General features: G+C 38.1%; 3 protein-coding genes across 4 annotated transcripts; 2 read left to right on the plus strand and 1 right to left on the minus strand.

The window, feature by feature from the left end:
• Positions 1-32,649: 32,649 nt before the first annotated feature.
• Positions 32,650-106,236, minus strand: LOC117989650 (connectin-like). 2 transcript variants are annotated; one of them, XM_034977041.2, is made up of 3 exons: positions 105,931-106,236; positions 33,622-34,666; positions 32,650-33,516 (listed from the first exon to the last, which is right to left on the minus strand). In XM_034977041.2, exons 2-3 carry the CDS (start codon positions 34,640-34,642, stop codon positions 32,747-32,749), a joined length of 1,791 nt encoding a protein of 596 aa, XP_034832932.1. In that variant the 5' UTR covers positions 34,643-34,666; positions 105,931-106,236; the 3' UTR covers positions 32,650-32,746. The 2 variants fall into 2 exon arrangements, with proteins under 2 accessions (XP_034832932.1, XP_069359969.1); XM_069503868.1 differs by lacking the exon at positions 105,931-106,236 and adding an exon at positions 35,887-36,007.
• Positions 106,237-107,004: 768 nt separating this feature from the next.
• Positions 107,005-114,370, plus strand: LOC117989652 (mitochondrial genome maintenance exonuclease 1-like). Its single transcript, XM_034977044.2, has 5 exons — positions 107,005-107,307; positions 107,673-108,131; positions 112,361-112,574; positions 113,079-113,424; positions 113,755-114,370. The coding sequence occupies exons 1-4, from the start codon at positions 107,112-107,114 to the stop codon at positions 113,413-113,415; spliced, it is 1,206 nt and encodes a 401-aa protein (XP_034832935.1). The 5' UTR covers positions 107,005-107,111; the 3' UTR covers positions 113,416-113,424; positions 113,755-114,370.
• Positions 114,371-114,442: 72 nt separating this feature from the next.
• Positions 114,443-118,836, plus strand: LOC138403410 (uncharacterized). Its single transcript, XM_069503878.1, has 2 exons — positions 114,443-115,415; positions 118,147-118,836. Exons 1-2 carry the CDS (start codon positions 114,536-114,538, stop codon positions 118,149-118,151), a joined length of 885 nt encoding a protein of 294 aa, XP_069359979.1. The 5' UTR covers positions 114,443-114,535; the 3' UTR covers positions 118,152-118,836.
• Positions 118,837-123,400: the final 4,564 nt, after the last annotated feature.

A 123,400-nucleotide genomic window follows, 5' to 3' on the forward strand; every position in this document is an offset into this window, starting at 1 on the left:
TTAACGCTCCAACAGCTGTACAAGTTCCTAGCGCAGCGGTAAGCGCTGTGGGCTTACCAGTGGGAGGTCCCGGGTTCGATTCCCGGCAGGGGAAATCAGGAATTTTTTAATTTCCTCTGGTCTGGTCTGGTAGAAGGCTTTGGCCGTGGCTAGTTAGCACCCTACGGGCAAAGCCATCCCACTAAGCGATTTAGCGTTTCGGTATGGTGCCGTGTAGAAACTAAACTGACATACGCCTTCCAGGTTAGGCCGCTTCCATCTTAGACTACATCATCACTTACCACCAGGTGAGATTACAGATAAGGGCCAGCTTGTATCTGAATAAAATAAAATAAAGATTTACTTATAATATCAATAACTTATTAACGGTTTACCAAATTGTATCCGAAAACTCTACCAAAGGTTATCAAAGTGCGGGCCAGGCCCCGCATCAATATTCCGAAGCGGTGCGGCGGGGCTTGAAATGTTAATGAATTTAATAATACAACAGGGAAAGTCGCGAGAATGTTTTAGAAGCCTGTGTATGTGATAAAAGATATTTTTTTTGGTTAGAATAAAAGTAGAAGACAAAAAATAAAAGGAAAAAAACCGGCCAAGTGCGAGTCAGACTCGCGCATCGAGGGTTCCGTACTCGCGTATTTTTTCCGACATTTTGCTCGATAAATCAAAAACTATGATGCATAAAAATAAACAATAATCTGTTTTAAAATGCACAAGTGAATTATGATTCTCTTGTGCATTACCTCACTTGATATAGTTATTTTACTTTGAAAATTGAAAACACTAATTTTATTAGTTCATGACTACAATTAATTTTTTTTTGTGTAATGTAACCACAAATTCACGGTTTTCAGATTTTGCCCCTTATGTCTGCTAAGACCTACGTACCTGCCAAATTTCATGATTCTAGGTCAACGGGAAGTACCCTGTAGGTTTCTTGACAGACAGAAAGACAACAAAGTGATCCGATAAGGGTTCCGTTTTTCCTTTTGAGGTACGGAACCCTAAAAACGTGAAAAATATAATTAAAAAATCCCATATTTTGTAAAAGTTCATGATATACTTATTGCAAATAAAACAAAGACTAAACTAGAGGTCAACGAACGTTGCGTAAGTAGGTCAATGCCGCGTCGTAGGTGGGGGCATGCACACGATTTTTGCGCACTATGGGTACACTGCAGGTTTGAAAGATAGTAGCTAAATCACAAAAACTACAAAATGAGGCAAATGGTTAATGGTATTGGATTGTTTTAGGTAGTATAACAATATCGCTAAGTTTTTTCCAGCGTTCTGGTTACACCCTGTATTTAGGAATAGTGTAAATATGAGGTATCTCATGCGTAAGTCGGCCGCCACTCCAGGTGTCAGGTGTGGCTGTCTCAACAGTTGTGGAGAATGCTCTTCACTCAGTGAAAACGTGGGTGTATGCAAATGTTATAAAAATTCTAGATAAAAGTTTCTTTAGAAGAATAAAGAAACTTTTATTTAGAAAACTGTTCTGAAATACCGTATTACTGGAGCCATCTCGGATCGCTCTCTACGATTGCTCTGTGTAGATTTCTTCGTCGAATCTCTAGTAGGTGATAACATACTATCCTTCATCATCATCATCATGATCAACCCTTCGCCGGCTCACTACAGAGCACGGGTCTCCTCTCAGAGATAAGGGTTTTGGTCATAGTCTACCACGCTGCCCATGTGCGGATTGGTAGACTTCACACACCTTTGAAAACATTATGGAGAACTCTCAGGCATGCAAGTTTCCTCGTGATGTTTTCCTTCACCGTTAAAGCAAGTGATATTTAATTATTACTTAAAACTTACGTAGGTATAGCTACGCAAAGTTAGAGGTGCGTGCCCAGGATCGAACTCCCGACCTCCGATTAGAAGGCGGACGTCCTAACCACTAGGCTATCACAGCTAGCACTATCCTTATTCTGTGATAATACTAAGTTATATCATATCAACAAAACTAGGAAAAATTGTAACTAACATACTAACAATCTATGGATGGAAACGTCGGAAATAAACGTTTATTTATTTATTTACTAGCTTATGCCCGCGACTTCGTCCGCGTGGACTACACAAATTTCAAACTCCTATTTCACCCCTTAGGGGTTTAATTTTCAAGAATCCTTTCTCATCGGATGCCTACGTCATAATAGCTATCTGCATGCCAAATTTTAGTCCGATCCGTCCAGTGGTTTGAGCTGTGCGTTAATAGATCAGTCAGTCAGTCAGTCAGTCACCTTTCCTTTCATATATTTAGATTTATTTATATCGTAATCTTGTATAGGAACTTGTGTAATCAAAACCCCATAAAAGGTATTTATTGATTGGGATAAGGGTTGGAGCCGGTGAGTGTAATTTATCCGTGTACGCCTCGAGAATAACAAAATATATAAAACCGGTACAAACCGGTATAAGACGCCTAAACGGGTTTTATGTTCACGTAATATTTGTGCCCGGATTGCGGCATTAGAGATGTAACTACATCAGCTTCGACCTATTACATAATCTACCTACGGGCCACGGAAAGAAATTAGTATTGGTATAAGGCTTTCCCTGCTTGGATGGCTGGAGTGAAGACTTCAGCGGGGAGAGGCAATGCACGCACAACAGGCCGAAATGTTTAAGTGCGGAAACCAGCCCAGAGTGAAGGTGAAGAAGACGAAGAAGGCTTTCTCTGTGACGACGTTCTCATAACGTTTTCCTTCACCGTTAAAGCAAATTTAGAGGTCCTTACCCGGGAACAAATTCCGTACCTACCGGATTTGTGGGGTAAATCGTGTACCACGCTGAAAGTTATATTCACTTAGTTAAAGTTAGATTTTCTGTTACCCGGGTAAAACGATCAGGAGTTCGATAAACAGTGGTTAAGTGTCCAAACGCCCCGTCGATAGACCCGGTTAAGTGGGGCACTCCTCGTCCGCCACTATCCGGGAATTCGGATTAAAGGGTTACTTTAACGGGCTTGCCGTGAAAAGTGATGTAATTACAAGAAATCGATAGTACGGAAGTGATACCCTTTTACCGTTCGTTGTTCTTCGTGGATTTTCTCTTAGTTTTTAGTGTTACGCACTTTTTTCTTTCATGCTTTCACAGAGTTATACCTAATACTACAAGCGACTTGCTCAAGCTTTGCACAGGCCATCATCATCATAGCATTCATAGCCATCTCTAACCTATCGTCGGCTTGCTACAGCACGGGTGTCCTCTCAGGATGAGAAGGGTTTGGTCAGTTGGCTAACTGTGGATTGGCAGACTTCACACACCCATGATGACTCTCAGACATGCAGGTTTACTAACGAATCACGATGTTTTTACTCCGTCATTGAAGCAAGTAATATTTGAATGCTTAAAACGCACATAGCTCCGAAAAGTAGATGTGGGTAACACGTAATAAGTATGCACAAACTTGAGTTTATCTTAGAAGATAAAAAAGATAGAACTTTTACTAAGTAAGTATTTAAAAAACATTTTCACAGTTATAGGTATAGGTACCTAGTTACTAGTTATTGTTTCTCTAAAGATTCGGTAGCTGGATTTTCGCCAACTAAGCGATAATAATCATAGTACAGCCAACTTATAGTAACATTTTTATACGTTACAAGCTGCTGTCCGCGTGGTTTTCAAATCCTGTGGGAATACTTTGGTTTTACAGGATAAGAAGGGCTCTAAGTGTAAGTTTTTCCTTTCTCAAATTCAGTGGATACTTTTCCGACTTTTTCATGAATTCTACAGTCGTTTGAACTTCAAATTGTTATTGCTCTATGTAATTATACAGTCTAATTTTATTATCTGCGAGAACGCTTAATTATAATCTCGCTCTTTGGCACCGTTCGCCGCGACTCCACTTCAATATAAAGTTAGCGTCTATTAACTCCCAGCTAGTGGCTGTGCTTTGTTCCAAGTTACACTTTAACTAAGGTTTAGTAGGTAAGTACCTATTCCCTAACTTACTATGTACATGCAGTGTACCTATAACTTAGGTATGTAGGACTTAGGTAAACCGTTCAATAGTGTAGGTTTGCAATTATATTTTCATCTATATAAAAAGGAAAAGGTGACTGACTGACTGACTGACTGATCTATCAATGCACAGCTCAAACTACTGGACGGATCACGCTGAAATTCGGCATGCAGATAGCTATTATAACGTATTACGTAGGCGTCCGCTAAGAAAGGATTTTTCAAAATGCAACCCCTAAAGGGGTAAAATAGGGGTTTGAAGTTTGTATGAAAGTCTGTCAGTTTTGAAGTGTCTATAAAGAAGTTCTGTAGTTAATATTTTTGCAATTAGCAGTATGACATATTTTATAGCTCATGTTAAAATCTCATAGTTAAAGATCAAACCTAAGGGTGTAAAATAGGGGTTTAAATTTTGTGTAGTACACGAGGACGAAGTCGCGGGCATAAGCTAGTTATTAATATAATTTTTATTTATTTATTCAAATACAAGTTAGCCCTGGAAGGGGTATGGCAGTTTTTTTTTTATTTTTTATTAAACTCACACCCCTTTGGTTTCTACACGGCATCGTACCGGAACGCTAAACCGCTTGGCGGTATGACTTTGCCGGTAGGGTGGTAACTGCCACCAGACCAGACCAGAAATTTAGAAATTATAAAATTCCAAACCCCTGCCGGGAATCGAACCCAGGACCTCCCGCTAATAAGACAACGGCGCTTACAGCTGCGCCAGGAAGATCGTCATAATATTATATTATTATGTACACACGCCACAGTCTTGCGCCGTCTGAATCCAGCGGCTTCCTGCGACTCGTCTGATGTCTTCCGTCCACCTTGTGGGGGGTCTTCCAACAATGCGTCTTCCGGTGCGAGGTCGCCATTCCTGCACTTTGATCCAGATAATTCAGAAAAGGGAATCGAACCCGCGGCCTCCGATTTATAAGACCACAGCCCTCACTGCTGCGCCGGGGACATCGACTCTGAACGAATAGAAAGTGTATTTTAATTTAATTTCAAAGCAAATCATCTAACTTTATACTGCAACGTCACACAGCACCTAACTACTCCAGTTCCGAGCCGAAGAGCGACATTATGCACAGTTACAATTAAACTTCCCGACAGATGATGAAATTAAACTAGAAGATAATTGTTCCGAGCGCTGTTAGTGCATAAATGAACCGAGTAATATTATAAAACTACTTGCTAATGCCCGCGACTTCGTCCACGTGGAATTAGATTTTTTTTAAATCCGTGGGAACTCTTTGATTTTCCGGGATAAAAAGTAGCCTATGTCACTCTCCAGGTCTTTATACTATACCCATGCCACAAAATCATGTCAATCCGTTGCACCGTTGCGCGCTGATTGAAGGACAAACCAACAAACCATCAAACCAACAAACAAACACACTTTCGCATTTATAATAAGGGTACTGATATATCATCATCATGTTCTCTACAGAGCACGGGTGTCTTCTCAGAGTGAGAAGGGTTTTGGCCATAGTCTACCACGCTGGCCATGTACGGATTAGTAGACTTCACACACCTTTAAGAACATTATGGAGAACTCTCAGGCATGCAGGTTTCCTCACGATGTTTCCTTCACCGTTAAAGCAAGTGATATATTTTAATTAATTAAAACGCACATAACTCTGAAAAGTTAGAGGTGCGTGACCGGGATCGACCCACCGACCTCCGATTAGAAGGCAGACGTCCTAACCACTAGGCTACCACAGCTTAACATGAATACAGATGGATAAAGAAAAGAATTCAAACTTTTTAATTCATTAAGATCTACATTAGCAATATTTTTCTTAAAATAAAAACAGCCAGAAATCCCTTAATCGCGTCCCTTGAGAGATAATGCTCTGTTCTTTTATTTTTAAATTTCGGAGATAAGAAGTTGGGGAATATCTTTAAGTAATTTCTTGGAGTCCTGGGAGCAGTCACCCACATTGTATTGTGTCTCCGTGAAAAAAGTAAAACCGGTCAAGTGCGACACGAACTCGCACACGAAAGGTTCCGTACCATTATACAAGATATAACACTGTGCAATTTTTCAAATGGCAAGTTGCAAAGCGGCCATTTTGAATTAATTTTTTGTGAAAATTTCATTCCTCTGTCTATTTACAGAACAGACTGAAACACAGACGGATGGACAGACGAATAGATAGCGGAGCCTTACTAATAGGGTCTCGTTGGCAACCTTCGGGTACGGGACCCTAAATATTATCATCTCAGTAAAAGGACGTACAGTATGCGGCAGAAAGTAATGTATACATCGGCCTTTAGAAGCCTTTGTAGTGCGTTGTCTCTGTCACCTATGACGTTTTGTCGGTCTCAACGACAGAGACAACGCTCTACAAATTTACTATCTCCTTCTAAAGGTCGATGTACTTTACTTTCTGCCGCGCACTGTATGTAGGTATCTATGTTTATTTTGACTTCATTCTTTATATCCACGCACTGTTTTATCATCCCGTACTTTCTTCCAGTTAACTTTTGGTCCCCACTACCTAAAAATACCTTTAGGTATTAAGTTCGCATATTCTATTTATGTGCGGTTAAAAGTAAAAACAAACAAATCTAACATCTTATACGCAAGCGCGCTCCAATCTAGACTTCATCATCATGATTGCCGTCGAGTGCTAGCCTATCTCATCATCTAGCAAAAAATGTAAAAAATATGGTACCTACCTACTGAAAAATACGATGGGACCAAGTTGCTTTATATAAACAACAAAATTGTTGAGATAAAACCTTATTTACTTTATGAACAAAGCGCTTTAAAAGACTAGGTACCGAAAATAACTCTTGGCATATTACACACGTTACTTATGTGTCGTATAAAACGTCGTTATAGCGACGTAACGAACTATGAAGCATGCTTTCATAGTCGCGTATTGTCATGGAAATTCGTACTTTATACCTATTTTAGAAACGTTTTTTCATTCGCCGTCAACGTAAATGTTATTGTTGCAAGGGAACGCTTTGATGTGTTGAAAATTTTTACAAATGTGTGTATCTAAATCTAAAAATATAAAACGAAAAGGTAACGGACTGAATGACTGATCTACCAACGCACAGCTCAAACTACTGGACGGATCGGACTGAAATGTCGCATGCAGATAGCTATTATGACGTAGGCGTCCGGTAAGAAAAGATTTTTGAAAATTCATCCTCTAAGGGGGTAAAATAGGGCTTCGAAATTTGTGTGGTGGTGCGGACGAAGTCGCGGGCATAAGCTAGTTGTAGAAATAAAACCATTTTCACTTTATTAACAAAGTGCTTTTAAAGGGTACCCAGACGAAAAGAATTCTTGGCATATTACACACGTTATGTGTCGTATAAAACGTCGTCGTAACGAACTATAAAGCATGTTTTCATAGTCGCGTATTGTCATGGAAATTCGCTGTGTTCGTATTTTCGAAACGCTTTTTCATTCGCCTTCAATATCGTTGTTGTTGCAAGGGGCCGCTTTGATGTGTTGAAAAATGTTACAAAGTTTTTAGTTAATAAGTCTTTACGTGTATTTTAGAATATAATCTGTCGTGAGGGGTTGGTAGGTACGTCGTACTGATTTATTAACTGACTAGCGATCCGCCCCAGCTTCGCATGGGTGCAACGTAGATAGGTACAAATGTGGTGTCAAATAATATCTACTCGTGTGGTGGTATTATAGGCGCCGCGGCACCGCGCCGCCTTCGTCTCGTTTTGTTGCGCGTTAGTTTTAATCTTACGATATTTCATATTATCTTAATTTTGTGATATCTCGTAAGATATTATTCTAAATTAAATTATGGAAAGGGCAATTTTGGTCTAAATTAAATATTATTATTTATTACAGATGAACTATTTTATTTTAATAAGAATTTATAGTATGTCAGTAAAAACAATGAAGTTGAATGAAAGGTACTTACATCAAAAGTTCTACATGAGAGGCTCAGGTTCGACTATATTAAAAAAACAGACACATTGCAGTTAAACAGTCCTGTAGCTAAGCTTGTGTATACAAAATACGTACGCAGAAGTCCATAAAGGCGGAAAGAATTCTTACAATTTACATGGTGTTTTGTTGTTCAGAGGCAAAAGAGCTGAATAATATAACAATATCTCTCATGGGGCCTCGTTCCGGTGGAAAGCAAACGGTTGTGACGAACGGCGTTATGAAATTTTTATAGAAAAAAATTTATATCTTCTTATATCTACCCAAGTAGTACGAAATAATTTTTTCTTCCTTTTTTTTAAAAGAGTGTTCGCGTTTTCTGTATGATTAAGCCTCAATAGCTCAAAGGTTGAGGAACGGACTGCAATTCTAATTCCGTTGACTGTAATAATGATTGTACGTCTACTGTATTCCTAGCATCAGCTTTACGTTTAGTTGGAGGGAAAAGGTCAATGTTAATTTTTAGTCGTAATTATCGTGGCTAATCGATACTAATATTATAAATGCGAAAGTGTGTCTCTCTGTCCGTCTGTCTGTCTGTCTGTCTGCTAGCTTTTCACGGCCCATCCGTTCAACCGATTTTTAAGAAATTTGGTACAGTGGATAGCTTGCATCCCGGGGAAGGACATAGGCTACTTTATCCTGAAAAATCAAAGAGTTCCCATGGGATTTTAAAAACCTAAATCCACGCGGACGAAGTCGCAGGCATCATCTAGTACCTATATATTTAACTAAGTAGGTAGGTATAGGCTTATCTAAATGAAAGTCTGGCGACGATTTCGTGCAGGCTTGGGGCTAGCGTTCCAACTTCCACGTCAGGATTCCTTATTTGCGCCAATATTATATAATATAGGAGGTAGCATAACGCTGTCCGTTCGTAAGAGCATGTATTCGGATTTTTATGGACAACTAAAAATATTACATTTAACGATTATTTCGATGTATTATATTTAACGTTGTTTCTAATACATCTAAGCTTTTATGTTTAGGTACGTATGGTTATAAATCTATTAATTTATTAAAGTTATGATAATCCTAAGGGGATAACACTCACGCATAATCTCTCTCCCACACACAAACACACACCCACACACACACATACACTCACACATACACACACACATACATATGTTGTGAATCACCTACTAGGTATTTTTACTAGTTAATTGACTTTTATATTTTCATATTATTATATTATTGTAAAGCTTGTTTAAATTATCAAACGTACTGTTATAAATTTATAATTAATATCTATTTAAGTAATCTGTAAAAAATTGTAATCCTATTTGGCCTTATTTTCAGTCTGTTATTATGTAAAATTATATTGTATATATCGCTGTTGATTGCAAAAAACGAATAAAATAAAAAATAAAATAAAATAAAATAGAGGTTTGAAATATATGTAGTCCACGCGGACGAAGTCGCGGACATAAGCTAGTTAATTCATAAATGGCAATTTATTACACAATTTATCGAACAATATTTTACAAAAAAAAATTTAAATCACAAAATGATGAGGTCCATGTTAGAACACTTACCTAGAGAGTGTGTATTCACTCTTTCCTTGAAGCATCCTTTAAGATACTCAAATTATACGTAGCAGGAAACAAGGTGTTCAACACAGACTTTCGTAACAGTAACGTTGAACAAACTGAACTTATTACATATATCCGAAATATTTCGAGGAAACGTGTGGTCACAGGGAAGCCTATACTCGGCGCGCGGGAAATTGAAAACCATCGAATGCGATTTGGGATTTGAGTGGGGGTCATAAAATATATCCGAAACCGGCACTGGGTGTTAAATAAAGCATCGGACGGGATGAGGGTCAAACTGTTTATTAAAATGTTTGCTTGCTTCGCTTCGTGGCTGGATGAAACCAGCTTTGATGTTTATTGGTTTTTGTTTACTTTGGATTTTATCGTCGCGCTCTGTCTTAATTCTGCTATAATTTATAAAATAACGAAGGTCTGGGACGCGCTGGCTATGTGACGTTCCTACTATTATATTATTTTAATAAGATATAGATACTTACTTAGTGTTTCCATTGAAATCTTCTCTGTAATAAAATTGAGTGGTCGAGAAAAATCTATCCATAAATTCACATCTGTTGCAAGGTTACATTATAAATACCTTGTAATATAATTTTGAAAGGGACTAAACGATGAAAAATATAGTAAGAAATAACCTAAAAGAGACTAGGTATAAAAATATCATTATCATTACGTAGGTATTTCATATAACCATAAAAAATTTATTATAACTAGTGTAAAATCTACATAATATATCTACACAAATAAATACCTACTAGATAGGTAAATATAGATTAATAAATAAAAAAGCTATTATTAAATTATGGCTTACCAGTTATCACTTACCATCTCTTTGACACTCCCTATCTTCTCTTGATCTCTTTGACACTCCCTATCTTCTCTTGATCTCTTTGAGACTATCCCGTCGTTAGAAGTAGTGAAAAGAAAGTAAAACTTTTCAGGGGGCGTTTATTTATAACTTTTTAAATTATATTGCGCAGAAAGCTGCAGATAATTTCTGACATATGTAATGCATATTGTGTAATATTATGATAGCTCTTTATCGCCTTCTGTATCGTCATAATTAAATCTCAACTTATAGAGTATAGACGTCCTACTCGGGGTAAATGTTTACTTCATAAAAGCTGTCTGCATGCCCAGCTCGATCCGTCCAGTAGTTTGAGCTGTGCGTCAGTCAGTCAGTCAGCTTTTTCTTTTCTTATTAAGATTTTTAAAAAAACTTGTTGTTCTCTGTATTTGCCCACAGGGTCTAGACAATATTCTAAACAAAAAGTCAGTCCACTAAGTATTTGAAAACCATTTTTGATGAGCCATCCAGTAAATCAATATGTATGTATTCCGGCTACGGGCTAGCCGAAGGTTTATTGAACCGACATCTGGAGTCGTTAGCATAACTAATGTTCTATGCCGGTCACTTATAATATTTTTAATATTAGATGCTTTTGATAATTTATCCCTTAACCACATTCACGCCATACTTACGATAATGTCTGTGTTGTCATCTAGGTTTGTCTCATCATCATCGTCTCCCTATCATTCTATTGCAGAACCCTTACTGAGCACGGGGTTTTCTCTCAGAATGAGAAGTTCTTACCTATATAGACCGTCGTCATTCATTCTTGTTTTAAAAATAAAATAAAATAAAAATAAAAATATTTTTATTCAATTAAACTTTTACAAGTACTTTTGAATCGTCAAATGCATCTACCACTATTTCGGAATGCCATTCCTACCGACAAGAACCAGCAAGAAACTCGCCGGTGGCTCTTTTCAAAGGTGATGAAATACCCGGATTGTACACCATGCCTAGAAAATTCTTAAACTTCTGTTTAAGAAATGCTTTCCAAATATTTTAGCCGATCCTTTATAACTTCGATTTTACAACAATATCAGTGTCGCAAACTCCAATACGTATTATTCGTTTCATAGTGAAATAGCGCGCGGTGGAGTATTTATTGCTTTATTATTCAGAAACGTTGCTTGTAATGACAAACCGTCTGTAAATTTTATGTAGGGACTCTTTGCGCTTTCATGGACCATTTTGTATACAGATGGTTGCTTGTGTATTTTTATTTTTCCTTATGATCTTTCTTCAGGTAGGTACCAAAAAGGTTTTTCTCGTGTTTACCTTTCTTCAGAATATTTTTTCCTGCAAATAAACGAATTTGACTTTGAGCGGTCCCAGTTATTATCACTAACATCTGATAATACCTAATTAATAGTAATCTAAATGTATAAAACGAAAAGGTGACTCACTGACTGATGGATCTATCAACGCACAGCTCAAATTACTTGACGGATCAGGCTGAAATTGGGCATGCAGATAGCTATTATGACGTAGACATACGCTAAGAAAGGGTTTTTGAAAATTCAACCCCTAAGGGTGTGAAATAGGAGTTCAAAATTTGTGTAGTCCACGCGGACGAAGTCGCGGGCATAAGCTAGTTAAACCTAAGAATCTAATTTCCGTACTTTTAGTCGAGTCGTATGCGAAAGTATCTGGGAATCCATCACATTAGTCATCATCAACATTATCATGATCAACCCATTGCCGGCTCACTACAGGGCACAAGTCTCCTCTCAGAGTGAGAAGACCACATTAGTATCCCAAGAGAACTCCTATCACTATGTCACCATCTTCGGTCCAGTACTGAGCGCGGGTCTCCTCTTAGAATGAGAAAGGTTTAAGTCACTCATTGACCCACCACGTTGATCAAATGCGGATTGACCGAACAAACATCTTTGAAGAACATTAACACTATGTAAATATAGAAAAAGGGTAACGACTTTCAGTAATGAATGAAGCAAAGAGAGAGTGAAAAAATTATCTATAGGTTTCGCTTCCTCATGCTTTTTTAGTAGATTTCCAAGCCAACGCTAGACGTCCCTTCAAAGATTTTCTTTAAAGCAACGGTCTAGTGATATTTTTTTTCTTTCTAAATCATAATACCTATTCTTAGAGGAGCACCATGGCTAATCCTTGAAATTGAAGGGCGCTCTAAGCCCCGTGAACACTAGACCCGTACTAGAGCTACACTAAAGCTTTACAACAAAAGCGTGGAGGGGCCTATAGCGCCTCCTGGCAAGGCTCTCAGACTACGTGAAAGTGCATTGTTGGGTTTTCTTTGTTAAATAATGCAAAAAGATGAGACTTTTTAAAGGGATTTTAAACAATGTGCGTGATACTACTCGGCTAGGTTGTATTCTCTAAATATATAAAAGGAAAGGCTGGACTGACTGAGTGATCAATCAACGCACAGCTTAAACTACTCGACGTAACGGGCTGAAATTTGGCATGCAGATAGCTATTATAATGTAGACATCCGTAAAGAAAGGATTGAAATTGAAAATTCGGGTCGAATTTAAGTCGGGTCTAAGGGAGTAAAATAAGATTTTAAAATTGTGTGCGCCACGCGGATGAAGTCCTTGTATTAAAACTTCTAAGAGCCACGTTGGAAACGTTACCGACACGGTACATCTATGTTTTAGGTTTTAAATATAGCTTCAATTTGGGACCAAATCGGTCCATTAGAACAACGAGAGACCCAAATTTCACGCGGCTGGAACCAAGGGCAAAAGTTAATAGCAATTTAAAATGCAGATCCCATTCTATACCTACCGTAGTATGCATAGTCTTACAAAGAAAATGTAAAATGGAATGAGCTAAAATTAAATGATTCAAAATCTCGTATATTTACGAGCCCCTTAATCTCATGTGCCCACGTACTGTCAGCCTTAGTATAAGAATTTTACTTCTCATCAACGCTGATATAGATAAGTTCGAGCGTCAAAACACTTTCGCGTCACCGTAAAATGGTACTGAATCGGTGGTAGGTACTTACTTTAAATCAAGGGGTGGTGGTTTTTACTTTACATCAAGGGTCTTTGTCTATTTTCATTATCATCATCATCAACCCATCGCCGGCCCATTAATTTACACGTTACTGATCACAGGCCGGCCCATTACATTACACATTACTGATCACAGCCTACCGGAATAAGAAGGGTAGATATAGATCATAGCTCGCCACGCTGGCCAAAGTGCGAATTAGCAGACTTCACACACCTTTGAGAACATTATGGAGAACTTTCAGGCATGCAAGTTTCCTCACGATGTTTTCCTTCACTGTCAAGTAAAGCAAGTGATATATTTAACGTTTTGGTGAGTTTTAAAACCTCATACTAAGCTCACTGAGATTGCGAATTGGCAAAAAGATTAGAATGTAATTGAGCAGTTCCTCGAGAGGCACGCGTGATGTCGCGCATTTGATACAAAGCGGATTTGCGAAGTGTATTATGAAAGGTTCGTTGCATAATTGCGTTGGGGAGCTTTGGAAATTACCCTCTTATACTTTATACGAACAATAATGCGATGTGACAAACATATCTTATTTAGACAAAGATGCTAAATCCTTCACTCTCAAATGGCAAAGAGAAGAAACCTTGCGGAAACATTGTTTTATACACAAAGCAGATCCAATAGATAGATACAAATAAATTTCCTTGTTCAAAAATTAAAAAAAAATCTAGTTAGGTAAGCACTCTTGCCTTCAAAGGAACGATTAAAAATTTCTAGATTTAAACGTACATACAGCACTTTCAATGACTCAAAAACTTGCTCATATCTATAGTACGCGACAGTTCGATGTCAATCGGGGACGAAACATGCGGACGGGATGCGGGCGAGCGCGGGTGATGTGCGTGTGTGCGGGGCGTGCCCCCGCCTCATACCCTGATTGCCATCTCAACCTGTCGCGGACTGTACCTGTGTTTGTTGTTATAATAGTATACCTAGCACCCAGCTAGTACCACTGAAATATACCAAAAATAAAAATCACAATGGAAATAAAAACGTCGAAAATTATTTCACAAAAAATTACCACGGGAAATAGGAAACAACTGCAACTAACAACACAGTACAGAATAAAGTAGAAAGATCAAACAAACAAAAAATATAAAAAACTTTGACCCAGAACTCTTCGCAAATTCGAAATTTTATACAGACTGACGCAATAAAGGAAAATATTAAGAGCGCAGTTAAGATCTAACACAATAGAAGAGACTGCCTCTCTCCGGGACCGTAACGACAGAGGAAATTACTTAAGAATATTTCCTTAAGATCTCATCTCTGTAAAAAAAAGGGAAATATAAAGAACAAAGCATTATCTCTCTCGAGGCTCGATTTCGACGGATCTCAGCCCATCTCGCTACGAAAAGAGCCATTGTAGGTTTTATAATGAATTGTAAAAACAGTGGTAAGCACTATAACGTCTGCACTCTGTTCCATACTGTGAACATTTTATATTTCGCTCTTTGATAAAGTTATTCTTCGCATATTAAGTTTATAGACGCGTAAAAAACGAGAACAATTTCTATGGATATTACTTATTACTTTTATCCGGAAAAACGTGCCTCATAATGTTTAAGAGCGTGTCAAATATTACACCTCCGAATTTTGATGTTAATGCTCTTAAGTTGCAAGATAGGTATTATGTTTCAGTCTCAAATATTAAAAAAACATCCGATGTTGATACTTTATACTCTTAATTTACAAGATAGGTATTATGTTTCAGATTCACGGTGGTTTATAATGAACTGTAAAAACAGTGGTAAGCACTATAACGTCTGCACTCTGTTCCATACTGTGAACATTTATTTCGCTCTTTGATAAAGTTATTCTTCGTATATTAAGTTTATAGACGCGTAAAAAACGAAAACAATTTCTATGGATATTACTAAATTACTTTCGGTCGAAAAACGCGGTCTCATAATGCTTAAGAGCGTCTCAAATATTAAAGATCCGAGTTATTATATTAATGTTCTTAAGTTACAAGATAGGTAGGTATTATGTTTCAGTTTCACAACTTTTCTGACAATGTAGTCCTTTCAAGAGACGTAATGTCCAACAGTGTCTCAACAGTTATCTATTGTCGAGACAGTGACAGCGGCGAAACAGAACTGTGTGTGTGTGTGTTGAAATTATTATTAGAGAACTCATGTTATGCGTGAAAATGTGTAGAGTCCCCTTCAAGTCGGAGCAGCAGGGCACTGGGCAGCGGCAGCGTAGCTTTGAATTTAGCGTTGAATATTTCGTATTTTGCGTAAAAGCTTATAGTCTAAGTCTATTAATATCAAGTCATAGTATACAAGAGGCATTACGATGTGCAAGCTGAAGTAGTAACAGCAAAGCTGCAGTGAATATTCAGCTGTTCAAAGATGGTTCTTCATAAAATCTTCTCTTACGTGAAAGTGTGTATTGTCCCGCAAACATGAAGTCATTGTAGTACAAAGGGCGTTACGATTTGCAAGTCGGAGCGGCGGCAGCGTAGCTTTGAATATATTTTGCGATACGGATTTGACTTTAAAATTGCTGCAACCGCCTATCTAGTGGGACTACTGAGATCTCCATTATATTACTTGTTTGTAAAGTAACCTTACGAGTATTACCGCCGCACTCAGAGTCGCTAATCATTACTTAAGACTGAGTTAAAACGAGACAGATATTTTATGTGAGAGATATAGCTCTGTCTCCTTTAAATCAATCTTAAGTAACGATTAAGTGACTCTGAGTACGGCTGTTAAAGCTGTTATATCCAGAAAATCTATACCAATATTATAAATGCGAAAGTGTGTTTGTTTGTTTGACCTTCCTTCACGCCCTAACTAAGCAACCAATCGACTAGATTCTTGGCATAGAGATAATTGAAATGACGGGGAGTAACATAGGCTACTTTTTATCTTAGAAAGTCAAAGAGTTCCCACAGGATTTTTAAAAACCTAAATCCACGCGGTCCAAGTCTAAGCCAAGTCAGAGTGCGTTCTATAGATCTCACCCTAAGTCTGCTGTGGGCAATTCTTTGCACGTTATTTACAATAGGTACCTACGTTCCAAAAATATTTTGTAACTAGCTGACCCGCCCCGGCTTCGCTCGGGTGGAATTTAGAAAATCGGTGTGGGGGTAGAATTTTTAAAAATCCTGAAATAGGTACCTACTTATTTTTTTTTGTAATCGAAAACCCAAATATCAATTGTCATGGAAATAACCTGCACTTGAAAATGATGGAGTTTCATACAAACTTTCGTCCCCTATTTTACCACCTTTATGAGCAAATTTTCCAAAAACCCTGAAACATGTATTTCTTCATTTGTGACCGAGAACCCAAATACCAATTTTCATGTAAATAACTTAAAAAATGACGGACTTTCATACAAACTTCCATCCCCCGTTTAACCCACTTAGGGGTGGAATTTCGAAAAATCCTTTCTTAGTGGATACCTACTCTTTACAAAGAATAGACTCTCTAAATTTTATGTCTTTAGGACCAGCGGTTTAGGTTGTGCGTTGATATATATGTCAGTCAGTCAGTCAGTCAGGACTTTGAATTTTATATATATAGAATAAACAAACCGTGACCCTGCAACAACAGGGGTAGGTATTAGCAACGCAAAACAGCCCGCTCGGGCCAAACGTGCCCCGCATACTTTGCGGATTACGAATTTGACTTTAAAATTAAGCTGATAAACTAAATTCTGAACATCTTAAATATAACATTGACTTTCAGACTGACCTTCCAATGAACGAATAAGTACGAACCGTTAAAGTAAATGTATTAAGCATTTACTTAACATTTTGAGGTCGAAAAGCTAACTTTATTACTGAGAATGAAATGTTTAGATACCTATTAATTTTATAAATACGATAGCGTGTCTGTCTGTCTGTTAACTTTTCATGGGCCCTCTATTTAACAAATTTTAACAAAAAAAACAGATTTTAAGGTATTTTTTGGTCAAAACATAACACGATGTAAAAATGATTGCAATCGCCCTTTCATTGATACTGAAAAAACTACTTTCAGGTTTTGCTTATACTAAAACTAACGTTGAATAAAAGGAGAAACTGAATGACTGACTTTTGAATGATAATAATAAATGTGTAGCTCAAACCGCTGGATCTATGAACTTAAGGTATTTAAGCTTTCGCTATAATTACGGTCTACGATTATTTTCGATAAGAATTTTCAGAAATTCTACCCAAAAAGGCTGGGAGGATCAACTAAAGTTTCGTACAATACCTTTCTTCATCAAAAAACCCCGCTAAAAACATCAGATAATCTCCGTCTAATCACTTTAACTACCGAACTGCTTAAATAAATTGTTACCGTACATTACACGAAATCTATTATCGGGTGAAAACCGTTCAGGATTTCGGAGAGCAGTAGTTAAGTGTCCAGTCGGCCATTCAATAGATCCGGATAAGTGGGCCGTTAGTCGCCCGCCAATATCCGGACGGACCGGACCGGAAAAAGCCGGATTAAAAAGATTACGGCAATAGTGTCCCCGTGAAAAATGATGCAATTAAAAGAAACCGATTCTTAATCTCGTTCTTTAATTTTTTAACTACTTTTTAGGATTTCGTTGGTTTGTGACATTCTGGGATAAAAATGTAGCCTCTGGCATGCAATCTACCTTGATAGCAAATTTTGTCAAAATCTGTTTAGTGAATGCGCCGTGCTGTGAAGAGGTAACAGACAGAAAGACAGACATACGTTAGCTTTATAATATTAATAGGTACCTTAAGATTTTTCTTGGCATTATAAGTGGGTACCAGGTGTCTACTTAAATTATTGCTTGGTCAATTATTACTGACCGAGCAAAGTGAGGCTTTGAGTTTACTTAAGTGAATTTTCACTTTGCCTGTCCATCTGTCCGTCAACCTGTCTGTCAGAGTCTTCTGATATCATAAACATAATAGGTACTACGGGGCATCGTACCGCAATGCTTAAAATCTTGACGATTTTGACTCTGACGGTAATTAGGTAGGTAGGTATTTAGGTGAATTTCACTTCCGACTGTCTATATTATATCAGTCTCAAATAATAAACACAATTAAGTAGGTAACCTACCTACTAAAAATTCAGAAATAACATTGTAATTTATGGTACAAAGTCACTATTATTAGGTAGATATCATCATAATCATTAAAAAAATACACGTCCACTGCTGGCCATAGGTGTCTTGTAGAACTTCCACACACCACGGTCTTGCACCGCCTGAATCCAGCGGCTCCTTGCGACTCGTTTGATGGCGTCTGTCCAGCTAGTGGGGGGTCTTCCAACGCTGCGCTTTCCAGTGCGGTTGCCATTCCAGCACCTTGGGACCTCAACGTCTATCGGATTTCAAACTATGTGCGATAGAGGTATACAGTAACGAGGTAGGTATAGAAGAAAAAACCAGCCAAATGCGAGTCAAGCTCGCGCAATGAGGGTTCCGTACTACAGTCGTATTTTTTCGACATTATGCACGATAATTCAAAAACTATGATGCATAAAAATAAATAAAAATCTGTTTTAGAATGTGCAGGTGAAGACCTTTCATATGATACTCCACTTGATATAGTCACTCACTTCGAAAGTTGAAAATACTAATTATTAGTTCATGACGCCAATTCTCCTGTCTCTAGATTATGTAAAACTCTTAACCACCACAGCTCTGTCATTGACATTAATTCTGACTCTTTATATAAGTTTCGGGAAAAAATCTTTGCATATTGGAATACTTGAGTAGGAAGTATTATCTGTAATCTTATTGATGTTTGTTTTTTATTTTGTCTCATATGTTTGTAAATGTTGTATTAACTTATAATTGGCCACTGCACTTAGTAAGTAATATTTTCAGAATTAAATTTTTTTTAAAATGTATTTATTAGTGTAAGTAGCCGTTAGTTAATTTAATAAATAAAATAAAACAAAATAAAATAAAATGACCACAATTTAATTTTTTTGTGTGATCTAACCCTAAATTTGCGATTTTCAGATTTTTCCCCAAATTTCAGCTACAAGATCTACCTACCTGCCAAATTTCATGATTCTAGGTCAACGGAAAGTACCCTGTAGGTTTCATGACAGACAGACAACAAAGTGATCCTATAAGGGTTCCGTTTTTCCTTTTGAGGTACGGAACCCTAAAAATTTAAGTAAGTACTTAGAATGAAATTAGAACAACTTTATGAAAATAGTATAAACTAAGGAGACCCAGGCTTGTTTATTTCATTCATAATGTTTAAAAGTGGTTTATAACGCACTTATTCCATTTCCTCACCCAATAAAGTGGTAAATGACCAAGTGGTCGACTCTCAACAGGTGGCAAGTGCAATAAACGTGAGCGCGCTCTAAACTCCGCGCCAATAAACGTCAAAGGCCAATTAAAACCTATTTATTAGCATTTACTCAGAAGCATTGCGGTATTCGCTGGCGAACTCATATTAATTTGATAGCATAGAAATCTTAATTAATGTATTATATTGTACTATTTCTAGTTCCTATTGTTTGGTTAGGGTCTTAACACACGGTTATGGTTGGTTAGAATCTTTCCTTCTATCCTCACTATCCTCATTCCTCATAATGCACCACGCAGAGCTGTCAATGTGCCGTCGTAAAACGCTATGTGCATAGGCCAAAACATACCTACACCGCCATGATATCTTGGCCTGTAGGTACTGTCTCTTAAAACTACCTTCAAAATGAATTGCACGCAAAAATAATATATAGCCCCTTATCATACGCCACAAAAGCTTTACGATCCAAATTCATTAAATACCAATTTCTTTCTCAAATTATTTCCAACCGAAAGTCATGTCCGAGCATAAATCTCACTTATCGCACACAATGATATTTTAAATCAGTCAAAAACGAATGTAGACGGCTTTTTCTTTATTCATAACACGTACGTACGGGGGCGAAGGAGTGAGAATTTAACCTATCTTATCTACGCGAACAAAACGCCTATATTTCAACCCTTTATTACGATGTACGGGAAAATTCTAGCCTTCTTACCTATCTTCGAGTTTTTGTGGAATGGAATTTCATCAGATTTGAAATCGGTAAGTTTTAACCGGTCGCTCTTTAGAACAAAACGAGCTGTAAGTAACGTATCGTTTCAACACTGACAATGCGGATGACATCATCAGCACGAGTCGACCGCATCACAAGCGTCGAAGAAAAGCGTATAATGTCATGTCATTAGCATCAGCGCATTTAGCCGCGTGCGGCTTTAACGGTAGAATTGGTGACGTCATTCGTATTTTCTTTGAAACAAAAAAAAAGAGAAAGATTTTTCCAAAGTTTATAATAACAGTTAATGTTCTCTCATCTCATTTCTGTGCAAATCCAAAATGGTGCCAAGAATACTGGCTGTGATTCCGCGATGAACAACCAGGCTGATATTATGCGCGATACATGAGCCATCCCTTCTGTCACTAGATGACACAATAATTAACCGGGGTGAAATGTTTCATAAGAGTTTTTTAGCACTGACTCCATGGCCACATGGTCTTCATAGCAAATGGAATATAATCGGCAAATGTTAACTCTTGATCTCAAAAAAAATATTTTTTTTAAGAAATAATTTTTTAAAAGTTCCTTTGAATCGTCAAGTAAATCTACCACTGGCTCAGAAGGCCCTTCCTACTAAAGAGAACCAATAAAAATTCCGTGGTTTATTCATAGGACATAAGTACGAAGGCGGAGGAGCAAGAATTTAACCTATCTTATCCGCGGGAACAAAACGCTCATATTTCAACCCTTTGTCACGGTGTATGGGAAAATTCTAAAGCCCTTTTCCAAGTTTTTCGTGTAACAGAATCTGATCGGCCTTAAAAACGGCAAGTTTAGCCAGCTTTACGGTGAGAGTGGTTCAAATTGTAAGTTAATGGTGTAACTTACGGAAGAGGATTTAAGTTAGATAGCGCTTTAAGTTACCCTTAAGTTTCAGGAGCTTTTTTCTCTTTGTAAGGAAATTTTTCGAAAGTTGAATTTCAGGTTGATAACAATTTTTTGATTATTTAAATTGCATTTTGTTAAACATTTTATTTAAAAAATGTCAAATAAATAAAATGTTGTTTGTCTATCTCTTCGTTACCTGTAAATACATTCGTGCAGCATTAGTATGGATACTATAAAAATAGATTATATAAATCACTAGCTGATGTTCGCGACTTTTGATTTTTGAACTCTTTGATTTTTCGGGATAAAAAGTAGGCTATGTCACTCTCCAGATCTTTATCTCTTTATCTATACCACAGATGAGAGAAACTGGTGCACCGTTGCGCCGTGATTGAAGGACAAACCAACAAACAAACACACTTTCGCATATATAATAAGGGTACTGATTCAACCATCAGATCCTTACAGTGACGTCAGCCAACCAACCAACCATGATCTAACAACGTGTAGGTAAATGTTTAGAAACAAAAGTTCATGATAACAGACTACGTCAACAAACCTACGTTATAAAATCTTAACAAATCCGAAAAACCCACAACAAATACTTTTATTACAGCTCAAATAGTTTTCCACTATGATATCGCAAAGGGTATCCGTGTTATCACACTGGAACCCGTTTTATGCAAAGGATTGAAATGCTATTGTCGGAAAAGGGACACCGAATGCGGAATGACGTATCCCTTTTTCGACAATGCCACTCGATAAGTGGTAGGTATTTTGTACGAAATAAAAAAGCTGGGTTGACAAAACAAATCTTTTATAGTTGACTAGCTTATGCCCGAGATTTCGTTCGCGAGGACTACACAAATTTGAAACCCCTACTTTACCCGCTTAGGGATTGAATTTTCAAAAATCTTTTTTTAGCAGATGTCTACCTCATAATAGCTTTCTGCATGTCAAATCTCAGCCCGACCGTTCAGTAGTCTGATCCGTGTCTTGATAGATCAGTCAGTCAGTCAGCTTTTCCTTTTATATTCAGGGTGTAACCAGAACGCTAGCAAAAACTTTGCGTTATTAGTTATTGTTATACTACCTAAACACAATCCAATACCAATAACCATTTGCCTCATTTTGTAGTTTTAGTGATTTAGTATTTTCAACCCCGCAATGTATAGCGTGTCAAATTCAGGTCAATGCCCCACCTACGACGTGGCATTGACTCCGAATGGCCTACTTACGCAACATTTGTTGACCTCTGGCGTCAGTCAGATTTTTCGGGTTATGTGTCATCATATCAGTCATCATCACCTGTCTTCGTTTTTGCTAGCGTTCTGGTTACACCCTGTATACATATAATTATGTAGATGTATAGAAAGGTACGTGAATACCTTCAAGGCTAGGAAGGCAAGAGTGAATAGGCGCCTTCTACCGTCGCTCCAACCTAGACCTCATCATTGCTGTTTCTCAGGCATGATATTCGTCAAGGCAAGCCTATTCTCACAATAAAATAAAAATAAAAACCTATTAGCTTTGGTTATACTCATTGCTGTTTCTCAGGCATGATATTCGTCAAGGCAAGCCTATTCTCACAATAAAATAAAAATAAAAACCTATTAGCTTTGGTTATACTCATTGCTGTTTCTCAGGCATGATATTCGTCAAGGCAAGCCTATTCTCACAATAAAATAAAAATAAAAACCTATTAGCTCAGGTTATACTTTTAATAAAGTTATCTTTTCACCCTTTTATTTTGCCTTTCAAAGTGATGCCGATTCCCTGTTCGATGCTATAAGCTCTCCTAAGCTGTTTGTATAAAACTCGAGTTAAATCCGATGGAAAAGTTTGCGACGGGGAACAGATTAGGGGTAATCTCTGAAATATTTGAGCAATTGTGACGGAATCTGTTTGTTTCAATCATCGATATAAATGACAAGATATGGTCAAGCGAACAAAATTTTTACGGTTTTGGAACCAAATAAATCAGCGCCACCTCTTAGATACTAATGAATGAACCGTTTGAAATCCAGACGTCACTGAGCACCACTGAGTCGGTGCCATTTTGTTTGTTCAATGGCCCTGTCCATACGAAGTAATATATAAGTACACAATACACTCAAATTAGCCTTTTATTTTTAATCATTTTTTATCAAGAACATAACTAGATGATGCCTGCAACTTCGTCCGCGTGGATATAGTTTTTTAAAAATCCCAAGATACTAAATAAAATTAATTTCGAAATATTAAAGTAAGTACATACTCTCAGGATTGAAACGATTATTAGGATTATCCGTATTGCATGCAAAGTAGAGAAATGGACGGTTCGCGTTAAATAATTTTTTTTAATATATTACAATGTAATTAATAGTGTTAACTATTTGAAAGTATAATTTGCAAGTTTTTCTATTTCTTAATGTAATAAATTTCGATTCCCCGCACGGCGCAGGCGCAATTGGGAAATTTACAATTTCTAAATTATCTCTGATCTGGTCTGGTGGGAGGTTTCGGCCGTGGCTAGTTATCACCCCCCTGGCAAAGGTCAAATGCGAGTTAGACCCACGCGAAGGGTTCCGTACTATCGTAAAAGAAATAACACCTTTTATTTTTAGGATTCCGTACCTTAAAAGGAAAGAACCACCTCCTTTTTGGAACTCGGTTAAAAAGGAACCCTTATGGGATTACTTCGTTGTCTTTCTGTCTGTCGTGTCTGTCAAGAAACCTACAGGGTACTTTCCGTTGACCTAGAATCATGAAATGTGGCAGGTAGGTAGGTCTTGTAGCAGACATAAGGGGGAAAATCTGATAACCGTGAATTTGTGGTTACAGCATACAAATAAAACTAATAATTAGTGTTTTCAATTTTCAAAGTAAGATAACTATATCAAGTGTGGTATCATATGAAAGGGCGTCACTTGTGCATTCTAAAACAGTTTTTCATTTATTTTTATGCTTCATAGTTTTTGATTTATCTGATCGCAGATCGTTTCTCCCTGTGTTGGGGACAATACACAGAGACAATTTCAGCTTTTTTATAAAATAATGAAGGTCTGGCACTGGCTGGCTCTCTCTAATGAATCAAAGACAAAAAATAAAATAATTTCATTCCAAAATAAGACGCCACTCCAAATGAAGTCGAGATAACGAGAGGTCGATGTGACCCACTGGTAATAAAAAGGCTGAGTAATAAACAGACTCCTGTGGGAAGCATTAAAAGGCTCTGGGAACTGCTAACTGGAGGCTAGTTCGATTTTATTTTACTGCAGGAACAAAAATAGATCTACACTGATATCATGATCAACCCATCGCCGGCTCACTACAGAGAAGGGATTCCTCTCAGAGTGAGAAGGGTTTTGGTCATAGTCTACCACGCTGGCCATGTGCGAATTGGTAGACTTCACAGACTTTTGAGAACATTATGGAGAACTCTCAGGCATGCAGGTTTCCTCACGATGTTTTCCTTCACCGTTAAAGCAAGTGATATTTAACTATTTAAAACTAGAGTAAAGTTAGAGCTGCGTGCCCAGGATCGAACCCTCCAACTCTGATTAGGAGGCGGATGTCCTAGCCACTAGGCTATCACAGCTTATTTCACAATACAGGATATAAAATATTACCTATAGTATAGTTCGCTCAATATTGGCGTTCCCAACATTCGTATCAATTCTTACTCTAAAAAAATTGGTACGAATGTTGGGAACGCCAATATTGGCCAAATTACAATATAATTTTTATCCCGTAGTTTGAAATTAAGGCAATTCAAACCGTTGCGCCTGAAAGGTCTTCATGCCATAAACGACTGAAATCAACGAAGGAAGAAAAAATCCTATAGCGGTATTAGTACTAAAGCGTCACTGCCATCGCCTGCGTCTGTCGTAAACTGACTGTAAAAGCTCTTCAGGATCGAACCGGGCGATTCCTTGCGAAGCGTCGTAAAATTAGAATTGCACTGATAAATAAATGATCCGGAGAAATTCGTCACGTACCCCTTGATGTATGCCTTTTGGAGCTTGGAGGTTATAAATCGTGTGTGATGGAGCCATAGAGATGTACACTTTATAGTAGTATATTAGGCGTTAAAAACGCTTCACATATAATAATTAAGAATAGACGTAATATGAAACTAATAAATATATCTATACTAATCCATATTATTATAAATACAAAAGTGTGTCTGTTTGTCTACTGACTGCGAGTTTTTCGCAATCACTCCCTTTAAGATTTTGACAAAATTTGGCTCAGAGATTACTTACATTTCGGGGACGAACCCGGAATTATTAAGGGCTGTCGAAATTTGATATAGAAATAGTCGTAATTTGCATCACTTGCAACATGGAAACTAACATAAACTACTTTTGTCATACAGGATTTTTAAAAAGTAAAAACAAATCCACGCGGATGAAGTTGCGGGTATCATCTATAACAGTGTTAACTCAAAAACCAGATGATGCCCGCGACTGAAATGAGTTATGACATGATGTTTATAGTACGTGACCGGCCAAGTGCGAATCAGGTTCACTTACCGAAGGTTCCGTACTACACACGCATTTTGTACGATAAATCAAAAACTATTATGCATAAAAATAAATAAATATCTGGTTTAGAATGTACACGTAAAGCCCTTTCATATTATATCTCATTCAGTATATTAATCTTACTTTGAAAGATAAAAATACTAATTATTATAATTATATACTAATTATAATATAAAAATAATTAGACAGGTGCAGTGCCGTAATAGATTTCTGCATCTGGCAGGTTGAAGCCGTTTTATGTAATATCAATCCCTCTAGTATACAACATCTCTCTTCATTCTGGATTCTAGAGGATATAAATTGTTTGTGATGGAACCATTTCGGGCGGTGTTTTCAATATATTTTTATGTTTCCGCCGAAGTTCATGCAGATTGGTTATTACAGATATTGGCCGTTCAGCCTGGATTCGTCAATTTACAGCCAATTTTTTCGTACCCGATATTTTTTTTGCCTTATTACTGGTAACTGCGTAGTCTGAATGTTTTTCGTGTTTTTCTTTTCAATGAAATTTTATTTTCCCCTTTTACTCACTGATTTTCATTGATATTTTCGGAAAACGAAACGGACTTTATAATACCTAAGTACCTACTTAAAACATTGAATGGATGGTAATTTTAACTTTATAATACCAAAGTATCTATTTAAAACATTGTGTGGATAGTAATAATTTTTATAAACTTTTTGCTTGGTTCGTCATTTACCACGAGATCAAAGGCGTTAGACTAGGTACTGTGTCTCTCTGTATACTGAGATCGTAGTTTATAGATCTTTAATTAGATTGAAAGTACCAGGTACTTCTGAATTCTAATCTACTTAATCTTTTAAAAGAAAATGTTAAAGCGAAATAGATTTTAAAGCTTCTCACGGTGTTAGGTATTTGATTAAGGACGTAAAAACCTTTGCAATGCATTTTTCATTCGCTGATAAAAGACAATAAAACTGGCAAGTGCGATTGGACCAGTAAAATCTTTGAACCTATATAAAGTCGTATCGCCGTCGGAGATTGCAAAGTTTAAAATTTATTCGCAGTATACCTACATATTATTTTAGTTGCACTTTTTTCTTTTTCTCCCCTATCATCATCATGCCACTCTGCAATCTAAAAGTTTTTATTTTAATACTAGCTGACAAGCCACGGCTTCGCTCGGATGGAGTTAAAAAAATTGAAGGGGAGGTTGAATTAAATTTTCTCTCCGTAAGAACCATCCCTGTACTTCAAGGAATATTATAAAAAAAGAATTAGCGAAATCGGTTCAGCTATTCTCGAGATTTGCGATCATTCAGCGATTCATTTTTATATATAGAGATAGACTAGCTGATGACCGCAACATCGTTCGCGTGGATTCAGGTTATTAAAATTCCCGTGGGAACTCATTGATATTCCGTGATAAAAGTAGCCTATGTCACTCTCCAGATCTTTAATATCTACTCGTGTGCATTAACTATACCCATGCAAAAAATAAAGTCAATTCGTTGCTCCGTTGCGATGTGATTGAAGGACAAACCAACAAAAAACAAACTTTCACATTTATAATAATATGGGTACCTAGTGATAATCTATGCAACAAAAAATCACGTCGATCCTATGCACTGCATTGTTGCGGCTTGATTGAACAACAAATTACCACATTTACAATACCTACTTATCAGTACATAGGATACTTTAACTGCTTTAAAGGCACCTAAACCACAATATGACGAGTATGTATACCTAGGACACACAATCCAGTTGGGTAGGTCCAATTTCGAGAAAGAGGTCAACCGCCGAATCCAACTTTGTTTGGCAGCGTTCAGGAAGCTTCGAGATGTCTTCTTGTCCAAAATTCCTCGGTGCTTGAAGACCAAAGTCTTCGAACAGTGCCAGTGATGACATATGGATCCGAGACATGGTCGCTAACTATGGGGCTCATAAGAAAGCTCCGAGTCACTCAGCGGGCAATGGAGAGAGCTATGCTTGGAGTTTCTCTACGTGATCAAATCAGAAATGATGAGATCCGTAGGAGAACTAGAGTAGCCGACATAGCTCAATGGGTTGCGAAGCTGAAGTGGCAATGGGCAGGGCACATAGTTCGTACAACCGATAGACGTTGGGGTCCCAAGGTGCTAGAATGGCAACCTCGCACCGGAAGACGCAGTGTTGGAAGACCCCCCACTAGGTGGACGGACGACATCAGACGAGTCGCAGGGAGCCGCTGGATCCAGGCGGCGCAAGACCGTGGCGTGTGGAAGTCCCTACAAGAGACCTATGTCCAGCAGTGGCCGTCTATTGGTTGATGATGATGATGATGAAACCACATGACTAGTTATCCCCTAAAACTTGACTGATAGATAGGTATGATATTGTATAGGTTTTCCATTGTAATGGAAATTCGCGTAACGTTTGCAACACTGAACATTTATTCTTTCAATAATTTTTCACTTCAACTTTCTCAATAAATTCCTCCAGGTGAAATTTTAATTTTGGAAACGCTATAAACCTGCTTGCTCTTAAAACTCGTTTAAGCGATAAAAGTTAATTTAGACGCCGCCGAAACATGTCGGGTATGGTTGGATTGCATTGAATTTTACGAGATCAAAAGTTTTTAAAGCAAATAAACGTTAAGAGCCTTTCGGGAACACTTTTATATTATGGACATTGATATTGATAACCTCCCTGGAAAGTAGGCACCGGGTTGGATTACCGGCTGGAGGAATTGTAAATTTACAATAATTTTTAATAAACTACCATAGCTTTACGTACCTACTTTTCTAAAAGAATAAGAAAGAAGCCTTGTTAAATATTAGACTAATATTCCCCTTTCCCCTCCAACTAAGCGGAAAGCTCGTGCTTGGAGTAGGTAAGACAATAGTGCAAGGGTAGGGTTTGAACCGCTAACCTTTCGGAATTCATTCCGCTCCTTCACCGCTGAGCTGAGCTAGAAAGACAGCGGAATCGGTGCCAATGTGTCTACAAAATTTCATTGAGTTTCATTGGTTAACATTCAAACGAGAAGAATAGTACCTAATGTAGTTTGCATTACCGGCCAAGTGCGAATCAGACTCGCGCACTGAGGGTTCCGTAGTACAATCGTATTTTATCGACATTTTGCACGATAAATCAAAAACTACTCACTAGATCTCGTTCAAACCAATTTTCGGTGGAAGTTTGCATGCTATGTACATCATATATTTTTTTTAGTTTTATCATTCTGTTATTTTAGAAGTTACAGGTGGGGGGGAGACACATTTTACAACTTTGGAAGTGTCTCTCGCGACAAGTCGAACTCGAAGTTTAGAAAAAAATCATATTAGAAACCTCAATATCATTTTTGAAGACCTATCTATACCCCCTGGGACGTATGGGTTTGATGAAAAAAAAAATTCTTTTCTAAGTAAGTAAGTATGGGGAACCCCAAAATTTATTGTTTTTTTTTTCTATTTTTGTGTAACAATCTTAATGCGGTTCACAGAATACATCTACTTACCAAGTTTCAACAGTATAGCTCTTATAGTTTCGGAAAAAAGTGTCTGTGACATACATCCAGACAGACAGACATGACGAATCTATAAGGGTTCCGTTTTTGCCATTCGGCTGCGGAACCTTAAAAATGGAAGAACGCCACGTAGGTATAACATCAATCATGTAATAAACAAAGTAACAAGATAAAATGTGTTCGAGCAGCTGATACGCCATTGTCTTCGATACATAATTGATTTAATTTTCCCAACATTTCCATGTGGAATAAATTAAATTCCTACTCTTCTGTATTGTGATCGTATATAAAATAATAATGTATCTTTCAATATGCCTATGGATATTGCGAAATCCTATACATCCATACTATAATCCATACTAATATTATAAATGCGAAAGTGTGTCTGTCTGTCTGTCTGCTAGCTTTTCACGGCCCCACAGTTTAACCAATTTTGATGAAATTTGGTACAGGGTTAGCTTACATCCCGGGGAAGGATATAGGCTACTACTATAATATCCTTCCCCGGCTACTACTAGATATTAATTATCCCGGAAAATTAAAGAATTCCCACGGAATTTTTAAAAGACCTAAATCCACGCGGACAGAGTCATGGGCACCATTTAGAAGTAAATAAAAAACTAGAATAAATTAATCTAAGTCAATAACTAAATAAGTAGATAGGACTACCTACCTATATAAAAAGTCAAGTCAGTGAGGACAGTGAGTCCACTGTCCTCACTGACTGACTCATCGTCGCCCCACTTAAACCTTTGGAACTAGAAAGCTGAAATTCTCTACAGAGGTGCCCTTTATAATGTAGTCAAGGAATAAAACCGATTTTGTTCAAATTCTAGCGGGAGCGAAGCCGCGGAGCGAAAGATTGCTAGTAATCGGTATAGTTATACTATTAAATGAATCAAAATGGTACCTACCTAGGTATATAGATTTCCTAAACGACGAACCTAAAAATAAATAATAATATCGGTTTCCCTACTAAGGTCTAAGGACCAAATTGCGACACCCAAACTGGGTATCCATAATACTTTGTACATACTTAATATGATGGAAATGCAATAAATGAAAATTGAAATTGAAATTGAAATATAATATTAGGAGTTTCAAAAATTAACAGCCCCGACAAACAGGCAGACTGACAGACAGATTATTTTGAAATCACAGACAGAGTTCAATTTTAATATTATGTAAGTATACCTAATATTATTAAGTTAGTCAAGTATATTAATTATGTAAGTATATTTTATTGAAGATGACCAAACGGAACGGAACGGAAGAGATTGTCAATTCCGCACGAAGACTAGACCTATACCTAGATATATCCTTTTAAATTTTTATTCTAACACATTTAATTAGGTAGTTCAAAATGAATACCTAATGAAATTTTATTTTCCGTAATGATCTTAAATATTTTTTAAAGGTTTCCAAGCTAAGAAAATAATATTGAAGACATCGTAGCTAATTTTATAAAGCCTACGAAATTAATTAAATTACGAAAACGTTTAGACAAAATTAACTTTTAATGGAGGTGATATTAAATCGGAGCTTTAATTAATTACTTATTCAAGAAGTGTATTAAAATTATTCGTAGATTAAAAGCGCGGTTTCTAAAAGAAATCCAAATAGTTAGTACCTACCTAGATGGTGCGACAAACTCGCAAGTAAAAACATAAGCGCTAGTAGAAGCCCGATGTTTTTTGAGTAAGTACCTACCTATCTTAATACTAGGTACTTATACCTAGAGAAAAAATTAGACAATTTACGAACGAAAAACTTTTTGAACCCTCTAATCCTCTTGCCTTCAGCCTTGCATAATATAATAATATTATGATTAAGACTACAAAATTTATAAATAAATAGAAGTAGGTATAGGTACTCCTAGAAAAAAACTAAACGTAGGTATGTGAACCACTACCTACTGCACACAGTTTGCTCTGGCCCGTACTCGGAATGGATATCTTTTGCGCCTATAGAAAATGGGCAGCGCCATTAAAGCACTAAAATCATTATTATATTACACAGAACGAGCATTGTTTGTCTTTTGGATAGTGACCCTACCAGACAGCAGCTGGTAAGTATGAAAAGGAGGAGTAATAAGCTTTAAATAGAGATGTTATAGAACCCGCAAACCTGCGAGCAATCATGTTTTTGAGCTTTCTTCCTCTTCGCTTCCTTTCCTATCGATGTGCTCGTCATAATATTTTTCAACGCCATCAATTACCAGTAGCTGTTACGACGCTGTCTTTGTTGTGACACGGCTCTCCTTTTTGACGATGACGTACGAAGTGTTCAACCTAACCAACAGATGGCGCTATAGAACTTTTTATTTTTTTAATGAAAAAATAGCTGACTGTTTAGTTACTTGACACACTGTATTCTACACACAGTACAGAAAAATATCTAGTAATATTGCATTTCTTCATAGTTTGCTTCTTCATAGAAGTTTAATTCTTAACCTTTCCATTTTTTCGTTCCACGTGTTTTCAACTTTTGTATCACGAAGTGCCATCTATATTTTAACTGGGAAAGCACGTGTTTAGTAACTGACGATGTAGTTTTAATATTTCTGCACAGATGGCAATACTTGCTGAAAATTTTCGTACATTTTCTATCCATGATAAAAACTTGAAAGCTAATGAGAAAAAAATTTTTAAAAAAAAACACAGTTGAATTGAGAACCTCCTCCTTTTTTGAAGTCGGTTAAAAATAGGAAAGGAACTGCAAGGATAGTTGATAAAGTTTGGAACTTGTTATTTCTTCTACCTTCTGTGTACTACTTTGTGCGTTGCAAACTTTCCTGCCATATTATTATTTTCTGTGGTGGGTTCGCGTCTAGGTAGGTACTTACGAGTACATATTGTGCATACCTAAAAATTATAATTAAGTAATTAGGAAAGTCAGGAAGATATAATTTCCGTAGCTGCATACATTTTAAAATTTATAAAATTTTGTTGAAACTTTATTCTACGTACCTACCTACCTATAGAAATTATTTTAACATAGACATAACTACCCCATTACTGCAATCTCACTAGGTGGTGAGTGACGATGCAGTCTAAAGTGTAAGCGGGCTAATTTGAAAGGGGTGTCCGTGTTGTTGGTGCTACGATAGTTCTAATCAAACTTGTACCCTGCGGTAATGCACACCTCTAATCGGTTTCGACACGGCATCCTAGCTGAACGCCAATGGTCCCAACTCCCAACACCCAACGCACTTGAGCTGCGCTGCGCGGCAAATATATTATTATATTATGAGTTTATATGGAGTAAGGCGCTGCCGCGTCGCGTAGCGCAGCGCAGCGCAAAAGCGTTTGGACCTTATATTTTATTCCTATTGGTGCATACATGCATCAGCCCGATCTGTACCCGAGAAAATATGCTCCGAAATACATAGTCGAATAATAAGTAGAACACAAGCTAATTTTCTCGGTTGCCGATCGAACAGAATAAATAAAGCGACGCAATATTTTGTAACTTATTTTATTTAATAATTATATTAATGACTGCAAGAGATAAAATTAGAGTATTAATTAAAAATAACTTAATTATAAATAGCTTAGTTTAGAAGATGGGTCTAATACATAACACCAAAAGCATAAAGATGTAACCTACGTTTCTATGTGCGTTACTTGAAATGTTATCTCTAGAATCCTTAATTTCATCTACGCTTCTTTGTGCCTTAACTTTTTCAGGTTGGGCCTCATCTGATGCCATGTGTTGGTCGTAAAATACTTTATTTTCTATCGGTTTAGCTGATACTGTAGCTAAACGACTCGTGGTATACAAATTTGGCTTTTTCTCCCTATACTGAACAACTTCATTGCCAGTTCTTTGAGATGTATCTAATCCGACAGTAGATGATTCAATTGATAAGTCTAAAAGGCCTTTGTTTGTTACTTTATGAGTGGTACCATCTGTTGATTCCATTGGTTTTGTCGTTGATACTTTAATTGTGCTGATTTTCATGATTTCCGCTAATTCTCTTGTACTGGGCTTTAGACTCGTCAATGTAGCAATCGTTGTCACCATTGGTATGTTATTTAAGTTTTTGTCACAGTTGAGAAGAAGTCTTAGGTCTGTATAGAAAAGTTGTCCATTTAGCTGCGTTTCATCATAGTATTCGTAGTCACCACCGGCTGCGTTAGGTTCCACGTAATCTGTGTCCTGGGCTGGAGTCTTCTCTGTCTCTGTAGCTTTTATCCATTTGTCTTTTAGATCAGCATTAGGTGTACATTTGAGGTTTTCTACAGCTAGTTTTAGATTAGCGCTCTGCGTTTTGTTCATAAGAGAAACAAACCAATCGAGACGGCAATCACACGTGAAGTTATTGTCTGGAATATAAAATGATAATTGAATTATTGTTAACAATCAAATATTGATATCTATTAAACGAATAAACTTATTTTACACATTTAAATAATATTAACCAACATTACCTTCAACATTTAAAGTGCTAATGTTACTGTAAAAATTGTGCAATATCGGAGCCATTACTTCAGCTTTAAGTGCTTTCAACTTATTTCCTTTCAAATTGAATTGTATTAGAGATTTTAACCCTTTAAATGTCTTAACATTATCTATATCTGTGAGTCCATTGTGAGCTAAGGTCAAAAACTGTAATTTGGCAAGCCCGTTGAAAGCTTTTTCGTCGAGCATTTGAATTTTGTTCCCCTCTAAATTCAGCAAACGTAAATTTTTCAGTGGCGCAAATGTATTATCGCCAATAACTTCTAAACTATTACCGCTCATATCAAGCTTCTCCAACTTTTCCAATCCTGAAAACGTTTCGCTGTTCAAACTGAACAAATTATTTCGATCAATTTCTAGTTCTCTCAAGTTTGACAGATGTACAAACGCTTTGTCGTGAATAGTTGTTATCTTATTACTCGTGAGATAAATCTTTTCGAGCGATGGCAAATCTATAAACACATCTCTATTTATTTCTATTATCAGATTTGTGTCCAAACCAATCGTCAGTAAGTTTCTAAGATGAGCAAACGCATTCGGTTTTAATACTTTAATCTGGTTGTCTGTTAGTGTGATACCTCTTATGGAACTCAAATTGGCGAAGGCAAACGGTTCGATGACCTCAATATTTCCATATTTCACTTCAATTTTTGATAATGCTTTGGTGTGCTGCAGGGCAGTTTTGGGGATATATTTTACGACAATCCCTCTTGTATTGCTCAGCGATATTTTGGTAGCATTTTTTAGATCTTCAAATGTGTTCCATATTGGATCTTCACTTGTCACTCCATCAACCGTCAAGTAGCAGTCAGCACTGCGTATTAAATCGTGGTGGTGGGAGTCTTTGATGCAAAAACACTGAATTTTACTTGTGCTGTTGTAAATCTGATCGCAGAGATGAGTTTTGGTTTCGCGTTTCTGATGAAACCGTCTAGCATCGACGAAGATAAACGCAACGCATATTAGCGTGAGGATTCCCCAAGAAGCCATTTTTCGATTCTTCTAGTTGAGTTCCTGTAACAAGAAGAAATACTATTGTTATAATTTAAAACATCAATTATTATAATACGGATATGAATCTCGAACGAAAGGGGGCGCGAAGAGTATTATAGGTACAGATACCTAGTACCTAAATATTCACATTTATAGTATGTATTTAAGACTATTTTACAAATTACTGTTGAGGCTCTAGTAAACTTGAGACGAGGCACGCACTCCGGTTGAGGCACGGATTTATATACTAAAGCGAGTAGGACACCACTCTCCAGTTTGTGGCTCTCGCTCAGCACGTTTTCTCTAGTTGATTTCTCACAGGAAAATAACTTATCAAAAAAGATAGAGTCTAGTTTTCTTTCGGTGCTTAAGGGGACTCAGTTCGGTGCTTTCTCCATACAAACGTAGGAGGGAAAATACAACAATATTCGATATTGTACGCACAAAACTAAGAATTATATTGATTTATCTCGTCGTTATCTAGGTTCAATGATATCTAAAACATTGAAAAAAATATTGATTTAAAAGTTACGAGCCTCAAAAGATTCCTATTTTAACACTAAATTTATGACAACTTTGGGCGTAAATAAATAAGATTAGGGATATGAAAATTGTAAAACAATTTATCATTAGACGTAGTTTATTTATTCATTAGTTGAAATAACTTTACTTTGCAAACATAAATTCAGTAGTTTTTTCTCAAAAATACTTTTCCTAAACCTTTTTCGCGCGTTTGATTTCAGTGATAATCATCGTGCCTCTCAACTTTCTCATACAATGTCAAGTGAAAAGCAAACACGTTACCCACGTGCGCTGCCAATTTCGGTCGAGCGTCCTGCGTCACCTTAAGTACTCAATCCCGCTTTAGTATAGATAGGTTAGATCGTCCAAGTATAGATCCTTGGGCTGAGGTAAACCAAAGAGTATGGATGGGTAAAAGTCGTTATTTGACATCTCCATTCTCCAAACAATTTTGGCAAATTAACCAACCAACGCCGGTAGGTGTACGCGACAGGTCGTGTTGGCAATCAGGGTGTGAGGTGGAGGGACCCGCACACCCGCATGTCACTCCCGCCATCCCGCACCGGGTTAGCGCGGGGGCTATCCGGGTGACCGTGGCGTCCACACTCCCAATTGCCATCTCAATCTGGCGCGTATTATACCTACCCAATACCTATTTTAGCGTTTAAACTACCGTGAGTGATTTCCATTATAAATACTATCTGTCCCGGCTTACTCACGTGTGTAGTCGACGTTAGCCCGACTAGTTTCGAACCCATCCGGGGTCCTTTTTCAAGGGAGTCCGTCCGCGCACGCGCCGCGGTTTTGACTGCGGGACGCACGTGCCGCTGCACGTCGACTACACACGTGAGTAAGCCGGGACAGATAGTATTTATACCCATACCTAATTATTTAAAAATCAATAATGCATTCGATGAGCTTTTGGCGAGTTGCGGTGTTTATGTGCCGTTTATAATTTGGCGTCGTATTTATATTAATGCAATGCCACTCCAATAATAAAATATGTCATAGTTCCAAGCATAGGTATGCTATTTAAAGTCATCGGGAATGAGTCATATTACTGACTGCAGGCTGCAGGTCACGTACGCAGCATTTCGGGGAGTATCGTGATTATTGATGATTGGTTTATCGTAAGTTATAATGTAGATTGCAATAAAATACCTACTACAAAAACTAAACTATACTGAAATACCCGGCTGAGTTTGTTGTGGGCTCTTGTGAGATCTGGGCGCGTTCGGAACCCTCGTAGCTTATACAAATCCAACATTTGACAATCAATAAGTGTAAAATGCAATAATAAAATTCCTCTATGAAAAAATGTATTGTTTTATTTCCGGCTTACGCCACTAATTTTTCTTTTTATAATAACAACTAGATTATGCCCCGCGACTACGTTTACATGAACTACATTAATTTCAAACCTCAATTTTACCCCCTCCTGGAGTTGAATTTTAAAAAACCCTCTTAGCGGATGTCTACGTCATAATAGCTATCTGCATGCCAAATTTCATCCCGATCCAGTAGTTTGAGCTGTGCATTGATAGCTGATAAGTCAGTCAGTCTTCTGGTGCTGCAAATGTTCATGGGCGGCGGTAATCACTTAACATCAGGTGACCCGCCTGCTCGTTATATCTATTAAAAAAAAAGTCAGTCAGTCACCTTTGCCTTTTATATATTTAGATAGATTTAGAAGATAATAATATGTGCTGGGTAATTCTCTGCTTCATCGCTCATCTGATACTGAATCTGTAATGAATCTCATAAATGAAAGTTCTAAATCTGATGGACCTTTTCAAATGTCAGAAATTGACCCTTTTTGCATCAGTGGAATACCGATCAATAAACGTTTTATAACTAGCCAGCGAATTATACGAAATGTTTGCAAAGTTATGCCTATCTATAAAGAAATAACTCAAAAGCTGGAGGGAGCTTAAAACAATTCCAAAGAATCCCAAACGCGTTCATTCGACAACGGTAGAGTTCGGAATACTTCGCCGAACTTTAAAACAAACTGAGACTTGAGAGTTTTTAAAACTTCATTAATTTTGAGAATAAAGGCCTATTTAATACCTACTCAGAATATTTAGATTGGTACTTACTTGAAAACTATTTGTACCTACTTAGCAAACACTTGGTTTTGATCTCAGATTCGCCCGTGACTGTTTTCGTTAGCTATTTATTGGTCCTGGTGAACTAATTTTCACAGCTAGAGCTATTAAGTTTTGTATTATTGTATGATGCCCGCGATTTCGAAAACATGGATTTAGGTTATTGAAAATCCCGTGGAAATACTCAAATTTCAGTGAGAGAAAGTAACTTAAATTATGTTCGTTCATGAGATGCAAGTTTTCTCTGTATTAAGTTTCGTAAAAATCGGTTTGTCGGCTGGGCCGTGAAAAGCTAGCAGACTGACAGACTTTTGCCGTTATAATTATAATACCTAGTATTGTATAGATATGTAATATGTATAGGTATAAGAACGTGTATGAAATATAAATACGCTTACTTATATCAATTCAGTAATCCGCGACGCAAGCATAGGTAGGTAGGTACAGTATTCTAATCAGTGAACTCGTGCGGAATTAGTTGGAAATTGGAATATGATATGATTTATTTACCTCATGCCTGTTGTTGCCAGGCTAGACCTTAATTACACAAGTTATAATATTATTAGTTTGTTACAAACTACAATTATTATTTGTAGAATAGTCTAGTTTGTATTTTCTTGTTTTGTGAGCTGAATAAACTTTTATTTATTTATTTATTCTAGTACGTGAGTAGGGTTGTCACTTGCCAGGCGCCCGACTTTTTCTTTTCCAGACATATTATTCGGCTATTTACGGTTGTGTCCGGCCAAATGTTAACGCGTCCGGCCTGTCTGGCTTTTTGTCAGAAGTACAGTACGCGGCCAAAAGTGATGAACATCGGTCTTTAGAATAACATTTCAGGTTTATAGAACGTTGTCTCTGTCACTAATACCTACCCATATTATGACGTTTTGTCGGACTCAACGACCGAGACAGTGCTCTTTAAATCTGCTATCTCCTTCTAAAGATAGACTATTAATGTAATAAAAAAATCAATGTGTAACGCGTTTTATAAGAATCAATACTTTGCACTAATAAATTGATGTTTTACCATGCCTGGGACTACCCTGTTGTTTATTTATACCTATGTTTTACGAGCTAAATAAAATGTAGGTATTTAATTTCATCGATTTATCGACGTTTTAAGACTTTAGGTTTAGGAAAATTAGGTGACTGTTTTTGCCAACGTACCAGTGAATATATTATTTACATGAAGTGACCATTCATGGGCTGCCCAAGACACGAATTGCTATAAGCTTAGTTGTATGGGAAAAGAAAAATATACGACGCATTTAAGAATGAGTAATATTCTTAATAAATCCTATTTTAAAATGTCTGATATTCTTTAAAAAATATACAACCTGCCACCGCGCCTCCGCCAGAGAAGCGATATTTTTCTGTTAAAATATTTTTATTGTCCTACTTAGAATATATTTTATTCACGCTATAAACTACCACAGTATGACATCATCTTGATAGAAAACAATGAAACCGCATTAAAAACAATTCTTATGTGGTCCAATATGACCTCGTATTAGATAAAGCTAATAACACACTGTACCTATACCAGTATACCTAACATTTATACTTCTATATATTATTTTACATAATCCCCTATGTAATCCAAATTCCACGGACTCGTACGAAGCGATTTGCTTCCTCGTTTCTAATACGCACTGCTAGAACATGGAATGCCCTTCCGGCTTCCGTTTTCTCCGCCAGCTACAATATTGGCACCTTCAAAAGGGATGTAAATAGACCTCTTCTAGGCGGGCGCACTCCACTTTAGACTGCATCAACACCTACTATTTGGTATGATTGCATGCCTGTATTGTTAAAAAAATATTTGAATACATATTATCTAGTTTTCTAGGAAGCTTTGGCCGCGGCTAGTTATCACATTGCCCGGTTATATGTACCTACCGCCGCGCCGTAAATTCCGTTCCGATACGATCTCATACATTACTTAAGGGATGATTGTTAAAAAAATAATAGTCAAGGCATCATTAGTCACTGTACCCATATTACAAATGTGAATGTGTATATGTTTTTGGTTTGTTCTGCAATCACGTCACAATGGAGCAACAAATCCGAGAATGGTATAGGCTCTTTTTCAAAATCAATGAGTTCCCTCGGGATTAAAAGTCTCAAACCACGCTAACGCTACTAACGCGCTAACCACGCAAAGTCGCGGGCCTAAGCTTGTTTAGTTTTATATTAATTTATGTAATCTAATTAGTATTGTACCTGCCTTAGTAAATTTTGCTTAATAATTTTTTGGGAGTTAATTATTGGTGTAAACCCAAAATAAATATATTACTTTGCATTTAATAAAACATGTGTGTATCGTGCCTAATAGGTCAAATCTAAAACTGATCTCATAATCATTTTTGTCATCCAAAATTATCGTGTTTTCAATAACGCCTCCCACGATATCATTCTGTGAGCGATGCTTTTAAAGCAAGACGCCCCACAGTTGCAGAGCTATAGATATTTCATATTATCAAGGCTTTTACGTGGCCAGTACAAAATTTATAAGATTTCTTTTGATAGTAGTTAAACGCTAACCCCTAAAAATATATAATTGGGGCTATTGCTTGGAGGTAATTTCTAAAAAAGGCAAGCCTCCGGAATCTCCTCAATCCGGTGTTTGACAACTAGTCAAATCAATATCTTTTTATCAAGCGTCAAAACACGCGCTTAGTATGCGAGCTTCTACGAAATAATAGAACGTGACGTCACCATGATTTGACATGCTTTTTTAGTTTAATCAATAATTTAAAATGGTTACTACACTTAAAATTAACAAAAGACGTGAATTTTATGTATTTTGGAACACCCTCTATTTAATAATCACTAAGATAATTTATTTTTGACATAGGCAAATACCGTATTGCAAGGAATTGTCTAAATTAATTATATTTAAAAAAATTACCTTATTGGATTAAATTTAAAATAATGTTTTGAGTCTTTTTGAATAAACAATACATATTATAAATGTGTAACCTAAAACCGCATCCGCACCTATATAATTGGTCGTGAGTTGAACTCAAATTCGATTCTTTTTCGGCGTAAAAACCTCTACAATAAAGAAGTGCTTCGACACAATAAATTATTTTCGGCATACACAACGCAGAACGCAGACAGAATTCTCATTAACGTTGCTAAAGAGATATAGCGAATGATAGCGCAGCTTTCGTAGCGCCTCAGCCACATTAGTGGCGATAAAAAGCTTTATGACTGTTTGTTACATTTGGTGAAATCTCTTTCGGATATCAATTATAGAAGTGTGTCATATACACCTGTTCTTAATTGATCAGGGAATAAATTTTCCTTTATTTTCCTTGTTGTCTAATTGTTACACAATTGTTGTATAGAAGCAGGCGTTACTTTGCGGAAGTTCATGATATACAATGAACCAAATCGTTTTGGTTCATTGTTACACAATTGACGATTTTCTGAATGACAAGGTTGCATGTAAATCGTCGGCCAGCCCACAAGGTATGTAGTATGATAGTTACATTGCTTATCTATTGCATATTCAAGTACATTTTTTAAAGAGAACTTTTTCACGGAGTGTGGATTTCTATTGCAGCTAACAGCAAATAATAAAAACCAAGATGGCGAATTTAAATGGCTACCATGCAAAATAAAAAATTTAGGTAAAAAGTGTTATCTTATACGATGATACGGAACCGTTCGCGAATGAGTCCGACTCACACTTGACCGGTTTTCTTACTAATGAGGGAATCTTTTTGTTTTACGGCTTCCCACAATTTTAAGGTTTTTGTGCCATTTGTTTTACAAGCTTTACTGCATATTGAATTCTGCGAGAAAACATAGATCTTATAATGTAAGGCTCTGCGTAGACGAGCCACTTGCAACGGCTGCAAGTGGCCAGCCGCCTACAGAGTGGAGGCAGACGCAGTTTCAAAGTATCGAAAGGTGGTAAAAGTATGATGAAGAATGGGTTCAACTTTTAATGCTCTAAGTCCCGTTCAGTGAAAGATGAAGTAGCACATTATGGGAACTGTCCAGACATCAGAAGTTGTGTTTTGATTATCTTATTGCAATCATTCCAAATATTATTTTGCTCAATTTAGGATACTTAGTATTCTTGTTGGAACAGTACATTTTAATTAGTGAGAGAGTGTCAATCTCCCAGAGGTGATCCGTGATAGCGATTATTGCACTGTATTGTTCCAACTTTGCTGCTAAATTTTTGGCTTTTGTGTGGCGGTTACAAAAGAATGTGGTGACCAGTGGTGCAGCCAGTGGCAATCATCAGCAACACTTGTATGATGATTTTTTGCTAATATTTTTTTTAAAGAATATTAGACATGCTAGTCGTGCCTAAAGTTCCCCTTTCCCCTCTAACTAAGCGTAAAGCGCTCTGCTAGGAGTAGATACGACAATAGTGCAACGGGTGGGGTTTGAACCGCCAACCTTTCGGAATTCAGTCCGCTCCTCAACCGTTGAGCTATTGAGGCTTTAAGTAATTAACTCTTTACAAAAGATTTACACTCGCCACAGCCACAAATGGCTCGTCACGCATTTGTGACTGTGGCGAGTGGCCCGTATGCGCACAGCTTAAAGATTCACAGTTCCCAGCCCTACGATATATCAGGCTGTCAGTAAAACCTTTTGCGTTTCAGACGGATAAAGTACAATTGCTTTTCCGGAATAACAAATAACCGGGTTATATTAATATCCCAGTAGAAGGAACGTTATTCAACAATGGATTCTCAGATCATGTTTGATGAAAGCATGTGGAAATTTTGAAAATAAAATATGTGTACTATAAAGAGGTTTTTGCAACTTTGGATGGTAATGCCCGAAACTACTCAACCGACTTCAGAAATTCTTTTCCAATTTGAAAGTACTACATTCGATCCTTTAGCGAAGCCGGGTATAAAAGGAAAAGGGGACTGACTGACTGACTGACTGATCTATCAACGCACAGCTCAAACTACTGGACGGATCAGGCTGTTTGGCATGCAGATAGCTATTATGACGTAGACATCCACTAAGAAAGAATTTTTGAAAATTCATCCCCTGAGGAGGTAAAAGAGGGGTTTGAAATGTATGTAGTCCAAGCTGACGAAGTCGCGAGCTCAAGCTAGTACAATATAAGTACGTGTATGGTTAGGGTTACCTATATGAACTGTGATATAGGTACAGTTCCGTAATTTAATTTTGATTTTCATAATATTTCTTTGCAAATGTAGGGAATAACCGCTAACGCGGCGTCCTGCGTGAGCGACGAATACTACGCGACGCGACGCTGCAAACGCGACGAACGCGATCAACTCAACGGCATACCGTGCTCGCGGCCTATATGGCAGTCTGCGTCTCGCCGCAGACAGGCATATAGGCCGCATTACGTCGCGTCGTGTCGCGTAGCGTCGCGTCGTATTCGTCACTCACATATGACACCGCGTTTGATTTGGAATGCTTTTCCGGCGTTCGTGTTTCCTGCCACCTTCAAGGCAAGAGTGAATAAGCATCTTCTCGGCAAGCGAGATCTAATTTAGGCCTTATTACTTACTAGCTGATGCCCGCGACTTCATCCACGTGGATTTAGGGTTTTGAAAATCCCGCGGGAACTCTTCAATTTTCCGGGATAAAAAGTAGCCTATGTGTTAATCCAGAGTATAGTTATCATTTCAAATTTCATCCAAATCCGTTCAGCCGTTTTAGCGTGATTGAGTAACAAACATCCAAACATCCACACTTTCACATTAATGATATTAATAGGATTAGGATTAGGATTGCTTTTCTTAAACCATTATTGTCGTCAAGCGCAAGCCTATCCTGCAATAAACAAACATCATTCGAGTGCAACACTGACACCGCAGACACTCGACTCGAAAATCAACTTTATAGCACAAACTTTCAGCTTTATCAAACGAAATGAAATCTTTTATTTTTGCCAAATGTGAGTAGTAAAATGATCGTAATTTTCCAGCTCTTGGTCTAATTTCTTTCACATTCTTTTGATAAAAGGTTATTCACATCGCTAGAATTCGGGCTATTCAAACTTAATGCATCTTGACGCATCCTCCGACATGATTGATGGAAGCTTGATATAGGGTATAAACGCAGACGAACGCGTTTTGTCGGAGATAGATTTTATATGTTGGAAGCAGGTCACGCGCGTCGCGCAATTCAATAAGACATAAAAATCAAGAAGCTGGTTTTGGTTTAATCCGCTAATATATGCACAAATCTGCTAATGTATGCATTAAGTACGGGAATAATAGTCATTATAGAGATTGAGAGTGAAAAAAACAATAACAACATTGTATTAAGATAAGATATTAACCTTGAAATACATAAGGTAGATTTGATTTTTGCCACATGACGTGTTCCTTATGCTCCTAGTATGTACGTGTCCTCATGTGAGTAGCTACTAGAAACTGCCATAAATACTCTATGATATTTGCTCTTATATTTGCATTGCTGTTTTTCTTCTTACTTATTATCAGACCAACTCTTATCCGACGTCTGCGAGAGGCATAAGCGCCATATACGAGAAGAATTTCTTGAAGATCATATTGACGAGATCACGCTAACCCATACTTTGAAAATATAATTTATTCAGAATTCAGATAGACTTTTACACATCGATGCTTTTACAAGCTCTTCGTTCTAGACAAGCTGATATACTCAATGTAGGTAAATCAGACTTGAACTAACATTGTTCTGAAAGTCTTAGATTAAACTATATTCTAAGTCTACTGAAATAACAGCGCGCACATTTTCACTTGCGCTGCGACCTACAAAAAATGTTTTAGAAGCGAAACGTCTGAGTTTTTTACAAATAAAAATTAGAAATTCAAGAATGAGGAAATATACATTTTATAAATATTTTCTCTTTATGTCTGGGGTTTCGGGTGGGGTAAAGGGGGTTGAAGTTTGAACTCCAAAATCCCATTGCTTACGGTCTTGGATAAAATCAAATTCGGTGGTGACAGTTGCGGGTAACAGCTAGTGGCAAAATAATTGGTCTTTGTTTCGAGAGCGATGTACTATTTATACAGTCAAAATATTAATTACAGCAATTACATGCTACGAGCGTTATTGACTTGCAGCTGCCGCCATATTTGATTTTCCACATAAGGCATGAAGGCTGTTCAGCTCAGTCCCCGATGTCTGAAATCACTTAATCACATTTGCATGGTAATTACAAGCCTCGGTGGAGATCCAATCAATCTGCTGTACAATTGTATCTACTCCACGAGATTCTAGTTGCAGTAGTTTCTATAATGGACATAGAGGATGTGCAGTATTTTGGATCTCCTACGAATCTCGTTGTTCCTGATTTGAGCACGTAGAGAAACTCTGCGCTTAGCTCTCGCCATTGTCGCCCGCTGAGTGACTCTGAGTTTTCTTAACTCAGTTCAACGAGTGATTAACGGGTTGCAAAGCTGATGTAGCAATGGGCGGGGAAGATAGTTCCCTCAATGGGTACAGGGTGCTGGAACAGCGACCTTGCATAGGAAATCAGCGTTGGCACATACCTCACAGTGACTAGTTGGACAGACGACATAAAACGAGTCGCAGGGAGTCGCTGGATTCAGGCGGCGCGGCGCAAGACCGTGGAATGTGAAAGTCCCTACAAGAGGCTTATATCCAGCAGCCGACGTCTATAGGTTTATATCACATCATTTTTGTGTCAAACGAATGCACATCAAGGATATAATATTGGTTCTCCTACGAATCCTGCTCCTGATTTTGTGGTGGGCCTGGGCGCATTTGGAACCCTCGTAGCTTTGATTTCTATTTTTGAAATTCCTCACACCCTCAGGTCACGTGTTATTAGTATGCTTCTATCCAAAACAACAAATTCATAAATTCAGCACACTCAAAATTTAGGTTGTTGTTCGCGAATAATTAATTTAATATATCTACCTCGTTACTAGGGTAACGAAGTAGGTTCTACATACCTGGAAGGTATTTTCCCAACAAGCCTTAATTTACCCTAATAACCTTCGCTTGCCAATTACAAGAGTGAGTTGAGATATAATCAATCCAGTTACACAATGGGAACTGTTTAATGGAATTTCTATTACCTACAAGATGATGTTAACAAGTGCTTGTTAAGGCGATCGCACATGGCTGCTAGTTTCAAGAACTACTAATAGTACTAGGACTAGTAGTACTAGTAGGACGACCCTCCCTGGCATAGCAGTGAGTGCAATGGTCTTATAAGTGAAAGGCCCGAGTTCAATTCTCGGCAGAGGCAATTCGGGAATTCAAAATTTGTAAATTGTCTCTAGTAGGCACTAGATACAATTTACAAATTATGGTATGGTATTATGGTCTTATGGGATATAATAATATGAACAATATTAAATAATGATAATCTAATAGCTTTGGCCGTGGGTATTTACCATCCTGCCGGCAAAGATTGTCGTTATCGTTAGTCAAGTTATTTAGCGTTCCAGCAGGTTGGCTAAAACTCTATCGCTATTTGTTAAAATTGATTATCGCAGCAAGAATACCTTAAATAAAAAATCACAACAACTGAGCATGATTGCAGCATTTTCGCAATCGCAGATAAGCAGTCATGGATGGGCTGGCTTATGTCATCGAATAAAAAAAGGTGCAAAATCCACTGAAATGGGCAAGTGTCAAGTATACGCTGAAAGAGGTGTGCCACAAATAAAAACTTTGTATGCCAATTCAAAGCACCGCGCCCCACCGAGCGAACCGGGAATTAAAAACGAGGTCTTCGTGTTGACTTCAAAAATAGTCGCTTGGATCCAGTGCAAGATCCGTCAAACCAGTCAAGCCGGAGGCATGGAGAATTTTTTATTTTAGAATATACAAGTGGCGCAAGTGGCCCAGTGGCTGATGTTCCATCACAACTCACACGCATGTCAACATTGTCAACATTCAAATGCGTTGCGTGCGCCTATTGGGGCTTTTTACGAATGTTGCGAGTCATCTCGTGGTGTACGATCACCCTTATTTGTTAATAATATTGTTATGTGAAACATTCTCGTCTCTTCAACAATACTCAACCTTTAATCAAGATGCCTGTAACTTCGTCTGTGAAATGGGATTTACATTTATTCGATCCTTTCGAAAAACACGATTCCACCTTTCGCAAAAAAGATTTCCAATTTAGGAATTAAATGGATAAGATTGGCTTAATTAGCATACCTAATATTCTAACTTAGACAGTTATCACCAGTTTGGGTCTAAGGTCTAACAATAAAACTAGAAACTAAAGGCGCGATGTAACTTTTTTCGTAGACACACCTACGCGTGACTTTAGCGTAATGGTAATGGGCCCCAAAAAATTGGGCAATAATGTTTCAAAATACCTAAACTAAAACTATAACACATTAAATCTTAAAAATAAGTGTATTTTAAAAATCCATTAAAACAATGCAAAATCATAATCCATACTAATATTATAAATGTGAGTGTGTCTGTCTGTCTGCTAGCTTTTCACGGCCCAACAGTTTAACCGATTTTGATAAAATTTGGTACAGAGTTAGCTTACATCCCGAGAAAGGACATAGCCTACTTTTTATCCCGAAAAATGAAAGAGTTCCCACGGGATTCTTATAGCCCCACCCGTTTAACTGATTTACATAAAAATTTGGCACAGAGGTAACTAGCGTCCCGGAAATTTACAAAAACAACTTTTTTCCTGAAAAATCAAAGAGTCCGCACGGGATTTTTAAAAACCTAAATCCACGCGGGCGAAGTCACGGGCATCCTCTAGTACTAATATATGTAGGTTTTTCGCCTTGAAAAATATATTAGGTCGGTTAAAAAGTAGTAACGACACGACACCTACGCGACAGGACGTTCTATATTTCACGTGTCATTAAACATATTGTTTACATTATGCGATCCAAATACGTACAGGTACCATTTTGGATTAGACATTAATCACATAGTATAGAGGTAGACGAACCAATTTTATGGTGCACTTCCTTCTATAACATCATCAAGCGATTATGACCTTTAAAACCTTAAGATAGTGTGTTAGGATGGTTAGAATCGTTAAGCAAATCATGAGCAATTTGGCTTAAAAGGTATTGGCATAATGGATTGGGAATGAAATTATGATAGCTATGAAATGTTATACTACCTACCTACTTCAAAATTAGTAGGCCGTATGTATCATAAAGATAAATATTTGGTTATAGCGAAAATGACCTTACGTGTATTGCATAGTGAGTTAAGATGTGTCTCAGGTTGGATTTCCAGTTAAAACCAATAAAACTATATTTTTGTCCGTGCTCAGGTTTGATATTATGTCATTTCAATAAAATTCTGTGCCCGTACATACTTAATCAAAATTCCACGGATACGTACGAAGCGATTTGCTTCCTCGTTTCTAATTTGAACTGCTGGAATATGGAACGCCCTTTCGGTGTCAGTTTTTCCATACAATTTTAGTAATAGGTACCTTTAAGTCAAGAGTAAATCGGTATTTTCTAGGCAAATTTGGTACATAAGCTGCATCATCACATGTCAGCAAATCTGATAGCTGCCAAAAGCAAGTCTATAAATTTCCAAAAAAATGGCTGTGCAGACATACTGATGGAAAGACAGACTGGATGAAATTAAAAAGCTTCCTTGTTGTTTTCATCAGCATTATACTGAGAACTCATTGCTATCTCACTACTGAGCACGGGTCTCTTCTCATAGGAAGAATGGCATAGTCCACCTGGACCACGTGTGACCAAATACAGATTGGCAGACTTCACACGCCTTTGAGAACATTATGGTGTGCAGATTTCTTCACGATATTTTTCTTTACCGTTAAATCAAGTGTAACTCCGAAATGTTAGAGGTGTGTGTCCGGGATCAAACTTGAGACTCCCCCAATAAGAGGCTGCTATGTTAACCATTAAGATATTGCCGGTGTATTTAATATAATGAAAATATTACAATAAAACTTAAAGCTAGCCTTATCTAACAGCCAGGCTGATCCGTTGCGCAAAAAATGAGCCAGCCCTTCTGTCATCAGATGAGGCTATTAATCGCGGTGAAATGTCTCGTAATTTTTTTTTTAGCACTAAGACTCCATGGCCCCATGGTCTCTACGGCGAACGGCACAAAAATGTAACTCTCTATAAGAGAGGAATACTTGCGCCGCTTGCCGTTTTCAGCTGTTTCTGCTGCGGCTCCCGATCTTGATCCTGTCTTCCTGATATGACACGGGGCCAATGTGTCAACGCAAGTTGCGTCCCACATTAGCGCCCGTCCCCGTTCCCAGGGAACCAGCGTCAATCCATCAGGTCTCTTGCCATCATCCCGACTAATCCCTGCATTTAATTGGTCATTATCATAATTGTTAAACCATAGATGTCCACTGCTGGACATATAGGTTACTTGTAGGGACTTCCACACACCCGCGGGGTGCTTGCAACAGGCGTAAATCTCGCAATCATTGCTGTCAAACGTCACACGTAAAAGCGGCTAGAGAAAGACAGCAATAGCCACAAAGCAAAATAAGAATAAGAAGAGTGACAGCAAATGAACTGTCGCATTGCTACTGCTGTCGCGTTGCTGTTGCTACTGCAACGTTTTACGTAATCCGCGCCGATCCTGCGCCACCTGATTCCAGCAACTCCCTGCGACTCGTATCGTATGTAGTCAATCTACGTTAAAAAAACTTTTTTTATGTATTTTTTTAGAAGCTAGTTCTTTATTGACCTGCCAGAAATACATCCAGCCCCGATTGTGCTTCCTGTAAGAACAATTGGCAAACCTCGTCCGTTATTCATTAATGCCCCCAGCGAACTTGGCAGGTGCCCAAGAGATTTAGGTAACGTTTTACCCTCGAATTCCTTCCTCACATTTTATTACAAGTTTTCTGGAATAGTTTTCCCCGATAATTCTTGGGAAGTTTATTTACTGACATTGTTGAATGTTTTCCGTGAACGTGTGAATTAATTCGCCTCTGGAATTTTAGAAAAAAACGCTTTGGTAATCTAAATATATAAAAGGAAAAGGTGACTGACTGACTGACTGACTGACTGACAGACTGATCTATCAACGCACAGCTCAAACTACTGGACGGATCGGTCTGAAATTTGGCATGCAGATAGTTATTATTACGTACGCACCGCTAAGAAAGGATTTTTGAAAACTCAACCCCTAAGGTGGTGAAATAGGGGTTTGAAATTTGTGTAGTCCACGCGGATGAAGTCGCGAGCATAAGCTAGTTTTTGTATAAAAGAACCCTGAAGGTATTCCGAAGAGTTCGACTAAAGTGACGCCAGACAGGAAGTAGGTATACAGGTACATTTCTCATTAAAGCCAGATGCCTGGCAGCTATATAACGCACACGGTTCTCTATATCATTCAATTAGCCTATTTGCGTCCACTGTTGGGCATAGGCCTTCTGGAAAGCTCGCTGCCATACATGATACACAGTTCCCCGCCTTCCTTTGTATACGCTTGCTAGTATGCGGTCTCCACTCATATGTCTGCCATAGCCAGTAGCCACCATTGGTTCTGCGACAGACATGGCCTGCTAACTGCCACTTCAGCCTACTAATTTGTGAAGCTATGTGAGTCATTTTGGTTCTCCTACGGATTTCCTCGTCACTGTTTTTTTCCCCTCAGAGAGACACCCAACATAGCCCGCTCCACAGCACGCTGAGCAACTGTGTTCTCTCTCTTGTTCTCTATAACTTATTTATAACTAGCTGATGCCCGCGACGTCATCCGCGTGGAATTAGGTTTTTAAAAATCCCGTGGGAATTCTTTGATTTTCCGGGATAAAAAGTAGCCATGTCACTCTCCAGGTCTTTATCTACATAATATACCCATGCAAAAAATCACGTCAATCCGTTGCACCGTTGCGACGTGATTGAATGACAAACCAACAAACCAATAAACCAACAAATACACTTTCGCATTTATAATAAGGGTACTGATTTGAACAAACTAATAATATCACTTGAGCAATAATAGGTCTAAAGTCTAACTTGGCAACAGGCATGAGACAAATAAATCATATCATACCTAATTCCTAATTTCCAACTAGTCGGCGGTATTTCGCACGAGTTCACTGATGTTATTAAGCTTATACGAGGATTATGTACTACTAAATACATACATCAGTACCCTTATTATAAATGTGGAGAAGTGTGTTTGTTTGTTGGTTTGTCCTTCAATCACGTTGCAACGGATTGACGTGATTTTTTGCGTGGGATAAAGACCTGGAGAGTGACATAGGTTACTTTTTATCCCGGAAAATCAAAGAGTTCCCACGGGATTTTTAAATCCACGCGGACGAAGTCGCGGGCATCAGCTAGTACCTAATATATTATGAATGCGAACGTGTGTCTGTCTGTCAGTTACCTTTTACGGCCCATCCATTAAACCAATTTTGACAAAAGGCACAAGGGAACTTGCATCACGGAGACAGATCTAGGCTACTTTTTATCCCAGAAAATCAAAAATTTCCATGGGATTTTTAAAAATTCTTAATCCACGCACGTACTGCATAACAATTTCTTGAATAAAATGTTACAATGAATAAATAGCTATAGGTACATTAATTTTATTTTATCCATACTAATATTATAAATGCGAAAGTGTATCTGTCTGTCTGTCTGTCTGTCTGTCTGTCTGCTAGCTTTTCACGGCCCAACAGTTAACCAATTTTGATGAAATTTACTACAGTGTTAGCTTAGATCCCGGGGAAGGACATAGGCTAATTTTTATCCCGGAAAATTAAAGAGTTCCTACGGGATTTTCAAAAAACATAATTCCACGCGAACAACAACAAAACCTTTATGTTTTTCCGCTAGCATCAGCAAGTTTATTATAAATTCTTATGGGAGTAAAACCAAGAAGGAAGGAAATGGTAGTAAAGTGTTGTTACATGGCACAGAATAGAGATACATTAGCCGCGGAAAGTAGCAGGAAATGCTTTTCAACCTTTACGCAAATTGATCACGTAATTCCGGATAGTGGATTCCAAGGTCTCTGAGAGTTTTCTCGTGATATTTTACATTGCATTTTGTGGCTGAGTGTTTACTTAGTAATCCATATCTATACATAGGCCATAATCTTATACAATAAAAAGAAAAGTCCTCTCTCACTGACTAACTCATCAACGCCCAGCCCTCTCGTGCTTTATACAACTAGGACTGACTGACTGAACTATCAACGCTCAACGCAAACTACTGGACAGATCGGGCTGCAATTTGGCATGCAGATTGCAGATAGCTATTATGACGATGACATCCACTAAGAAAGGATTTTTGAAAATTCAACACCTAAGGGAATAAAATAGGGGTTTGAAATTTTTGTAGACCACGCGGATGAAGTCGCGAGCATAAGCTAGTCTTCTAAATATATAAAAGGAAAAAGTGAGTGACTGACTGACTGATCTATCAATGCACAGCTCAAATTACTGGACGGATCGGGCTGAAATTTGGCATGCAGATAGCTATTATGACGTAGACATCCGCTAAGAAAGGACTTTTGAAAATTCAACACCTAAGGGAATAAAACAGGGGTTTGAAATTCGTGTAGGCCACGTGGACGAAGTCGTGGGCATAAGCTAGTTATTTATAAAAGTCTTGATCAGATGAAAACAATCATGTAAAATAATCTATGATGGATGCTACATTACATAGATAACTATAAATATTTACAACCAGCGAAGTACATAGTGATGGGTGGGTGGAAGGGGAAGGGGGGGGGGATATTATTAAACTAGTTACAGGCGCAGTCAATCGCAGAGCCAATCAAAGTGCACTGTAGGGTGTCCATCATTTCTTTCGCTTTTTTAAAAAAGATTTTTAAAAAAAATTTAATTTGTACCAAAAACAAGAGAAAAAGAGAGAAAAGTGGACAGGGACGCACTTATCTCTATAAGAGATCTCTACCAAGTGACCCTTGACAGTGCGAGAGGTTGTAGAGGGAGTAGAATATCAAAATATAAAAAGGAAAATCTGACTGACTAACTGACAGATCTATCAACGCACATCTCAAACTACAGGATGGCTCGGGCTAAAATTTGGCATGCAGATAGCTAAGTATTATGACATAGACATCCACTAAGAAAGGATTTTTGAAAATTCAACCCCTAAGGGCGTAAAACAGGGGTTTGAAGTTTTCTTAGTTCGGTACATCGAAATAGTTTGGTTATCGAGTCAAACGGGGACCCAAGAGCTGGCAGCTAGCTTGGACAAAGTATTAGTTTGGCCACCCAAAACAGTCATACTGCCAGCATCTTGGATACAAAGCCTCATTGCGGTGATTTCGATGAGGGTTTAGATTTCATTTAAATTATTGACATAATGATCATCATGATCAACCCATCGCTGGCTCACTACAGAGCACGGGTCTCCTCTCACAGTGACAAGGGAATTGGTAGACTTCACACACTTTTGAGAACATTATGGAGAACTCTAAGGCATGCAGGTTTCCTCACGATGTTTTCCTTCACCGTCAGCAAGTGATATTTAATTTCTTAAAACGCACATAACTCCGAAAAGTTAGAGGTGCGTACCCGGGATCCAACCCCCGACCTCCGATTAGCAGGCGAACGTTCTAACCACTAGGCTATCAGTTATCAGATCACAGCTATTACAGGCTTAATTTATTGTGGTGTTGAATTTTTTAGGGTTCCGTACCTCAAAAGGAAAAAAGAATCCTTTTAGGATCATTTTGTTGTCTGTCTGTTTACAATTTAAAATGGGTCCAAATATTGTAGAGTTTATGGTCACTGTACAGAACTTGAGTTGATTTTTATTTATCGGCGCTCCCGATAGCGCTCGTAAACTGAATTCAGCAACTAATATGATCGATGATAGAAAAGTTGCTGAAGGATATATGAGAATTTATCTTTACGGTAGCAGAAGTGTGATGAATATCAGTTCTCTATATTATCATTACTAGCTGATGCCCGCGACTTCGTCCGCGTGGAATTAGGTTTTTTTAAAGTCCCGTGGGAACTCTTTGATTTTCCGGAATAAAAAGTAGCCTATGTCACTCTCCAGGTCTTTATCTATACCCATGCAATCACGTCAATCCGTTGCACCATTGCGATGTGATTGAAGGACAAACCAACAAACAAACACACTTTTGCATTTATAGTAAGGGTGTTGATTCGATAGGACATCCACTGCTCTAGTCTCTTGTACCTATGGACTTCCATACGCCAAGGTCTTGCACCTCCTGAATCCAGGGGCTCCTTGCGACTCGTTTGATGTAGTCTGTCTACTAGTTCTAGTTTTTTTTTAATAGAGATAGCGAGCTAACGAGTGGCCAGGTCACCTGATGTTAAGAGATTACCGCCGCCCATGAACATTTGCAGCACCAGAGGAACTCCCGATGCGTTCCCGGCCTTTCAGGAATTAGTTGGTCCGCCCCTTGAATAACCCCATGTTGTAATCTAGTGGGAACACCGTCGATGGGAGTTGATTTCACAGTTTGCGTGTGCGTGGAAAGAAGGATCTGGCATAACGGACGGTCGAAGTGCACCAGACACCCAGGGGGTGAGGGTGAAATTGCTTCACGGTGGTGCGCGGTGCGGTTGTAGAAAAAGGTTTCCAGCCTTTGGGAGCTTATCGCATTATTTCTCAAATCTCTACCATTATGTGATTAGTAACTTTTGACTAGCAAGAGGCAGTTTTAGTCGCAGATGAAGTATTACCAACGATCAATCAATTAGTTAAATGGTCATTAAAACTGCTTATAAATAAATAATTTAACATATCCTTGACAGCGCAGATAAATCTCTATAGAATGTATAAATCATTCTAAAAATATGCCTAAACGTCTCTCTCACCCACGCCGCCACGCTCCCCGACCTGTCCGCCTATCGAATACGATAAGCCTTTTAGAAGTTTGAGAACTTTAACATCGAAGATAAAAATACTTGTAACAGTTTTAGATTGAAAGATTAATGCAGACTTGGGCGTGTGTGATAAAATTATTATTATTGTGATAAACTACGTTGTTCTACTAATCATTAATTTCCCTCATTTACCGACTTTGTTTAGCAATGTACACCAATATTATAAAGAAGTAGGTAAAGTATGTGGGTTGCGAAGTTGAAGTGAGCAGGGCACATACCTAGTTCGAAAATCGATGGACTTTGAGGTTCCAAGCTAGGTACTAGAATCGCAACCTCGCACTGGAAAGCGCAGCGTTGGAGGACCTCCCAGTAGGTGGGCAGACAACATCAAACGAGTCGCAGGAGCCGCTGGACTCAGTCAGTGCAAGACCGTGACGTGTGGGGAGTAGGGACTCCCCTGCTCCCTATAATAGAGACCTACACAGTACGCTGCAGAAAGTAATATACATCGGCCTTTATATATATGTACATATATAACCTATATAATATATGTGTACCTATATCTAGTACCAGTCGTAAAGCTAGTAGAAGGGTTAGTAGGTTAGTAGGAGCGAGTAAAGTTCATAGGTACTAAAGCAAGGCTACACGTCATAAGTGATAAATCATGGATTGACAGAATTCAAGCAATATTTTATAAGCTAGACCCGCTAGCGAGACCATAACGTCAGTATAAGGCTGTATTTTTATCGGTATTCTACTGACAACAATATAATATTATATGGATAGGAAGGCAATATAGTTAGCTCATGGATTGTATCGTTTTAAACATTTTGTCTCTTAGAAAATAGGTAAAGTCTGACGACTGGGATCTTGGACCATAATATAGGTATTTTTACTTCATTGAAGTTTGGCGTAACATTGTTTTACTTTCAATGTCTTTTCCATAGCAATGAGCACGACGAAATCAGCAAAGTGAATTGCTTTCAATAAGGCTATCGTGTGTCATGTGACTCATGACATTCAGCGTGAGAAATTCTCTTCTGGGGTATCGTATGTCATGACATTTACTTACATTACACACTTCATACGAATATCGTATTTCTTTATTTTGATAAGTGTTCTAATACTCGTATCATTAGACCACGGCCCTTAGCACCGAAGATTTAACAGCTACAATGTGACAATCGCAATGACTTTCGATTGACTAAGACTTTGATGCTATGGCTAAGGTGTAGATTTTTTTATTCAGATACTGGTGGTAAGTGATGATGCAGTCTAAGATGGAAGCAGTCTAACCTGGAAGGGGTATGGCAGTTCTTATTCCACAGAAGCTCATACACTTTTGCCTTTTTACGAAGTATTTTGAGATTTTTCTTAAGAAATAATATAAAATTTTGCCGCAGCGTTCTACCACAAATCAACAAAAATGCTATGTGCACAATTTTGTGTGTTGTTAGTAAAGCAGAAATGCATTGGCTTTACTTAAATTTGCTTCAAATGAAATTCAGTAGAAATATTCTAGCTGCAAACTTTTGCTGAGTTACCTATATTATGTGACAATTGGCATTTCACTTTAAAAAATACGTGGAATTCATAACTAGCTAACTCGTCCTGGAGTTTTGAAAATTCAACTCCTAAAGGGGGTAAAATAGGGGTTTGAAGTTTGTGTAGTTCACGCAGACGAAGCCGCGGGCATAAGCTAGTAAGTATTTAGAATTTAGATATTATTTTTGTCGCAAATTGACATGAGTTTTGTAGTTTTTAAGAGCTCTCCGCGTCTAATTTAATTAATATCGGTCGAGTAGAACTAGATAGGTAGGTACTTAACATGGCCTCTCAATAGTATGCGCCAATTAAAAATATGGTACGTTAAATTAAAAGTATGGTCGTTTAATTTGACCTGATTTCCACGACTACAGTGACCTAGTTGCGACGGCGCATATCTGTCGATTATGCTTGTTAAGCGATGTTAAACCAAGTCGGTAAGTGACCGACTGATTTTAGAGGTCAGAAATTAGTCTGTTTTCCGACTTATCTATCGCACGGAGAGCACGTTACGCCGTCGATCCATTTTCACTAACATCTGAGGCCCTTTTTATGGTTCCGTACCTTAAAAGGAAAAAGGAACCGTTAAAGGATCACTTCGTTAAGGGTATCGATGAGGGTTCCCTTTTTCCTTTTGAGACACGGCACCCTAGAAATAAAAGGTGATATTTATTTTAAGATGTTACGGAACCCTTCGTGTGGAAGTCCGGCTCGCATTTGACCTTTGCCAGTGGGGTAATAACTAGCCACAGCCGAAGCCTCCCACCAGACCAGATCAGAGATAATTTAGAAATTGTAAATTTCTAAATTGCCTCTGCCGGGAATCGAAATGAAATAGAAAAAACTTGCAAATTGTACCTTCGAACAGTTAGCCTATGTTCTAAACTACTAATTACATTGTAATATAGCGCACCCACATTAGCATTCGTTGGGTAAAAACTCATTATTTAACGCCAATCGTCCATTTCTCTACTTTCCACTAACTATACAATAAGTAAGTGCAAAAGCAATTAACGAAATTTATTCGACCACAAAGCATACCGGTATTTTTAAGCCGTTTTTATGATACTGTATAAGCTCAAGTTACGGTGAATGTTAGGATTCTCCAGTAAAAGCTAAGATAAATATTGGTGGTAAAAGTCCAAACTGTTCTGCGATGATCGTTAATTTCAGACTTTTACTAGCACTCACTTGGTAAATCAGGTTTTACCTCAGAGTACCTCAGAGGAACGCAAAAGTACGATTATTAACAAAAAAAACTTGAATTAGGTGTTAACTGAAATTTTGATTTTTTAAATGGGCTACGCTACACCAGAAACTCGTTTCGTCGTTCTTTCATTCAGCTTCACCTACTTGACCTTCAATAACTGGCGTAAGCCCATACAGTACTTAGTACTTCGGATCGCATAGCGGTATGGAGGAGTAAGTTGCATAGAAGATTTTACAAGGCCGGATGTAGATTCCACAGCCCATGTGTCCTGTATCCTGGTTACAGTTCGGTGACCTCTTTGGGGAAACCGATGGTTTTGTATGTGCAATTATGGATGAAGTTATCAAGACTAATAAAATAAAGACATAAATAGACTTTGAAAGGTTAAAGAAAATGTAATATTACTTACCGACACTGAATAATTATAAATATCATAAAATAAATAGCAGGGGTAATGCTGAAAAAAAAGTTGACTTTCATTTCATTATGGATACAAAACCACTGTTTAGAAAGTAGAGATTTTGCATGTGGATTCTTCCTATTTCAACAACTCTGTTGGATATAATATAAGACACGCATATTCAGTGATTTCTTTATAAGTATTCTATACATGAAAACTTTATGTTTGTATGTGAAAGGTGTAATACGCCAACGATAAAAAGTTAAAGGGCTTAAAAATGAAAAGTCTTGCATAAAAATATTCACAAGGGATTTGATCAAAGGAGGAATGTTTCTAGGAAAATTTCACACAGATGTGAAACCAATCACGTATAACCTACATTATTTTCCAACGTCAATGCTGATATTTTTACTGGAAAGTGGAAACACGAGCTCCGACTTCGAATTATCGAAGAACTAATAAATCATTGGAACTCGGCTAGCATTTGGTCCGTATCCTTCGGGCTTTCAACATCAAACGGAACGGTTATCTTTTGTTATATCGATGAAAGAAAAACAGAATTATTATCCAATTTTTCTTGTTCATCTATTGAAAAATCTCCGGCTATACCCGGGTAATTTGTGACATTATTATCTACATACTTATATAATAATTGCCATTTGTCATATTATGTCTGCAGCACAAACAAAATCACTACCCATAATTTTATGACACACACACAAACACCTATTTATGAGTACGAAAGTGTGTTTGTTTATTGGTTTTTTACATGGATATAGTTGAAGACCTGGAGAGTAATAAGGCTACTTTTTATTCCGGAAAATGAAAGAGTTCCCACGGGATTTTGAAAATCTAAATCCACGTGGATGAAGTCGCGGGCATCATAATAATTAGTAAACAACAGTTTTATTTTGAAAATTACTTCCTTTTCCGAATTTTAGTAAATTTATTGATTTTTCCGTATCTTCAATGACAAGAGGTCTTAAATATATAAATATTTTGCAATCGTTATTAAACTTGTGAGTGAGTGACCAAGGGAACAATTCCAAATGAAAGAGTACAATGTATTTTTATACTAGACATTTCCCAGACTAAATTCCCAGAAATGGAAACAGCTGCGAATTTTCTCCTTCCAATATATTCGAAATGATGGAGCAAACATTTTTCTTTGCCATATAATTTCAGCGACTGCAAACGAATTGGGAATTTTCGTTGGAAAAATATTTCTCCTTCTTACCTCACATGAAAGTTGTAAATTTTAATATTTAAAAGTTCTTTTCAATTTCATGTGACGCCACTGAGCTCGAGCATGGAAAAATATTTTCGCGTAAAATAAAATAGTTTTTTTAGGCTGACACAGACTTTAACTAATTAAAACAAGTCAATTTAAAAATATGATTATTATATTTGCGGATTTTTTTAAAAATTAACTTCTATAGTGGGTAGGTATTTATTTATGGATACGGCTAACGGGGACAACGGGACTACATCCTCATTTTGAGAGGAGGTTCGTGCTGAGTCCCTAGAAGTAACAATAAACACCAGCTACTATTATCTTTATTGCTATCTGACATAAGCGTAACACAGTGGCCACTTTATGTAGTAGTACCATAAATTCCCTCTGTAGTACGTCCACAATAATTTCCAGAAACGTTACATCACGGAGCTTGGTGCTTGAACAAATACCCCTTTGTGGGGTCGACGTCCGTTATTGATAATGGAGAGCTACTTTCGTATAGTTTATCTCAAGGGTTGAATTTATTTTTAACTTTAATAACAACTCAGCATGTTTGTTTTTTTTTGGGTTCCGTACCTCAAAAGGAAAAACGGAACCCTTATAGGATCACTTTGTTGTCTGTCTGTCTGTCAAGAAACCTACAGGGTACTTCCCGTTGACCTAGAATCATGAAATTTGGCAGGTAAGTAGATCTTATGGCTGATATTTGGGGAAAAATCGGAAAACCGTGAATTTAGGGTTAGATCACACAAAAAAAATTAAATTGTGGTCAGGAACTAATAATTAGTATTTTCAACTTTCGAAGTGAGATAACTATATCAAGTGGGGTATTATATGAAAGGTCTTCACCAGTACATTCCGAAACAGATTTTTATTTATTTTTATGCATCATAGTTTTTGAATTATCGTGCAAAATGTCGAAAAAATACGACTGTAGTACGGAACCCTCATTGCGCGAGCCTGACTCGCACTTGGCCGGTTTTTTTCTACAAGTGGTCTGTTGCTATGAAGCTAAAATTATAGAGAGAGAGCCAGCGCGTAATCTAAACAAACATCCAAACAAACTTTCATTTTTACAATCCTGAATCCACTTCCAAAATTAAACCCGACTTTCTATGGTGCCCAAATACTTCGATCGACCTTAATCCCGTTTTGTCCCGTAAGTTCAACTAAAATCTGACTGATGCTATTTTGTTCCTTAGTAACATGGAACAAAGGTCAATATTGCAAAGCATGCAAACAATCGATTGGGTAGTAGCTGCATGTGTCATACTCATAAGTCATAAAATACGTGAATAATAGTTTGGTACGCGACATGGAGACCGCAATGCCGCTAGGTTTCTAATTCTGCGTGATATGACATCATGTCTAGTTATGAACTAAGTATGAAACAGACCGCTAGGCGCTTATATGAAACCGCTTGACTCATCCTCGCATTTTGATTCAATAAACGTTCTCTAGGTCATGAGCATCGCTATAGATATATTTTGATAAGTAAGATATACATAGACACTTGATAAGTAAGAGCTACTTAGGTATAACTTTGAAAGTGCTACATAGTGACTTGAGTGAGTCTTTCAACAACAAAGCTCTAGCAAACTTTCAGGGTAAATATTCTGTAAAGGTAGTTACAAAATAAGTGGTAGTTTGGACGACCTCCCTGGCGCAGTGGTGAGCGCTGTGGTCTTATAATTGGGAGGTCCCGAGTTCAATTCCTTTTAGGGGTAATCTGGAAATTTTTAACTTCTAAATTGTCTCTGGTCTGGTCTGATGGGAGGCTTTGCCCGGGGCTAGTTACCACCCTACCGGCGAAGCCGTGCCGCCAATCGATTTAGTGTTTACCTTACTGCGTAGAAAATCAGGTACGTTACTGCGTAGAAAACGATCATTGATCACGATCATCAACGATTTAATGTAACTACCATACCATAGTAAATGCCAAAAGTGTATGAGCTTCCGTAGAATAAGAACTGTCATACCCCTTCCAAGTTAGTCCGCTTTCATCTTAGACTGCATCATCACTTACCACCAGGTGAGATCGTAGATAAGGGTTAACTTGTATCAGAATTTAAAAAAAAAGATTATGCGGACATGTGCATGATAGTGAGTTAGAATTAATTGTTTAAGGGGACTCAGTTCGGTGCTTTCTTCATACAAACGTAGGAGGGAAATTACAACAATATTCGATATTTTACGCACAAAATTAAGAATTGTATCGATTTATCTCGTCATTATCTAGGTTTATTGATATATAAAACATTGAAAAAAATATTGATTTAAAAGTTACGAGGCTCAAAAGATTCCTATTTTAACACTAAATTAATGACAACTTTGGATGTAAATAAATAAGATTAGGGATATGAAAATTCTAAAACAATTTATCATTAGACGTAGTTTATTTATTCATTACTTGAAATAACTTTACTTTGCAAACATAAATTCAGCAGTTTTTTCTCAAAAATACTCTTCCTAAACCCTTTTCGCGCGCTTGATTTCAGTGAAAATCATCGTGCCTCTCAACTTTCTCATACAATGTCAAGTGAAAAGCAAACATGTTACCCACGTGCGCTGCCAATTTCGGCCGAGCGTCCTGCGTCACCTTAATGCAAAATATCAATATTCGTTTATGCTAGTTACCACTTAAAAGCCGCTCAGACTGATCGAAAACTTTGTCAGAATAATTGATGACTTTTATCGATACATTCGTCACTATTAATTTCGAATGTCCGAACAAAAAATTTAATAATATTATTTTTGAAATGCAAGTTTCATCTTTTAACAATGCAAAAATTGTTAGAATCATTGTTAATAATATAATAAGTATTCGAATGGTAAATATTAATATGATATTATATTTCATTATTTAAGAACAATATCTATCTACACTGAAATAATTTTGGAAATATTTAGAATTAGTCTATGAACCTATTCTAGCGATTGAACTTAGCAGAGGTTGGTGCTGATTTGATCTAAGCATACGCATTTTTACGTCGCGCCCGATGATGCCGACGTCACTTACATTTACTATTTTAGAATACAGCACTTACTTTGAATATGAAATTCGATTCAAAGGTTATCCCTAGACTCTAGCTATAAAAAAAAATCTTTTTTATTCAAGTAAACTTTCACAAGTGCTTTTGAATCGTCGGATGCATCTACCACTGGTTCGGAATGCCTTTCATATCGAGAAGAACCAGCAAGAAACTCGACACCTACTAGTACTATAACTTGGTACCTATAGTATGAAGTCAAGATGAAGAATGATTGCCAAGTTTGTAGATAATTGTATAACAATGAGGTAGGGTTGGCTCTGATCCAGTTATTACATCATAGTTGTTCTGAATGCAATGTGCATACATATTTTAGAATAGAATAGAATAGAATGTTTTTTTTATCATGTAAACTTTTTAAAAGTGCTTATGAATAGTCAGGTAGTTTTAATTTACCACTGGTCCGGAATGCCGTTCCTACCGAGAAGAACCAGCAAGAAACTCGGCGGTTGCTCTTTTTAATTTTTCAATTTACAATGTTATTATACCGTACTATACAAGCCATTGCAGCCCCGTGCATTGCTGGAGCGAGTCAAATCCAAGCTTTTTTATCGTTTACATAGTCTGCGACTGTATAATATGCTTTGTTTAGGAGCATACTTTTGACACATTCATTTAACATTTAGAAATAGAGAACAGGCCAACTGCAATTTACAACTGCCTAGCTACGACTCTCTTGAATGTTAACCTCTATTATACCAAAGAATAATTAGTTATAGCAAAAAAGCGTTGATAACCAAGTGGTTAAGACTTCGGTCTCCTATTCGAGGCGTCGGGGGTTTGATCCCGGGCAAGCCCTTCTAACTTCACAGTTCACACGCACATGCAAACTGTGGAATCAATGTTAAGTATCGGAGACTGTTTTTCACTGCACTTGTAAAGTCGTTTATTACCGACTGCCAATTGGCAGTTCTAGCATAAAAATTGATCTCAATTAAATAAAAGTTAGCAAACAACTTTGCCTATCTCAATTAATAAAAATACCTTCTAAATCAAATAAAAAAATGTACTTTCAACTAACCATAGATTAATATACTAGTTTGCTAGGCTATGCACAATATTTCTTACGCTATTGTAAAAGCTTGGAAACTCCGAAGCTGAAGGCTTGAGGGCTGAGGCTGTTTTCAAAAACTTTTAATTCCAGGACAAGTTTATACAAGGCTGCAAAAGAAATACTCTAAAGTTTACGAAAATCTACCCGATTCTCAATTTTATACGTGCTTTTTATTTTGGAATTTTCGTTATACATTTAAACCTAAAATCATTTGTAAAGTTGAATCTACTATAAGATTACTGGCATTTCTTCCAGGCCGTGAGACATATCGATAAAAGTTTGCTTTGTCCGTCGTGTTTGGTAAAAATTATAGTGTTTTTATTTTGACTATCGTGAGTGACTTCCATTATAAATATAAATGCTCCTAGCCCTAGACGTAAGCCCGACAAGTTTCGAACTCTTCCGGGGTTCTTTTTCACAGGAACTCAGCTCGGTACGCGTCGCGGTTAAGTACCCGTATATTCAATGTACTCTGTGGTTGAGACTGCCCGCCGCTCACGCCGCCGCGCCGCACTGTGGGAGGATGGCTGAGTACCGCGCATGGGTTCGAAACTAGTCGAGCTTACGTCGACTAACCACGTGAGTACAGCTGGGAGCATAAATTATAATTTTAATAGAATGGAATAGAATAATTCTGTATTTGCATAATGTGGTACATAATATTATGTTAAATCTAAGAAACAGTCCAGCACATTCGCCATGTCGGCGTACAAATATAGTTAACAGTTGAGATTATTGAGTGTGACTAAATATTTTTTTATAAAATACAGGCAAATCTTATATCTATATTAAACTTAGTAAGTACGAGTAATAAATTATAACGTTAAGGCACTTTCGTCAGTGTGGATCTCTTTACTTGGAAAAAAAACTATTTTTGCAGAGAACATATTTACGCTGCATGCAGCCGTACACAAGACGCAAATTGATGTGGCTTTAAAGTTTTCATGATAGTGCACAAGAAAAATAGTGGCTGTAAAAACCCATTTTCTTAAAATGAAAAACTTACGATCGCTCGAAAAATGTGAACGCAAGGAGCCGCTGTAAACAATTAAGCGATACAAGATCAAGGATTTCGAAAATCTCTACAAGAGAACTACCTCCGACCAGCTATGGATATCCAGCAAATATGGACGAATAGATTTTATGACATTGTGGTATTAATTATAAGGAGAACACAAGAGATATTTAGATAGAGATATAGATCTAGTTCATAAACAATAGGAACAGCGTTCACACAAACAGCTGATTTCTAAATTCGTCCCATGTGAGATCATCGGGGAGTTTCAGCTGCATTATCAATAAAGCACATTTAATGGGCCAAGTATTTCCACTGTGTGACGGGCAAATCTAGTTGAAAATTTACTAAATGGCTTGCGAGAAACAAATCGTTTCATTTTTCAGACCGGCAGCGGTTTTAGTTTTCTTATGCTTTGTAAATCACAGTTTGCAACCTTTTAGTTTGAAAATTCATTGATCATGGATATGATATTATAATTAGAGTCGTATTGAAAGCGCCGGCGAATAAATTTCAATTAAAAAAAAGAGTTCTCCATAATGTTCTCAAAGGTGTGTGAAGTCTGCCAATCCGCACTTGGCCAGCATGGTAGACTAGGGCCAAAAGCCCTTCTCACTCTGAGAGGAGACCCGTGCTCTGTAGTGAGCCGGCGATGGGTTGATGATGATGATGATGTATCTTTTAAATTATTATCTGGCTTAGAGAATTATTTATTAGTAACTGGGTTAAATTACGGGCGGATAACTAATGGTGACTAATAATTAAAATAGGGACATCTATAACAGCAGCAGCGATTATACTTGAATCACTAGAATCGTGGGAGAGTGGAAAGCACCCCAGATCCGCAAACGCGCAATAAGGGCATTTTTTTGACAACGTAACACAAGGCGTGTACCTTGAAATTTGAAATATCTTTGTTGCTCACTAATAAAAGGAATACCAGAAGAAAATAAGACTAGGAACTTTTTATTATAATTTATATGTATTGAAAATCCTGCTGGATTTAATTTAAAGCGTATTTGATTTTAGGGTTCTGTACCCGAAGGTCGCCCTAGCGGGCTGTATCGCGTGATCCGTAATAGGTCTAGACAGTTGAAATTTTCTCAGAGTATGTATTTTTATTGCCGCTATGACAACAAAATGGCCGCCATGAAAATTAAAAATAAATAAATTTAAAAGTGTTATTTACGTACTGTACGATGGTACCCTTCGTGTGCGAGTCCGACTCGCACTTGACCGATTTTGTTGTTCTCACTTAATTCCGTTAGTCGAGGTCAGACCTCCCAAGCAATCGACGTCACACATCTTTCCCACAAAGTACACAGTCCTTCAAGCCCCATCATTTTAGGAGCGCCAGATTCCCAAAGGTCCCTTTTATGTTTTAGAGAGGTCCCATTTACGATCTTAAGCTTCGTAAAGAGCATAAAATTGAATCATTACTTAGTCACGAAAAACGTCACTTTAACACAAACCGTTTGATCTCAAGTGGGTACAGAGAAAGAGCCTATGAGGGTCAGACCTTCATTATTTTATAAAAGCTGAAAGTTTATCTGCGCATTGTCCCAACGGGGTGGCCTTCTAAGAGCAATGGTCCTAACACAAGGAGGATGGAACAGCGAATATCAAGTTTGAATCATGGTTGCTTTGGCAGCAGGTAACAAAGACGTATAAAATCTTTCGTTGAAGTATAGTCTAATTTTTTATATTTTCTACGGAATCTTCTATAATATAAAAATGAATCACTAAATGTGTTGCTCATCGCAAATCTCGAGAACAGCTGAACCGATTTCGCTAATTCTTTTTTTATAATATTCCTTGAAGTACGAGGATGGTTCTTACGGAGAGATTTTTTTTTTAAAATATTATAAATCACGTTATGCATTGCCAGACACTTAGTATCGTGGCAACCCCCCCTGCCAGACACCCTTAAACGTTAACAATTTACTAAAGTTTAAGGGTGTTTGGCAGGGAGTTACCTACTATTCTGAAGAAAATAGAAATGACTTTATACTTCGACAAAAGATTTATACGTCTTTGTTAATTATTGTTATCTGCCAAAGCCACCATGATCCAAACTTGATGATCGCTGATCGTTCCTCCCTGTGTTGGGGACAATGCGCATATAAACTTTCAACTTTTATAAAATAACGAAGGTCTGGCCTCACGGGCTCCTAGTCTAGTAGCGTTATGATGCGAGAGCTGAAAAGCTTCAGTAGATTTTTCCAAACCAGTCACAACGACAAACTTAAGCCATGTAGAGAAGATCCAATTTGTATTGTTACGAGTACCGAGAACGTTACCTTGACACTAATAAGGCGTTTTAGTTTTATTTACTTTGCCTCTATACACAAAGGAATATTAAATTTTGGCGTTGCCTCTTTGTGTCGAAATTGACTTATATTTTATTATATTTTAACAGTTTCAGCATTTTATTTTCTGGCATATTTTATCACAAATAGATATGTCCTTTCCGTCCCTCAGGAAACGTGGGCATATTTATGCTGGCCATTAGCTGGACTCAAAAGTCACAAATGTGGAAGTTCTGCGACGCGTCATTAAAAAACGCGAACGTATGCAAACCATCAAGATGAGGAAAGTCGGGCCCGTGCTTAGACACGAGAGGTACGAACTCCTAAAACTCATCATGATGGGAAAAGTTGCCGGAAGAAGAGGCGTTGGTCGCAGAAAAAAGTCCTGGCTGCGCAACCTTTAGAGTCTCAATAGCTCAACTGGTAAAGGAGTGGACTGAAAACCGAAAGGTCGACGGTTCAAACCCCGCCCGTTGCACTATTGTCGTACCTACTCCTAGCACAAGCTTCACGCTTAGTTGGAGAGGAAAAAGGGGAATATTAGTCATTTAACATGGCTAATGTTCTCTTAAAAAAAAACATCCGGGAGTGGACGGGAATCGCGAATGCTGCAGAACTATTTCCCCTCGCGAAGAACAGAGCGGAATACACAAAGCTGACAGCCAACCTTCGCTTGTCGCACGGCACGAAAAAGAAAAGTTCCATTACTTATGCGTTCGCGCATCGCTAATCGGCTTGAGTTGAAAATCCTTATGAAAATTCTTGTTTAGGAAATCTAGTTTTAAAAAGATAATGGGTACCTGTATTTTTCTAGTCTAAAATCTATTTTGTAGTGAAGAGATGTTGAGGTTAATATGTGAATAATATATGGTTCAATAAGCAGCCGAATGTCGTTGTAGCAACTCCACGCAAAGACAGATTAACCCCAACTCGAGTTAAGACTTAGAGTTTGTTTACTTGAGATCTTATACTCAGCTGGGTGGAATTTCTGCCACCTCCAAACACTAAGCAAACCAAAGTTTCTAATATGTTCCCCCTAGGGACGGTGTTCGTGCAAAAAAAGAGGCAATTGGCTTTAATTCTTCTCAGACAGGTGCATTTGGAAATCTCGTAACTTTATTAACATCACCTAAATCCATACTAATCCATACTAATATTATAAATGCGAAAGTGTGTCTGTCTGTCTGTCTGCTAGCCTTTCACGGCCCAACCGTTCAACCAATTTTTGTGTTTGGTACAAAGATAGCTTGCATCCCAGGGAAGGACATAGGCTACTTTTTATCCCGGAAAATCAAAGAGTTCCCATGGGATTTTCAAAAACCTAAATCCACGCGAACGAAGCTGCGGGCATCATCTAGTAAATATATAAAAAGAAAAGAGTGCCTGACAAATTGACTGACTGATCTACGCAAAGCGCAAACTACTAGACGGATGACAGGATTTTTCAATATTCAACCTCTACGGGAGTAAAATAGGGCTTTGAAATAAATTCAAACTATACAATAAGACTAGGTACGCATATTATTTGTGAAGTCCACGCGGACGACGTCGCGGGTGGTTATTTTAATGCAATATACAAAAGCCTAAAACCACACCCTTTTTATTCTGCAGAGGAGAGAGATTAGTGTAACTGGCGATGAGTTGATGATAAAAATGATATGAACTAATACAGAATTCTAGTCCACTGAACATTAATTTTTCTCATGAATCAAATGATCGTCGGACACCGGATATTAAATCAACAATACGCATCGAGAATGCGAACAGGCGTGAAATAGGATGCACCGCAAAGCTGTCACAACCAAGTGCTCATTTTCTATGCAAAGTGACACGTAATACCGACCACCAGCGCTGCCGATAGCTTTCTGTAACTGTATGTTCAATATACAATAACAAACGTTGATCTTCAATTTTTTGTAATAGACTATTTAGGTCAGCCTAACGCAATAGGTGATAAATCGACATGTATTTGCCATTTTGACGCACTGTATAGGTACATTATTTTGTAAAGCATGATCATTTATTTTGCACACACATGCTTCTTTGAAAGATGAAGAAATTTCAGTACTATGTATAAAACATGCTACAAATAAGTACTTCCAGTGTCCAGTAGTTTGAGCTGTGCGTATATCAATGAATTAGTCAGTCAGTCTGTTTTTCCTTAAATTTTCTGAAAATGTAGAACGCACTAGAATAAGTACAGAACTAATACGCAAAAAATCTTAAGTTTCTAGGACTTACCCATCAATTTAGGCTGTACATTGCAGTTTTCCTTTCATAATCACTACCCATATAAATGCGAAAGTGTCTTTACAAATATACCTAGTTGTATAATAATATAATGTTGTAAATAAGTATAGATGAAAGAAGCTAAGAGTTTTATGTGACCAGGTCAATATCGATGGCATCGTGGTGAAAACCTGGCTTAATTTTTTATACAAACCTGAAAGCAGCTATAGAAAAAAGTCGCACGTATGCTCTATCTCCATAGAGCCAAAACAATAGATCGAACCTTGACCAATATGCCTTTCATCTGACCCTCTTAGCGAAAGATGTTTTAGTGCCTAATAAAATATTCAAACGAGAACAACATAATTAAACGTGCCCAGAAGAAAATTTTAGAAAAAATGACACAATCTCAATCTTGTAACCTATTTTTTACCTATCTGTTTCTATTTTACGCTAAGTTTTTTAGTACCAGCCAGAGTCATAAATACGGAGAGTAGTAAAACATGAATGAAACAATAATAAATAATCATAATATGTATGAGGCGAAGCGTACAAAATTGTGGCGTGAAGCGATTTATCGTATGATATGTGTAGAAACTACTCGAATCAAAGCTTGTCATCGATACATTTGCTTCTTTTTTGAAGAAGAAACACATTCTACCTATCATTATGTTGGGTAGTATATAACACGTGTAAATACTACAGTATTTATTTTTTATTTGATACATCAAATAAAAAATAAAGGTATTTTTGTCTTGCCCTCGACACGGCAATAACACAACGTCTTTGATACAGAGTGTAACCAGAACGCTAGCAAAAACGAAGACAGGTACAGGATAGTACCTACTGATGAGTGATGATTACTGATATAATACTAAAAAAAAAACTTTAAAAAAATATTTAAAAAATATCCTATATTTTGTAAAAGTTCGCGATATATTGCAAATAAAGCATCTGACTGACGCTAAAGGTCAACGAACGTTGCATAAATGAGCCACTCGGAGTCACTCGGAGTCAATGCCGCGTCGTAGGTGGCGCATTGAACCCAGTTTTGAACTCTATACATTGCGAGTTTGAAAAATACTAAATCACTAAAACTATAATTTGTCAAATGAGTCAAATGGTTATTTATTGGTATTGGATTGTGTTCAGATAGTATAACAATAGCGCTTACTAAATATAAAATACTAGACTGATCCTGCCAGCTTCGCCCGGGTGAAATTTGATATATGTACTTAACTATAGGTACACATTATACATTGAATATATTACTTCAGGAAAAAGTAGCTTTCTGAAACGACGCATTGTGCGTCGAAATAATTTTTAAAATCGGTTCAGTAGTTACAGAATTTATCGATGACAAACAAACAAATCTTTTCTCTTTATAATAGGTGAAGTATCTAGTATAGTACGCGACAGGTTGAAATGAAAATCGGGGAGGGAGTGCTCCGCACACCCACACAGCCCCCGCGCAAAACCAGTGCGGGCGAGCGCGGGTGACGTGCGGGTGTGCGGGGCGTCCCCCCACTTCAAACCCCGATTGTCATCTCAACCTGTCGCGGACTATACCTATAGAAAAAAAACCCGGCCACATAATACCGGAGACTTAAGAATGTTTTGAAATACAAAGCTACTCTTACCTTTTCTACTCTTAAGTACCTACCCTCTTTATAAAATTACCTCAACCTGAGCATAATACTTCATTCACTTATGTATTAAATGGAACACGCTTCGAATTCAAAGTTATCGGGAAGCCCAATAAATCAATAAAAACCAGTCAAGTGCGAGTCAGACTCACCGAGGGTTCCGTACTACAGATGAAGTAAAACGGTAAGAATCACTTTTGTTAACGAACCGCAAAACTAACCTTGTTTGTGGAGGTTTAAAACTATGTTAGTGTGTTGGTTTTATTTTTTCTGTAAAACATACCCCCTCCCCTCATAAACATTTCCCCCCTTTTTCAATTAATATAAAATCGACTGTGACAGACGGATCCTAGAGATGGAGGAAGTCGCACCATAAGGATTCCATTTTTACCATTCTCGTACGGAACCCTAAAAACCGCTGGTAATATTTTTAATAATCAAACAAAGCTTATGAAAATTCTGGGGATTGTTGGGAAACTTGAAGTGGCTCTTTTGTTTTAATAAATACAATAAAATCATTGAATTGAAGTCCATCAAGTCCCTCTCAATATACAAAAATAAATAGAGTAAAAAAATATTCCCACAAAATATTTTTTCATAAATTGAACAACTGAACTGAATTTGGTTCGGAAATATTCAAATTAGTTTTCAATGAAGTTTTCATCTTGATTCTGGAGTAGGCATATTGGTCGAAGAAATTGACCATACATACTCCTCTGGCATTTTGCGTTTTTGGTATTGTGCGTCGAAAGGAAAATGACAGTTTTTATGAAAATCTATGTATAGTCCGCGACAGGTCGGCAATCGGGGTATGAGGTGGAGGGACGTCCCACACATCCGCATGCCACCCGCGCTCTCCCGCAGTGGGTTAGCGCGGCGGCTGTGCGAGTGTGTCGGGCGTTCCGTCCCCGATTGCCATTTAGCCGTTTGCCATTTAGCCATTGCCGTAGGTACTATAGAAGTTCGTAATTTGTCATCTATTTGGTAAGTGATAATGCAGTCTAAGATGCAGTGGACTAACGGAGTGGTGCGCCGTCACGTCTCGGTCGCATACCGCAAAGTCTACCTTGGGTCGTTTCGCCGTTGCTAATTCAAAATACTTCCATGGGTTGCGGGCGCCTGAAGCACTAACGTGCGCTAAGGAGGCGCTGCGGCTGACGCGACATTACTAAAGGTAGACTGCCATGAGTCGCGGTCGAAGTGGTTGTCGCGCGCTACGGACGCGCCGCGTTTGACGTGACAATACTGATATGAAAATGTATGACCTCACCACACACGTCTCACGCGGGGGGCTTGGAAACGGCACCATACAATTTCAAAGTGTTTTTTTTTATATTCAGATATTCAAGTTAGCCCTTGAATGCAATCTCACCTGGTGTCTGTGCTGGCAGTGATGATGCAATCTAAAATGGAAGCAGGCTATCCTGGAAGGAGTACCTATGGTAGTTTTTATTAAACCCATCTCCCTTTGGTTTCCACACGGCATCGTACCGGAACGCTAAATCGCTTGGCAGCACGGCTTTGCCGGTAAGGTGGTAACTAGCCATGGAAATATTGAAATTATAAAACTCCAAGCCTCTGCCTGGAATCGAACCCGGGACCTCCCACTAATAAGACCACAGCGCTTACCACTGCGCCAGGGAGGTCGTTAGAAATGTTTAGTAATGTCCCGTTAACCGCGCGTCCCTCTCTTCGACCGCGACCTATGGAAGTCCACCTTTAACGGTTTTATTAAACCCATAACCCCTAATAAGTTTAGCTACGCGCCATCGTACCGGATCGCTAAATTGCTTGGCGGCACGGCTTCTTCCTAATTTATTAGTTCAAATAGACATAAAATTGACTTTTATATACTTAGTTATAATAAATAGCCTTTATAAAATTGTAATTACTAAGCACAAACTTTTTGTGTTTAGAGATAATAAAGAAGGGAACATTTTTCTTCACGGCTTAATTTCAATGAATGCAAACGACATGCAAATTCGCAATGCAAAATATTTTCTTTTCCGAACTTTGTTTGGATCATGGTGGCTTTGACAGATAACAGGTAATAAAGGTGAAAAAAATCTTAAATCAAAGTATACCTACCTAAAGTCTAATTTTTTCCGAAGATAAAAATATTTAAAAAAAACTAGCTGATGGCTGATGCCCACGACTCCATCCGCGTAGTTTTAGGTTTCCAAAAATCCTGTGGAACTCTTTCATTTTCCGGGATAAAAAGTAGCCTCCCCGACCTTTCAACTATCTCTATGCCAAAAGTCAAGTCGATTGGTTGCTTTTTTTTATTTTTTATTATTCATTATAGGTATACGCTTGACCACAATCACACCTGATGAGAAGTGATGATGTGGCCTAAGATGGGACGCGTTTACCTAGAAGATGCCTATTCACTCTTGTTTTAAAGATACCCGGGTTGTAATTGGTAGGAAACACATATCGCGGAAGAGAATTCCAAACCTTAACCGTACGTATGAGGAATGATGACGCAAAGCGTTTCGTGCGTGTAGATGGAAATAGAATATGAAATGGAAATAGATGGTGGTAAAATGGTGAAGGGGGGACAAGATCGAAAAGTTCCTGAGCACACGCTCCGAAATATATCCTATAAAACACTGATAAGCCGGCGACCTTGCGGCGGTGATCGAGACTTTGTAGTTTCGCCAGTAAAGGGGAGTCTTCGCCCATGAGTCTCCTAGCTCGACGATCAACAGCATCCAGAGCCGCTAGTTGGTACTTAGCGGAGCCATCGAAGAGGTGACTGCAGTACTCCATGCACGACCTGACCTGAGCTTGGTACAAAGTAACCAGTTGGCGCGGCGTGAAGTACTGCTTGACCTTGTTAAGAATCCCAAGTTTTTTTGCGGCGGTCTTGGCTTTGGCTTCGATGGACCTTCCGAAGTTGATGTTAGCTGAGATGTCGAGACCTAGGAGATCAATGTGATCAGTGATATTAATGGATATATTCCGGAAAGCAGGAGTCAAAGTAAAAGGACTCCACTTAGCTGTAAGTAGACACGCCTGCGTTTTGTTAGCGTTAAACTCTATCTGCTTAGTTAGGGCTTGAAGGAAGGACAAACAAATACACTTATGCATTTAGAATATGAGTATAGATATGACTGAAAAAAATTACTCTCTGCTTACATAAATTGAAACCAGTCCATTGTTTGGCGATGCCACAGATATTTAAAGTCACACACACAAACATAATATTATTCCTTCTTTTTTAGTAAAAACTATACATACCACATTCCTCCTACCTATTTCCTGACCTTCCTCTTACTTTTGAAGTTGGCTAAGAATACCGGTTAAAAATACTATGCTTTTATAACGTTCCATTTTCACATCTGGTACATTTTAGGTCGCTGAGATATTAGGTATGGCGCAGGTATCCTAATATTGTAGTAAGTATACAAGGCGGTGTCGGCTATAAATTTTCGGTATTCCGGACTCTCCTAAAGTCTGGGTTCGCAAAGTGCTTTAACGACAACGCTGCTTTTCGTACATGTATATTTATTGGACTATATTTTGAAACTCATAACCATGAATAATAAGGATCTGGATCTTTTTTAAAAGCTTTTTATTAGTTTGACTTGTTCGTATGTTTTCATTTCGTAGAAATTACTAATAATCCTTCAAATTTTTGCCTGATTTGAGATTTATAGTCCGTACAAAATGACTTCATGCGCCCATTCAACTGTCCCATAAAGTTAAAATGGCGCGTGAGCAGTTAAATACGCGTTATAAATGGCAGTGTGAGATGGTAATAGCCCAATCTAAATATATAAAAGGAAAAGGTGACTGACTGACTGACTGACTGACTGATCTATCAACGCACAGCTCAAACTACTGGACGGATCGGGCTGAAATTTGGCATGCAGGTAGCTATTGTGACGTAGGCATCCGCTAAGAAAGGATTTTTGAAAATTCAACCGCTAAGGGGATGAAATAGAGGTTTGAAATTTGTGTAGGTAGTCCACGCGGATGAAATCGCGAGCATAAGCTAGTATAATATATAATAGTACTAAAAAAAAATACCTACTCGACCGAGTTTGTTGTAGACTTCATCTTAGACCAAGCCGTGAAAAACTGAATCGAAACCTACATTATCATTGGGTAGAATATATCTCCGAGATTATATGACTAACAGCCGCACTCAGAGTCGTTTGATCGTTACTTAAGATTGAGTTAAAACGAGACAGATTTATGTGAGAGATATAGCTCTGTCTCGTTTTAACTCAATCTTAAGTAACGATTAAGCGACTCTGAGTGCGGCTGTAAGTATATTATCTCTTAGTTTAATATAGCTATAATACCTAAGTATTTAATAATATTTATTATTATAATAATATTTGTTATAAAAGAATATTAGCCATATTAAATGACTAATGTTCCCCTTTCCTCTCCAATTAAGCGTCAGGCTTGTGCTAGGAGTAGGTACGACAATAGTGCAACGGGCGGGATTTGAACCGTCGACATTGCGGTTTTCAGTCCACTCCTATACCGGTTGAGCTATTGAGGCTCTATAATATGAATAAATACCGCAGATATCAGCCTCAGGCCTCGGGCAGAAAAGCAAAACAAGTCACCTACATGTAAAACCAAAATGTACGGCGAACTTATCCTGACATAGGGATTTTTGCAAAAAGCAACTTTGCAGAAGAGAATTTGTACAGAAAATTATAACTGCCTTCGACCCAAATATCCGCTTCGAGCGACCTTAATCCCATTTCATTCAGTAAGCTCTACTTTTGAACAACTAACAGGAAAGTTCTACTATTTTTGTATTATATTTTCGGCCTTTACAAACTTAGCTTATACTGTTAGCTCAAGTTAGGTAATTTAGGTGCCGACAGACTGTTGATTGGGAAATAAATGTATGTTTTGGCAAAAGCTTAGATAATCATAAGCTCCAGTTGCATAACTAGTGGTTAAAGTTACGGTTAAACTTTGACAGTCCATTTAACTTTAATCATGGAGGTGAAGACTAAGTTGTGCAAACCATTTTGCATTTTATTGGTGGTGAAAGTTTAACCGTAACGTAACGTATAACTGCATATAATACCTATTGCTAGGCCAAGATAGCCTTAAATTATTATAGTCATGATATTTTCTACGTATTTTTAAGAGTTACATTTGGATGAAAAATCGATGTGGGCAATGTTGGCTGAAAGTTCGGATTACTTTGCCCACCATCAAAATCGAACAAATTTTGGTTTAAATTTTAATTTATCATAAAAAACGAGGTGCATAGTGAATTTGCTTATAAATAGCTTTTTAGGCAAAGTATCATTGAGTGGCAAAGTTGGCTAGTTTGTCGGTAACTATACCAATTAGGATGTCTTATTTAGGAAGGTGGAATAAAGCCTTTAATAATTATACCCTCCATACCGCATGACGTCTAGCCCATAGAGGTGATCATCAATACTCAGACTGGAGGGACCGACTTTAGGGAGAGAATATTCACAAAGCAAGTGTGACGCTTCCACGCTAGTTTACGGCGAGTTTGCACAAAGACAATGCCGGTGGTCGGATATCACTTTGCATAGGAAATGGGTAATTTGTTGTGACAGTTATCCGTTGCATCATGGTGCATCCAATTTTAATGCTATTTGCATGCCCAATGTAAGGCAATGTAACGTACACGAAGTTACTCTACGTGATCAAATCCGAAATGAGGGGATCTGTAACTGAGCTCAACATGCACATAGTTCGAAGAAATCCTATTATGTATATTGTAAAGGATTATTAGCATTCTAGCTACCAGAAATATAGCTTCTTTTTATTTTCAGTGAATTGAATAAAAACACAAAGCTTAAATTGATTAAAAACTAGAGGATGTCCGCGACTTCGTCCACGTGGATTTAGGTTATTTAAAAACCCGTGGGAACTCTTTGATTTTCCGGGATAAAATGCCTCCTTCCTAGCTAAGCTAACTCTGTACCAAATTTCATCAAAATCGATCAAACTGTTGGGCCGTGAAAAACTAGCAAACAGACAGACAGAGAGACAGGCAGATACACTTGCGCATTTATAATATTAGTATGGATAGGTCTGCGTACAAAAATTCTTTAAATTGTGAAATATTTTCCGGTTGAAAATAGCGGAAAAACAAAATAAAGTAGATATTTGCAGTAAATGTGCGGTATTGAACACCTTGTTTCTATTACTGCCAAACCACGCTACTGTTTTATTTTCTATAGTTCCATTGTTGTTTTTATTACAGCTGTATAGTTTTAATTTATTGTTGTACCTAAAATCACACTAGCAGTGCGATAACTTTAGTATTGAGTTATTCCTTTGAGTGATATTAATGGATTGAGTCATTTCCTTTGACAATCAAGTGTATAGACTATAGTCCTAGTGATCCTACCTACTCTAATATTGTGTAAAAGTATGTTTGTTTGTTGGTTTATCCTTCAATAAAATTCGTCTTTCAGGTCAACAAGTTCTTATAAGTATGGGTTGCCTGAAAGAGATCACTGTAATGAAAGGTCCCGTCCTTTGTTTTTAAGTGCATCTCTACCCATAATATCACTACTCATATTATACCTAAATGCGAAAGTGTGTTTGTTTGTTGGTTTGTCCTTCAATCACGTCGCAACGAAGAAACCTATATTAACGTATTTTTGCATGGGTATAGTTGGTATACCTGAAGAGTGACATAGGCTACTTTTATCCCGGAAAATCAAAGAGGTCACATATGATTTTCAAAAGCCTAAATCCACGCGAGAGTTCTTCATAATGTTCTCAAAGGTGTGTTAAGTCTGCCAATCCGCACTTGACCAGCGTAGCGGACCATGGCCTACTCATTCTGACAGGAGACCTGTGTTCAGTAGTGGGCCGGCCATGGCTTGATCATGAAGATGATGATATTTTCGCTGAGCAAAGCCGTGTGCTGTAGCTAGTTTTCCTTAAATAGAGTAGTAATAATAGAGATCAGTGTACAGCAGGTGCATAGCTAGTATAATAGTTCATTCTCCAATCGCAATAAACTTTTAACGGCACAGTTTCACAAATAGCGTGTGATGAAAATCAAAGAATGATTCATCGAGATGTGAAAAGCTCTCGCCCACGTTTTGTTTTGTTAAATCCACACAATCTACAATTTTTGGCACCTATCAAACTGGGGTCAATAGATCTTGCAAACAGTGACGCATAAATCTTAAAGAGACATGCACACACTGACCAACGCGCCCGGCCAATGTAATCGACGAACGATTTCTTCATTCATTTTACATGAACGCAAAGAATAAACACAGATGAATAAATCAAAATAATATGTGAATTGCTTACAGTACCCGGCAAGAAATATTGTACATCGACCTTTAGTAAGATAAAGCAGTTTCGTAAAGACTGACAAAACGTCACATGGGTATGAGTGACAGAGACAACGCTCTACGGAGCCTAAATCTCTTTCTAAAGGTCGATGTACAATATTCCCTGCCGGCTACGTTTAGTATATTAAAGAAAGGGTTTTTGAGGTAGGCTTATAAAGAACTTAGTTGGAGAGGAAAGGGGAATATTAGTCACTTAACATGGCTAATATTCTTTTTTAAAAAAAAAAAACATTAGCATGAGGATCCGTCAGGACATGCAAATATTACAGTAATAATTATTTAATCGTTGCTATTGAATTGATCCATCTAATTAACACATCGCCAGCCCATTACTAAACACGGGTCGTCTTTTAGAATGAGGAGGTCTTAGGGTGAAATCTATAGAGCGCATTGTGACTTTGCTTTGACTTAAGCTTCAGTTAAAACGAGACAGATTTATATCAGCAACATAACGCTGTCTCATTTTAACTCTGTCTTAAGTCTAAGCAAAGTCAAAGTGCGCTCTATAGATCTCAGCCTTAGACCATTTGAAAACAAAATGAAGAACTCTAAAGGCATGAATGTTTCTTCACGATGTTTTCCTTCACGGTTGGCCGCCTTTTGCCAAACGCTTTGGCCTAATGTGAACTGGGCGGCGCGGCGTAAACTTCCTAGATGTATCTAAAGTGGCTCGTAAAAGGGCTATTAAGATAGCTTCTGCAATAAATCTTGCTCACAAGTATAGCTCAGCAATATTGTTTTTTACATTTTGAATTTGGATATTGTATTAAACTACTATACAGCTACTTTTATAACGTAGTACGACCACAATATTGGTTCATGGGTTATTTTACTTTTCGTACACTCTGTGCACTCCTCATGCAAATTGCAGTACGTCAACACGGATCGAAAAATGAAGATAAAATAATTATAACAATTGAAAGTAAATAAAAAAATAACAAGTAAAAATACTGATAAATAACTGCGCTAGAGCAATCACGCACTCAGCCGATCCAAATCCGTGAAAATACGGATGTAAAAATCTCTGACTGAATCCGGATATTTCTTACGCATTAATCCGGTCTCTGGTCCAAATCCAAGCTATTCAGTGGGCATCATTGACATATTTACGTCATTTGTTCGATTTGAATCCCAGATATTCTCTCGGATGACGGAGAGATATCGGATGAGGGAAGTCGGATGTACCATAAAAATAGTTCTATGACGGCTTCGGAACGTATTTTCATGGACTCTGATCGGATGAGTGAATAAAACAAGAAAGAACGAATCACCTTTATTTTTTATCTATCACCGACATTCAGTGCTTATAATGTCATCTCGGTTAGTTACATAGTTAATAGTTGATAACATAACGAGTTTGTTGTTGTTCCTAGTTGGATACTGGCTATAGTGTACAACTAAATTACATAGCTAGGTGAAATATGGAATATGCTTGTAGTTCGAAAGCATAAAAGGGCAGTCGGACTGCTTTGACTATTCAAACCGCTGAAAGCTTTTTTGACAAAAATTTTGCTGCTCCAACTTTGATTACAATCGTCTCACTATTAAACCGAATTTCAATTTATACAAATATGATATTTTTTGTTTAAAACCTTTTCGGGTTAAAGTAAAAACTCGATAGGTAGGTAGATGATAGTATAAAGAAAGAAAAACTTTCATTTAAGTGAGTATAAATTTACTACTATTAGCAAGCTGAAGTGGCAGTGGTAGAGGCGATGGCCGTTGGAGCCGGAAAGTCCTTGAGTGGAAACCGCGTTTAAGCAAGCGTAATGTGGGACGCCCTCCAGCACGATGGACCGACGATATAAAGAGGCTGGCGGGAAGTGGCTGGATGAGGAAGGCTGAGTACCGGGTGTGGTGGAGCACTTTAGGTAAGGCCTATGTCCAACAGTAGACGTCTACAGGCTGATGATGATGATGATGAAGTATAAATTATGCCACACATCATTATAATATACATAGGTGCCATAAGGTATGTTACACGGCGGCACGCGGCGCCTCCACCACTCGAGCAACGAAGCCAAAAAATGTGTTTTCTCGTCACTACCCCCTGATTTGCGCCAAAAGCAAAAAGTCGCTCCAACATAAAGTCACGCTATACAAGACGTGCATCCGCCCAATAATGCCTTATGCCTGTGTCACATTTGCACCAAGTCCTACAAAATAAGTTTATGCGTATGGCCCCGGACTCGACCCCCCCCCCCCCCCCACCTCTATAAAAGACGCTCTAAGCACGTCCTTAACGATCCCGACGATCTTAATGATGACCGACAATGCTCCCTATCTCGTAGGGCTACACAACACAACCTTATTACAGCGTCTTCGCCGGCGAAGACGAGGTCCCCGATTTCTAACGTCACCCGGACGTGGACTCACGCTACGGTCTCGGGCGTATGGACTAACCAACAAATCCACCCATCCCAACGTCAACCGTCTCCCGCTACGCTTTGGAACGCCCTTCCGGAGTCCAAAGTCACAATCTGAAAAAATCTGAATACAACGCAGAAAGACATTAACGGGGCAGTACTATGAAACTACACTTTTTATAAGAGACGTTTGCCCTAACAAAATGCAAATTGGTTGATGCAGTGCCTCTCGCAAAAATGCTACTTTGTTTTGACGACCTCGCCTGCAGTGGCTATGATTGTGTGGGGTTCAGTATATTATTTCAATCACCGCAGTCTATTCAACCAACTCATATCCTTGATGCGACCACAAAAACTTTAGGATAGATAGATTAATCTAAGTGGCAAAGAAGCGTGGAGTGTCAAAATCTCTTTAAGAAATCTATAACCAGCAGTGGACGTCATTGTCATCATCATATATACACATTCTTAATCCCATCTACCGCCGGTCCACTATTGAGCAGGTCTAGTATAGATAGGTGAGAACTGAGAAGGGTTTAGGGTTCACCACGCTGGCACAGATTGGCAAACTTCACGCTGCTTTTAGAACATTATTGAAAACTCTCTGGCATGCGGTTTTCTTCATGACGTTAGCCTAAGGTTAGTCTGTATTAAATGTTTAAACACATAGATATAGCTCCGATTTCCGATTTTCGAATCCGAAAATTAATTACCATCAACGCACTCTGGGTAAAATTCAAGTAAGTAGTTTGAAAAAAGATACTTTCAGCCTTTAGCCAAAAATTAAGTAGGTATACTGAATTGAGGTGATTTGTACGCAAGCGAAATGCATTTGCTAAATTAAAATAAACGCCCGCATTCATGTCAAGGGAGACGAGTAGGAAATAAAAACAAATAGGGCCGCGTAAGAAGTCGTCGCTTCGGCGAATACAATGAAAGAAATTCAACATTCGCAACATCTGCTGTCAGTGAAGGTTATAGAGTGTAAGCTGAGAGCCGACGAACGATTTGTTTAAGGTGCTTGTACATACCCTACCAGGCAATAAAAAAAATAGGGAATCGTCCACTAAACATAGATATATTTCTAACTAGCTGATGCCCGCGACTTCGTACACGTGTACTTAGGTTTTAAAAATTCCGAGGGAACTCTTTGATTTTCCGGGATAAAAAGTAGCATATATCACTTTCCAGGTCTTAAACTATATCCATGCAAAAAATCACGTCAATCCATTGCTCCGTTGCAACGTGACTGAAGGACAAACCAACAAACAAACACACTTTCGCATTTATAATAGGGGTAGTGATTTATCTGTGATAATAATAAGCAGTAATTTGATAGAACTTAATAGTACCTCATCATCATCATCATCAACATATTGCCGGCTCACTACTGAGCACGGGTTTCCTTTCAGAATAAGAAGGATTTAGGCCAGTCTGCCATGCTGGCCAAGTGCGGATTGGCAGACTTTACACTGCACCTTTGAGAACATTATGGAGAACTCTCAGGCATGCCGGTTTCCTCACGATGTTTTCCTTCAACATTAAAGCAAGTGATATTTAATTGCTTAAAACGCACATAACCTACAACATAGTACATACCTCCAAGTTGAAATTCGTAACATACAGGTATAGAATGATCTTTAGAATAAAAAATATGCTTAGGTGTTTCTAGTAGTAGGTCTCTATTTACAGTACGCGGCCGAAAGTATTGTACATTAAAGGGGATAGCAGATTTGTAGAGCGTTATCCCTGACGTTGAGATCGAAAAAACGTCATATAGGTATGAGTGACAGAGACAACGCTACATAGCCGAAATGTCATTCTAAAGGCTGAAAGCTTGCTGAAAGCGAAACAAAAATGTAAAAAAAAAGTAAGTCGATAATGTTGCGTTCAGAAAATGTAGCTAACTTTAAAATAAATAGGTACATAAGTTATTTAGTACTCAATTTGAATTTAAGTTTGATATAAAAAGCTTTTAAAACAGATCATAAGCTCTTAAACGATACACTGAAGTTGGCGAGTGCGACCTACTTTATGTCCGTACTAAGAAATAAGTTAAAAAGATCGCGCCGAATTGTTAAACGTTTCATAAATTAAAAGAAGCCGAAAATATTAATGGTCGCGTTCCAAGGATATTTTTATGGCACAGGATGTGTAAAATATATGATCCTTACAAGTTCGTACGTGTGTAAGATGTTTTTAAGTTCATTCAAGTGAATTCGAATGTGTTTTCCATAGGGGAAATTCTCATGGATATCAAAGCCCTGCTGTCTAAACCACTTCCTTTCTTCAAGCAAAAACGTTTCCGTCTTGTAGGCCTATATCTTGTAGGCCTTGTAGGCCTGTATCCTATCATCTTTGCCATAATCTGACCGATCTTCTTCCCTATCTTTCAACCTTCTTCTTTCTTTCCATTATGCCTTCCATGTATATTTTTGGATTATCAGCCATTTCCTTTTCTCCTCCATCATTGTACATTGTACATACGAGGCTCATTATTATGCCTGAGTGGGGACTTAGTAGAAAACACGCTATTGTCTTTGTCATCGTCAACAGCTAGATGTCTACTGCTGGATATAGGTTTTTTGTAATGAACTTCCATATCCCATGTTCTTGCGCTGCCTGAAACCTGACTTCCAGCGATTCTTTTGATATTGTCTGTCAACCTAGTGAAGATTTGTCAACGCTGCACTTTTCGGTGCGAGTTAGCCATTCTAGCACTCCGTCCAATCATTTCATCCATCCATCGCCCATCGGTTATTTGAACTATGTATGTGCCCCGCCCATTGCCACTTCAGCTTTGTAGCCTGTTGAGCTATATCGGTTAACTTCTTTATCGGATCTCCTCATTTCTGATTTGATCACGTATAGGAATGTGAGCCATAGCTCTTTCCTTATATGATCGAATGGAGGACACACGTTCACGTAGTCATTCCCCATCTAGGTGGATGGCTTTAATCTGTTCCGCAACAAACACTCCTGTACCCGTGTGTGTATATAATGCCAACAACAAAAGTAGCTGGAGGGAGATCGCACGAGCAGCAGTAAATAATTCATAGCCACGACCACTCTGTCAAGAGCGGATGATTGAGAAGAAGAGGTCTTTCCATCGCCAAAATAAAAAAACAACATAAGTATAGTAATATCTTCACATTTACAAAGCAAACCTATTAATCTAGTTAAAGCACACGCAAGGATCGATGACGTAATAAAAAACACCATCGTTCCCAATGTTCACATGTGTTCCCTAAATGGAGATAACCTCTGAACCGAAGGCCCGGCACTGGAACAAGACGTGATTGTTATTTAACTGCCCAATTCGAGCATTCGTCGGGCTATCTTTGCTCTGAATTATTTTAGCTTTTTGATGGAACCGACAGCCCAACGGCCCAATATAATTTGTAGTACAGTGAAGCTGAGTTTTTGTTTACTTATTTACTTTTTTTTTAACGTTTAGTAATTTTTTGAAGTTTTTCAAATGTGTAAATGATCATTTATAGGTTTATGGTACCCAAGACGCTGGCGTTATTTCAAATCGATTCAAGGTGGCTGCCCCACCACAGATTGTGTGACACCGGTTGAGTCAAATATTGTCTAATTAAACAAACTACCTTCAATAAGCTAACATAATGAACCATGATTGCCATACGTCTAGACAATGATTTACCGTAGCGGAAAGAAACATTCGGCTCCGAGCGCGAAGGGCATACAAATGTGCGTTTTAATTTCGAGAATGTTAAAAGGATTGAGCTGTAGCTAGATACCTACTGCTAGATTATAGATATCGATGATCTAGGGAAGACAGATATTGAAAAAAGAATAAGAAAAGTAAAAGAAATATTCGCGTGTGATAATGATAATATCCTTTCGAAGATAATATTATACCTAACACTTAATGAATATATCCTTTCAAAGTGCGAGGAAACGTTACAATAGGTTCAGAGTTTTTTTTGCATGATCCACGCACAAACAATTAAACAAACAAATTGTTACCAATTAACATAGAAATATAGAGAGTATTATGTTCAGCCTACATGAAACTAGCAAGATATTAAACACCAAAACGCATTAGAGATGTTGAGAAACTACAATAAAATGTGCTCGTAAACGTCAATCACAATAATTTACAAGTGACTGTTATATTATAGCTGAAGTGATGACAGCATTCGATTGGTATCTCCTTGAATTCATACCTACGCTGTTATGCGATACCATGATAGACTTAATATTTCCATAGTTAAAGGATGTGGATGAAATTAGAATGTTAAGAGAGTCTTAGCTCTCTTAACAGATAAATAAAATTATTAATCCCCTGAGTCCACAGCCAGCACCAAAGCTACAGAGAAGCCTGAGCATGAGCACGGTAACATAATAATATCCATTATTCTTCTTCTTATTTTGCTTTATGTCTTTCAGTAGTGCCACACCGAGCACAATGCACTTCGCCAATGTCACGTAGAAAATACCCATTATAATAAGGACGAAGTAAATATGGTATTTGACAACTAGTCAAATCAGTAACTTTTTATCAAACGTAAAACGCGTACTTAGTATACGAAATACTGGACTGTGACGTCATATCGTATTGACGTACTTTTTTAGTTTAATCGATAATTTAAAATGGTTATTACACTTAAAACTAACAAAGGACGTGGATGTTACGTATCTTGGGAGACCATCACATATCGTGAAAAAACCTACATGCCTGAGAGTTCCCCATAATATTCTCAAACGGTGTGTGAAGTATATCAATCTGCGCTGGTGGACTTTTGCCTGAATCTTTCTTATTCTGAGAGGAGACCTGTGATCAGTAGTGGGCTGGTGGTGGGTTGATCATTATGATGATGATGATGATGATGACTAATGATTGCGTTTAGTACAGGGTCGTAAAACGACAGTGGTCAGTGACGTAATATAGGACGAAGTAAAGTTTACGAGTGACCAAAACAGGTTACTGGGATGCCAGTAAAGTTATTTTAGCGGTAATTGACTGCAATAGCTCCCTATCGTTCAATTTCTCGAAATTGTGTGAAAATTAGTTGTCCAAAGAATTTCCTTTTGTCGCTACTCGCTACCAGTGGGATGAAACCTTTTTGTTTATTTTTCGGATTGCAATGTTAGTGCTAAGGTAGAAGCGGTTATAGCCTAGTGGTCTTACTCTTTGGAGTTACGAGTAATAATCACTAGCTTTAACGGTGAAAAAAAATAATGTGAGAAAACCTGCACGCCTAAGAGTTCTCCATAAAGTTCTCAAAAGTGTACGAAGTCTGCAAATCCGCACTGGGCCAGGCGTGGCAGACTGTGTACAAATCAGGGAAGGTAGAAAGACTGAGCTACGGAATCGGCAATGAGATGCGTTAACCGGTCGCTTATATTGATAACTGCTATGAATCACCGAGAAAATAGTTATGGGGCAGTCTGTACCTATTGTATGTGTCGGCAAACGGATAATGTGCCGAGTCTACTTCTGCTTGTAGTCTAACAAATTATTATCTGTGCGTTTAGTCTAGTTATTGTCAACAAGAACTACTAATTAGTTCTATATCGAACCAAATTGGTACAATCTTGGTACTAACTATTGAGATTAGATTCAGTAAACCTCACTATTTATCACAGACCGTTAACGCCACCCACTTCTGTGTAACACGTTGCGTGGATAGCTGTATTTGTTTATGTGTAAACAATGTTTATCGGCCCGCAAGCTGCTCTGTCGCAATTTACTTCGAGAGTAATTTTAAACGTATTGAGATAGATCATGGAGGAACAAACATCAGACGTTTTCTGGTGGGAGGCTACGGCCGTGGCTAGTCACCACCCTACCGGCAAAGCCGTGCCACCAAGCGATTTATTTTTCCGGTACGATGCCGTGACAGACCTAAGGGTTCCAATAGGCAATAGGTTCTGTTGACTGATGGAGTAGAAAATAAAAAAAAACATTATCAGTCTTCGCACTAAACGGTAAGTTATCCGTCAGTAACTATTGCAAAACTGATGGTGCTGGGTCCGTGGTCTCACCGCTTTAACCCACACTGGTGGGTCTACGGTATACCACTATGTACCCGTGGTCCCACTAGTGGATCTAAGGGGTACCATCATATCTCGTGGACCCAGTGGTTGGAATAATTTAAATGTCAGGCATAGTAAAATCAAGTCCAGCATTAATTTCTTTTATGACGAAGAATGCGACCGTTAATTTTTTCTGAACATTGCTGCTTTAGTAATAGCCCAACTCTCTGCCTAAACGTATTAAAATATTACAATCTTTTTTCAGCCAAACAAAAATAAATGAAACGGAGTGGCCTTTGTAATATTCTTCTCACGTAAAGAAGGATAAAGTTTGACAGAAGTAATAATACAATTTATTTATTTTGATACCGCCGATATTTATAAAATTGAGACACGTACAATTTTGATTGTTATCCAAATCCATAAGCCAGGATATAAACAAAAATAATGGTTCTACAGTACAATAGTACATGTTGACTAAGGTACCAACCTAAAGTATGAAATCGCTTGCAGTTTAAGTAACTACGTCACTCTAAAACACGCTGCGCCATCAGACGAGCCACTTCTCTCATCCAAAGTACCTACAGGTAGGATGAACCGTACAGTACGCGGCAGAAAGTAATGTTCATCGATCTTTAGAAGGAGATAGCAGATTTGTAGAGCATTCTCTCTGTCGTTGAGACTGACAAAATATCATATAGGTATGAGTGACACAGACAACGCTCCACAAAGCCGAAATGTCGTTCTAAAGGTAGATGTACATTACTTTCAGCCGCGTACTATAGATGCATTTTAACAGGCTCAGTTTGATCAAGTCGAAGTTGATCAGTCTGATGCTACTCAAATAGATACAATATTACATCAACTGCATCCAAAAATTAGTTTTCTATGAAGGGTCACAACTCACACTACCTCTCGTCCATGAACTTCCACGCTAAAAGCATTCAGTGCACTTTGCATGAAAAATTGTTATGTCGGTGACAAAAATCCTAAAATTATTCGGATCTTGGTTCCTGTCATCGACGGGCACTTGATTTATGGTCTGCATTATAACGTGCCATAAATCTGGCGCTCACATGATCGACTAGATCACATCAAACATTCTGGCTGCTTGAATAAAACATGTAGGTAAGTATAACGTACTTAATTCTTTATTCTTTATTTATTTTTGCGTTTCACATTGGACGTTGAAAGCTTCTTCACATTGTAAGAACTTCACAGACATTAGTTTCCATAAAACATTACTCTTACATATACTTCAATAGCTTAGATCTTATGGGCGATGTTATAATCTAAATAGTAATTTCTTCTTTCCATTGAGTGATATTTTAGATGTTCTTTTAATGTAAAGACGCCTTGAGGTAAAGACTGTTTCGGAGTGTCTCTCGAAAATATAACGCTCCCGACCCGAAGAAATTTATGCTCTATAAAAACGTCCGTTCGACAGCGTTATTGCTAGAAGGGTACTCCCCATACCACCTTACAAGCAGTTTATATGAATTAATAGTACAATATCAGTAAATTTTTGTCAGAGCAGGCCGAACGAATTTTCGTCAGGGCGAAAAGCCGGGTTGATTTATGTCGTTGGAGGAGATTTTTAGGACTCTTTTTGTGTAGGCGTTGATACACCTATGTTTATAGTTTAGGCTTATAGTCAACGTAGGAATGCATACAATGTACGCGAATATCAACGAGTAACAACCATAAGGGAATTGTAGGATATATTTGTTTTACGAGCATTCTAAACTAGAATGTCCAGTAGGTAATTGTAATTATAAAAGTTTCAGGTTCAAAAAATTTAGTTGGGTAGATTATGTCCAGAAGCAAAAGGTCTGTTTAACATATCATCACCAGCACACTGAGCACGGGTCTCTTCTTAGAATGAGAAGGATAAAGGTAATCCACTACGCCGCGCTGGTCAAGTGTGGAAAGGCAAACCGCACACCTTTGAAAACATTATAAAAAACTCTCAGCTATGCAGGATTCCTCCCAATATTTTTCCTTCACCGTAGCAAGTGATATTGAATTGCAACGCACTTATAGGCACCTAAAAAAGGCAGTCATTTTAACCAATAGGCTTTCCCCCTATTAACCGTAGTTGATACAAGAAAGAAATGTAATTTATCCCGCAAATTGCTAATGCGCGTGGCCGCCTTTTTGACGTCAGCACTAGACTGAAGTTTCGAGCTGATGGTATATTTTTATTTCGACTGACGTCAAAAAGACATCATTTCGATGTTAATGAGACATGGTTCTAGTGCAATAGCAATTTGCGGGAGTTATACCATGAACGTAGTCGCAAAATTTACTGCATTTCCATTCCTTTTGTTAATTTGGCTTAAACTGTAACATTGCAATGTTGTTGGTCAGGAATTATATGATCTTCATAGCATGCCAACGTGCTGCCAACTAATTTATAAAGCCGTCATCGTCGTGCGGTCTGTGGAACAGATTGAGACACTCGGCGCCGCACATGCCTCACGCTAACCAAACATTATTGTCTTCCCGGAATGCTGCAGATAAGCAATGTACTGAGTCTACTGACACAGTTCGCTTCCTTTAATTTTGGTTGAGACAACATCCGTTGATAAAACCGGTCAAGCGCGAGTCGGGCTCGCACACGAGGGGTTCCGTACCATCGTACAAGATATTTTTATGTGCAACATGAATGGACAAACAGACAACAAAGTGATCCTATAAGAGTTCCTTTATTCCTTTTGAGATACGGAACCCTTAAAAATCACTACCATATTATAAAATATGCGAGTGTGTTTGCTTGTTGGTTTGTTAATCACGTCGCAACGGAGGAAATCTACGTCATTTTTTGCATGGGCATAGTTGAAGACCTGCGGCGTGTTCCGCTGACTCAGTGTTTAAATTGGCATTGACGTTGGTTGGTTCTACATTGCTGCTTTACTGAGTGATATTAAAATAATCTTTCGTAGAGAACTTTCAATGGATTAAAAATAAATGTCAAATGAGCCTGGTGGCCATTCAGTGCTTTACACTGAGTTAGCGAATCACCACAATGGAAAGTGACTGGAAAGTGCAGTACCTACGCTTCTAAAAGTAATATACATCGGCCTTTAGAATGACATTTCGGCTTTGTAGAGCGTAGTCTCTGTCACTCGTGCCTATATGACGTTTTGTCGGTCTCAACGACAGAGACAGTGCTCTACAAATTTGACATCTCGTTCTAAAGGTCGATGTGCATTACTTTCGGCCGCGTACTGTAACCTTAGTCACTCTCCAAAATCGCGTTAATCCATTGCCTCGTTGCGAAGTGATTGAAGGACAAACCAACAAACTAATAAAACATCAAACAAATACTTCTATAGTATGGGTAGTGATTGAAACCTCTCTGGTAAATGAATTCATTTAGGTATACCCATAGCAATGAATTCATACATTGCGTTGCATTATCATTTCTTATCAAAGTCAAATTAATTAATGACAATGACGCGCAATGTTAGCTCAGCGATGCGATGAATTATTGTCATAATGATCAACTATTATTTATTATGAACAAATAGAAATATTTACAGTTCACGGGTCATTTTAAACTAGATAAAACTATCGATAGTCGGTCTAAAAATATTTTTTCGAGATAAATCTAATTTTGTTGATATAATGCGCAAAACAAGACGTTTTATTCATTCCTCGCTTTAGGCTTTCTTTGTCCTAAAGGTACAATAATTTTAGAAAATTTTAGATAAGTACACCTACTTAATGCATATTTTTTTTGTTTAATGTGTGGTAAGAGACTTGAGCTAAGTTTCAAGTTATGTTAAAATAGGTAACTCATCCAAAAAATCTTTACCAAATATAGAAACGTAAAAATTTCGCCCTGGAGCTCGAGCTTGTTGAGTCATTTAACTCTTGAGTTGCTTTTCAAATAAACCTTAGCGAGGTAAGCATCCTGTCAATACAATATACCTACTCTATATACAAGTCTGTTCTCTGTTCTTTTACATTATTTTTATTGAAACTCAGAAGGATTCTTAAAATAATATTCCAAAGTATATATTTTAAACGTTAAAATTTAACTTATATCACTACCCATATATTCGTTTTAGTGTTTAGTGTTTGTTTGTTGGTTTCTTGGTTTATCCTTCAATCATGTCGCAACGGAGCAACGGATTCACGTGATTTTTTGCATGAGTATAGTTAAAGACGGAGAGTGGCATAGGCTACTTTTTATCCCGGAAAATAAAAGAGTTTTATACGGGTTTTTTAAAACCTAAATCCACGCGGACGATGTCGCGAGCATCAGCTAGTACAATAATAAAACAATAGCAGGCCTAACTTTGGAAGTAGATATACGTTATAACTTATGACATACAAAGTTCCTAGAAGATCCATCCTTAATATACATGAGCAAAGTTTGCCTTGCATTGACTCATCTCTGTAAACTTGGAGAAGCTGTTACCTGTCTGCATTCAAGTTTCTACAGTGTCTATAATGTATATTAATACTGTTTTACAGTATCTATATTATTCTATTATTAGTAGAAGAAAGGTGACTTTTGTGTAGGTAATAAGTAGTAGATTAGAATAAAATAGAATAGAATACTTTTATTCCAGTAAACTTTTACAAATGCTTTTGATTCGTCAAAACAATACCACTGGTTCGGGATTACAAATTCCTACCGAAAAGAACCTAGTCTAGTAATACATCACTTTACATAGAAAACTAAAAGAATAAACATAGGTACATAGAAAAATATCTAAAAACTACTTGTGGTTTCTTTCAATACATATAATTGCTACCTACAAACTAAAAATTTTTAGTATGAGTTTTTCTATAACGTTCACCCCTACAACAAAAAAGATTTTCAGAAATTCCACCCTATCAAAGCCGAATAGTGAATTAGAAATTTCCACAATGCTCCTTATGAAAGAGCATCCACCATCTTGAGTGTCACAATACTCATAGTGAGCGGCTCAGGATGGTAATTGTGCGAGCTGAGCGGCTTATGAACCGCTCGGTCGCAGGTGTGTACGTGGAACACGTTGAACAGCACGTTCGCGAAGTGCACCAACCAAGCGGTACTGCATCAAAGACCGCTCAGTCTGTTTTGTACTTTTGACATGTTTACTATGAGCGGCTCAAGATGAGCAGCTCAAAACGCAGCGCTCGCTTTTCGCCCCTTGACCACTGCGCCTTGGAGGTCGTCAAAGAGTAAACGTTCATCATAATGAGCAGTATTTTATTCCATTTTATAACGACTTTGCAATTCTTTTGTTGGCTTTAATCTCAAATCTTTTCAAGATTTACTCTTAATTGCGTCCTAATACGAAGTATCTCGTTAACTGCGAGATGATGACAAAAGCAGACATGTTGACCTAGAAGTCTAGAAACAAATCCGACAGACAACGGGGGATGTAAGTCAAAAGCTCAAATAAAGCCGCCTGTCGCTAGCACAACAATAAAACTTGCTATAAAATGGGTAAAATTGGACTTTTATCCTCGTACACTAAATTATTTTTTAATAAAAATAGTGAGCAAAACGCAAGATGGTCAAGCTATAAAAAAAACCAGTCAAGTGCGAGTCGGATTCGCGCACGAAGGGTTTCGTATCATCGTACAAGAAATTAGAAAAAAAACTTTTTTGTTTTCACAAAACGATTTTCGGATTTTTTTCCTTACTTGTGCTTTAAGACATTGTTAGCTGCCAAACACGACTCTAGGTCAACGGGAAGTACCATATAGGTTTTGACTCCGTTGACAGGTTTTACAAACAGACAAACAGGCAGACAACGAAGTGATTTATAGGGTTCCTTTTTTCTGGAGATACGGATCAAGAAAAATGAGTCAAGCCAAAAGAATTTCAAGAACTTCAAAAGCCAGAAACGTATCAATAATGCTTTTAGGAATTACAGTAATAAATATGAAAATAGTAAGTAGTTACGTCAGAATTGGAGCAAACACCTGGGTTATAGCAACGCGTAAACTAAACAGTAAACACGTGAATAAAACCGAGCGTACGGAAGATATTGAACCGGACGGCTTCCTCTATAGAAAATTCTTGCTTCTTACCACAGTTTACGTAATGATAATAAAATTATAACAAACGGAAGGGTTCACGAACTGGGGCATTGGATCTAGGTCAGTTAAGCAAGTGCAATGTGAATTATTTATAACTAAGTATATGTGTTTGCAATGGGTTGCAGCCGATGAAGGCATGAGCTAGAGATTATGCTATGGAATAAGATTTGTTATTCCATCATCATCTCAACCCATTGCCAGTCACGGGCATGAGCTCGGGTCCTTTCTCAGAATGAGAAGGATTTATTAGACCACAGTTCACTTTGCTGGCCAAGAGTAACTGGACGTTTTTTTTTTAAAAAAGAATATTAGCCATATTAAATGACTAATATTCCCATTTCCTCTGCAATTAAGCGTCAGGCTTGTGCTAGGAGTAGGTACGACAATAGTGCAACGGGCGGGATTTGAATCGTCGACCTTTCGGTTTTCAGTCCACTCCTATACCGGTTGAGCTATTGAGGCTTTATTATTTACACAGCGTTGGGGAACATTATGGTGAACTCTCAGGCACGCAGATTTCCTCGCAAAGTTTTCTATCTTATTTATATTTTAGACTGTCATAATATGATGATGATAGCACCTTATAAGTCTACCAATCCGCACATGGCCAGCGTGGTAGACTACGGCCAAAACCCTTCTCACTCTGAGAGGAGACCCGTGCTCTGTAGCGAGCCGGTGATGGGTTAATCGTGATGATGATAATGAATAAGTATTTGAAATCGTATCTACTTTTGCCTTGATCGAGTAGTATACCTAGATACCCGTTGGATAGATATAACACCTATTAGTATAAAATTGCAACTGAAATTGAAATTGAAACTGTAGTGGCAATGGGCGGGGCACATAGTTCGAAAAACCGATAGACGTTGGAGTCCCAAGGTGCTAGAAGGGTGACCTCGCACCGGAATGCGCAGAGTTGGAAGACCCCTTAGGTACAAGGTGGACAGACGATATCAAACGAGTCATGGGGAACTCTGGATTCAGGCGGCGCAAGACCATTTGTGTGGAAGTCCCTACAAGAGACCTATGTCCAACAGACGTCTATCAGTTGATAATGATGATGATGGCTAGAGAAATAATTGATATCTCATTTGAGCAAAATATAGACAATCCCTGATTTATTGACCGTTTTACAGTTTTACTCCAATACGAACAACTAGTAACTCGGTTCCGCCGCGTTTAATAAATGAATGTTGTTTTATTTACGTACTAACTCCATGTAAGCGTTGTTTGATGCTGCTTCATTTGAATTTTAAATTTACTTTAAGCTGCATTTCTTTTTTACAAAAAACTCGCCAACATTTTGTTTACTGTGTCCATAGTTAGGAGTTGAGCACTATTTTCGTGTTAATTTTGTTCAAATTGACAGCATAAAATTACATAATTTAGATTGAAATTAAATGCTCAGATCACGCCAAGATTATATTATTGTGTACTAGCTGGTTCCAGCGACTACTTTTTTCAAAATCCCGCGGGGACTCTTTGATTTTCTTAGATGTGTTAATCTATCTCCATTCCAAATTTCATCTAAATCCGTTCAGCCGTTTTTGCGTGATTGAGTAACAAACATCCAAACATCCACACCTTCACATTTATAATATTATTAGGATTAGGATTACACACACTCATAAGCTGTGATAGCCTAGTGGTTAGGACGTCCGCCTTCTAATCCGAGGTCGGGGGTTCAATCCCGATCCTCTGCAGACTCGGGATAAGGAGATATAACTGAAGGGTCAAACATCGTAAGCACTAGACTACTTTTTGTTCCCACTAGATTATAACATGGGGTTATTCAAGGGGCGGACCAACAAATTCCTAAAAGGCCGGCAACGCATCGGCGGCTCCGCTGGTGCTGCAAATATTCATGGGCGGCGGTAATCAATTAACATCAGGTGATCCGCCTGCTCGTTTGCTCGCTATATCTATTTAAAAAAAGCAGTGTCTAAAATTCAGATTTGTGTGATACTATCAAAGTAACCGTACAGCTACTAAATAATTTACTCGCCATTTCGGCACAGAAAAAATCGGCCGTTTATTCAACGTCGGCTGCGCTTTGCGGATCGGTTTACTCCAGCACAAACTACTAACTACTACCAGCTACTACTAGTTACTACTAGTCCAGTTACATTTTAATGGAACGGACGTTTGTTTGTACTAACTCCGTGCTAGCACTGTTTGGCGCCTCATCTGAAATTTAAATTTGACTTCCCGTAACGGCTCTAAAGGGATTCACGGATAGACTGGATGGACGTTCATTCGAGGACCCCATACATGATGCACGATCAAAAACTACACAAAATATTTTTTTCACAGACTGCCACTGGTATAAAAGGTCTTAATTCATTTATCACATTATACATTGCTTTTCCGAGCGTGCAATATTATATTACTAGCTAATGCCCGCGACTTCGTCCGCGTGGAATTAGGTTTTTTAAAAATCCCGTGGAACTCTTTGAATTTCCGGGATAAAAAGTGGCTTATGTCACTCCCCAGGTCTTTATCTATACCCATGCAAAAAACCACGTCAATCTGTAGCACCGTTGTGATGTGATTGAAGGACAAACCAACAAACAAACACACTTTCGCATTTATAATAAGGGTATTGATGGGTAGGTACTGATAAATAGCAATACTATTTTTTTTTATTATCTTTCTTATAATCCATACTAATATTATAAATGCGAAAGTGTGTCTGTCTGTCTGTCTGCTAGCTTTTCACGGCTCAACCGTTCAACCGATTTTGACGAAATTTGGTACAGAGGTAGCTTGCTACCCGGGGAAGGACATGGGCTACTTTTTATCCCGGAAAATTTAAGAGTTCCCACAGGAATTTTAAAAACCTAAATCCACGCGTACGAAGTCGCGGGCATCAGCTAGTATTTGTATAAGTTAACGTCAAACACAAATTAATTTCATTTTACCCTTATTGTAGGTACCCAAACAAAGATCACCTGAACACATCCTGAGCACGTGGGAAACGTGACTTGAACAAATTCGATCCCGAATATTAGGCCACTTGAAGTCTCAAGCGTTCCGTATAGGACGTGAACAAGTACCTACCTATTCTATGAAACCCATAAATTTCACCCTCAACTCCTAAGAGGATATAATGTAAATTCTAATATCCGTCTGGAATTGAAGCCTGGTAGTGCACACGAAATTCGTCTTTAATTACTGGAAATCCTGTCTGAAATTTGACTAAAGTTTGTAGGTGTACTTATGCTCTTGGCTATACCTTGTTATAAAACGCGACAGGGCGAAATGGCAATCGGGGAGGGAACGCCCTGCACACCCAAACAGCACCCGCGCTAACCCGGTGCGGACGAGCGCGGACGACGTGCGGGTGTACGGGGCGTCCCCTCGCCTCAAACCCCGATTGCCATCTCTCCCTGTCGCGAACTATAACTGTGTCGCCGAAAACCTAAAACTTATTAGATCGTATACCGAAGTAAAGCTTAGAACGTCTTAGTAAAGGGATTTTCAGTCTCTCATCATTGCCAAGTAAGTATACCAAGTGAACTAAATCATAACTAAAGTTATAAGGCTGGTCGCTCATACATCAGTTGCTAAGGCGTTGTTCTAGTACAACGCGAATGTGCGATGACCGCAAGTTCGCTAGAGTTTTACTCGTACGAACGCGCGATCAAACATACTGATCTTGAATAGGTGTCCTAATTAGCATTCACGCGATGATCGCGTATTCGCGTTCTATTAGACGCAAGCAAGCGATTGTCGAATCGCTTACTCGCGCGATAATCGCGTTGTATTAGGAATTATGACGACGCCTTAAGCGGAGACTAAATAACGGTGTCCTGCGTGAGCTACGAATACGACGCGACACGATGACGCGACGCGACACGACGACCGCAAGCACGGTATGCCGTTGAGTTGATCGCGTTCGTCGCGTTCGCAGCGTCGCGTTGCGTAGTATTCGTCGCTCACGCAGGACACCGCGTAACAACTACTGCGTTGCCCAAGCAATCAAGTGGTATTTACAACTAGATGATACCCGCGACTTCGTCTGCGTGGGTAAAGGTTTTTTAATCCCGCAGGAACTCTTTGATTTTCCGGGATAAACAGTAGCCTATATCCTTCCCCGCAATGCAAGCAATATCTGTACCAAATTTCATCAAAATCGGTTAAACGGATGCGCCGTAAAAAGCTAGCAGACAGACAGACGGACAGACAGACACACTTTCGCATTTATAATATTAGTATGGATGATACAATGTTAGGTATAACGTTTCACTGAGACAGCTCTGCAACTATAGTTGCTCAGGTGACAGTGGCCGATGTGCAGCTAGTCTTTTTACATTGTTTGGTCTAAAGTCTAGACTCTAGACTAGTTTTTTATTATTTCTCGACGATAGAGAAATACAGAACTTTTCTCTTTTGTGTGGAGGGACAAAAGATTAATGATCTCTGTTCTACAGCGAGTTTCCTCTGATATTCTTGGGAAATAAAATTAAAGACCTGCTCCATTATAATGATAAATTTTTCAAACGCAGAGAGTAAAAATAAATGCCTAGGTTTTACAGATTTCTATACTAATATTATAAAGAGGTAAAGTTTATAAATTTGTTTGTAGGAACTACTGAACCGATTCTGAAAATTCTTTCACCAGTAGAAAGCCATATTATTCCTGAGTAAAATAGGCTATACTTTTTTTAATTAGAGATCCCTACGAACATTGTAATAAGCTACCCGTGCGACCCTGGCTTAGCACGTGTAACTTATTACAATTTACGTAGGGTCACTAGTACTTTAAGTAAGTATAAAGGATGAAGAGAAATTTAAAACAACCAAACTGCTAAGCACAGATGAGGGAATAAGGTAATCTTACCTTAGTCGTGTTGTATGTATGTACAGAGTACAGACTAAGTAAATAACCAGAAAAAAGAAGTGTTTAAAAATGTCGGGCGTGCTTTTTGGACTGTTCTAATTCAACCACACTGAGACTCCGCTCACGCTGGCTCGCTTGCTCCGCTTTGTTCAGTTTTAATGAAATAAACATTGTTTTATTTGCTCAAAGTTTCCGGGAGCGTTGTTTGCCGACGCTACATCAAAAACCTGGCACTTACCTACCTCATTTTTGTGTTTGTTAATACTACTCGTGCACTCGTGCAAATAATTAAAAATTTAGCTGTTTGCTCTCTCTTAATTTATTTAAAAGAGCCTTGTGTGCAAGTTTTCGCGTAAAGATCGGTCAGTTTAGAGTTACCGTCTCACTACAAAAAACCGGCCAAGTGCGAGTCAGACTCGCGCACCGAGGCTTCCGTACTACAGTCGTGTACTTTTCGACATCTTGCACGATAATTAAATTTTTTTTGAACTAAGTATATTTTATAATAAGTAAGTAGGTAGGTATAGAGACTTTTGAAATGGGCCAGATTTAGTTTACTTAGTTTATTTTTCTGACTTTGATAATGTTCGTGGATTGAATTTCAAAGGGTGCGTTTAAATTTTCCAAGATTGATGATAAACGGAAAAAGGATGAGATTATTTCAAAGTAAAATGAGAAAACGCCGAAGTGATATTATCTAAAATCTACAAAGTTATGACAAAATCCAGTGAACTCCTTCCATATTTTATAGCGAGTATAAATATATAAATTACTTAGACGAAGTTATGGACTAAGAGAGAGGGCGTGCCAGACCTTCGTTATTTTATAAATGCTGAAAGTTTCTCTGCGCATTTTCCCAAACACAGGGAGGAACGATCAGCGACTGTGAAGTTTGGATCATGGTTGCTTTGGGAGATAACAGGTAATAAAGGTGTAAAAAAGTTTAATGGTGTTTGGCACGGGGTTGCCATGATACTAAGGGTGGAGTTCGCCGACTTTTAAAACGGCCGATTTAAGATAATCGGCCGTTTTAATGTTTTTTTTACTAGGTAGATACATTAAACATTAAAACGGCCGATTATCTTAAATCGGCCGTTTTAAAAGTCGGCGAACTCCACCCTAAGTGTCTGGCAATGCATGATGTGACTTCTAACACTATTTCAAAGAAAAAAAAATAGACTTTATACTTTGACGTAAGATTTTTTACACCTTTATTAGATACCTGTTATCTCCCCCAAGGCACTATGATGATGATAATATTATAAAATATCGGTTATAATTGAATTTTTTTTTTTAGTGAACAGCTTTTATTATTGTCATGTCTACTTACTTTAATTAAATATTTTAAATTAATGGGTAAGGATAAGATACAAAAATATACATACATCATGTTTAGATTAAATTACATCTAAGAAATCATGTAAAATTATATTTCACTTTTTTTTTGCTAGCCTTATCTAATTATACTATATAAATCATGACCGCGTGGAATGGTGCCAAGAATACTGGCTGCATTTCCGCGCTGGACAGCCAGGCTGATCCATTGCGCAAAAACTGAGCCAGCCCTTCTGTCACCAGATGAGGCTATTAATCGCGGTGAAATGTCTCGTAAATTTTTTTTAGCACTAAGACTACATGGCCCCTCGGTTATAATATTATATTCGAACATACTTAATTCAAATGAAATGTAACGACGTATATAAATTCCTACATAATTCTACAGCGTATTTTCGTTCTATTTCCTAGCGTTGATCATGCATCATAATATTGTCAATTCCCAAAATTTCAATTTCCTTTTATTGTACCTAACCAGTCTTCACATCGCTTTGGTACGTGGGGAACGTGACTTGAACAAAATTAGATCCCAAAAATCAGGCCACTTGAAGGCCCGAGCATTCCGGAACAAAAGCATAGGATATGACCTCTGAGCGAGGACCTTTGAGAAGTGTTCTCTAAAACAAATCAGTGTCGCCTTCCCCTCTAAAGGCTTTGAAACACATAACACGCGCCGTCAGCGTTTTCATCGCGGTTGCTATGAGTCTATTCAAAAAGAGAGCTGTCGCAGACGTGGCGAAAAGTGAACACGCGCTATTATATTGCCCGCTATACAAAAATGGATGGTTCGTTTTCCATACTAATTTATTTTTCATGTATGGGCATCTAGGGCATAATTTCCCACGACGCGCGACTCTAGAAGTTTTTTTAATTTATATTGTTTAAAGTATTACTATTTATATTTTTATTGAGGAATCAAAATTTTATAATCAAATTTGTTTTAAAGTCATTTTAGTATTTTACTTTCCACGTTTTCCTTAAAACTTACGTATCTATGATTATTATAAAACTACGTATTATCTGTGTATATAAAAAAAGGCCTGACTGACTGACTGACTTATATATCAACGCATAGCCTAAGCCGCTGGTCCTAGAGACATGGAATTTGGAGGGTGTGTTCTTTGTAAAGAGTAGGTATCCACTAAGAAATATTTTTTCAAAATCCCAACCGTAAGTGGGTTAAATGGGGATTTGAAATTCATGAAGTCCACGCAGACGAAGTCGTGAGCATAAGCTAGTTTTCTCATACAATAAACAAAGTCCTGACTCATTCAGTGACTCATCGACGCCCAGCTCTTGGACATAGAAAGCTGTAATATAATGTAGACAAGCAATAAGGCTAGAATTTACGAAATTCCCACGGTGGCGAAGTCGCGGATGGTCGCTAGTTTATTATGTACCTACTAATGTCAGAGCTAAGCTGAGGTCAGACACGGATAGCGCCCCTCCATTTTCCATGCTTGCACATAGAGATATGGCAGCAACTACACGAAACTGCTTCAATAGGAGTAAAGGAACTAAGTATTAGCTATTTTCACTACGCTTAGGACGAATTTTAGAAACACTTCCCTACGGATATCTCCGATAACCAGGTTATATGTACAGTACGCGGCTGAAAGTAATGTACATCGACATTAAGATGGAGATAACTCAAATTTGTACAGCACTGTCTCTGTCGTTGAGACCGACAAAACATCATTTAGGCATGAGTGACAAAGACAACGCTCTACACAGCCAACATGTCATTCTAAAGGCCGATGTATATTACTTTCGTCGCGTACTGTAAGTTGTTATCCGCTAGAACTTGAAGGAGGTGAAGGTGTTTACATCACGACATCTTCCTTTGTAGTGTGACGTGATGAATGCAATTCTTTGTCAGTCTCGTAAAGCTGTGTTTTGAAGTCGCGCATCGCTGCCGTCGCACTTTGTGTGTGTGCAAGTCTTTAGGACCTTTTCTTCTTAGCGTTTACCCGGTATGTGCTTATTCTGACCCAGATTTGTTACCCTACATCAGCTGGATAATGAGGTTACTTGCAAAGTAAGCTTGGAGGTATCTGATTTGATTTGTTATCAGCATTGAGGTCGAAACCACCCCATCTATAGAGCGTACTTTAACTTTGCTCAAACAAATTCAAAGTACGGTCTATACAAGGTGTATATGGGCTTAATAAAAACTGCCATACCATCCATCCAGGTTAGCCGGCTCCCACCTCAGACTGCATCGTCACTTACCATCAGGTGAGATTGCAGTCAATGACTAACTTGTATCTGAATAAAAAAAAACCAGAACGCTGGCAAAAACGAAGACAGGTGAAAGTCCTACTGCTGATTACTGATATGATAGCATAAAAAACCGCGAATAAATAAATAAATAAATAAATCCTATTATTATGTAAAAGTTTACGATATATTGCAAAATATAAAACATCTGACTGACGCCAGAGGTCACAGACGTTACGTTAGTAGGTCACTCGGAGTCAATGCCGCGTCGGAAGCGGGGCATTGACCCGAGTTTTGCACGCTACACATTGCGGGTTTGAAAATACTAAATCACTAAAACTACAGAATGAGGCAAATGGTTATTTTAGCGTTTAAACTATCGTGAGTGATTTCCATTATACATGTAAGGAGAAACCGGCTTTACTCACGCATTTAGGCGACATTAGCCCGACTAGTTTTGAACCCATTCGGGAGTCGCGTAAAAGGACCCCGGATGGGTTCGCAACTAGTCGGGCTGGCGTCGACTGAAAACGTGAGTAATGCCAGATTCTCTTATTTCAGCATACCCTTATTAAAATCTCATCATACATAAGTAATTAGGCAAGATTATTAAATCTAATGAAGCTGAAATTAAAACGTTCTAGACGATAACAATATTAAGTAAACTGTAATTATCTGAGAACGTCGCTGTAACTCCAAACCAAAGTAATTACCAGTGTCTGCACTAACTTGGAAGTTCTTGACTAGTTTTTCTCGCTGGGACATAGACTTTTCCTTTGTTCTGCGAAAAGAAAAGTTAATCCGGGACTTTTTCTGAAAGTATTTTTGCTTATTCCAGAAATATCGCGTTTCACTTATTTATTTAATATTACTCTGCGGTACAATTGTTTGTAATTGTACAACACAAAGAAAACCTTTTTTTTTTTCTATCGCTGGGATAAACTGAGAATGATGACGTAGCGAGTTTTATGACGTAGCCCCATTTAAAAAAACAGTAAGTTAGTCAGTCAGTCAACCATTAAAAGCTAATAAATAACTTACGATGTAGAATAAAATTATTATTTCTTAAACGAGCACTGGCGTCACATGAGTATAGGTAGATGGCGTACTAGACACTTCAATTAAAAAATTAAAGCTTAAAAGTTTAAAATTTATTAAACGCCAATTGCTGGTCATCTAGACATTTTCTATATTTTAGTGACAAAAATTATATATTAGTGGTTTAAAAAGTAGTTTTGTTTCTTCTCATTCCTTACAATATGTTGGGCAGATTTCTACTAGGGTTAATTTGAGAATAGTTGCGGAAAAAACTTAAAACGTTCTGGAAAAAAGTAGGTATACTTTGTTCCAGAACGGACACTTTTAATTAAAATGCCCGCTGAGCTGCTTTGCAATGAATGGTTGCATTTAATTGCATAATACTTTTTTAAATTCTTATCGCGGCGGCACACTCGCGTTGCAGTTCGCGGTAAATATTTTGTTTGTTTTTCGCCTTACTTGTTTGAGAGTTATTAAACTTAACGAAATGAATTATTCAGTAATTGCTAACTACATAATAATTAACGAACGCTTTCTCAGTAAATCATTATCATCATTATCAACCGATAGACATCCACTGCTGGGCGGAGGTCTCTTGTAGAGACTTCCACACGCCACGGTCTTGCGTTGCGTCGCCTTAATCCAGCGGCTCCCTGGGACCCGTTTGATGTCGTCCGTCCACCTGGTAGGGGGTCATCCAAAAAACGCGACAGAATTATGTCACTAAAATAAATAAGTCTCGTTTTAACTGATTACTTAAATCTGAGCAAAGTCAAAGTAGATACGCTCTATGGATCTCAGCTTTAAGCTTAGATCTATAGAGCGCATTTTGACTTTTGCTCAGACTTAAGACACAATTAAAACGAGACTTTATGCACTCACAAAATCTGATGCTTATAGCTGCTAAAAATTAAATATCGCTCGGGTGATAAAAGACTAAGAAGGTATCTTAAGACCAACACAAAATTACCACATACGTGACAATGTTGGTCCTACTTCGTTATCAGTTCTAGGAGATCCTAGAGAGAATGACGTAAAGTATCCTTCGCCGGTCATTTGACCTCACAAACCTACACCTTGCTAAAGGTTTGCAAATGCCATAATCTCATAATCGAGGTCAACTGGTACAGTAGGCTGCAATACTAAACACGTTTTTGTTTTAAGCTAATTTTTCGGTATTTCTTTCAAAGCTAAACTCTTGATGTAAAATCCTTTTTTTTAATTCTGTATCAAATCAAAATCAGTAGGAAAAGAATATTAGGTATATACGTACTTGTTTACCGATTAGAGTAGAAGATACGAGAAAACTCTCTTTAGTCGTAAAATATACACTAAGATTTTGCTATTCTCCTTGGCGCATTTCTTCGAAATTGGCTCAGGTCTAATTAAGGTTAGTTACCAAAAATTATATCAGGAAGCGTCACGAGGCTAAAGGTTTAATCCCGGGCACGCACCTCAACTATCTTCTTGTTGGAGTCCCTAATATGCTTTTTAAACAACGCGAAAATCTACATGTCATGTACAAATCTAGAGTTCTCCATAATTTGGACTATGGTAATTTTTTCCTGGAAACCCGTGTCAGGGAACCCGTGCTTAGCCCGTAATATAGGCCGGCGCGGCGTGGCGATGGGTCAAGATTAATACAGACAAAGATAAAGACTGCATAAAATCCTATTAGGGAAGATACCAGTCAGGCGTTTATTTGTGACCGAAAAAAATGCTATTAACCCTACCTAAATTACTACAACTGAACTTAACAACGGACTGCACAAACAAGTTTTTAATTAGGTTAAGCTAACAGCGAGTCAAGTTACGATATTAGGTTTGTTTGCAAGCCCTTTCCAACTTGATGGTTAGTTGCTAATTATATTGTGCTCAAGCTTTTCGCGCCTACAGCGTGACGAGGTGACGTCATTTGCATGTTAACCTAATGACGTGTCACGTGTGCCTCGATCAAAGCGTAAAGTTGAGTCTCGAATTGAATGCGAATTCAAGCTTGGAATTGAGATCGTTTTCAAATCGTGTGATTGCGGATTGCTAAATTTTACAGGCCTTCTAGGCAAGCGCGCTCCATCTTAGGCTGCATCATCACTTGCCACCTGATTACAGCCAAGCGATAGTCTATAAATTAATTTAAAAAAAACACGGGCAAAGGTTAAACTGACCGAATTTTAGCGCAGACTAGGCAACGCAGGTGCACAAGTTTGTGCTTAGATTTAAAAAAAACGTAAATAAATCCACACATGCGTTTACTTGTCCTGACTTTGCCGGAGAGAGATCAAGCGCCTGGACCACGGACCAACGGCTTTAAGTCCTTTCTAAAACACGGGGAAAATGTAATAGGTAATAATGTAACCTATCAACTATACAGTAAAACATAATTTCGTAGTTCTGATACTGCACTTTGTCAGCCGCAAAACCTCTATTTTTTGCGTATTGTATTCTGTGTTGAAAGTATTATTAGTCAGTCGTTTACCATCAGTAGGTACCCTTATTATAAATGCGAAAGTGTGTTTGTTTGTTGGTTTGTCCTTCAATCACGTCGCAACGTTGCAGCGGATTGACGTGATTGCATGGGTATGGATAAAGACGAGTGACATAGGCTACTTTTTATCCCTTAAAATCAAAGAGTTCCCACGGGATTTTTAAAAAACCTAATTCCACGCGGACGAAGTCGCGGGCATCAGCTAGTTTGGTAATATTTCATCATCATCATCATGATCTCAACCCATTCCCAGTACTGACGACTACATACATACAGGACTCTCAAAAACTAGTGATTACGAAGCAGAAACAGAAGTGGGATAAAACTTAATGTAGATACAAAACTTTGCCTCGGATGTCGTTGAATAGTCAAACATAACTTTGGGACTGCCGGTTGTAACTGCTGCACTAGTTGGAGTACTAAAACACACTCGCGAACAAGCTGTAAGTTAAACCGTATACGGAATACCGCGTTTGACAAATTGGCTTTCGTGGGCTAACACTTTGCAAGGAATACGAATAGATGTGTTCTTCCTTACCTAATAGCTTACTTAATTAATTGTCAACAAATCTACTTACGAAGCGGGCTACCTTAGAATGAGTATGGCCGTTTTATGGGCTCCCTATCTCCAGAAAAAAATCCTTATCGGATTACTTCGTTGTCTGCCGTTTTAGCAAGGTGTAAAAATAAGTTACGCAGTGCTATAAAATATTAATAACTAGATGATACCCGCGACTTCGTTCGCGTGGATTTAGGTTTCTGAAAATCCTGTGGCAACTCTTCAATTTTCCGGGATAAAAAGTAGCCTATGTCCTTCCCCGGGATGCAAACTATCTCTGTACCAAATTTCGTTAAAATCAGTTTAACGGTTGAGCCGTGAAAAGCTAGCAGACAGACAGACAGACTGACAGACAGACACACTTTCGCATTTATAATATTAGTATGGATTAATCATACTGTATACAATTTCGAAGGTAAATATGCAAAAGCTCTGCAAAGTAAGTAGATACTAGGTACCTATCTACTTATTGCACGGTGCACCTGAGAATTGAAACTAATTTTATGAGCATCGGTGCGGAATAAACTTTAGTCCAAACTTTTTCAACAAACCCGCAACCGTGCGGCTATAACCGTGCTCATAAAAAAATCTTAGGCTAGCTTTTAACCTTAGAGATTTTAGTGACAAAAATTATATATTAGTGGTTTAAAAAGTAGTTTTGCTTCTTTTCATTCCTTACAATATGTTGGGCAGATTTCTACTAGGGTTAATTTGAGAATAGTTGCGGAAAAAACTTAAAACGTTCTGGAAAAAAGTAGGTATACTTTGTTCCAGAACGGACACTTTTAATTAAAATGCCCGCTGAGCTGCGGTGCAATGAATGGTTGCAAATTTCGTTAAAATCAGTTTAACGGTTGAGCCGTGAAAAGCTAGCAGACAGACAGACAGACTGACAGACAGACACACTTTCGCATTTATAATATTAGTATGGATTAATCATACTGTATACAATTTCGAAGGTAAATATGCAAAAGCTCTGCAAAGTAAGTAGATACTAGGTACCTATCTACTTATTGCACGGTGCACCTGAGAATTGAAACTAATTTTATGAGCATCGGTGCGGAATAAACTTTAGTCCAAACTTTTTCAACAAACCCGCAACCGTGCGGCTATAACCGTGCTCATAAAAAAATCTTAGGCTAGCTTTTAACCTCTATTTATTTTTGTGACATAGATTAGATTACATAGGTACGACTCTATAGAAGTTACATATTAATTACTATATTATTAAACTAGAGAATGTCCACGACTTCGTCCGCGTGGATTTAGGTTTTTTTTAAATCCCCTGGGGACTTTGATTTTCCGGAATAAAAAGTAGCCTATGTAAATTTAAAACAGAAATACCTACAGCAGGAAATTTTGTTTTAAAACGAAGTAAAAAAAGTATGTAGTAGGTAGGTAAATCCAATTAAGTAAAATATTCCTACCTAATAATTCAAAATATAGTACTAGTAGTAGTAGGTACTTATTTTTAGTATTACGAATATTATTGTAAAAAAAAATTACTTACCTACCTATTAGATACTTAAATAATAAATAATTTCATCCCTATTTCATTAATTTCGTGTAGGGTAATCTCAGTAAAGTAATTAAGAATTACTTAAGTAATTAATGTTATAGTCGAAGGTGTGCATATATTATCGATTCTTTAGGGAAAATCATTTTCAGCAGAACAATCGACACGTATTATTTAATTGCAAGTCAAATTTAAAGCTCAGAGATTCATTGTAAAACTTTAAACAAAACAACAGTAGATAACGCCATGATTGGCAGGATATGTAACTGATTACCTAACTTTTAAGACCCCATGTAAATAATATACATGTACCTACCATATCTGAGCAAAATAAATAAATGATTATGATTATGATTATTATTATGAACATTAATATTTTTTATAACTTATTTAAAGTTGTATTATTAATTTATAATAAATTATTTCTTACCTGTAAAAAATACAGAAACTCGATTGAAAGCTCGAAACACCTTTTCTCACTACACTCTAAAATCTTTGTTACAATATTTAAGCATCATCAATTTTTCAAATCAGTTTATAATATTTCATTCATAACACAGCAATGTGTCGCGATTTTTGGGCACTTTTTCAGTCAAACTTTAGCTTCGCGGACAACCACACAGCTGACAGTCGGCTTTTTCAAATGTGTGAATTTTTTTACCCGGCAACGCGCCTGCGTCTTTACCATGAGCTCTATTCAGTCTAAATTTCCCGCCGTAGAGTCTGGCGTCTACGTTTCCCGCCAATTTGTATTGCTACCCGACCAAAGATAGAGACCACTTAACATTTTCCATCAATCGTCTAATTCCTTCCATTGATAAAATTAATAATGTGCAAATAATTTTATAAAACAGATTATCAATATATTTTATTGCTTTTATCTATTTATTGAAATATCTAACTATTTGAATGATAATGAAAAGGACATTCATTTTGTTTATAATAATTTAGTAACACCATCTATCGTAAAACTTTAGCACTTCGGAACCATAGAAGGGAACCACACTGGAAGCTGTGTGTAGATGGCGCTGGGGAGAGCAGAGTGGTTCAGGTACCTACCCTAAATTATGGTAAATTCATGTAGGTGTATAGAAAGTAATAATTCTTAAGAATTAGTACCTACTTAAAATTTCATTGCGTAAAACCCTTGTAAAATCAAGGTAAAATCCATGACAAAGAAAAGAATATGGGCATAACAGGCATACGAACACGACTATGTTGTTTGCTGCTAGCTGCAAGCGTCTGATGTACCATTAGATTTTTAAGCTGTACTGGTCCATAGACCGACTTCCGGTTTTAGAATCAGAATACATAGGTACAGTGCGACCGTTTAGAGCAATTAAATATTTTAAAATGTTTTTTTAAGAGCAATGAGCAATCAACCTTAAGTTAAAATTAATGTCGCACTGACATTAATTTGCCATGCCACAGAATACATTTACTCCAAGGAGTGTAAAACATGCTGTCAAACACTGACCACTGTCAAAGACAAAAGTATATTGTTAATTGTTGATTGTTGATATCTGTGATTGATTTAGAAGGGTTTTAGCTATTTACTAATTATTTTAGCAGTGAAAAATTAAAAATCTTTGATTGCATTCGCAAATCGCAATGTTGCGACCACTGTCTTTATATTTTGGCCAAAGATTTTCAGTACACAAACAAACTGTCAGAAACAAAGTGGTCCGACCCGCCTCGATCCTGAAACAACCGGAAAAAATTAAGCTTTACAATAAAGAGAACAAGGAACTGTTCGGACCTTTGCTGGAGACTAATAAACAAAAAAAAAGTCGTTTGCGAAAGGAAGGTTAGTCAAATTCCACACCTGATACTTGATAGTTGATACCCAAGTATGATGATAGTTGATACTTGATAGTAACCTTGCATTTGCTGCCACCACTGCCACTTTCATTTTAATCAACATATCGCATTACAATATTCCTGTTTGCACTCAATATTGCCCCATTAGCATACTTTATCATATTATTGTAATACGTAACAACTAGACGTTCTAATATTTACGAAAACGAATTGCGTAGTTCTATTACAATTACTTATCTCCCAAGTAGGTGCGTCGTTATTTAAAACAACAAAGTAAATATTTCAATCATATGACACCCGGCGCCGTGTGATGCGTACGTTTAAAGCAGTTATAAAATTATCTGTCCACAGCTAAAAATAGATCGCATCAAAACAACTCGGCTGCGAGTGAAAATACGCAAAAGTTTGACGTTGCGAACGGAAATGTTGTAAGAAATCTCATAACTTGCTCTATCCATGCGAAAATTGCTGTTGTTACCAGTTTCAAAGGTGTACAAGACAGTATGTGGCAGAAAACAAGGACTTGTTCAAACTTTGTTGGTGTTATCTTCAACGGTACACCAGCAAGAGGCTTGAAGACATTAGCTGTTCATAATTCTGCTCGGAGCTCCCCTGCACAGCCTGGGTATGCAAGTGAAGACAAGATCCTCCAAATAAAACAGTATCAGAATGATTTCACTCTGCAGTTTCCATCTGTGACATTGATATTGAATAAAACAATGTCGGAAGAAACAAGGAAGGCATTGGATAAGTGGAAGCAGGATAGGATAGCTGAAATGGGAGAGGAGGAATTCAATAAATATTATGAAGGTATGTAAAGTGTGTAAAGCGTTAGAAGACCCCCCCACTAGGTGGATGGACGACATCAGACGAGTCGCAGGGAGCCGTTGGATACAGCCGCGGCACAAGACCGTGGCGTGTGGAAGTCCCTACAAGAGACCTATGTCCAGCAGTGGATGTCTATTGGTTGATGATAATGATGATGATGATGATGATGTAAAGTGTACCTTTACCTTGGGTATCCATATACTTTGGGTTTCCTTAAATGATGAACTCCATGAATGGTAGGAATTTAGTTAACAACATTTTCCTGTTAATTTGATCACAGGAAAATCATTCTCATATTATAAATACGAAAGTGTTGTTGTTTGTTGGTTTGTTTATCATTCATGCTACAATGAATAAACAGATCCTGACATTTTTGCATCCTCTAAAAACACAGTTCCCATGATATTAAAAAAAATCGAAATTCATGTGAACAAAGTTGCTTACTTGTTGTTGTTGTAGTTATTTCAAAATGAACCCACCCATGTTATTTGAGCCTTTAATCTCTTTAAAAATGAATTCTAGCCTCATAAACTAACACTATACATAAAAAAATTACTTCATTTTATTACTACAGTCCAAGACCCTATTTTCACAAAAAGTACAGAGATAGCTTGCATCCCAGAGATGGATATAAGTTACTTTTTGTCCTAAAAATCAAACTTCTTACAGGACTTTATAAAAAAACCTAAATCCATGTAGAATAAAATTGCAAGCAACATCTAGTACTACATAGTAAAATATTGTTCATTGAAAATATAGTAAGCTAAAAATAATACTTTGGGTTATTAGGTCATGTATTTTAAGCTCCATAATGAGTTTACACAAAGGGCACTGCCCTACTGGTTATTTGGCAATGTTACTTTGTATTAAAATATACTAGCTAACACCTGTTAATTTCTTTGTATTTTTGTTAAAAACGGTGATAAAATAAAATAAAATAAATAAAATAAAAATCTTTTTTATTCGTATAAACTTTTACAAGTACTTACGAATAGTCGCATGCATCTACCACTGGTTCGGAATGCCTTTCCTACCGAGAAGAACCAGCAAGAAACTCGGCGGTTGCTCTTTTCAAATATTTGATATAGGTACCTACAAGATTATGCCATGTATAAAATAGTATTTGCAGTCTTGTGCGTTGCTGGAACGAGCTGCAGGTCAAATCCATATAATAGCCTAATGATTAAGGTTTCTACCTCTTAATTGGTTAGTCTGTGGTTTGCAACTTTTCAGAGTTCAGTATGTGCATTTTAGAGCCTCAATAGTTCAACCTGTAAAGGAGTGGACTGAAAACCGAAAGGTCGACGGTTCAAATCCTTCCCGTTGCACTATTGTCGTACCTACACAAGCCTGACGCTTAGTTGGAGAGGAAAGGGGATTAGTCATTTAACATGGCACTAAAAAAACTGTTAAATATTTTAGCAAACTATTGTGAGTGATTTCCATTATAAATATAGAAGAGACCGGCTTTACTCACATATTTTGAAAATTGGCTGAAATTTGGCATGTAGATAGGCTATTATGGAGTAGCCACCCAGTAAGAAAAGATTTTGAAAATTCAAACAATAAGGGGGTTTAATAGGGGTTTGAAATTTGAGTAGGCCACACCCACAGATATGTCCAGATTTGCAACTAACGTGGCCCCTCTCGCTCAAGCAGATTTTCTTACTTGTGAAATGTCATTCCTTCTATACTTCACGTTGTTTGTCAAATACTCACGTACAAATACATTTTGACAAACAAAAAAAAGTGGCTCCGGTGAAAAGGACAAAGTTCTAACAAGAGCTTAAATGCATTTAGCTATCTCGCTCTAACAGTAAGTGTCACAATAGGGCTACTTCTAACAGTCCTTATTCTGAGGCCACGCCACAGTTATAAGCTAGTTTATGATAAATGTTTTTTTACATTATGATGATGAAGCTTGATGCTTACACTAGCGGCACGCTATGATGGCCGGTTTGACACATTACAATAGTGATGTGGAATGTCAATTTATTCTCGAACAAAAAACAATTAAGTTTTGTTTTTGTACCTGATTAAATAGGTTTAATAAAACAAAAATGTATATGTTTATTTAATTTATTTGAACGAACTGAATATTTGAACGAAAATGAATATACATACTTTATATGCACACAAGAAACATATGAATACAAAAGATACCGAAAAAGGTGCCACAAAAGGCCATAATTAATCAGATTCGTCCATACTACTATTTTCACTGTCGTCACTGCTATCATCACATACATTAATAATTATATGTTCGTTTTCTATAATATTATCTATTTTCACATCTCTTTCATAATCTTCCCTTATTAATTTAACAGTTCTATTCACAACCTTTTCCCAGTCTCCTTTAGTCACATGTTCACAAGCTTCTTCTAATAATTTTAGCATTTTTTTTGTGGTAAATGGGGGTTCTGTATTGTGTCTTGCAGCATATCCCTTAATTTGAGCCCACACCAACTCAATCGCATTATACTCACAATGGTAAGGCGGTAACCGTATAACTCTGTGCCCATGTTCTAATGCTATTTCGTCAATGACGTATCGGATCTTGGTTGGTTTGTTTTCTTTTAAAAGACGTACTAATTCCGCTTTTAACATATTCATGTTTGCATCTACGCCATTTTTACGAAGCCATGCGACGATATCAGCTTTCTTTTGGGATTGGGCAGGTGGCTTGTCAATTTGCATCGAGTGGTATGGGGCGTTGTCCATAATTATAATAGATGGTTCAGGGAGGCTACACAACATTGAGGTAAACCATTCAGTAAACTTTTCTCCATTCATGTCTTCATGATAGTCTCCAGTGGTTTTTGACGCAAAAGCCATGAGAGAACCTTCGACAAACCCGTTGATGGTTCCGGCGTGACAAATTATAAGTCGCGATCCTTTTCCTACAGGAACTTTGGAAGTAGATGCTGCTGTGTCATCGTTCCAAGAACGGCCTACAGTATGGTTAGCATTAAGCCATGTTTCATCCAAGAACACAACATTTTGCCAATTTTTGATTTCTTTCACTTGCCGTAAAAAAGTATACCTTGCCATCGCTATATCAAATCTTTCCATCAATATTTTGCGTTTGTTACATTTTTTGTATCGAAATCCAATGGTCTTCAAAATCTTCGTTAAAGAACTTTCCCCACCGAAGAATAATCCAGCTTCCTTCAGTGAATGCACCAACTTTTTTCTTGTTGGATACTCCTTCTGTAAATAGTAGCCGTAAACATGTCTTCGGATAGCATCGGCATCAAAGCTATCGATGCCTACGACTGGTTTTGCTCGTTTTCTCTTTTTTGGTGTGTGAAGTTTATTTTCTTCTGTGCCAGTCTCGCCATATTTTTTTTTAGTTATCCGTCTAACAGTTCGTTGTCCAATATTAAGCGCATCAGCTACGCGTTCAACCACTGACGTTATAGGTAAAATTGGCCCTCCATTTTGAGCTTCACGATCGAAATAGTTACGAAGGCGTATTAGGAACTCACGTGTCTGACTATTTAGAACAGTTCTCTGCGTACGTTCGGTCATATCGACGAAATCCACAACAAAGGGCTTGAACAGAGTCCAAATTAACGAGCAAGGGTCAACAGTAATGCAGTATCAATATTTGAAATCCAAAGCCAGGTCAAAACTATATCACAATCGCATTGCACTGACAGTTTATACTTTTCGAAGCAACGTCAATTCGAAACTGCTTTGTTTTGCATTGAGCATTGACGCGAGTTTGCCGGAGGTAGTAGTTGTGCTAGCCAGCGATCCTATGTGACGATCGTATTAGATTCCATTTTTAAAAATTTATTGATATTTTTTTGCGATTTCAGAGGTTTGTCCACATAGTGAAAATTGTTCATATTCACAAGTACATTCACCCCTTAAATGGTGCAAACTGATTTTTCTACACTTGTATACATTTAAGAAATCAATTTAATAAATAAATTTTGAGTCCTAAACCTAAAACTACATTCGATAAAATTTATGAATCTCTGCACATCACTATCGTCAATAAAGTAATACAATTATTTCCTTCAAAGTCGTTATCAATTAATACGGAACTTCATGAGCGGACAAACGTCAAACCGGCCATCATAGCGTGCCGCTAGTTTAGTTGGAGAGGAAAGGGGAATATTAGTCATTTAGCATGGCTAATATACTTTAAAAAAAAAAGTCATTTGAAACTGTTATCATAAATCATTTTAATCTTTTTTCAGCACAATTAGCAGTCGGCACAAAGTTCCACAATACCCTCAAGAACTATTTCACTCAACCTCAAAACCAACTCCGCATAGAGAAAGAGGTGGAGGGAGTCTGGGTGTCAGTGTCTGAAGTTCTGAAAAGGATATCTACACCGAAGGCCATAGAATCCAATGTAGTGCATCCTGTGTTGAAGTACAGGGGAATATTTGATGCTATTGCTGATTATGAGTAAGTATTTGATGCTATTGCTGATTATGAGGAAGTACATATCCCCCATATTTGATGCTGAATAATTTTAAATATATGTAAAAAATTGCGGACTTGCAGAAATTGAACCCGCGTCTCCTGCGATCGCGCCCGATGCTCTGACCACTAAGCTACGAGCGTAGGGCGCGATCCCAGGAGACGCGGGTTCGATTCCTGCCGGTCCGCAATTTTTGATATGTATTTAAAATTATTTAGAAATTTCCTTGCGTGGAAAACCCTGCCCCCCTGCCAGGTCATTAGCCATAGCCAACAGTATCCCCAAAGAGAAATTGTTAGCCATGTTACTGGTGTACACCGGGCCGAACACTGCTCTTCCCCTCGGACGCATCCAAGAGGGAACAACAGCACACAGGCACACTGCCATTAGCTGCATTAGGCCATGCTCATTATGGGGTGCCAGCCACCTGGCTGGCCCCCCATGTTGAGCATGGCCTGCTTTAACCTTCTAATTTACAAAATTTTCAGAGACAAGCCAACCTTAATTGAATGGAAGAAATCCGACAAACCACGCAAAGCTATATCAGCAACATACGACAACCCTGTCCAGTTGGCCGCCTACTTCGGAGCGGTGTGCAATGACCTTAACTACAAACACCTCAATGTGCGCGATGCCTTACTCGTCATAGCTTACACTGACGGCACGAAAGCAGATGTGTTCCATCTAACCACGGATAAATTGAGGGTACATTGGGCACAATGGTTGATTCGACTTGAGGAGTACATGATAAAATATGGCAATGATTCTGAGAAGATGCTCAAAGGTGGCAAAAGGAGGTTTGAGGAGAATTTCGGAAATCTCTAAATGATGCAGGTAATATTTTTTTATTTCTATTTTATTTTAGATGTATTATTCTTTTCTTATTTTCAAACTCTTCTATTATAATACTGTAGGTACACAACAGTTTTTATCTAAAAATATAAGATGTATCATTAATTTTTTAGTCTTTTTACATCGCTTCATATTCAAAATTCAAAGAGTTCTGACAGATACTCGTATTTAAGATTTTATGGCAAATTTTCCAAAAAAACAAAACTGCGATTTCTGAAAAATGCTTGTTTTTGAGATATAGTATATTTTCCTCACACGGCAGTAGTAATATTAACCTTCAAAGATAATAATAAACAAAGTGCATTGTTTCAGAGAGTAATCAATCATCTATTGAAGCTATCTTGAGAAATAAATCAAGATATTTCACTGGCGGGAGTCTCATCGGACTAAGACAATCATATACAGGACAATGACATTAGGGTCGGCCCAGACTATGTAACATGCCATTTTGATGAATTTTTATGTTTTAATACTACGATTAATTTGGCTTTTTTTATTTGGCGATATTTCAACTCAATCGCACGGGACGTGGTCACGACGGGACGGTCCCGTGCAATTGGGTTTAAATATCGACATATAAATACGCCAAATTAATCGTATTATGGACCCGTTATCTACATTAAAATATGTCGTTAAGCCACGAAATAAGCTTAAAATCATAAGTTTCTATAATATGTTGTAGTGTGGAAGTTATATGAAATGTTTTTGCTCATTGTTTCTGATATGAACCGCTAAGGTGTGGAATGCCCTTCCGGCGTCCGTGTTTCCTACCAAGTATAACTTGAAAACCTTCGAGGCAAGACTGAATTGACATCTTCTACATAAGCACGCTCCAACCTTAGCTCTCATCATTGCTCTGTTTCTCAGACCGTATAATTGTCGTCAAGCGCAAGCCTGTCTCACAATAAAAATAAAAAAGTAATATTACTGTTATAGGATGTAGGTAGATGTAAAAGGAAAGGTGCGCGGTTGCAGCCGCGCGATGCATGAGTCAGTGGAAATATAGCTAGTAATGGAGTAACTGCGTTTCTTTGAAACTACCCAAAAAACCTATAAATAACAGTGGCGACGAATAATTAAAACGCGAGCAAGCATGGATAAAGTGTCAGTGGGTTTATTGACAGTGTTTAATCACGAAACACAGGAATGGGAGTTGTACAAAGGACGCATAGAACAATGGTTTCTCGCAAATGAAATCGACGATGTCGCGGACAAGTCAGGCGCAAAGCGGCGGGCGATTTTGCTGAGTAGTTGTGCGGAACCTACCTATAAACTCATTAGGGATTTAGCATTACCTAATGAGGTTTCCTCTCTGTCTTACGCCCAAGTTGTATCGTTGCTGGATGGACATTTCAAAGCAAAGAAATGTGGGTTTGCGGAACGTTATAAATTCCATAGTGCCTGTCAAGGCAATAGTGAGTCCTTGAGCGAGTGGGCCGCCCGAGTACGAGGATTAGCAAAGGATTGCAGTTTTCCGGCCGTCGTTCTGAATGAGATGCTGCGCGACAGGTTCGTCCTCGGTATGGCGAATGGCAAAGTTCGGGAACGACTCTTCGAGAAGTCCCTCGAGGGACTAACAATAGAAAAAGCGTTGCAATGGGCGGAAAGTGTATATTGGGCTAGCGAGGGAGCACGGCAAGTAGCCACGACAGCGCCGCCATCTCAAGACCTAGCATTATCACCATTCGTCGAGGTACACGCAGTAGCGGCCGGGCAACCAGGGTTGTCCCAAGGAAGACAAGTGAATAGTGCTAAGAAAGGAAGTGCGTCTCGTACAGTGCCAGCTAATAAAAAAAAGTGTTGCGTGTGTAATGTTTTCGGTCATGATAGCCAAATCTGTAGATATAAGTCGTTTACTTGTAGGCTATGCGGGGTCAAAGGTCATATACAGCGCGCCTGTGTCGCCAAGAAAGGACAGGACAACCAGCATTTCCTACAGTTTCATTCGGATGAGCAGGTCGATGGCGATGATGGTAAGCGACTCATATTTAATCTTCGTAGCTATCACGGACAACCGATGCGGGAAACGATTGTGGTGGATAGTGTATCTTTGTGTTTTGAATTAGATACAGGATCAGCTGTAACGGCTATTTCAGATTCTACATATTATAAGTATTTTTCTAAACATAAATTATTGGAAAACAATAGAATTCTGCAAAGTTACAATGGCAGCATTATTCGGACAATAGGAATGTTACCTTTAAAGTTTGAATACAGAAATAAAACGGAAATGTTAGATGTTTATGTGGTAAAAGGAGGCGGGCCACCCCTGCTAGGCCGTGATTTCATTACTAAATTCAATCTAGAAATATGCCCAATAAATAGTTACACAGCAAAAGAAGACTGTGTTGACGCCCTAATTAATAAATACCCAAGGCTTTTTTCTGATTCATTAGGGTGTTGCAAAGACATTGAAGTGACGTTGAATTTGAAACCAGACTCTAAACCTATTTTTTTTAAAGCCAGGTCGGTACCTTTTGCCCTACGTAATAAACTAGAAGCAGAATTGAATAGATTAATGTCTTTAGGAGTCATTGAGCCGGTACAGTTTTCTGAGTATGCAAGCCCAATAGTTCCGGTTTTAAAAAGTAATGGAAGCATAAGGGTGTGTGCAGATTACTCAGCGACGCTTAACAAACAACTTTTAATTGAAAAATATCCACTCCCTCGTATTGAGGAATTATTTTCTAAACTCCATGGCGGGGTAAAATTTTCAAAACTAGACTTATCTAATGCATATAATCAACTAAGGTTAAAAGAAGATTCACAATTATTGACATGCATAAATACACATAAGGGTTTATTTAAATACACGAGATTAGTGTTTGGGTTGTCAAGTGCGCCGGCTATATTTCAAAGAACATTAGAGTTAATTTTAACAGGGATAGATGGAGTGCTTCAGTTCTTAGATGATATTTTAATAACAGGGAAAAATGATCAAGAACATTTAGAGAGGTTAAACCAGGTTTTTAAAAGACTACAAAATGCTGGACTTGTATTACAAAAAGATAAATGTACTTTTTTCCAAGAGTCGGTATCTTATTTAGGATATACTATCGACAAAAACGGGTTACATAAGTCACCAGACAAAGTGAAGGCTATTCTTAAGGCTAATGTTCCCACAAATGTTACCGAACTTAAGTCGTTTTTGGGTTTAGTAAACTATTATAGGGGTTTTATCAAAAATGCTTCTAGTATTTTATGTCCTTTACATTCCTTATTAAAAAAAAATATTAATTGGAAATGGGAACAGGAACATTCGGAGGCTTTTGAATTAATCAAGAAACAGTTAGCTTCTGAAAATACTTTAGCACATTTTAATCCTGACGCGAAAATAATTTTGACAGTGGACGCGTCACCTTACGGTCTCGGTGCAGTGTTATCACAGATAGAAGTCGATGGCGAGGAGCGGCCCGTCTCGTATGTATCTAGGTCATTAAGTGCAGCAGAAAAACAGTATAGTCAAATACAAAAAGAAGCTACGGCAATTATATTCGGGGTGCGGCGGTTCCACCAATATCTATATGGCAGAGCAGAGCCATTTATATTGAGAACCGATCATAAGCCATTATTATCTATTTTTCGACCAGGCCGTGGTATACCTGAAATTACAGCAAACCGTTTACAAAGGTACGCGTTGTTCCTAGCAGCGTATAACTACTGTATTGAATACGTTAGTAGTGCAAATAACTCGGCCGATTACCTTAGCCGCGCCACGATCCGCGATGAGTCAGAATTAGTACCAAAAAAATTTAATAATCAATGTAAACAGATTAGAAGTGAAAGTAGCACAATCGATAATAGCTCCTATTCTTATTACATTTGGGACGCAAATTCAATGCCAGCGATCTTTAAAGATGTTCAACAAAGTACGAAGTCGGATAAAATATTAATGCAAGTTACTAGTTATCTCTTGAACGGTTGGCCAAACAAGGTGATGGATAATAAACTAAAGCCGTATTTTAATTGTCGTTATGAATTGTCGTTTGAAAACGGGTGCGTAATGAGAGGGGCGAAACTCGTAATACCCGAAGCTATGCAAGGCGCAGTGCTTAAGGAGTTGCATACGGGCCACATGGGTGTAGCTAAAATGAAGGCCTCGGCAAGAATGCGATTTTGGTGGCCTAAGATGTCCGCGAGTTTAGAAGCTGCAGTAGGTGCATGTGCAGTGTGCGCGCAGCTTCGTGCCGCCCCGCCGCGCGCCCCGCTCACTCCATGGCCGTATCCGCCGGAACCCTGGTTCCGGGTACATGTGGATTTTTTAGGCCCTTTTAATAATAAGGTATATTTAGTAGTGGTTGACGCTTATTCTAAATGGGTGGAAGTTTTTGATGTGAGTAACGGGTACAATTCTAGAGTAGTAATTGAAAAGTTAAGCGAAATTATGTCAAGATTTGGATTATTTCATACAATCTGCAGCGATAACGGCAGTTCTTTTACGTCATCAGAATTTAAAAACTTCTGTAGTTACAATGGTATTTCTCATTTAACTTCGCCTACCTATCACCCTTCAAGCAATGGACAGGCAGAAAGTTTTGTTAAGATCGTTAAAAAAGCTTTAAAGAGCATAGTTTTATCAGGGACGTCAAAAAGAGATATAAATAATAAGTTAAATGAGTTTTTGTTCCACTATCGCAATTCTACACATTCCACCACAAATCGGTCACCTGCTGAGATGTTATTTGGTAAAAATTTACGTTGTAGATTAGATTTGCTAAATCCTCCGGTGCGATCATCATCGTCATCCGACCGGGAAATAGCAAAAACGGTAAAAAGGAATCAGTGTTCACAGATTAAAAACTATCGGGGAAAAAGGAACATAGACTTTAAGGAAGGGGAAGTTGTTTTGGTGAAGATCTACAATAAACAACAAAATTGGGCCAAAGGAACTGTGCTGAAAAAAATTGGTCAATCGTTATACTTAATAAGTCTAATGGACAGTAACGTTCCAATAAAAAGACACAAAAACCAAATTTGCAAATTTGAGGGGGAAAGTGTGATGGAAGGACACCAAGAACCCGAACGACATGATGAGGTCGCCAGTACGGGCACTGTAGACTTGGAGGTTCGCACACGTTGCCCCAGCGGCGGCACATCGGCGGAACGGATTGACCAGGCCACGGAGCCGGTTCCTATGCCATCGGGTTCCCCGCTACCTTCAGCCCAGGCTATACCGGATACGAGCAATCGAATTCGTCGGACTTTAAGACCTCGTAAACACATTAATTATAGGAAATATTTTTAGTTAAGTACCTACCTATGTCTTTTAGTGGATAAGGTTCTTTATTTGTGAAAATAATGTCGGAGGGATGTTATAGGATGTAGGTAGATGTAAAAGGAAAGGTGCGCGGTTGCAGCCGCGCGATGCATGAGTCAGTGGAAATATAGCTAGTAATGGAGTAACTGCGTTTCTTTGAAACTACCCAAAAAACCTATAAATAACAATTACAACAAAAGTTTTATAACATGTTACATAATCTGGACTCAATTTTAGCCTGGTTTTCTTCTCACGTTCATCGCGGCGCTAAGGCTACATATCCACTGGTGCGGAGATGAGTAGAGTGGAGCGGAGCTGTGCAAAAAAAAAAAAATAACCTATAGAATTGCATGAAACTTCCGTTCCGATTAAGTGGAGAAGGATTTGCAGACTAGTTTAAAAAAGTCATACATTTTAACGCGGAGAGAGGAAGCGGAGCGGGCAAACAATTATTGCCCGCCGCCATTAGCTCAAATGACTCGTTGCGTGCTCGAAACCAAGCTCCGTGTACGGAAAAACACACACAACACACGAATATTACAAATGTGAAAGTGTGTCTGTCTGTCTGTCTGCTAGCTTTTCACGGCTCAACCGTTCAACCGATTTTGACGAAATTTGGTACAGAGGTAGCTTGCAACCCGGGGAAGGACATAGCCTACTTTTTTCCCGGAAAATTTAAGAGTTCCCACAGGATCTTTAAAAACCTAAATCCACGCGTACGAAGTCGCGGGCATCAGCTAGTAATAAATAAAACTATGGACAGATACAGTCCGCAACTCCACTCCGCATAACTTTCTCGCTCCGCTCCGCTACCTAGTTCCTCACCAGTGGACAGGCAGCCTAACTACGCCCTGCAGGCTTAGTACGAGATTTTACATCTCTCGTCGAATCACTTCAACGTCAGATTTGTTATTGCACAAAAAGACACTTGAATTTCTTATTACAATTACTGCAGTACGCGGCAGAAAGTAATGTACATCGGCCTTTAGGATGACATTTCGACTTTGTAGACCGTTTTCTGTCACTCATACCTATATTATGACGTTTTGTCGGTCTCAACGACAGAGACAATGCTCTACAAATCTGCTATCTCCTTATACAGATCGATGTATATTACTTTTTGCCGTGTACTGCACTTTAAGTACTACCACTTTTATAAGTTACGCCGATATACCTGCGCAGAAATCTTATTTATCAATGTCGCAAAAATATTTCAGTCAATCATACTGCGCCTGGTTGTTGCCTACGCGCGAATTATGAGCCAGATAGCACAAGTGTCTGTTGTTCTTGTATTTAAAATCTTAACGTCAAGCAATAAAGTCTTTTTTTCATTGGTGTACTCGGTTTTAGTCAGTGGGTTGCGCTTATCTGCGCAAACGAATTTTGCCGATGCGACTTAAAAAGTGGTAGTACTATAACAGCTTCCTTAAATAATGTTTGACTGAGGGAAATGTCTAATTTATTTTGTTTGGCTTTTTTAGTTGGTTATTGTAAAATTAGCCCAGCTATTGTTATTTTAATATAATTTTTATACTGCATTAGTTGTAATAATAATGTCATAATGTTCTGTCTGTAACTTATGTTGTGTGGTTGCATTTATTGTTCTATATATAAATATGTATAATATAGTCGACGAATATATTTTGTCAATGATCCCATATTATCAGAGACCATACTGTAATTTTTCAAGTTGACTAACGTTACATGTAGGTACGTGGGGTAAAGCCGCATTTCGATTATGCAAGTTCTTGCAAGTAGGTACGACATCACACTTGCATGCAAGTTACTTGTATTAGAACAATTGTTTGTTAGAGCTTTGCATCTCGCATGCAAGGTTTTCACCATGATCATCATCATCGTCAACCTATAAACGTCTACTGCTGGACATAGGTATAGGCAAGGGCGTCGCCAAGGGGGGGCAGGGAGGGGCAGCTGCCCCCCCCTAGAGATTCTAAAAAAGTTGCCAAATATAATGCAACCAAAGTCCTAAGTATTTGAGTTGATTTGTGTTCAGGACGGTGCCTGAACGTGCACTGATTCCTATCAGTCGGGTTGTCTCTTTACTTTACCATGCACACATGCGTGGGGGAGGCGAAATAAAAGTCCAATTGTGCCGGAAGAACCGCCGCCCCTGTCGTCGATGGCTCGTCTGCAGAGCGCTTCTGCTCTGTTAGTCTTGCTCGTACCGCTGCCGCCGCGAGAATGACGGACGTCGCCCAGGAGGGCTATATTTATACTCGCGGGGCGTACTTACATCGCTATTAACTGTGACGAGCGGTCGACGCAGAGTGGGGTGACTTTATTTGTCATCTCTTTCTATCTATCTGCTGTATCTATCTCTTTCGTACTAATATTTCTCTTTCTATCACCTATGCTTATCGACTATTTACATGCATAATATAACCGTTCCTTAATCCTAATCTTATATTATTGCAATGTAAGCCTTTATTCTTAAATCTAAACATAGGTTATTAACATTACTAACTATTACATAGGTACTACTTACTTATAATAAAACTGTACATTCAGTATAAGCTTATCTACTACTATGCTAGGGGATAAATAGGGTTTGTAATTCTTTATTTGTTATCTTAACCTTATCCTACATACATAACTACCTAACTATCCTATTTATCTATCCTAACCTATTCGTCGTGTACAATTTGCTTGAAGTTCAAGCCTTGAACAATCATTCCCGTGCGTCGAAACTCGAATGAATTCACCAATTCCACTCTTAATATTCCGTACTACGCTGCGCTCTGCTCTACTCTATCGTTGAAGCGGGAGAGAGGGAGTGGGGAAGCAAAGCAACAACGTAACCGCGTGGCGCCCGCGCCCCCCGCACAGCCGCCTTTGTTTTATCGTCTGTCTGTCATTTATTCGTGCGTTAGCGTTGCCACTGCCCGCTTTTACGTTTTTTTTGTGCGCTATTATCACATTTAAATAGTTGCTGTGACCACATAATCAATATGGACATCAGAAATTTTTTTGGTGAGTATCACTTGCGTTTAGCTTTCGTATTTTCCGTCCGTAAAATAACGTCAATTGATTTGATTATAAATGCTGATTTTGCATCGGTTTTTAAAATCGCAAAGATCCGTTTCTAGGCACGATATCCGATTCTTAAGGGTCGTCAGTTTAAACCAATAGGAAAATTGCTTAATTTAATGGTTCAATCGAAAATAGGACCGTATTAACATAGCTTAAAGTAGAAAATTGTATGAATGAATATCGGCAGTGCCGATTCGGCACAGTCGGCTCGCGTATGCTTGAGACTCCGGCGCGCGTGTCGTCGCGCCCGCTCTAGAGTGCTCGAGCGAGGATGCCCGAGAGAGACCGCGCGAGCATAGCCGCGGCGGTTAAGCCGCTCGAAATAGCTAGGACTGCTGATATAAAAAATATCGTTGACGCTAGTCCTTGCGCGGGCTCGAGCCTGCCGCCGTCTTGAAGGGCATTTATGCTTTCAATGTGAATTGCGGACCAGAAGAAGTTGTTGCTATTTCAAATATTTTATTTTGCAGTTTTAAAAAGAAAGAAACCTGAAGGAGTAAGCAGTGACAGCGATGATTCCGTGGGTGACCTGGCGAGACCTAGCACATCCAAAGAACCGAACTTAGTTCCCGACTCTTCGATAAATGACTGCAACGAAAATGACATCGGTAAATTTATTGGACAAGCATCAATGTTATCGACTGAAATGAAGAAAGAATTGCTTGAAAACACTTGGTCTCCGTCTGCGACGTATGACTTTGCGGAAGACGCTAAACATTTGAAGAGGAAATTCAATTATTCATGGTTGGAAACGTACTCTCCATGGTTGGCCTATTCCAGGCACCAAAAAGGAGCCTTTTGTAAATATTGTACATTGTTCCCGCCAAATCCAAATTCTTTTAGAGGCGTATTAGGGTCATTTATCATAAGGCCGTTTTGTAAGTTCAAAGATATTCACGAGCATTGCAAAAAGCACATGGAAACCCACTTCCATAAGATGGCACTGGAAGCCGCTAAATCATTTCTTGGAAGTGTGCCTGTAGATTTACAACTCAACAAATACTCCTGGGGCATTATTGAAGAAAACCGAAAAATTATAACATCTATTATTTCCTGCATTACGTTTTGCGGGTCGCACGACTTAGCTCTGAGAGGAAAACATTATGGCGAAGGTATTCTCGAGGACTTATACAAGCTACGAATTGACGCGGGAGATTTAGTTTTGAAGAAACACATTGAGCATGGGAAAAAGAATGCAAGCTATCGATCGATTGCTATTCAAAATGAAATTATCGCAATTTGTGGAGATGTTATTAAGGCAGACATTGTGAAAAAAGTAAAAGAAGCAGAAGCTTATAGTGTGTTAGCAGACGAAACAGCTGATATTTCCGGTACTGAACAATTATCGATTGGGCTGCGATATTTTGACGAGGAAGCCAATGAGGTCCAAGAAATGTTCGTCGGATTTGTTGAGCTGAAAGGTCTGGATGCGAAATCTATTGCATATTGCATCGATGAGTTTCTGACAAAAGAAGACCTTAATCCTGCTGATAAATGCGTTGGTTTTGGATTTGACGGTTGTTCGACGATGTCCGGAAAAGACAGTGGAGTACAAGCGATCCTTCGCAAAAAATATACCAAAGCACTGTTCTTTCATTGCTCGTCCCATAAACTGAATCTGGTAATAAATGATCTCAATATTCTTCCTGA

Source organism: Maniola hyperantus, chromosome 16, assembly GCF_902806685.2.
Source record: "Maniola hyperantus chromosome 16, iAphHyp1.2, whole genome shotgun sequence".
In the NCBI taxonomy this organism is placed as follows: Eukaryota; Metazoa; Arthropoda; class Insecta; order Lepidoptera; family Nymphalidae; genus Maniola; species Maniola hyperantus.

Bases quoted from the DNA above. Each gene is read 5' to 3' on its own strand.
- LOC117989652 (XM_034977044.2), top strand. From the start codon at position 107,112: ATGTTGCGACCACTGTCTTTATATTTTGGCCAAAGATTTTCAGTACAC. The intron at 107,308-107,672 runs GTTAGTCAAATT...ATCTGTCCACAG, and splicing joins AAGTCGTTTGCGAAAGGAAG to CTAAAAATAGATCGCATCAA. The intron at 108,132-112,360 runs GTATGTAAAGTG...ATCTTTTTTCAG, and splicing joins ATTCAATAAATATTATGAAG to CACAATTAGCAGTCGGCACA.
- LOC117989650 (XM_034977041.2), bottom strand. From the start codon at position 34,642: ATGGCTTCTTGGGGAATCCTCACGCTAATATGCGTTGCGTTTATCTTC. The intron at 33,517-33,621 runs GTAATGTTGGTT...TTTATATTCCAG, and splicing joins TAGCACTTTAAATGTTGAAG to ACAATAACTTCACGTGTGAT.
- LOC138403410 (XM_069503878.1), top strand. From the start codon at position 114,536: ATGGATAAAGTGTCAGTGGGTTTATTGACAGTGTTTAATCACGAAACA.